Source organism: Diabrotica virgifera, chromosome 4 (genome assembly GCF_917563875.1).
Source record: "Diabrotica virgifera virgifera chromosome 4, PGI_DIABVI_V3a".
NCBI classification, from domain to species: Eukaryota; Metazoa; Arthropoda; class Insecta; order Coleoptera; family Chrysomelidae; genus Diabrotica; species Diabrotica virgifera.
Genome location: NC_065446.1, coordinates 210,187,584 through 210,331,762, shown reverse-complemented (window position 1 = coordinate 210,331,762; position 144,179 = coordinate 210,187,584). Strand labels below are relative to the sequence as shown.

General features: G+C 33.0%; 1 protein-coding gene across 1 annotated transcript; it reads left to right on the top strand.

Annotated features, from left to right (window-relative positions):
• The first annotated feature begins 26,020 nt into the window (after positions 1 to 26,020).
• On the top strand, positions 26,021 to 134,052 carry LOC126883800 (fibronectin-binding protein PlpA-like). The gene is made up of 3 exons (XM_050649470.1): positions 26,021 to 26,391; positions 118,797 to 120,734; positions 134,022 to 134,052. Exons 2-3 carry the CDS (start codon positions 119,683 to 119,685, stop codon positions 134,050 to 134,052), a joined length of 1,083 nt encoding a protein of 360 aa, XP_050505427.1. The 5' UTR covers positions 26,021 to 26,391; positions 118,797 to 119,682.
• Positions 134,053 to 144,179: the final 10,127 nt, after the last annotated feature.

Here is a 144,179-nt window from a genome sequence, read left to right as displayed (position 1 = left end):
CAAAGTCGCCGTTTTGATTATTTTTTTTTGTGACGCTCATGATCGAGATAGTGCACCAAAATTTGGGAATAAGTAGGTCATGACGTAACTAAGTAAAATCTCCAGGGGTGGTACGCTGCGTGGCCGACAAAGGGATGGGGCGGGAGTGAATACAAAAAATATAAGAGGTTTTTTGCCACGTTCGTGATTGAGAGAGTGCACCAAAATTTGGGAATATATAGACCATAAAATAACTAAGTAAAATTCTCAGAGCCGGAAACTCGAGGTGGGGGACGAGGGTAGTTATAAGGGGTCAAAGTCGCCGTTTTTATTATTTTTTTGTGACCCTCATGATCGAGATAGTGCACCAAAATTTGGGAATAAATAGGTCATGAGGTAACTAAGTATGATCTCCAGGGGTGGAACGCTGCATGGCCGATAAAGGGGTGGGGTAGGTGTGAATATAAAAAATATAAGGGGTTTTTTGCGACGTGCTAGATTGAGAAGTGCACCAAAATTTGGGAATAAGTAGACCATGACTTAGCTAAGTAAAATCCCCAGAGCCGGATAACAGGGTTGGGGATGAGGGTAGTTTTAAGGGGTCAAAGTCGCAGTGTGTATTATATTTTTGTGACCTGGCACAACATTTGTCCCCCACCCAGCGTTCCACCCCTGGAGATTTTACTTAGTAATGTCATGATCTACTTATTCCCAAATTTTAGTGTACTATCTCGATCACCTCGATCACGGACGGCAAAAAACCCCCATATATTTTTTAACTCACTCCTGTCTACCACCCCTTTGTACCCCACGCAGCGTTTCACCCTTGGAGATTTTACTTAGTTACGTCATGACCTACTTACTCCCAAATTTTGGTGCACTATCTCCATCATGACCGCCACAAAAAAAATAATAAAAACCGCGAATATTACCCCTTATAACTACCCTCGTCCGCCACTCTGGTTTCCGCCTCTGGGGATACTACTTAGTTATGTCATGGTCTACTTATTCCCAAATTTTGGTGCACTATCTCAATCACGAACGTCGCAAAAAACCCCTTAATTTTTTTTATGTTCACCCCTGCACCACCCCTTTGTCGGCCATTCAGCGGCGTTCCACTCCTGGAGATTTTACTTAGTTACGTCATGACCTACTTATTCCCAAATTTTGGTGCACTATCTCGATCATGAGCGTCACAAAAAAAATAATAAAAAACGGAATTTTGACCCCTTATAACTACGTTCCTTCCCCACTCTGGATTCCGGCTCTGGGGATTTTACTTACTTATGTCATGGTCTAGTTACACCCAAATTTTGGTGCACTATCTCAATCACGAACGTCGCAAAAAGCCCCTTATGTTTTTTATATTCACCGCTACCCATGCCCCTTTGTCGGCCACGCAGTGTTGCGGCCCTAGAGATTTTGCTTAGGTACGTCATGACCTACTTATTCCCAAATTTTGGTGCACTATTGCACTATCTCGATCATTAGCTTCATAAAAAAAATAATAAAACCCGCATCTTTGACCCCTTATAACTACCCTCGGCCCCCACTCTGGGGGCATTCCTTAGAAGACCGGCATCCTAAATTTTCGTCTAATTACTTTTTTTCAAATGGGACACCCTGTATGTCATTCATTATTTTAGAAGCAAACGTTCCTACTGTCGATCTGTATTATTATCCCCTATACCTATCTCTTGTAGTTTTCAAATAAAACTTTATAAATTTTTGTCACATAAACTATATTTATCAAGCATCCTACTGAATATTCCAAATCAGCTATTGTTATTGTATGAAAATTTTCGTCATAAATCATGAGAGCGAATATCTTATCTTTTTCACAGAATAAAAAACATTACTTACGAAAAAGACGCTTGAAATTTACTATCCCACGTGAGCTTAGGATTTTCGTCAGTCCAGAGGTGACCGTTAGGGCGGTTAAACACACCATTTTTTGTAAACTTCGGTTCATCCCGCCAAATATTTTTTTTGTAAATCTTGATCTTCTTGGCATTTCAGTAAATTCCATTCATAAATTTCTGCACGTCTTTCATAATCTCCAGGATGTAGAGGTTGAGTTAATGTATACGAATAAGAGGTCCAACTACTGTTTTTTTTTTAATTATGGGAATTCGAGGGTTTAGTGTCAAACAACGTTATCTACATTTTTTGTGAAATTGAGATATACGATATACCTATAATCGAATTCACCGTTTTCGACTTCTCTTAGTACCAAAAACCTGTATCTGTATAATATGAAGTAGATTACAAAATACATTAAACGTTAACTACCAATTGTGAAAAAATTGTTCATGTCAAAAGCATCTAAAAGGTGATAATGTTATTTTACAGGGAATTTCGTGATACATCAAATAGAGTTATCGATTATTTGCTTATTTTCAATAAAAACCTTTAATCTTCGCAACAATAAGAAGTTTTTTCAAAAGAAATAAATATTACTTTGAAATACATGGTGATTCCATATAAGTTTTTTTTTTATTATTTAAAACACAAAACCACATCAACCGCGCAGGGTTATTAGTGGATATGACAATACAAAGTATTACATTAAATATATAATACAATTTAATTTAATATTATACAATTTGATGTCTTTTAAATATGTTAACACTGATGAAACTTTTTTGGTGAGGATTGTCTTGAGGTCATCGTCTGTGATTCTATGGGATCTTCTTTCTTTTTGAAATTGAGGACACTCTTAATGTGATTGGCTTAGCTTCTAGGTCTGTTCTTACAAGGATGGCTACTCCGCCACTTGCCTGTTGTGCTATTCTATTTTTTGGAAAACATTGGTAGTTTTGAAGATTAATATTGTATTGCTTAAAATGGGTTTCTTGAAGACATAAGATCTTAGGGCATGTTTCATCGGTCTCTTCTGTGGAAGAGAAATTATTGGGGCTTAGTTTCTTTCTTAATCGAGTTATATTATTCTTTAATTTTGAATTGTGGGTATAAGCGTGAACAAAATTAAGGATCTGAATTAATTCGGCTGTTTCGTTCGAATAGTTTTTTGAGGTTATTTCAGGATGTTTTGCGTTTAATGTGTTTTCGAGAAAGTCACATATTTCGTCGAAGTTAAGGACAAATGGTGGTGATCTGTTTGCGATTTTGTCTTTAATTGTCTCTAGGGAAAGTAAAAGTTCATGTCGAGAATTTCTTTTAGACGTTTTTGTTTTTTTCTTTGATTTCCTTGTTACTGGAGAAGTGAAGATATGAGAATCGGTCTGTGTGGTATTTTCGTTGATTTCTGGAGACGATGAGATGAGCCTTTTTGGATGTTTTGTGACGTTTGGAATAATTTTAGGTTGTGTTATTTCTAATGGAGTAAGATTGCTGATCTTGTTGGAAGTTGATGATGTTGTTATTTTTAAAGTGTTTGTTTCATTTGTATTATTTGTAGGTCTTGACATGTCGTCAGTTTCTATGGTAGATTCTAATTGGTTATTAGAGACCTGTACGTCTGGGATCTGATCTAATATGTTTTGGGAAGATGCTGGGTGATCGTTAGAGGTGGATATTAAGGCTTTGTCAGAAGGTTTTTGTTCTGTTTGGTTATAAGGTAGATTTGTTATATATTGTGTGTTTTGGGAGGTTTCTGGAAGAGCTTTAGAAGTGGTTGGATTAGAATTGGTTGGGTCAGGATTTGTTGTATTAGAAGTGGGTGGATTAGAATTGGTTGAGTCAAGATTGGTTGTATTAGAAGTGGTTGCATTAGAAGTGATTGTATTAGCATTGTCAGGACATTCTATTTCCTGGTGACCAATAGTCTTGCATTTTGAACAGTTGAATCCTTCTATAGAAAGGTATAGTCTGTAAGTGGTATTATCATGAGAGATCATGAAATAATCGGGAATGGACGTATTTTCTAAAGGTGTGATAAATGTTTGCCTTCTAAAACTCAAGACATGGCTGTATTTGCTTTCAGGCATTCCTACCCTAAGAAAAGTCATTTTAGAGACGGCGCTTATACCCATTTTACGTAGTTCTTGTTCAATTAACGTGGTTGGAACAGAAGGACAAGCGTTTGATATTATCAGTCTTTGAGCTGGAGTGATAAGTCTTCTTATTTCTACTTGAGTTTCTTTTATATTGACGTATTTGTGGGAATGCAGCAATGAATCAACCATATTTTTAGAAGAGAGATATATACATATTCTATTATTGGCTATTCTGGAAGCGAAAAATACGTTACGTGGACCAACTATTGAACCGACGGCTATGATGTACTCTTGAACTTTGGTTCCTTCAATACTAGAAAGAACTATGGCTTCGTCTTTTGTTGGTTGTTTAAACGTGTTAACAACACTGGAATATGAGATGTGAGATGTAGTTTGTGTAGTGTTCATGGTGTTATTCGAAGTCATGTTTGATTAATTTTGGAGACGTTGCAAGGCCGGCCCTGTCGCCGGTTCAAAAACCGGTGTGGATCTTGGCCCAAAACTGGTCCTATTTATATTTCTTGGATATTTTATAGGTTGTATTATTATTAATATAAATATAATAGATGTGGTTTTTGGTACTCACGTCAGGTTTGCGGGGTTTACATGGTGTTTCCACTATAACAATGTGGAGGAACTAACAAAATAATTTTAAACTGTGTTTTTATCATTTAAAAACTGATAAAATATCGCAGCGGTTTACAACGTGATGTATATTATCATTGTCAGGACCGTACTCCCTCCATATAAGTTTGGGTGTGTGTATTTTAAGCTGTAATTGTAGACAGCGTTATTATTTATAATTCGTATTCGTTTGAAAAACGTTATTTTGATACTGGATAACTACATTATTTGTAAATAAATTTGTTTATTTCCGATGTTGTTCTATTCTACCATATTATAATAATATTATATGATAGAATAATCTGATTACTCATTACATTTTTTATTTTTGCTGAAGTTAAAAGAAAACAGATGTTATTTTCTGATTGCCGGTCACATATCTATTTGTCGTAATTATGTATTTTAATATTGTGATTTTGTCAGTGTTAACAGAAAAATGTTCAGTCGTAGCACAAAACACTTTTGTGCCAAGAAGAAAATATGAGAAGCCGTCAATCCGTTAATAAATTGATGATACAAAATTAAAAGGTTTAGTTTTAGGTTTGACTAAAGGATATTTCGTTTGTGATTATACTTAAGTGGGTATGATCAAAAATTCGTTAGTTTTATGAAACTGTGTAGTAAAATTTTAGTACTTTCCAATTTGTAGGTATGCGATTTCTGTGCTTAATTTTGCGTGTACATAAATCTGAATTACTAGCCAATTTTAGTACAAATATTATTTTTTTCAAAAGCTTACATCTAATTTTCGTAATAAAGTTTGTCTATTACCTACGCACTCTGAACTCCTTATTTCAACTCTTCGAAAGTAGCATGCAAAAACTACCCTTTAATTCTTAAAATTTCCCGTCGATTAAACCTTTCGCGAAATCCCATTCACCACCATTTTCGGCCTTCTCAAAAACACGAATATATGTCACCACCATTATGCTATGATTAATGTTTTGTTGTATCTGTTAGGACTAAATGTGGACTGTAAAGCGGCATTATTGTGTCGCTTTTTACGCGGATTAACGCATATTAAGACAAAAAATTGTCGAGGGCTAGGGATTATATGCGGTCTCTTTGTACGATATTTCTGTTGTTAATTTGCAAAAATTTACTGTGTTACTCATTGTTAAAATATGATAAAAATGAGAAAATAATTATAAGAACAAGGATGTTTTATTTAAATTACTATTCAAGATACTTAAAGGTACATTCATAAATGGAATAATGAAAACATTCAAACGAATTATAATTTTCCAAAACGTTTTCGTTCCTAACATACGTTCATCAGTGGAAATCTGATAGTAAGTAATCGCACTTAATATAATGAAGAAAACGTCATATAATGAAGAAAAACTAGAAAGCATAGAAAAAGGGATCACCAAAAGGCAGGATTGACAGAACCAAGTCGAAAATGCAAAAGAAAAGGAGAAGGAGCTTTGGACGAGGACCGATGAAGAATCAACGACAGGGGAGAATATAATCCTTCCTAATATGTATATTCCGGACTTCGTATCTGTTTTTTATTTTATTCTTATTCTTGTTTTATACATCTGAAGAAGCTGCGTAAAGGCAGTTGATGCTAAAATAGGATAATAAAGTAATTCCTAATTATAGTAACAGCTACATACATGCACGACCCTCAGTTTCACCAACTGCCTGACATTCTTGAGCCATAATGTCCTACGACGTACCCCATTTCTTTAGCCTTTCATATTTCTTTTATAAAATTAGTTGAATGAGCTGATATTTCTCATTGCTCAGTACATGTTCTGTATATGACATATTTCTGGTGTTCACAGTATAATTTTGACAGTATGTTTTCACAGAGCTATATTGGATCAGCAGGTTTTAGACCAGAAACTTCCTGCATAGATCACATTAATACAGTGAGGGTAATAATGGAACAATCGGTTGAATGCAACACACCTCTATACATGGTCTTTGTCGATTTCGAACGTGCCTTTGACAGCCTGTCTCATGCTGCTATATGGAAAATTTTAGAGCTAAGAAACATTCCCCATAAAATAATTTCCATTATAAAGTCACTGTACACTGAGGCGACGTGCAGCGTGACACACAATGGGGTCAACAGTGACGAATTTGACGTACTTACTGGAGTCAGACAGGGATGTGTGCTTTCTCCGTTTCTGTTTAACATAGCTCTGGACTATGTTCTCTCCAAACTAGACTTCGACACAAAAGGGATACAATGGACGTTAACCACACCTCTAAGTGATCTGGAATACGCCGACGATATCTGCCTGTTAGGACAAAGATTCCAGGATGTGGCCGACCAATTGGAAACACTATCCACTGAGGCCAATAAAATAGGTGTAAAAATCAATATTGGTAAAACCAAGTCGATGAGAATAAATGCAAGGAACAACACGCTATTTAATATCGACAACAAGCAGATTGAAAATGTGGAGAACTTCACGTACCTTGGAAGTGTCATAACAGAAAGCGGAGGTACAGAAGACGATATTCGTATGAGGATACGAAAAGCTCAACAAGCTTTCAGCATGCTTAACCCTGTTTGGAGGTCTGGAGAATATACTACAAGGACAAAGATCCGAATATTCCAGTCAAATGTTATGTCTGTTCTACTCTATGGATGTGAAACCTGGAAAGTGACAAAATACCTTACAGACAAATTGCAGGTCTTTGTTAACAAATGTCTACGAAGAATTGTTCGGATTTTCTGGCCAAACACCATCAGAAACGAAGATCTGCTACACCTGACCCAACAAAAGAGGGTAGAAAATGAAATAAAATACAGAAAGTGGGGGTGGATAGGTCACACACTCCGAAAAAATAGTTCCAGTATTGCAAAAAATGCCCTAGAGTAGAATCCCCAAGGAAAGAGAAAAAGAGGTCGCCCAGCACAAACTTGGAGAAGATCCATCATGGACGAGATAAGAAGTCAAGGAAAGTCTTGGAATGAGGTGAAGGCCCTAGCGCAAAATAGAACCTGATGGCGCGTTTTCACTGAAGCTCTATGCTCCACTTAGGAGTTCAAGAACATTATATATATATTGGATCAGAGTGTTGTCTGTTTTAACAAATTACGAGCATTCGCCACTATATTTCAAAGCTTCTTAGGCTATTTATTTCTTGTCTCCCTTGGGGACTATAGAAAAAATGTATAACACATCATCTTAAGATTCGTGTTCTTATAACAATATACAGGTGCATACTAGTCTTATCTATGCTTTCTCGAAATTAAAGAATCATACAAAATATTATAGACCTGGATCCCGCGTACCACAAAAAAGTTGATTAATAGCAAGCTGAAAATTTGTTAATAGCTTAACGGTGTCTAGTCGGACAAACTTTGTTGTATGGGAACACTGGACCAGAGGAAGTTTTAATTGTTGAACAGTTTAAAAATTTGGAACGACAGACTACGAAAACGTTCCATTTATTTTGTCGGACAAAACTTCCAATTGATTTGTTACCATTTCATTAAACTCTCATGCAAAAATCAGACTGGTATTTATCACCAACTGGGCATTTTAATAAATCCGACAAGAGAACATGTCAAATGACAGGAATTATGACCACCTTCCTGGAAATGGCAGGATGGATAATGAACTAAGGACGACAATCCCCTGGGAGGATGTACAATGGGTCAATTGTGGCCTAAGTGCTGAGGGACTTGACTCACACTCCCTACTCTACAGAAATACAGAAACTCTCATGCAAAAATCAGACTGGTGTTTATCACCAACTGGGCATTTTAATGAGTGGAACACGAAGAAAATGTCAAATGACAGGAATCATGTTGGTTAGTAATAGCAGTCTGATTTTTGCAAGAGAGTTTAATTAAAGGGCAACAAATCAATTGGATGTTCTGTCCGACAAAATACATGGGACGTTTTTGTAATTAGACGTTCCAAATTTTTAAACTGTTTCACAATAAAAACTTCCCCTGTTCCAGTGTTCCCCTACATCAACGTTTGTCTGACTAGAGACCGTTAATCTATTAACAAATTTTCAGATTGTTATTAATCAACTTTTTTTGGTACGCGGGATTCAGGCCTATTACAGTCTACGTATCGAGCTGAAGTTTAACTAAAATACATGTCAACTCAGACACAAGAGGCGTACGATAATTATAAGACAATAAAAAACGAAACAAATTCACTTCACAAAAAGAAAAATAAAAAAGGATCATTGGAAATCTTTTTCGAAAGAAATGATTTTTATGATCTGCAAAAGGAAACATGGCGCTTTATGAGATAAAGGAATCAAAGGCTCAAATAACGGAAGTAACGAAACACACAGAAAAAAGATACATGGATTGACTATCTAAAAAAGCTCTATGCACAGGAAGAACACATGACACTAGAATCGGAATTACAAGAAATTACCGCAAGTGAAGAAGTTAATATAAGTACTCAGGAAGTTAGAAAAACACTTGAAAAGCTGAAGAACATAAAAGTTACAGGTGAGGACGAAATGCCACTTACTGAAATATTGTGAAACAGCAATGACAGAACAATTAGCGACATTACATAACTAAATTAAAAAACCCATTACTATTATTAAAATTACTAAATAGTTAAAATAAAATATTGATAAAGAAAAAAGAAAATGAGGCCGACAACATAACCTTATCAAATGAATCTGGAATACATATGGAAGATCTAGAGGACGCTTTGAGTAAAATTAAAGTAGGTAAAGCACCAGGATGTGATCAGCTAGATGCAGAATTATTAAAATTCTTAGGGCCAAAGGGAAAGAAAGAATTGATGGAAATACTAAATATGGCCTGGAAAACTAAACAGATTCCATCGGAGGGGAACATCGCAACAATTTTGCCAAGACATAAGAAAGAAGATACTACGGTTTGCGAACATTATAGAGGAATAACTCTATTATGCGCAGGACTAAAAATATTCGAAATAATAATAGAAAGTTTTTTTTATTTTTTTTTTTATTATTTATTAAATTAACAATGCACCTAATCTTAAGACTAACCAGCATTTTACATTTAACTTAATCTACTACTGTACTGTCCTAGGTATTCCCAACGGTTCACCTTAGAATTTAATAATTATTGTTGCACACATCACTGTTGTGGCTAGGTTCACTGTCCGAATTTAAACTGACACTGACATTTTTATAGATTTATCACTATCACACAAGTTCAAAAGGTTTGGTGCGTTTGAGCCTGCGGACTAGGTTTTGATTATCTAAAAGTTCTAACACTTCCCTGTTTGTATGGTTGTGGAGTCGTTTTTCGTGACCCTTGGCAATCTTCTTTATTTCTTCTTTGATTGTTGCTATACGAAGTTCCCGATGTAGGTCTTTGTTGCGGATATACCATGGAGCGTTGACTATGTTTCTTAGTATTCGGTTTTGGACTCTTTGAAGGCAAGCATAGTTACTCTCACTAGTACAGCCCCATAACTGTAGACCATAGGACCATACTGGTTGGAGCATTTGTTTGTAAACTAATACTTTGTTTTTGATTGAAAGTTGTGAGCTTCTACCTAATAACCAATATAACTTCTTGTACTTCAGTTTTAGTTCTTCGGTTTTCTTTCTGATATGTTCCTGCCACTTTAATTTGCTATCCAAATGTAGCCCTAGATATTTAACTGTTTTCTTGTACGGAACGATTTTATTGCTTATTCTAACTGGGTGACTATTTATTCTTTTGTAGGTGAAATCGATATGGGCAGATTTCCCTTCATTGATTTTTATGCGCCATTTATTATTCCAGGTGTTTATTTTGTTTACTGCATTTTGCAGGTGTCTAGTTGTTTCTTCGAATGTTTCACCGACTGCTAGTATTGCAGTGTCGTCTGCACATGTTGCCAGTTTAATATTTTCTGTAACAGGTATGTCACAAGTATATAATAAATATAGTATGGGTCCCAGAACACTGCCCTGTGGGATTCCTGCTTTAATTGGCCGTAATTCTGAATATTCGCCTTCCTGTTTAACTCTAAAAGTTCTATCTTCCAAATATGATTGTATTAGATGTACAAATTGGATGGGAAGATATCTTTTTAATTTTAGTAACAAGCCTTTGTGCCACACTTTGTCAAATGCTTTTGCTATGTCTAGAAAAATAGCTGAGCATATTTTATTCTCCTCCAGAGATCTCTCTATAATATCTAGCAGGACTAAAAATATTCGAAATAATAATAGAAAGTAAATTGCTAAGACGATAGAACCTAGACTAGCAGATGCACAAAGTGGATTTAGAGCAGCGCAGAGTGTACAAGACCACAATTTTACTTTGCAACAAATAATTGAAAAAGCTCTAGTCAAAAATGAAGAAATCTATTTAGCATTCTTAGATATGAAAAAGGCGTTTGATATGGTGGACAGGTCAGAAATCTGTAAGATCCTAGAGAACAAGAATGTAGATGAAGAGCTGTTGAAGGTGGTATGTAGTCTGTACGAACAGACAAATAACTAGGTAAGAACAAGAAACAGAACTTCAAAAATCTTTAAAAATAACGATGGAGTCAGACAGAGTGGTGTATTGGGTCCATTATTGTTTATAAACGTTATGAACGAAGTAATAAAAGCTTGCTGGCCAAAATCAAAAAAATATATTGCAGGATACAGAAATATGCAAGTAGTCAAAGTAGAAGCATGTGTATTTGCAGATAATATAGTGCTTATAGCAAAAACAGAAAAAGACCTCCAAAAGAACATGACAATGTGGACAGAAGAATTAAAAAAATTAAGAGTAAACACTGAAAAAATTGAAGTGATGGTAGTAACAAAAAACAACACAAAAATAAGCATTAACACTGAAGGAAATATAATCGAACAGATAGAAGTATTCAAGTATTTAGGGATAAGTTTGAATAACAATGGGACACAAGAAGACTAGATTGGTGCCAGAATAAATTCAGCAAATAGATTAGGTATATCATGCACTATACAGAAACTTATGAAACAGAAAAGAAATAACTACAAAAACTAAAATGATCGTATACCAAACAGTGTATCAACCTGTATTAACCTACGGGCATAAAAATGGGTACTTGCAAAAGCGACTGCAAGCAAGTGAAAAGAAATACTTGAGGAAAGTGCTGTGTGTTAGAAGAACAGACAGAAGAAGAAACTAAGACACTAGACAAGAAATAGGAACGAAATAAATAAAGGTAAAAGCAGAAGAGAAGAAACTTAAATGGTGGGGACACATGATCAGAATGAACGAAACTAGACAGGTGAAGATATGGGAGGCGAGAATAATAGAAAAAAATCGTAGAGGACGACCAAGAAAATCATGGAACAAAAGCATAAATAGGATTCTCGAAGAAATGGGGCAGACATGGAGTGAGACGAAGGGACTAGCTAGAGACAGAAAAGTGTGGCGTAAATTTGTAGACAAAATTTAAAAAAGAAAGCTTGTACACCTCGACACCTACAGGTATAAGAGGTTTTCGATTATGTATGTATGTGTGTATAAAACTCAATAAGATACTGCAAGAATGAAAAAAAGGGAACGAATCCTACTATTCAAAAAAGGAGACAAAAAGCAACCAGAAAACTACAGAGGTATCAACTTGTTAAATATTACCCTAAAATTTACAACTAAAATTATACAATAAATAATGAATCAGAGGATAAGTTTAGCGGCTTTACAACAGGGTTTCCGTACTTGAAGATCGTGTACAGATATAATATTCGTCATAAAGCAAATTACTGAGAAATCACAAGAGTATAGTAGACCAGCATTTATATGTCCGACTGACTTGAAGAAAGCACGTGACAGAGTTAGACTCAAATATGTAATCAACCTTGTGTATAATAGAGAAGTCCCCTAGATATCATAAAAACTATTGAAAACATCTACCAAGATAACAAAGTGGAAGTCAGAATAGATGGACAACTTACATATATAGATACAGACAACCTAATAAAACAGGGATACTCATTGAGTACTATGCCCTTCTCTTCAATTTATTCATGAATGAAATCATCAAAAGCGTCAACAAAGGAAGAGGATGCAGAATGGGAAACAAAGAATTAAAAATACTCTGTTACGCAGATGACACAATTTTGAGATCCCAAGATGAAGATAGTGTGCAAACATTAGTTCACAGATTCAACATAAGAGCAAAAGAATTCAATATACCAATTTCATCTTAGAAAACAACAGAGAGTAAGCATTAAAGAACCAGCCAGATGTAAAATAGGAATTTATGGTATCAGTATGGAACAAATAGTATGTAAAATAGGAATTTATGGTATCAGTATGGAACAAATAGTGGAAATAAAATACGTTGTTATTATTACATTGTTCAGCTACTGAGACTTGGAAAAAGAATTTAGAAATCAATTACAAAAAGCAAATAAACTGGCAGGATACCTTAATAATGCTATATGGCGAAACCGACATATTAACTGAGATGAAGTCAAAAATTTATAAAGCCAGTTAAGACCAATAATGATATAGATACGCATCAGAAAAAAGACCCGACACAGCCAAAACACAAAGACTACTGGAAACAGCAGAGCTGAGAAGACTGAGAATAGTTACAGGAAATAAGCTGAGAGATCATAAGAGGAGTCCATTAATAAATAAATAAATAAATAATTTATTCACCTTTTGTGTCATACATGTATGAAGGTAAGTCAATGAATTACATAATAAATATTACATAAAAAAGTATACAAATTACACAAATCACTTGCACACTTAAAATACAAAACAAAAACAGAAATAATACAATACTCTCATATCCGCGACTACCCAGCTGTCTCTTGGATGAATTCCTCCAAGGAGTAAAATGCATTATTCAACAAAAACTCTTTCAGCTCTTTTTGGAATTTTCTTAAGTTATTTTGATTTTTTAAACTTAGCGGTAGTCTATAATATAGAGAAGGACCAGTATAGTAAGGGGATTTTTTAAAACCGGCATGGTTACATTTCATCAAACGAATTTTGTCACAGTTCCTCGTGAAGTGTGAATGAAGATCGCTATTTTTCTTAAACAGTTCAACCTTCTGGAAAATAAAAGTTAACAGTTTATATATATACACGGAAGGTACCGTAAGAATTCTTTTCTTTCTGAAAACTTCCCGACAACTGTCACGGTAATTTATGTCAAAAATTCGCCTGATAATACGCTTCTGTAAGAGAAAGATGCGCATACTTTCGGAAGCCCGGCCCCAAATAATGATGTTCTGCGCGATACGGGAATATACCTGCGCATAGTAAATAGAGATCAATGTACTTGATGGCATATCTTTTTTAATGCCGCTATCGCAAAATACGTCTTATTAAGCTGCTTACATAAATGATCTATGTGTTTATCGAAACTTAAATTAGCGTCTATAACTGTGCCTAAAAATGTTGTATATGTTGCTGTGTTGACTACCACATCTCTGTTACTGATTTTAAGTTCAAAAACGGGTTGAGTGGTTCTTCTCTCACCGTATGAAAAGTTTACAATCTTGGTTTTTTCCAAATTTACAACCAATCCATTCCTATCACACCACTCCTTGAATCGCCTTGTTAAATATTTTACTTTTATAACTACTTGCTCCAAAGTTTCTGCGGAAACTATCATGCTGGTGTCATCGGCATACATAAATAGGTCTTTTTGTTCTCTAAAATACTCTGGTAAGTCATTTACATATAAAAGAAAAAGTAGTGGACCTAATATTCCTCCTTGAGGAGTTCCTAGGCTATTGTGAAAGATATCAGAATATACATTGTTTATCGCAACGTAAAACGGACGATTACAAACATATGAGAGTATCCAAGAATTCACTGGATTTCTGATACCGACTGCCTCAAGTTTTTCACGCAAAAACTCCGGTTTTAAACAGTCAAATGCACGCGATAAATCAAAGAACAAACCATATGTAAATAAATTTTTATCAATTTTATCATGGATAGATTGTACAAACTCGATAGTGGCGGTCTCACAGGAATGCCCCAGTCGAAAACCATGTTGTTTACTCGTAATAATATTTTCATTATTTAAATAAGGCATAATTTGGTTATAAACAGCCTTTTCAAATGTTTTTGCAAAGACACTTAAAAGTTTTATTCCTCTGTAGTTAGACAGGAGATTTTTTTCTCCTCTTTTGTAAACTGGAACTACCTTGGCCATCTTTAGTATATTTGGAAATGTTCCTGTGGATACAGAGTAGTTTATTAATTCAGTTAGAACGGGGACGATCTTATCAGAACATTATTTCAACAAGAACAGTGGTACATCATCAAACTCTGTAGATCTCTTATTTTTGAAAGTATTTATAATTTCCAATATATCAATTTCAATTACTGGCCTATAAAAGAATGACCCACCAGGTGTGTTTTTGCTAATTGTACATGTATTGCTGTTATTTGGTACAATTGATAACACCGAACTAGTGAAAAAGTCTGCAAAGCCATTACTAGCATCTTTTTTTTCATATTGCCGACCGTTATGTTCAAGTTTTTCTGGATGGATGGTTTTGTTTTTTCCTAATTTTGTGTTGACAAATTTCCAAATTGTTTTGGTTTTATTTTGAGAGTTGTTTATTACGTTGGATAAATGAGTTTGTTTTTCACGTATAATTTTATTATTTATATTATTCTTTTTAATTCTATACTCTTCGTTACTTATTAAATTTTTATTCTTACGTAGCCAATTCTCATGTTTAAGGTTATCTATTTCTTGTTTTAATTCGGATGAAATATTCGTTTTAAATAGATGATTTGCTAGATTATTTCTTTTTACTTTTTTTAATGGAAATGAAGCATTGAATGCATACATAAGATCATCCCAAAAAACTTCAAATTTGTTGTCAACAGCAATGCAATTACCTATTCCAATTTTTCCTAATAGAAACTTAAATTCTGCAACAGACAGCTGGTTGAAAACTCTACGTGTTATTACCTCACTTCGCAGTGGTAATGCTGTGGGTACCTGATCCCATTTCAACATCTGTGCAGAGTGATCAGATATAGCTGGGTCAAACACCGTAATATTAAGCGATTTAAAATCCATATTTGTAATTAAATGGTCAACGGATGATTTGGTTAAGATGCTACCGTATTTGGCGACACGGGTAGACACGGATATATGAGATTTTAGTTGAAAACATTCCAACAGATCAGCAAAACATTTTACCTGAATTGAATCTATAAAACCATCTATGTTTAAATCTCCACAAATGACCACCTGTGCATAGTTTTGAATTATGTTATTTAAAATTTCATGAATATTATTAAAAAATACATCGATGTCTCCATCTGGCGATCTATATATAGTCAAAATGCAACAGTTGCCATTTAAGGAGATTCCAGTACATTCAAAATTTAGTTCCACGTTAAACTGTGCTAAATAGTCAATTTCTTTACATACATTGAATCTATTATTTTTTATATATACTGCCACACCTCCATGGATGTGACAACTCCTCGAGTAACTAGTAACTAAAACATAATTATACAATCCAAGTGTAAGAAGTTTATCAGAGGATGCCCAATGTTCAGTAATACACAATATATCTGGTTGATACGTGTCATTGAAAATATCAAGTAAATTTACCTTATTATTTAAGCTTTGTACATTTAGGTGACACAAAACATTAAATGGCACACAGCTACTGAGAATGTCAATTTCACTTATGTTGTCTTCTTGTAGTAGATCCGCTGAACTTAGGAGATTTTTGGAAGGTACGTTTTCTACGAAAAAAATATTCACTTACTTCTATGCCGCTAGGCCATGTGTGTGGCTTGAAGAGAGTATCTCTAAGCTCCGCATCAGCCGTGATTCTGAACGAATTGGAGCCATTTATCTTGTTTTAGTACAATGTACATGAGAACTCATGCCGAAGGAACTTAGATTGTAGGTAATTTTCCATTTTTTCTGTAGTGTAAGATGTTTTATATTTGGTAGCGTACACCCACACCTTGTCTTTTGATGCTAGGTCCACGTTGTCGCTATTGTTGCCAACAATTTTTCCATCTGATCGAGTTTGACTATTTTGACCTAATGTCTGAATATCATTCATTTTTATATTTTGCTGTACTTGCATTAATGCACTTGATACCTGATGGTGTGTAACTTGCCTATTGTGGCATATCTCTGGCTTGCTGTTGATTTTTCTGCCATTTCCCGTAACGACGGATTCCGGAGAAGGTACGGCAACGCTGCTCTCTGTATTGGTATTTGATTCGTGTTTAACCTCTAAATTTGCAGGATTTTGTAAAAGGCTAATAATTAAATCTTGGTTGCTAATAGTTCTTTCCAGTTCTTTAATTAGGCGTGTGGAGGCCTCTACTTGAATATTTGCGATTTTCAGCTCGTATTTTAATGTTAATTCACTTACCGGTTCAGCATTGTCAGCTATGAAATTATCAGGGATTTCATCAGTTACATCAAGGGACTTTATTTTTTCACTTTCCACATATTGTATCACTTTAATACTTGTTTTTAAGTCCGTAGGCACTTTTTTCCTATTATTATTCTAATTAAATCACTTTTATTTAGTTTATTTAACTCTTTCTTGACTTCTTCAATTGCAGCCATGTTGCCAATTAGAAGACAATATACAGTATATAAATAAATTGACACTAAATAGAAAAAAAAAACAATGGAATAACCACATAAGCAAAATAGGGAGACACGTGTGGTCAAAACAGCAAGAGAACAGATAGCAGAGTGATAAGCTTCCATAGAGGTATTAATCTACCAATGGACAAACAGAATTGTTTATAGAGAGGAAGAAGAACACGTACCGAGCTCTTTTTATCAAAACTTTTATACAAAATTATGCTTCTATAGAAAACTAAATATTCTGTTTCGATATGTTGTTATCTTAAATTCATTTGTAGGATATATTAGTGCTCTACTTCCACATAAAACATGAAAGTGAGAATATATTAGGCGCATTTGTCAAAACCGTTGCGTATTTCTAAACAAATCAGCGAGTTGTCAATTGAGTTATACAAATACAATCAAAAACCACCCCCAAACTTTCAAGCGAAAGCAGTGAAATCATATATACACGCGTAAGATGAAAATTAAAGGGAATAAAATTACATACAAAATTTAAGTCACATGCTACAAGAATATTCCAATAGAAGTAGAAAATTCATAAATTACTAACAATATATTACAAAACAAATCAAACAAACCAAAATGTGTTTAATTTAACGTTTTGTATTTTGAAAATGATTTAATAATTAAAAATCGAAACGTCAAAATAAACTTATTTTAAAGACAAATTGATGCTTGTTCCAAAAAAAAAATAGTAAATAATAATATACAACAATTTGGAAACATTATAAAAAAAAACTAGTATAAAATGCTACTTTATATTAAACTTTGAATTTGAAAGAAATATTTCTCTAAGCCCGACCGCACATCAAAGAAACATGAAACGTAAATTACGTTTCATGGAAATAAACCACTGCTAAACAAATATATATTCGGCCATTTATGAGACTCTCCGAAAATAAAAATATGTCATGAGCATGAATCACACTCGTTTCATTAGTAGGCGGACTTTGAGATTTTTTTAGCAGTGTTTTCTTTTCATGAAACATGTTTTTCGTTTCATGTTTCATGTTTTTCGTTTCATGTTTCTTTGGTGTGCGGCTTGGCTAAGGTACTGAAATTGTTGTCTTATGGCACGTTCAAGTTAAGTATTAAGATACGTACAGAAATGGTATAACTTTATACATGTAAGTACCTTTTAAAAATGTGTATATGCACTTATGTATCAACTATACTAGGTTTCTTGAATGTATCGTCTTCTATAAAAATATACAATACAACGTTATATCAAACATGGCGGGTGCAAAGTTGAGGATGTTTTCTGTAAATCAGTTGGCCTAAAAGAAATATTTTAATGGTTAAGAAATTTTACTGCCGAAAACTGTAAATTAGTTAATACCTATGTATTAAATGACATAAGATGTATACTAATAATACTTTCCCGTAACAAAATTTCTTAATGATTAGGTATGCTATCTCTTTTAGATTATAAAAATAAAGAAAATTACATATTATGTCTGTTTCAATGTTTTACAATGGTTGCATTTTCCCTCTTGTTTTAGCTAAACAATTTTTATTGTGTGACTTAATATTATAAAGATAACTAATTAATATTTCATTAACAAAAAAAAAATAAATAAAGATGTGTAGGTTAAATAATGTCATGTTTGAAATACTAAAAAATAAATATGATTGATTATTATTAGTATTAATAGTTCTTATGTGGGGCCGCGTATTTTTTTTTTTTTGTATTTCCTAAATTTGTCAAAATAAATATTTATATCTTTATAAAAAAAATTTTATTAAAATAAGTTTACTCTTTCTACATAACGATTTAGTTTTAGTGAATTGCTTATATACAAAGTGCTATTAACAAAAGAAGGATACATTGAGAAAGTTGGATTTGCCTCGCCAGCCTTTTATTGTTGTGTAGAAGCCAGTGGTTTAAGAGTGGAGAAAATATTTGTATGTAATAATAACGCTTTATAGCTTGTTTTTATTAATAATTAATGATTTTACCTTAACACAATGATTTATTTCGCCATATGTAATATCACTTTATTTTCAAGAAATATTAACTTAATTCTAACATTAAATACATTAAATTATTAATAGTAAGATAATAATATTCCTTACTAAGAAATATTATTGCTCAGAAAGAATAGTTTTGTAATGTCAAGAAAATATATTCTTATGACTAATAAAATCAATTAACATCAAGTGTGATTTCTTTGTGATAAATGGGTTTGAAGTTTGCCAGAATAGTACATTATTTAACGGTAAAATATTGCAAAACCTCTAAATTTTAAAGAACCGCTTGGATTGACATGAAATTTGGCAAACACATAGCTAATAAGTCAAAGAAAAAAAGTGATATTGTGTCGATGTGTGCTATTGCCCTGGGGGTGAGTCTCACCCCTTATCGGGGGTGAAAAATATATGTCCAAAATTAGTTCGGAATTCGATAAACTGACTAATTCTAAGCAACTTTTATTCTATAGAGTTTTTTCACCAAGTCAATACTTTTCGACTTATCTGCCAGTGAATATGTCCATTTTTTCATCAAAATAACCACGCTTTTAGAAGGTTTTTTGCAAATAACTCAAATAGTAAGTATTTTCTCGAAAAACATGTCTAGCAAAAATATAGCCTGGAAAAAATTTTAAAAAATGGTGTATATATCACGTTTCTATGCCTAGCAGAAGCAGAGTTATAGATAATTAAAAATAGCTTCATATTCGTCAAATTCCAAATGGAATACTTTATCGTGAAATAATCAAAAATGAAGCACATTTCGGGAAAAACTCTTTATAACTTATTTAAAGTGTTTAAAAGAAGCTTCATTTTTGTTTTATAAAAAAATTTCTAGCATCAAAAGTGAACAAGTTACACTTAAAATAAAGTTAGTCCTTTTTTTTGGTAAAAAAATCGTTATCGGCAAATGAACTTAATCGTTACGACTTCACAAGTTTCTTGACTCGTGTATGTATTGTTTATATATGATCTGTAAGTTTCATCGGTTCAAAGTCCTTATTTTTGAAAGGGCTGTAGTTAAAAGGGGTTGAACGAGTCACTGATCAGGAATGTACGCAAATTTAGAAACACCAAATCTTAATCAATTTTTGTCTTTGTTTTGTCAACAGAAAAGCAAAAAAATACATGATATTCAGAAAAGCAATGCTGACTTTTTTTGGTTTCTGAGATTTTTGGTATCTCTAACAATTTTTAAGTTATTTAAAAAAAAAACATATTTTTAAAAATTAAAATTTTTAAAAATTTTACTTTAAAACCAATTTTTTTCCAAAATAAACAATTTGAATCGATGAAACTTACAGATCATATAAACACAACATAAGTAAAATTATTTGTGGAGCGGTAACGATTAATTTCATTTAAGTTGCTAATTAGTGGGTGGTCTTCCCGATTTTTTTTGCCAAAACAAAATGGAACCAACTTTATTTTGAGCGTAACTTGCTTAAATTTAATGCTAGAAACTTTTTGTAAAAACAGAAACAAAGCTTTTTTTAAACGCTTTAAAAAGTTATAATGGGTTTTCACCAAAAAGTGCTTAGTTTTTTAAATATTTCACTTCGAAATATTCTATTTGAAATTTGATGAATATATGAATCTATTTTTCATTGGCTATAACTCTGATTTTACGAGGTCCAGAGACCTAACGCGTACCCCATTTTTTTTTAATTTTACAGGCTATATTTTTGCTAAGAACGTCTTTTTCGACAAAATACTTACTTTTTGAGTTATTAGCGAAACACCGTCTAAAAATGTGCTTATTTTGTGGAAAACTGAACATATTCACTCGAAAATAACTCGAAAAGTGTTGACTTGGCGAAAAAGCTCTATAGAACAAAAGTTACTTAAAATTAGTCAGTTTATCCATTTCCGGACTTATTTTGGACTTATATTTTTTCACTTCCAAGAGGGGGTGAAAGTCACCCCCAGGGCAAAAGCACACATCGGCACAATATCACTTTTTTTCTTTGACATGTAAGCTATGCATATGCCAAATTTCATGTCAATCCAAGCGGTTCTTTAAAATTTAGAGCAAAAACCGTGAAAGAATGGACTAGAAAGTGATAGTTCACTCCTCAGTTTAAGATATATTTCTTTGGCTAGAGTAAAATTTATTTGAAATATTTTAGAAAATTATATATTACATACAAAGATATATTTCTTAGGCAATATGCCAAGTCGATCTTTCTTAAATATAAATAAAGTTTCAATTATGTCACGATTTTTTTCTCTCGGTATAGATATGCGCCGTGTGTGCGGTACGCGTTCGTGGCGTGTTCGTTAGATTAGTAAGCGTTAGTAAGTGTTTTCAAGTGGCACACAAACGTTGCGCACACGATCCAACTTCTGTCGGCGTCAAGAACGCACGGCGTACACACGGCGCGAAGTCGCGGCGCGCATATCTATACATACCTTTATGTTTAGGTATATGGGATTAGCTAGAGTTTGGTTGTAATGAAAATTACATTATTACCTAAAAAATACTGACGTTTCGATTTCCACTCCGGAAATGGTCCTCATAGCTGTCTCTAAAAGTACGTATCCATACAAAGGTAATCCGCGCTCAGTGTAGCAGCTCCACATAGTGAATACGTTGGTGATCGCCGCTCGGTGCTCACCCTCTTCGATTCAACCGGTTTGATGTTTATATGTAGGGGAGCGCATGCCGCATCCATTTGAACAGCTACACCGAGCGCGGATCACCCTTGTATGGCTACGTACCTTAACAGCTAATTGTAAAAGGATGAACAAATTGCTACGATTTAGTCTGTGCATCGACGACACGATTTATCTCACAATATAAGCGACAGCGTTTTTTCATGTCGTGAACACATTGCTGCGATAGTCGCTGTGACGACGACGTGTTTTGATCACATTGAACTGACGACTACAGCAAGTCTGGAATGGGTTTTTCAGAATCGAAGGAAGATTTTATCTTGCTAATTGCTTTAACATAATAAATAATAATAAAACAATTCAAGTAAATAAAAACTCTAAATTAAAATATTTGATAAAATACGAGATTATTTTATTTCTTCGCCTATTTCATCCCATAATTTATCCTAATTTCTGATGTTTTTCTAATCCTGATGTGTCAAATCATAAAGAACTGGATAATTTTTAACCAATTCCATTAATTTCTCTGTTGGAACCATTGTAAATTCGCAACCACAACGACAGAAATCGCAGCCGGCTGCGTTAACGAAATATAACGCAGTACTAACGTTATCGCTGCGAGATAAGAGATTTTGCACCTCTTATTTTGCAATTCCGTTATGGTTATCGTTATACTACATCTGCGCAGTAGCGAATATATGATCCGTTATCGTTATTAAACATAAGGGATTCCGTAATTTACGGACGTTTAAAGTAGTGCTTATCGTTATCGTTATAGTAATGGTTAAATTGCTTTGTTGCCAAAATGTAAAAAAATCAGTAAAATTACATTTACATAGATTCTAATTTTGATGACATATAAATTAAAATATCAAAAACTGTTCAAGTATATGCTTAAAATTACAATAACGTTGTGAAGTGAGGTTATGTTTAAATAACCATAACGATAACACGAAAAACCTACTTGACAGGCTGCAAAAACTCTGCTTTTTAACGTTGCCGTAATCGTTATGCTTAATACAGTTAACCATAGCGGAGCCAAAATCAGCGGTTATTTTAAGAGGTGCAAAATCTCTCTATTGTCGCACCGATGTGTTGGTTCTCGTTAATCGCCGTGGCCGTTCGTCTCGCGAAAATTTTGCATTACGCTGTTATCGTCGACGCAACGATTAATCGCAGCAATCTGTTCATTCCTTTATTATTGAGGTTATGTCGCAACACGGCGCAAAACAAATTCGAGGGTTTTATTCACATCTTCTTTAAGTATTGGCAACCAAAGTCTGCGGCATGATGCTGATGGATTTGCTAGGGCTGCTTCTTTGGGTTTTCTCTTTTTTATGTCTGTTTCGTTCATGATTATTGATGCATCTTTCCACTGTGGTATGCGTTTATTGTCCCAGACATGTTTGCATATTATCTGTGATCTGTCGAAATATCTGGTTTTGATGTATGATCCGTGCTAGTTTATCCTGCCGCTTAGTTGTCGTGCAGTTTTTCCCATGTAGAAAATATTGCATTTACAGGGTATTTTGTAGATGCAGTTATTTGACTCGTCTTGTGTATTTTTTTCTTTGAGGACGGTTTCCGTAGTAGAAATAGAAAGGTCAATATTTTTTAGGTAATAATGTAATTACAATTCATTACAACCAAACTGTGGCTAAATATGACGTATACATTATTTTTACTCAAGTTTAAAGACAATAATTTTCAGAGAGTCAAGAGTCAAGATTGCATGTTAATATAGTGACAGGACTAAAAAACACCGTTGATAAAGTACTTACTTCAACAGAATAGAGTATGAAGTACCTACCTACAACAATATTAGTATTTGGAGCAGCAGTGAATAAAATTTAAAATCACAACAAAAATATTAGTAAATATCACTAAATATAACTCGCTAAAATGAATAACTTACCAATCGATTAACAGATTTATTGGTTGAAAATCTTAGTTACTCACCTGAAAAATAAAAAAATATAGTTAAAATTGTATAAGTAGGCAAAGAATGTAAACGAAACAAAAAAATAATGCAATTTTATATGTTATGGACAACAATAGCAAACCCTGAATTTTATAATGTTTATAAGATGTATAGGGTGCTATGCTTGATGTTATAAATATAAAAAGGGTAATTCAGATTTAGTTTAAAACATATTTATTATCAAAATTGTATTAAAAGTTCGAATATTCAGTTACGAAATTTATAGGTTTCTTAAGCGCTACATCATGGTGTCTTAGTTCAGTTTTTCTAAACTGGTCAGCAAAAGTTGTTTGTTTGTATCTCTATATTTTTTATTTTTTTATTAAAAAGCGGAGAACGATATCTTCTTAGTCTAGCACAGCGGTTCTCAACCTTTTTTAGCTTGAGGCACACTAACTTAAAAACCCGCTCAGCCACGGCACACTTGGGTAAATAATCTCTATAATGAGTATAATCATAATGTATTGTTATGTTATTTTTTTACTGTTACATTCTTTAAAAATGTAATTTAAAACATTATTCTCAATTCATTGAGTTAATGCTGTGCTTACTGTTGCACAATTGCAAGACCAAGACGAGACTTAGACAGTCTTGGTCTTGGTCTTGCGCCAGTACACCTGGTCTTGGTCTTGGTCTTGGTCTTGGTATTGCGCTCCCGGTCTTGGTCTTGGTCTTGCAGTAAGAGTCTTGCAAGTCTAGCAGTTGCCCATTAGCCTATTGCATATCTTAAAACAACGTAACAGAGGGGTACATTTTAAGCTTGAATATCATAGCCATAGTAAAGACTAGCCAAATTAATAAATATCTAAACAACTGACACCGGGTGGGGTTTGAACCCACGATCTGAGCGATCCCTGCCTATGGTCGAACTAACTAAAGTTAAAACTACCTCTTAAAACCCACACAATTTGAGTTGCATATCTCAACCGGTTTTAGAGCAATAAATAAATCGTCAGTTTGTAAGAAAAGCTTCAACCCCCCTATTTGGTAAACAAAGCATTTATAAAGTAAACATTTATGAAGCAAACTGTCATTACTTTTTCGTGCAGAATTACCCATTAAAGTTTGCCATACTTATTTAAAAACATTCTGTATTGATGAAAAACATGGCTAGTTAAAAAAGTAACTAACTTTTTTATTATCCAATATAAGTCAATGAATAAAAAAACACAATATTAAGAAAATATTAGGCTATAGTTGGGCTTTAATTTCAGTGTGATATTGTATTCTAGAATAATAAGTTAGCATATTGCTAGAATATTCCACAGAGTGAGAAAAAACAGTTTGATTGGTACACCCGGTATACACTGACAATGATTGACCTGTCTAGCCACAATATCTATTATCACTGCGATATTTATAAATAATGAGACAAAATATTTAAAAAAATCACTTAAATTGGACAACAGGTTTAGGAAATTTGAGATATTAAAAATGACCCGTTTTTAAGGTGGTGCGTTAATTTCTTGGAGAAGTGTATATCGTTAAAACAATATTTCGGTATTATGTTTACATGATATTCCGCATTCTCTCTACACTTTTGTCTGGTTATGGTACTTATAAATAATAGCCGCGCTGATTCGGCAAATTTTTTTAGCTGAGTGACCTCATAACACAGGACACAGTTAGCAGAAACAATACATAATAGTCTTACTATGATAAAGTATACTGATAAGATTTCTGATGTTTAGATTCCTACAAAACTAATAATGAAAAACATTATTTATGTAAATTTATGTAAGTGCTAAGGTGACATTTTTAAAAAGTTTGGATACGATATTAGATATTACTGTAGACGTCGTAACGCAGGAATGTTGTGTTATATGAATATGATTAGAAGACGACTATTCTCAAAACCAGGACATTTAATTTTAGAGCAAAGAAGTCGGCTGCTGAGAAAGAATGCACCTACTAAAGAATTTTATTTTTACATTATAATAATGACCTCTGAGTACATGTCAAATGTGTCGAGTGTTCTTTTAATAGACATTTTGATTCGCTATGTATTGTTATATTTCTATTTGATATGAAAATTAAATTTTAATAATTATAAACAAAATTCAATTTAATATAAAATATTTTCAATTTTCTCAACCACGGGCATATAAATTTAGAACAACCTGTATACAACAAATTGTTATATTTAATTTTAAGAAGTGATTAAATAAGACTCAAGTGAAATCGATAATAGGTCATTATCGTTGTTCGCGGAAGGATCGATCATTAGCCGATGCTAAATAAGACTAAGTGGAAATAGAGAATAGGTCATTAAAATTTGTATATAGTAGAAAGTAATTTTAGAATGGGAATTAACTATTTTCTTTGAAATCCATTAAGCATATTTAGAAAGATTAAAAATTGGTTTTGAGGAAGACTGCGAATGAGAGTTGGTGGTGGAAGTTTGATTTGTGAATCTGGAAGGGATATTTAGAAAGTAGGGGAATGAATGACAAATAGAGATCGGAATGTTTTGAGCTGTCGAGAAGTGAAGTCGAGTAGTAGACGGTAGTGTTCGAGGAGTGAGAAAGCCGGTGTAGTTCCGTGAGTGTGGAGTATCTATCGTGGAACGAGAAGTAGGCCAGGTCGAGAGTAAAAGAACCTCCTTGAGCCCAGAGTGTCCCGGTAGCTGATAGCAGTTTCGAAAAAGGTAGAACACAGCATCACGACAAAAGCAGGAACGAGAGCTATTCGAGCTAGTTTTTCAAAGGAGAACATCACTGGAAGCCAGGACGAGGTTTGATCGCAGCCAAGGATAGCAGGAAAGGGTCTTGTGTGAGGACATTTTCAGTTCACCAGGAAAAGGTCAGTCTCATTTGTTTGGACATGAATGTATGGGTTTTCGTATTAAATTCCACATAAAAAATTGAATAACATAATCAATAATATCAGAAAAGCTTCATCAAACTTAAATAGAGTTGTTCCTAATAACTCCTAATAGTTAAATGTTAATAAAAACTTTCAATTGAAAACCAAAAGGAAATAAGATTCCCATTTGTAAATGTTATGTTTAAGAATAATAAGAAATAGCAAATATTAAGCATTGATTGCCTTTTTAAATAAAATAAAAAATATTTTGATTATAATTGTAACCCATATGTGTATTTTTTTACTCTTTTCTTTTCTATCCCGATTAGGAACCATTAAGAAATATTTAGAAGCCACGGAAGTAAGTAATTAATTTATAATTCGCCCTGAGATTGAAAACATATTGATATGTGATCTGGTTAATTAATTAGATTAGTATTAATACATTGATTAAATTAAGTAACATATAAGAATATTATCTCATATCAATAATAAAGATCACATCAACTGTCGTCCAACGTGGAAAGCATTGTAAAGTATTTCTAGTGGCAAATTTGAAGGATAGAAAGAGTAAAGCCGGTATTTGAAAATTTATATGCCTGTGGTAAAAAGTGAGATACTTACATTTGATAACATAAAATTTTAGATCTCTGTAGGTACAAATTTTACGTAACTGATTTAATATTTTATTTTTACGATATTTACATTTGATATATTTATTGACAATTTATAATATTTGGGTAAAAAAAAAGTCGTCTTGGTAACATACTAGTAAAATTTCATATTTGGCGGGGATAATACTTCTTGAAAACAAATGTCTGTGACAAGAAGCCAAAGCAAGGACAACAAAAAACAAAAAGAACATTCAGACCAAGAAGATATTTTAGACACGACAATCATGGCATCAGAACAGCAAGAATTATCAGGAATAGATAAACTATTACAACTGATGCAACTCCAGTCACAAAAACTGGATGACAATCAACGAAAAGTGGATCGAAAAATGGATGAAACACAACAAAAATTGGATCAGAAAATGGATAAAGTGGAGAAAAAAATGGATGACAATCAACAGGAAACAAAACAAGCGATAGAAGAGAACAATAAGAAAATAGAGGAACGCATAGAAAAGTATGAAATGAAAATTAAAGATCACATGCAAAAACAAGAAATGAGAATGAAGGACCACATGAAAGAACAAGAAATGAAAATTCAAAATAAAATGAAGGAATTAACGAACTGCCAGAAAAAAGAAATGGAAAGTTTGGAAAACAAGTTGCAAAACGCTATTCAAGCAGACATAGAAGAAGTGGAAAGAAAGATTGCGGAAATCAATACGCAACAAAATGTCGGAGAAAGAAGAGAAATGGTTATACATAGCACAGATGACGTGAAGATAAGGTTTGGCGGGGATGTAAGAAGATTACACCCAGTGCCGTTCATTAATAGTCTGAAAAAGAAAATACAACACATCGGAAATTTCGATACAGCAAAAGAAACTATCAGAAACCATCTCAAATATGAAGCAAGCCTATGGTTCGATAGTAAAGAAGAAGAATTCGGCAATTGGCAACAATTTGAACAAAAATTTTTGAATTATTTCTGGGGAAAGGTCCAACAATTGGAAATTAACAAGGAATTGCAAAATGGGAAATACAATGATAGGATGGGTGTATCAGAAAGGACATATGCTTTGCAAATTTACAATAATGCAAAACATTTACAATATAATTACTCATCGGAACAATTAGTCGAACTGATTGCAAGACATTTCGAGGAAACGCTGGAAGACCATATCACATTGCAAAATTACAAAGACATAGATAGTTTATGCCAATTCCTACAAATAAGAGAATCACGTCTAAGAGAAAGAAAATCAAGAAGGTCGCGAGAAGATTACAGGCCCCGAGAAACACAAGATTACAGAGATAGAAATCAAAATAGGAGGGACTATACAAGACGAGATTTTAATCCCAGAAGGGAAAACGAAAATAGAGACAACGGAAGAGGAAATTATGAACAAAGAAATAGGCAATGGAATGAGGACAGAAATCGAGAATACCAGAATAGACACACCACACGCTCAAATCAAGAAAACAGAAATAATGGTAGACAAAATGAACAGGGATATCGAGAAAACCGAAACAGATCCGACAGACCAAGAGAAAATAGAAGAGAAGTAAATAATACCCAGACAGATGAATATGACGGAGAGAGACATTATGACGAAAATATAAACAACGATGAGCAACCGGCGTCTTTTCACGACGGCGCTCACTAAAAACCAAAAATCAAACAGGAATCTTTTGTCACCCCAAGGAGTTTATTAAATTGGCAGGAAACAACGAAAAGAAAAATGGAGTTAATTTAAAATTTGTGGATGGATTTAACAACGAGAAACCAATTGAAATTATGATAGACACTGGATCTGAAATAACATTGGTCAACAGAAAACTAATAGAAGAAGTTAACTTAACAAATTTAATTTATAAAATACCTAGGGTAAATTTAGTGGGCGCAAACAAACGGACATTGGCAACTATAAATGAAGGCATACGAGTAATGGTACGACTGGGCAAGAATATGTATGCACTACAATGTGTAATAATGCCAAACATGTCACATGACATGATAGTAGGAGTGGACGAATTGGCAGAAAAACATGTAGTGATAGATTTTAAAAATAATACGATGAAACTAACAGAAGAAAAAGAAAAAGAACAGGACAAGGAACATGAGAAACAAAATACGGACGAATCAGGTAAAGAACAAACAGTGGAAATGAATTTGGCAGCGAAGCAAGGACAAAGAAGAAAAAGGAGAAAAGGTCAGAAAAAGATAAAAGAAAATGAAACCTGTGGCTCCTCAAAAGAAGAGTTGAGCCCAGAAGAAGAAAATTTGAGAGTATCAGAAACAAAGGAAACCTGGGATTCCTCAAAAGAAGAGACGGGCTCAGGAGAAGAAGAAATAAAGCTAAAAAATGAAAGTGAAAAGAATATGATTGAAACAGTGGTATTTGAAGAGGAGGTATATGCAAACGAGGATGCAGAATGCACGGTAAACATGTGTGAAGAATCTGAGAAAAAAGACAGAAAATTGATATGTGGAGAAGGGAAAGAAAAAGAATTGCGGTTGATGTTAAGAAACTACGAAAATTTGATCAATGAGGAAAACAGAGTGGCTAAAAAATACGAACATTCATTTGAGGTCAAAAACTTGGGAAATTTTCGATCAAAGACTTACCCGATTCCATACAAGTATCGACAAGAGGTGAAAGAAGAAATAAATAAAATGTTGGAAGATCAAATCATCGAAAGATGTGATTCACCGTATGTTAACCCGATTGTGATAGTAAAGAAAAGCAGTGGAGAATTGAGATTATGTTTAGATGCCAGGAATATCAACCAGCACACTGTATCACAATATGAATCACCTATAAACATCGAGGCCATTTTTGGAAGAATCACCGGGTCACACATATTTTCGAAAATTGACTTAAAACACAGTTTTTGGTTGATACCGTTAGCTGAAAAGTGTAGAAACTACACCGCTTTTTCTATTGATGGTATTGTCTACCGGTTTAAGGTAGTGCCGTTTGGATTGCAGAGTGCTTGTGCTGCACTCGTCCGAGCTCTACATACCATTTTGAATCGCCACGAAGATTTCATAGTTCATTATATCGATGATTTATTAATTTTTTCACAAGATACTCAGAGTCATCTGAAACACATAGAAATAATTCTGGAAGAATTGGACACAGCGGGATTGAAATTAAACATTGAAAAATGTCAATTTTTTCAAAAAGAAGTCATTTATTTGGGTTTTCAATTGGACACCAAAACAGTAAGATTATCCGAAGACAGAGTCAAGCTCATAGATGAATACCCAAAACCAACGAATTTGAAAACATTGAGAGGTTTTCTTGGCACGATTAATTATTTTAAAAAACTGATTCCCGATTTGAGCCAAAAGGAAATCCCTCTGATAAAGTTGCTTAAAAAAGGAATAAAATGGAATTGGAAAGAAGAACAGGAGGAAGCTTTCGAAACATTAAAACGAGAATTCGCAAAAGGAACGAAAATATACCACCCCATTTACAATTTACCTTTTATACTCCGAACTGATGCGTCCATACAAAAATTTGCAGGAGTTCTGTCTCAAATACAAAACGACCAAGAAGTGCCGATATGTTTTATATCGCGAGTGACTAAAACACATGAGAGAAAATATAGTGTTACAGAATTGGAGTTTGCCAGTGTACTATATTGCGTAAACAAATTCAGGTTTTACTTATTGGGAGCAAAATTCACAATCGAAACAGACCATGCAGCTTTAGTACATACCATGAAGAATAGATTAGTAAATAATAGAATACATAGAGGTATTCTATTATTACAGGAGTATGATTTTGAGTTCCGATATATAAAAGGAAAAGACAACATAATAGCCGACGCTCTAACACGGGATGAGGACACGGGAAAAAAGGAAACAATTACTCTACAGGTGGGACTAAATAGATTAATACAAGAAGAAGGGATATATTCGTTAAATGAGATAAGGACAAACCAAGAAGACCTAGAGGAAAGAGAGAAAAGAAGAGCGGAAGTAGAAAATGACATATATTTTAAGAGAATAGACGGAAAGGAACTATATTTAGTGACACAGACATTGGCCGAAAAGATAATAAAGAAATTACATGAGGACAATGGGCATATCGGTAGCAGAAAAGTTTGGCTCGTTTTTAGGGAAAATTACATCAGCCGACAGGATTACCGCATTGCAAAGGAAATTACCCAGAAGTGCGATGTATGTCAAAAATATAAGAGTCGGAATTTCAAAAACGAAAATGTTGCCAAAAATATTGAAGCCCGAAACAAACTAGACATTGTAGCAATAGATATGTTAAGCGATCTAATTATGACCACTAAAAGGAACAAACATATTCTGGTAATGGTGGATGTGTTTTCAAAATACGTAAAATTATATAGTTGCCGCACCACAAAGGGGGAGGAAATATTAAGAAAAATCGACAATTTTATAGCCATAGTAGGAACACCAAAAAAGATCCTACTGGACAATGCAACGTATTTCCGAAATGATCGTTTCAAGGGACAACTTCGAGAACGAGGAATAGAGACAAATTTTGTCAGCATCAGGCATCCACAGAGTAATCCTTCGGAACGATTCATACAGGAAGTGACGAAATTTCTTCGCATTGCAACAGATGGTCAACATCGCCACTGGGACAGGAAAATGGCGGAAATAGAAAGGTATCTAAATACAATTCCGAGCACAGTAACAAAAGAGACCCCAGAATACATCATGAAGGGTGTATTGCCGATAAGGCCATGGGAAGACCAAGAGCCAAAAGAATATCAACAGGTGATTGAAACCGTACAGAGAAGATTACGGCGAAGCAACGAAAAATATATCCAAAGACAGGAACAAAATAGAAAAAGAAGACCAGTGACTTTCCAAAAGGGTGAAAAAGTACTCGTGAGGGCATTACGAGTATCAAATCTTCCTGGGGGCATTTGCGCAAAGTTGATGCCTGTTTTCGAAGGCCCGTACATCGTGAATAATGAAAATGGGATAAATAGTTATGAGTTGAGGCACAGGAACTCGGAAAAGATCCGAGGAATTTATAATATTCACGATGTATACAAATATCACGAATAAAAGACAGAATTACATGAAGTAGATAGTAAGTTAGGATATAAGACGTAGATTAAAGTAAGGAAATATACAGGGAGTTGGTTTTGCCTCGAGAAAATTTATTTAAAAATGCAGATAAATTTTATCGAATACAAGGCGGGGATTTGTTATATTTCTATTTGATATGAAAATTAAATTTTAATAATTATAAACAAAATTCAATTTAATATAAAATATTTTCAATTTTCTCAACCACGGGCATATAAATTTAGAACAACCTGTATACAACAAATTGTTATATTTAATTTTAAGAAGTGATTAAATAAGACTCAAGTGAAATCGATAATAGGTCATTATCGTTGTTCGCGGAAGGATCGATCATTAGCCGATGCTAAATAAGACTAAGTGGAAATAGAGAATAGGTCATTAAAATTTGTATATAGTAGAAAGTAATTTTAGAATGGGAATTAACTATTTTCTTTGAAATCCATTAAGCATATTTAGAAAGATTAAAAATTGGTTTTGAGGAAGACTGCGAATGAGAGTTGGTGGTGGAAGTTTGATTTGTGAATCTGGAAGGGATATTTAGAAAGTAGGGGAATGAATGACAAATAGAGATCGGAATGTTTTGAGCTGTCGAGAAGTGAAGTCGAGTAGTAGACGGTAGTGTTCGAGGAGTGAGAAAGCCGGTGTAGTTCCGTGAGTGTGGAGTATCTATCGTGGAACGAGAAGTAGGCCAGGTCGAGAGTAAAAGAACCTCCTTGAGCCCAGAGTGTCCCGGTAGCTGATAGCAGTTTCGAAAAAGGTAGAACACAGCATCACGACAAAAGCAGGAACGAGAGCTATTCGAGCTAGTTTTTCAAAGGAGAACATCACTGGAAGCCAGGACGAGGTTTGATCGCAGCCAAGGATAGCAGGAAAGGGTCTTGTGTGAGGACATTTTCAGTTCACCAGGAAAAGGTCAGTCTCATTTGTTTGGACATGAATGTATGGGTTTTCGTATTAAATTCCACATAAAAAATTGAATAACATAATCAATAATATCAGAAAAGCTTCATCAAACTTAAATAGAGTTGTTCCTAATAACTCCTAATAGTTAAATGTTAATAAAAACTTTCAATTGAAAACCAAAAGGAAATAAGATTCCCATTTGTAAATGTTATGTTTAAGAATAATAAGAAATAGCAAATATTAAGCATTGATTGCCTTTTTAAATAAAATAAAAAATATTTTGATTATAATTGTAACCCATATGTGTATTTTTTTACTCTTTTCTTTTCTATCCCGATTAGGAACCATTAAGAAATATTTAGAAGCCACGGAAGTAAGTAATTAATTTATAATTCGCCCTGAGATTGAAAACATATTGATATGTGATCTGGTTAATTAATTAGATTAGTATTAATACATTGATTAAATTAAGTAACATATAAGAATATTATCTCATATCAATAATAAAGATCACATCAGTATGTTTATGGTATTGTTCGTAATGCGCATAAGTCCAATTTTCACAATTTTTGTTACAATTTTTTTTATTTCTTAAAGAGTATCTAAGAATATAGTCGAACTTATATACTCCCTAAAACGACCCACAGTTCTAACTGCAAGACGCCAGAGTCTCGCAGGCTTAGTCTTGTTCTTGCTCAAGTCTTGCACGGTAAGTCTTGGTCTTGGTCTTGCTAAAATTAGGGTCTTGGTCTATCGAAAACGCAAGAACCAGACCAAGACTGCAAGACCAAGACCGATTTTGGGCAACACTATCTGTGCTCATTTTGGAAACTAATTAGGAATATTAAGAATTTTAAACACAATTTTAACGAGCTTTTGACTGAGCATCTGCTTCTTCAACTAGTTTACTGTACTTAAGTCCACGGTCGTTTTTTATATCTATAAATGGTGAACAAGGCCGTGTCATAAGCCGACTAGATGTATGGATTTCACATCTAGTCCATTGATGACGTATCGAGGGAGGAAAAATACTTTTTGATATTGTCATTCAGCTTACTAATACTTCAAAAAATGGTGTGACAAATTTGGTTCTACATTGCAATTGTTTGTTAACGCAAGCATGTCACAAGAGGATGGATTTTCAACTTTCTTTATCCACAGTAAAAGCTCTTGCTGGAAGGAACTGATTTTATCAATAGAGTAGAGTACTACTAGAGTTCACAAATAAAAATACTAACAGCTCCTCTTTAAGTTCATAGAATCTTTAAAGGACACGCCCGCGAGATAACCATCTTACTTCTGTATACAACAATAGCTGCGTATGCTCATAATCCATAGCAGAACACAAACTGTTATAATAATCTTACTTTTAAATGCCTACTTTTGATGGAGTTCACCATTTTCACAACAGTTTGCAAAACGTCATTTAGTTCAGGCATCAATGACTTACACTAGGTTCGCTTTCAAGATGCAGTAGAAATAAACAAACCAAGACACGTTTAATGCCACTAGGAGCACAACCGAATCATAATTTACAATGTATATACATTGTAAATCCCAAATCACGATTTCCAAAGTTTGTACATTGTAAATTATGATTCGGGAGTGCTCCTAGTAGTATTTAACGTGTCTCGGTTTGTTTATTTCTACTGCATCTTGAAAGCGAACCTAGTGTAGCAAATGTGCTTGCTTCTCTGTGTAAAAAACAGTGTGTGAAAATAATATCTGGATTTTTCTTTTGGACTAAAGCCAGAAACCCTGTTAACTGTCCTACCATCGTAGGGCAACAGTCTGTGCAAACACTCAAACAAGACAGCCAAGACAAACCAACAGTGATAAAATTACTGTTCACTAATTAAAAAATGTCTAGTCCTGTTGTATTTTCAGGGCGGTCTTTACAAAAAAAAAAACTGTTCAATTACGCCAGATTGAATTATTGATGAAAAATAGTCGGTAAAGATTATTATCACAGCGAATTAAAAAAGTAAATATACTAGTAAAAAAGACGGTAAAATTTCACGGCACACCTACAGGGACTGCAGGGCACACCAGTGTGGCGCGGCACACTGGTTGGGAACCTCTGGTCTAGCATGATACAGGTATCGTGTTGTGATGAGTTATGTCCGTCTTTCGATATGTAAACCCTTTCACCCTTAAAGTGAAACTTGACATGATAGAAATCGGAAATGCCAACACAAAGAATTTTGTAACTACATATTTGAAAGTAGGAGGAACAGAATGCACTAGGTATGAGTACGGGGTATACCCATAGTAAATGTTAATAAAACTCAAATAAATGAAAAGATAAATTGAAACATAATGACTTTTATGAAAATGAAGTCATTTCTTTGCAATAATATTCTCAGTTTAGAACTAAGACAAATAATGTTTAAGCGCCATGTTTGTTCCGTACTTTTGTATGGTGCAGAAGTGTGGACGCTAAAAGTATCGATCGTATACAGAATTAAAGCATTGGAAATGTGTATTCATAGACGGATGCTTAAGATACCCTGGACAACAAGAAAAACTAATGAAGAAGTACTAAGGAGCGTCAACAAAGGTAGAGAACTGCTAAAGACTGTTAAACATCGAAAAAGATCTTCTCTGGGACATATAGTGAGGGGAAGTCGATATAAAATATTACAACTGATCCTTAAAGGCAAAATAGAGGGCCGTAGAGGAGTAGGAAGAAAACAAGGTTCTTGGTTAAAAAACATTTGTGAAGGGACTCAGCTATCAAATGCAGGACAATTATTCCATACTGCAGAAGTAATACGGTCAACTTAGACATCAAAATGCTTGGCAAATAACAAAAATTGCCGGAGAGCCAAATTTTGGTGGAGAGCTAGGGTATACCATAACAAATAAAGTTTAAAAAGTCCCCATCGATCCCATGTGTGCGTCAAAAGTTATTCGGGGTCAAAGGTCAAAATTTGAGATTTTTTGGATTTTTTTCGAAAACGGTAAGTTTTATAAAAAAAACCTGAAGCTAAAGTTGTAGATCTTAAAATTCTCTACAAAAATAGTTCTTACTATTTTTTTCCTAAGAGTTGCCATTCCTGAGATATCGCGATTCAAAGAGTCACATTATACATGATTTGCACGTTTCCACACCACCTGTGAGGTAGTGTACTCGGCGCGTTTTTTTACCGTGATTTCCCCTGTAGGCCTACTCCACTAACTGTTTTGACAATTTTAGGATAATTTAAGGAAACAATACCGGTCAAATTCTAGATATTACCTTATTATTGATATTGATTATTGATATTGCTATTGATTATTAGGTTAACTATTGTTTTGATTTCTTTAGATATTTTAATCAGATTCATATTCTTGAAAGTCTACTTCAACAGTCAAGTCTTCTTCGATTTCATCTTCTTCCTCTTCCTCTTCCTCTTGCTGAATGTTCAAAAATTGTTCAAATGTGACTGAGTCATTGGTCTCTTCATTAAAATCACAGGAGTCTTCCTCTGTTGTACTAAACTGGACATTTGAGCAAGACTGACCTTGGCAGTTGGTACACACTAGAGAACACAGCAACCCGACTTTTTTACATCCACATTTGGCACTACAACCTTTTTTGCAATTGCAAAAAAATAGTGTTAAGGAGTTTTTCTGGAGCAGGTGGGAGTAAGGTTTTAATAGGTTCCAGAGTATTATCTATTAATTTCCAACCCCAGTCTTCTGGATTCAGTTCATTGCCTAGCCATGTTTAAACTTGATAATATACTCGATACAAATGTTGAAAAGCAGATGCTGATGTTGGAGGAAGACATGATAGTTGTACTTATTTCTTGTTTCGCGTATTTTTTACAAAAGTTAAGTATCGGTATTTATCAAGACAAATAATTTTTTTTGGAGCTCCATAAACCGCAAGAAGAAAGCGAATTCCTTCCGTAATTATTGTTTGCGGTGTAGAATCAAGTTCTGTAAAAACTTGCAGTAAAAACAGCAGTCAGTCAAATCTTTTTTTTCGAATAATTTAAGTACTGACGTTTTGCCCCTTCTGTACATTGCGGACGTAGTGTCGCAGCCGGTTATCGCATGTAAAAATAAAATATACTTTTGGCATTTGGGATAAGCCGATAAACTATTCGAAGAATATATCTCTGTTCGCTGTTGAGCCCTTCCAGGTTTCAGAAAATAAATAACTTTATCTACTGGAGTCCTTGCAGTAATCAGTACCAACAAATCAACACCTTCACCAACTACAATTGTTGTGTTTGTTGCCTTAAATTTTTCAATTGCTGTCTCAATTATAAGGATATCTGCGTCATTTTTAGCTTGTTTCACTTCAATATTCGCAGCTGTTAATTTGTCAGTTAACATTTCAGCTTTCTTTCAGCTTTCTTCTTGCGGTTTATAGAGCTCCAAAACAATTATTTGTCTTGATAAATACCGATACTTAACTTTTGTAAAAAATACCCGAAACAAGAAACAAGTACAACTATCATGTCTTCCTCCAACATCAGCATCTGCTTTTCAACATTTGTATCGAGTATGTTATCAAGTTTAAACATGTCTAGGCAATGAACTGAATCCACAAGACTGGGGTTGGAAATTAATAGATAATACTCTGGAACCTATTAAAACCTTACTCCCACCTGCTCCAGAAAAACTCCTTAACACTATTTTTTGCAATTGCAAAAAAGGTTGTAGTGCCAAATGTGGATGTAAAAAAGTCGGGTTGCTGTGTTCTCTATTGTGTACCAACTGCCAAGGTCAGTCTTGCTCAAATGTCCAGTTTAGTACAACAGAGGAAGACTCCTGTGATTTTAATGAAGAGACCAATGACTCAGTCACATTTGAACAATTTTTGAACATCCAGCCAGAGGAAGAGGAAGAAGATGAAATCGAAGAAGACTTGACTGTTAAAGTAGACTTTCAAGAATATGAATCTGATTAAAATATCTAAAGAAATCAAAACAATAGTTAACCTAATAATCAATAGCAATATCAATAATCAATATCAATAATAAGGTAATATCTAGAACTTGACCGGTATTGTTTCCTTAAACTATCCTAAAATTGTCAAAAAAGTTAGTGGAGTAGGCCTACAGGGGAAACCACGGTAAAAAACGCGCCGAGTACACTACCTCACAGGTGGTGTGGAAACGTGCATATCATGTATAATGTGACTCTTTGAATCGCGATATCTCAGGAATGGGAAGTCTCAGGAAAAAATAGTAGGGACTATTTTTGTAGAGAATTTTAAAATCTACAACTTTGGTTTAAGGTTTTTTTTTGATAAAACTTACCGTTTTCGAAAAAAATCCAAAAAATCTCAAATTTTGACCTTTGACCCCGAATAACTTTTGACGCACACATGGGATCGATGGGGACTTTTTAAACTTTATTTGTTATGGTATACCCTAGCTCTCCACCAAAATTTGGCTCTCCGGCAATTTTTGTTATTTGAAATGTCTATATAGACCGGGTTAAAGATCGAGAAGCATTCGCAATGGTGATCGGCAACGTCGGAAAATTCTGATATGGCACGTGAAGAAAAAGAAGACTAAGCGGAATATTTAGATAAAAGAAAAGTTTTAAGTTTTTGAAAGAACAGAAAATTAACAAATGAATAAAATCAAAAGAAATTGGAATAAAATAAGTATTTAAAGAAAAATAACAAACATATGTGACGTTTATAACATTAGAAAATAACTACTCAATTAGATGTCAACGTAGTCTAAAAGCTTTAAGTACCAAAATTGCATAGGTAATATTTAAGATGTCTAAAATTTGCAGTCCTTTATAAATTCATCACGAAAGAAAATTGCATTACCGGTAGCTGCCTCGATTCGGCAAGATTGATGAAGATAGATAAAAGACATTGCCCATTATCCCCCGTATTTTGTCTCTATTCCACTTCAACTATAACCGCAATATTTCCCACTGTATCAAACTTAATAATCCGCATGCCACTAAAAACATAATAATTGCATTATTCAGTATGGCGCGCAGATGTATTCAATTTATACCTTAACCAGAACAATGGGGCCCATTTCTATCCTAATTCTGGATTTGCGGCGCTCAAGCCGCCTAAACCACTCACAACTCATGAATTAATCATCCAGAGATGTTGTGTGTGGCTTATTCGTGGCTCTTATTCGTAGCTCTGCCTCCAATACAGCGACACCGGCACTCGACACATCTTTGGAATAGATATAGAAATGTCCCATAAAAGATACGCTATCGACGAACCTTTTAAGGACAGACCGGTGGGTCTTAAGACGCGTTCGCAGAACATAAAGCGACTGCAACTATTTATACGAGACTTTAATATCAATTCAGACATAAAGTTTCCAGATTTGGCAACAGTGTGGCTATATTGTCGCACTTGTCTACTGTAATAAAATTTATTGAATCAAATAATGCTTTTATTATTTTTATTCGAATTTGACAAAAATTTAAGTGTAAATATAAAATTTATATTTTTGACGATTGAATAATAATTTGTGAACAAAATAGTATTTAAATGGTATAGATATATTTTTTTAGACTTTTCTTCGAATTTATTGACAAAAATAATAAGTATTTCTTCCATTAGGTTCTTTCTGTCTTCATCGTCAGATTTTGAATATCAATTTAACAATCTTATTTCTATTTTCAGCTACTAAGTTTTGTACCTATCCAAGTACCTAGCTAGTTCTCTAGAAGAAGATAATAATAATATAATCTATAGAAAGTGCGAAACAATCATCGGAGACGATCAGTTTGGATTCAGAGCCGACATGGGAACGAGAGAAGCCCTCTTCAGTTTACTAGTTCTCACCCAAATGCTACTACCAACAGAACGATATGTTCATACGATTTATAAACTTCGAAAAAGCATTTGATAGAGTAAGATACGACCTACTATTAGAACGTTTGCAAGAAGTCCGTGTAGATTGAAAAGGCATCAAATTATTAAAGAACTTGTACTGGAACCACAATGTCAGAGTTAGGATCGAAAGTTCCACATCCGCAAAAGCAGAAATTAGAAGGGGAGTTAGACAAGGATGTGTTCAATAACCGCTTATGTTTAATATTTACTACGAGTTTCTATTTAAAGAGATACTGGAGGATACCACGGATGGAGTCAATGTCTTCTTCTTCTTGTTATTCTTCTTCTCCTTTTTGTATAGACATGACTGTCGGTTTTTTCAGTGTGCCTCTAGTAAGTTGTCGTTCCATCGTTTTCGTGGTCTTCCCACTAATCATCTTCCTATTGGAGAACCGTCTCTCGCTGTCCTAACTACCCTATTTGTTGTCATTCAGCCTATGTGGTCATTCGATTCTATTCTTCTGTTTCTTACCCAGTTATTAATGTTATCCACCTAGCATCTCCGTCGTATATCTGTACTTCTAGCTCTGTCCCATAGAGTCTTACCATCAATTTTTCGAAGGGTTTTCGTCTCCGCTATCTCGAGCAATATTTTTGTCCTCTCTGTGTCTGGTCGTGTTTGCCGCGTATGTCATTATTGGTCTGATGACTGTTTTGTAAATTCTGCCTTTCATTTCTTTTCCGATATTTTTATTTCTCCATATTGTGTCATTCAGGCAACCTGCGGCTCTGTTTGCTCTATTCACTTGATCTTTCACTTCTGTTTCCAGCCTTTCGTAGCTAGATAGTGTGCTGCCTAGGTATTTAAACTTCATCACTTGTTCTATTATCTGACCTTCCAGTTTCAATTAACATCTTATTGGATATGCTTTTATAACCATGCATTTTGTATGTTTTGAGAAAATTAACATGTTAAATTTTCTGACGGTTATGTTATATTGGTGCAGCATACCTTGTAAATCATCTTCACTTTGAGAGATTAGTACTGCATCGTCTGCATAGCAGATTATTTTAAGTTGTTTTTCTCCCATTTGCTATTATTTTTTAGTTCTTACTTTTTTTATTATTTCGTCCTTGATCAGGTTGAACAATAAAGGACTGAAGGAATCCCCCTGTCTTATCCCATTGCCGGCTTCAATTCAGTCAGTTAGTTCATCTTCAACATTTACTTTGATTGTGTTGTTCTGGTAGATGTTTTCGATCGTTCTAATTATTTCTGGAGGTACTTTTCTCGAGTATCACAAATGGATAACGTCCTTTAATGTGACCCTATCAAATGCTTTCTTAAGGTCCACGAAACATAAATATGCCGGTTTGTTGTATTCCAACGATTTCTCTTGAACTTGCCTCATTATAAATATAGCGTCAGTGCATGACCTTCCCGACCTAAAACCTTGTTGTTTTTCTGCTAATGGTATAATTTCATTAAATTTGTTTGTTTTCACTTTGGGTGCTAATTTTAATGTTGTGTTTAATAAGTTAATTCCTGTGTAATTCTCCGGGTCAGATTTGTCTCCTTTTTTGAACAGAGGTATTAGGATGCTTGATCTCCATTCTTGTGGTATTCTGTTTTGTTCTATTATTTTTTGTATTAGGTTTAATAGTTGTTTAGTTAGATCTTGTCCTCCGTACTTTAGGACTTCGTTCGATATTTTGTCCTCTCCTGGAGGTTTTCTATTTTTTAATTTTCTTAATGCTTCCTTTACCTCTCCCTTATCGATGTTTATTTCTTTGTTTGTCGTAACTTCAGGTGTTAATGGTTCAGTATCGTCGCCTTTAGCAAATAGAGATATTAAGTAGTCTGCCCATGTTTCCTTATGAATGTGTTTCGCTTTTATTAATTCGTTCACCTCTTTTCTTTGCCCTCTGATCATTCTCCGTACTTCTTTTTGTGTGCAGTAGAAGTCGTGTTTCATCTGTTTTAAGAAACTCTGCCAGTTCTTCCTTTTTTATTTGTCTCATTAAAGTATTCGTTTTGTTCCTGATTCGTTTGTAGTGATTGTATACCTGTTGTGTTCTGTATTGTAAAAAGGCTTTCTTCTTTTCTTCACATTTTATCTTCATTTGCTCTCTAAACCACAGGGTTTTCTTTTTTAATGTGTGAGTATTCGTTACTCACATATAGTCCCGTTACTCATAATATGGTCGTTACTCATATAATATAGTCTATACGTTATTACTATATACTAATCGTCACTCATATATTATAGTCTACATGTTACTCGTATAGTCAAGGTGAATGGCGTAAATGTGAACAGCATCACGGTGCAAGGGAGATCGGTGTATGGTTCCGTGTAATGCGGACGTGTATTTTATGAGCTCCGTAGTGAAATGTTTAAAAACATGGTAAAAACAGGAAAATAAATGTATACAAGTGCATCAGTGGATGAGCATCTAAATTGTAAGACATAATATCTTTTTAATTTTTATCTACAACTAATATTTTGAAAATGGACTATTAGAAAAACTAAAGCAAAACACATACTTAACATAGTTGTTATTTTGGCAACAACCGCAAAAACCTCAATCGAACCGTAAACATTCATTAAATATTATAAAGCGGTCCATGCACGAAAACATGTCACAGCCAACCAATGCCGAAATATTAGACGAAATTAAGAAAATAAGAAATTTGATAGAAGCAAGTGAAGTTCGAATATTATTAAAGATAGAAGAAAAGTTAAATAAAGAAATTAAAACATTAGAAAAAGAAAACTTAATATTAAAAGAGAAAGTAGAGCTATTAGAAAGACAAAATAAAAAAAATAATATTGTAATATTCGGTATTAAACAAAATATACCAGATGTATCAGTGGATAGTGTTTGTAATAAATTAAATAATTTGTTGAATTTACAATTGGAAGTCGATCATATTAATAACGTTTATAGTCTGGGAAAGTCACCAGAAGCACCGATAAAAGTAGAATTTATATCTAACATCAATAAAACAAAAATTCTCAGAAATTGTTCTAAATTGAAGGGTTCAAACATTATAATATCACATGATCAAACAACAGCTCAGCGAGAAACATATGCAATACTTAGCAGACATCTAAAAAGATTAAAAAATTCATCGAATAAGTGCTACATTAAAGGTGAAAAACTGTTTGTTGATAGCACAGTATTTACTGCTCCAGACATATTAGAAATTGAAGAAATTGAAGCGACAAGGAATCAAATACAGGCAAACAGCGCTCCCAACACCCCCAAAAGAGGCACAACCGAAAAATCTTCAGTTGCAGATATAGATTCGTACGATAAAAACACACATATTAACGAAAAAGTACCAAAACCAACAAATCCGACATCAAAGACTAGTGAAATAAAATCCAGAACACGTTTTGGATCCACAAATAAAAAATAGTGGGTACTTGCTATCAATAGGATAGTTGTTAGATGTAAATTTATAGTGTTGTAAACTGTTTATTTGTTAGTATAGAAGTAATATTCTTATCGATTTGCGGTACACATAATTAGTGATAATATTAATAACAATGGATCAATATATTCGGGAGTTTGAAATATACTCATTACCAACTTACACTCTGGACACACCAGAAGAATGTTCACAGATTTTAGAAATAAATAAAAACAATCAAAATTTAAAAATTTTGCATATGAATATTCGCAGTATAAACAAAAATCTAGATGAATTTTTAATAACATTAAATAAAATTAATTCTGATATTGACTGTATAATCTTAAGTGAAACATGGGAAATAATTGATATAAATGTATTTGATGTTCCGGGATATGATGTCGTATATAGTGAGAGCCATTACAATCAAAACGATGGTGTTGTTATATACATAAAAACATCTTTAAAGTACAAATTTGAAATACTTCCTTTTTATAATAATATAAATTTGTTGCAAATTCGGATAAAACTAGAAAATCGTCAATTAATTAAAGTGACTGCTTTGTACAGATCACCCAGTACTAACTTAAATGATTTTAATCACAGTTTGTATGAGTTTCTAGAAAAGACTGAGACTGATTCAGATGAGTATGCTGTATTTGTGGGAGATATAAACATTGACTTGTTGCAGCCTGATGATAACTACACTGCCGAGTACTTAAATATTTTAAGTGAGTTTGGCTATATCTCAACAATAAATGAACCTACTAGGGTTCAGGCCAGCAGCAAGTCATGTTTAGATCATATTTTTTTGAAAACAGAAGTTAACAATTTGGACTATGTTTTGCCACTAGTCTTGAAATCTTCAGTTACTGATCATTATATAACAATTCTACAATTAGTAACTGGTGGAAGCATACAAAAAAACGCTCGAAAATTCAGAAATATTATTAATACAACAAAGTTAACTTATACATTTCAAAATACTAAATGGGATTCAATATATTCTGTACAGGACCCAGAAGTTGCGACGAATACATTTATGAGAATCTTGAAACATAACCTGGAAGCGTGTAGTGAGAAAAAACAGCTAAGAAGGAAACGTGATAAAATCGCTCCTTGGATAACAAGCGCACTGCTAATTTCTGTAAATAAAAAAAATAAAATGTATACTGAACTTCATAACGACCCAAATAACATTATTCTAAAAAACAGATACAAAATATACAGAAATAAATTAACTTCGCTAATACAAAAAGCAAAATTTCGATATTACCAACAGCAAATGGAGAGCAACGAAGGCAACTGTCAAAGTCTATGGAAAGTAGTACAACAAATTACCAAGACGAAAAAACGAGATGAAGGAATTGACAGTATAAAGCAAGCAAACACAAACAAATTATTAGGCGAAAAGTTGGATATTACTAATGAATTCAATAAACATTTTAGTGAAATCGGTAAAAAACTGGCAACTAAAATACATCAAGATCATGAATACATTTCTAACAGACATACTGTCTCTAATTCTTTTGTATTTGCACCGATTACAAGTGATGAAATAAAAAATATAATATTCGGATTAAAAAATGGTAAAGCAGTCGGTATTGACAATATAAAAGCAGAAACAATTAAAAGTATTTCTGATTATATCACTGAACCTTTGACATACATACTGAATAAATGTGTGGACAGTTCTATTTATCCTTCAGCTTTTAAGCATGCTATTGTGACTCCAGTATATAAAAAAGGAAACTCGACTGATATGAATAACTATCGACCTATATCTCTCATTACCCACATTTCAAAAATATTTGAAAATGTAATCAAAACTAGATTAGTATCTTACCTAGGAAAGTACAAAATACTTTCAGAAAAACAATTTGGTTTTAGGGAAAATACATCCACACAAGACGCCATTCTTTCACTAACCTCAAAAATAAATAAATCTCTTAATGAAAGTAAGCCGTGTTTGTGCATATTTATAGATCTATCAAAAGCTTTTGACACAGTTAGTCATCATTTACTTTTGCAAGCTATGGAAGATATTGGTATACGAAATAAATCACTAAAACTGTTTGATAGTTATCTAACTAACAGAAAACAAACTGTAAAGATAAGCGATGTAGAGAGTAGTCCACGTATTATTGATTATGGAGTTCCACAAGGTTCAATAATTGGACCTATCCTGTTTAATATATATATAAATGGTTTATTTTCATTGGAATCTACTGGAAGCATTATCGGCTTTGCAGATGACACCGTAATATTCTATAATGCTACCAATTGGGAAGAACTAAAACATACAGCTGAAATTGACTTTCTAAAAATTAAAAAATGGTTGGACTATAAATTATTAACAGTCAACCTAAGTAAAACCAATTATCTACCATTTAGTTGCTATTCTTCGGGTGCTCCTCAATTTAACCACTTATGTATTACACAATCAATGTCCATTGCACCTGAAAAGAAAATGAAATATTTAGGGATTATTATAGACCCCCACATGAAATGGGATCTACATATAAAGTATTTAATAAATAAATTAAGAGTAATACTGTACAAATTTAGAAAACTAAAACAACTGGTACCTACCAATCACTTGAAAACTTTATATTTTGCATTGGTTGAAACTCATCTGCGATATGGAATTTTAGTATGGGGTTCAACTTATAAAACACATATCACCTCCCTAGAAATTATGCAAAGAAAATTTCTTAAATTAATCTTGTCCAGAAGTACAGTGTATGCATCTGATAGTCTATATACTGAAATGAAAATTTTGGATGTAAGGCAGTTATACTATCTGTGTTCTGGCATCAGGTATTATTCAAATAAAAGTTTAGATGCACTACCAACACACCAATATAATACTCGTCAAAGACACCATTTTATTGTTCCTCTTATGAATAAAACTAGTACACAAAAATCGTATACCTACATGGCTCCCAAACTATATAATACTATTCCGGACTATATTAGGTACATTGTTAATTTATATAGTTTTAAACACCAATTGAAAATATTTCTTTTGAATACAGACAGATCAATTATACACAACTACTTTGATATATTATAATGATCCATTGGTAGATTGAATTGTTAGATTTAAATGTTTTTGTTACCTTTTATTATATTATTAGACATTAATATTTTTAACTTAAATTGATTTTTATAAATTTTATATTGTACATATTGTTGAATTTATATTTCCCTCGAATTAAATAAACTATATTATTTTAATTTCAAATTTTTATACATAGTTTTATAGATTATAAATTATACCTATTTATATTATTATGTAACCGAAACAAGTGTGTAGACACTTATCGGTATATGTACTACTTTATTCAAATATTTTATTTATATATGTATACAAAGCTGTAATTTTTTTTTTTAATAAAGTTCATTCATTCATTCATCAGATACGCCGATGATACGGTGTTTATTACAGATTCCGACTTGGATCTACAACGACTCATCGACAAGACCAACTCGACCTGTGAGCAATTTGGTATGAAAATAAACATTAAAAAAACCAAAGTGATGTCAATCCGAAAAAATCAAAATGTACCTCAACCTTGCAGAATAAATTGGATCATTTCAGAACAGGTCATTATATTTAAGTGCCTGTGATGTTGGATCTGTATCAGCGTAAATCCTAATCTAGATATAAGATCGAGAATAGAACAGGTCAGAAAATCTTTCGAAAAAATCGAAATATTGCTTTGTGATTCTCGAAAAAAAAAAACTCGAAATTCGACTACGTTTATCAAAATGCTACGTCTGGTCGACTCTTATCTATGAAATTGAGACATCGACCCTTAAACCATCAACCGTAGATAAATCGGAGGCCTTGAAAAAATGGATCTACCGCAGAGAATCCTCAAAATTTCATGGACATCGCATTTGTCAAACGAAGAAGTGCTGCATAGAATAGGCAAGGAAAGCGAACTTTTCAACATAGTGAAAGTTAGAAAAACATACCTAGGCCATAAACTTAGAAATAATAAGTACCAATATGCTCAACTAATAGTGAAAATAAAGATCGAGGAAAAGAGATGACCAGAAAGGAAAAGACTATCGTGGCTAAGAAACATCGGACAATGGAAAAGGCTAAATTTTGAACAGATAATAAGAACAGCTCAAAACAGAGAAGAGTTTGTAATTGTAGTAGCCAATCTCCATTGAGTTGAGTGGGCTTTAAGAAGAAGAAGCTAGTAGCTAGTAGTTCTCTCGCTTTTTACACTATTTCTGCGACACGATTTATTTTTTACCTCTGAACATATTTTAATAGGACCCACATGGATACACTAACAAGAAGTAGTTTCCTATCTTCCCCAACTTTGCAGATAGGAAATTATAACGATAAAGTCAAAAAGCTGTATGATCAAATCCTAGATATCTCATAGAAGTTTAATAAACAGGAAATTTTATATATCCCTAGAACAGCACAGTTCGTTTATCTGACGTAGTATGCACAGTGGGATCTCGAAAACCCAAATTGTTTTTTTTTTTTAGTAATAAATGTTATTTATTTATTTTTTCTGTGGTACGTAGTAAAAAACAATAAACAACATTCCAGTGAAATAAAACTTTTCTCTTAAAAAACCCTTAAACTAAAATAAAACATAAATGTTGTTATAAGACTATTTCTTACTCGTATCCAGGCATTTCAACTTTGGTTCTGACACACATAATATAATTGAGCTGGATGTTCTAAACAGTACAATGTTCTAAACAATTTTTACCAGTATACTGGCGATATTTCTTTGCGAGATATTGGGTTCTGTTTGTTCTTCTTCATTGTCGTCGACACTTTGTTTGTTATCAGTGTCAGACTGATGTTCAGGAACATAATCATCATCTTCTTCTGATGAGTCTCCAAAATCATCTTCGATGGTCTCAGGTTCATCTTTATTCGCTCACAGGTTTTCAGCTTCTCGCTCTAATTCCTTTGTTGTCAGTGGACGCTAATATTTTCTCTTAGAATCTGCCATACTAGCAAATAACAAAACATCACCTCAAAATTTTAACACCCTTTAACTGCACACTGGGGTCCGAAGTACCCACAGCTCCACTAAAAGGGTCACAGCAAACTATACAACAAACTTACGTGGCGCAGCGACTGTCCCTCAACTTAGTCGGCTCTTAACTGAATATATATGCAAGGGATCGCCAAAAGACGCAGACATGTGCAAGTTACATTGAACGATTCATACGTCTGGGGTTTTCAGATCCCAATGTGCAGTTCCAGGGATATTATAGGCGACTTCAATGCAGAAATTGGAAAAGGTGGACTTCCCTCTGGCCAAAAATATTCAGCTACTACCCTGTCATGTTTTGACGTTTATTTGTGTGTCAAGACATGTCGTCAGGGGTCAAAGGTCAAAGTGTTCTCAAGTGGCTACGTTAGTAGTGTGAAGATGAGGTCAGACTGTAGGTCTTTATGGTCTTGGACAAGCTAACCATCGAGTACAGAGATTGTTTGAATTTTGTAAAGGAAAGAGCATAATCATTATAATCACCTGGTATAAACTACCCAAGCGATGATTATTATACTTGGAAAGCCTCATTTGATGATGGCAGTAACCCTGGGTCTTCAAGAAATCAATTGTTTTTGTTTTAAATACAATAAGTTACATAACAAGTAATGCTTGGTGTATATATGTAATGACTATGAGCTCCTATTGAGTTTAATACTAATAACTAAAACTAAATCTAGATACAATTTCTAAATGGTAGGCCAAAAATAGTTCTGATATTTAATCTATTTATTTGTGTGAAGTTGTCCAATAAATTAACTGCTAACTCGTTGGAGTGCGTTTCCAGTCGTTTCAAATATTTATCACTATTTTTAACGATTATTTGCTTCATTGTTTCGGTCTTGAAATCCTTGTAAATGTCTGCATTTGGAATGAAAAACGATCCATCAGTGATGGTACGTGGAACACTAGATTGAAATCGCTCTTGTATTCCAATGTTGTTATCTGCTGTAGTTCCCCACAGTTCAATCCCCTATGTCAAGATAAGCAGGATGATTTCTTTATACACTAATATTTTGTTATATTAAGGGGAGGTGGTTTTACGGCTGAGTAACCAGTAGTGTTTTTTAAATCTCATTCTTAATGGCTTCCTCTTCATCCAGATGCGTGCTCTCCATGTTAGCCTTTTACCAAGGTGTAATGTTTTGTATTTCAGCTGCCTGTTTGGGATCTGAGTTTTTGACCAGAATTACAGTATCATCTGCGAATGTTGTGATTATGGATTCATCTCCAGTTTGGAAATTAGTTGTAAAAATTGCGTAGAGAATTGGATTTATGTTTTGGGTGTTGACAAGCTTTCTGGATGCCAGACCTTGTCAAATGTTTGACTAATATTTAGAAAAATAGCATTCCAAATGCAACTTTCCTGAAAGGCTGATTGGATTATTTTCTACTACCGTATGAGCTTGATTAGTTGTGTCGTGTTTTTGGCGAAAACCAAACTGATGATTAGGTATAATATTGTTGTTTCGTATATCAATCATCAGTAAACTTGAATAGACTTTCTCTGCGATTTTGAACATAACTGGTAAGCGGCTAATGGCTCGGTAGGATGTAATCTCATGAAGAGGCTTTTTGGGCTTGGAATCGAAAGGATTTCTTTCAACTTTTATATTTTAAACAAATGAAATTATATTAAAATAATTCAATAAATTATTAGGTTTGTTCTAACGCCACCGCTAACGTATCAACAAAGCATAAATTTTTTACTTCTGGCAGGCCTATTTAATAAAATTTAAACAAAAATATCATTTGATAGTTAGTAAATGTAAAATATCTATGTTTAATATAAAAGTATAAAAAAGTATAAAATATGCAATAAAGAAAGCTTTCTCATCAAAACTGGTGTCGCAACGCATCACAAATATTTTTAAAGTAACTTGTAATTCTTAAAATAATAGTAAATTTAATTAAAATTTAATATAATTGTATTTAACTAACAAACTATATCATAAATTTTGCCACATAGTATCTCAGACTACAACTTTTAAAATATTAAAATATTAATACCGACCAAATAGAGCTCCGACAAAAATCTAATTTCATTTCTTCCCTTACCCAACTACCCCATCAAATTTTCAAACTTTCATTACCCGCGCGATGTCAAGAAAAATCCATAGCCCTTACACGTCAAGGTTGTCACCACCATTGATTGTATGTCACTCTGTGATAGGAGAACTTAATTGGTATCCAGCTGGTTTGCTATAGTTATATTTCTGTATCCTAACGATGCTATTAAAAGTTTTAGAAAATATATGTGCGTTAGAAATAGGTAACTGGTTATGAAAACATTGTAAAAATTAAAATTTAGATAGATACCAACAAATCAACTTTATAATTTAAAAAAGTAATTACTATTTTTCTTATTTTAAAAATCTGTAAAATGTGCATCATATAGAAACTTGAGTCCTAGGCCTGCATCCCGCGTACCAAAAAAAATCTGAAAATTTGTTAATAGCTTAACGGTGTCTAGTCGGACAAACTTTGATGTATGGGAACACTGGAACAGAGAAAGTTTTAATTGTGGAACGCGATTTTAACTGTGGAACCAGGGGCGTAACAGAGGCCCCCGCAGCGTGAAGCTTGCTGGGGGGCCCAATCGCTTAGGGGCCCCATCTTGTCATCTGATATTATGTAAAAAACTGTTATTGTTATATTATTTTACGTTGTATGTTTAAAATTAAAAACGTAAATTTCTAAATGGACGTATTTGCCAAGTGAATCATCTGATAATATCTAGAATAGCGGTTCTCAATCTGTGGTACATGTACCACTGGTGGTACATTTCATTTTTTGATGTGGTACACAAAACGCAAAAACAGCCAAAATCAGCACCACTATTATAGTTAATTAGATCACCTAGTTAGATATGTATTTCAGTTAGGTGGTACCAAAAATAATAAAAAGTATTTGGTGGTATATGACACAAAAAGATTGAGAACCGCTGATCTAGAAACTTAATCCCTTCCGGCCTACCGAAATTTTATGGTAACAACAATAAACTATAATGCTTTGTACGTGACTATTGAAATATTTGAGAATTGCAATTTGCCGACATGGGTTTTCTCTTTAATCTTTACCTGCCCCGCATCATGAAGCCCCAATATGTCAAAGGCCCCATATTGTTGTCTAATATATTATGTAAAACTGTGTTTTTATATTATTTGAATACATACGTTTTTTAAGCAGTGCAGTATTGAAGATGAAGTTGTCCATCCGAATTAATAAAATTGTAGATATATTCGCTGATAGTAGATAGTGCACGAAGAAAGTTGTTCATCTCATAGAATAATACTAATGTAATCGTTTAGTAATTTTTGTTCTATTTTATTCTAAACCAATAAAGATGAAAAATGTAAGTCGTCATAAACAATGCATGAATACACCAATACCTCAGTAAATGACAGTTTTGGAGTGAAATTATCAGCGTCACGACGGACGTATTTGCTTGACAATTTGGATTTAGGTTCTAGTTACACTACACTTCAAAGTTGGATTTATGCCGTTGGTTGCTTTTACTTCGGGGGGTGACACCCCTCCTTCGGGTGAAAAACATACGTTTAAAATTAGTTCAGAAATGTATAAATTGACTAATTATAAGAAACTTTTGTTTTTCTACAGAGTTGCTTTATCTATGCTAATACTTTTCAAGTCATTTGCGAGTGAAAATGTTTATTAAAAAAAACAAAGTTTTCAGACGGGTTTTTCGCAAATAACTCAAAAATAAGTATATATATATCGGGTGTTCTACAGCATTCGCCGTTTCCCGCATCCTATTCGCCATGCTTTTCGGTCACGAATATCTTCCTCGTTGAGTTGTCTACTGTTCATTGCTTTCTCTACATCTTGTATCCATGTTCTCTTCGGTCTGCCTCTTTTTCTTCTCTCGGGTGGTACATACTGGATCATTTTCTTGGGCCATCTTGTTGGTCCCATTCTCTGGACATGCCCGTACCATATTAATCTTTTTTGTTCTATTCTGTCTATAATATCCTTTTCTACTTCCATTCTTTCTTTTATTTCTTCGTTTGGGATATGCTGCAGTTTAGATATTCTGCAGCTTCTTCTAAGCGCGTCCATTTCTAAAGCTTGAAGTCTTTTATTTTGTCGGTCTTTTACTTCCCACACTTCCGAGTTGTACAGGACAATTCCTTCCACGATAGTTTGGTAGATTTTTTTCTTTGTCTGATTTTGCAGTCCTGTACTCCACCAAATGCCATTTAGCTGTTTTATAGCTTTTCTTCCTTGGCTTATTCGATATTCTATATCTTGATCGCATGTGGAGTTTTTGTCAAAAATTGAACCTAGATATTTAAATTCATCACATCCTTTTATGTATTCCCCTTCTAATTCTAAGTCTTCAGTATCACCTCCGACTACAAGGTATTCAGTTTTCTCCATGCTCATTTCCAAACCCCATTTTTGGTACTCCTCTTTCAATTTTCTAATCATGTAACTGGCGTCATCTTTATCAGCAGCAATCACAACTTGGTCGTCAGCAAATAGCAACGTATACAAATAAGAATCTCCTACTGGTATCCCCATTGTTTGGCATTTCCTAGTCCAATATTTTAACACATGTGTAAGGTAAATTTTAAATAAAGTGGGCGACAGACAGCATCCCTGCAAAAGGCCTTTCGAAGTTTCAAAGGTATTTGAAAGTTTCGTTCCAATTTTAATTGCTGTTGTTGCATTAGCATAGAGATCTTTTATTAAAAATGAATAACCATTTTCAATTTCGTTGCAAAACGAAAATACAGCCGAACCATATTCCAGTCCAATCAGAGAGTGCTGCAAGCACCTCTACCGGTTTCGAAACTTATTAGTCTCTCATCAGGAGGCACATATGCTGCTCTCCCTGATCCAACCAAAACAAACCCCAGCGTGCAGTCCCGAATTGCAACGAACGAAATGCCATTTCGTTCGTTGCAATTCGGGACTGCACGCTGGGGTTTGTTTTGGTTGGATCAGGGAGAGCAGCATATGTGCCTCCTGATGAGAGACTAATAAGTTTCGAAACCGGTAGAGGTGCTTGCAGCACTCTCTGATTGGACTGGAATATGGTTCGGCTGTATTTTCGTTTTGCAACGAAATTGAAAATGGTTATTCATTTTTGATTTACATTTACTCTGTGTGGAGTATGAAGGGAACCAGTCTCGTTGGAACTTTACCGCGCTGAGCAGATGTGACGTGAATTGTAAATTGTAGAATTCCCTCATCTTCCTTAGTCTCAGCATCCGTATGGCTTGCAAATTGTAGAAGCCTCGGAGGTGTAACCAGAGAAGGTTCCCATTGTTTTCATTCTGGGGGGATATGTTATATGCCATTAGAGTGAAAACTTAGTCTTTAGATCTTTTATTGTTTGGATGTATTTTCTATTTAAAGTGGTTTGTTGTAATACCTCAAACATTTTTCCTCTGGGAACGGTATCGTATGCTTTTTTTAAGTCTACAAATACCATGTGAGTTTCTAGATTTCTAGCAGAACGTTTTTCTAGTAATTGCCTTATGCAGAAAATGTTATCTGTGCATGATCTACCTGCCCTAAATCCACTTTGTTCTTCGGAATCTTGCCACTCCTTTTCTATCCGTTTCTTTATTATTCGTCCGTACAGTCTTCCAACTGAGCTGGTCACACTAATGCCTCTGTAATTATTACAATTTTTTCTACCACCCTTTTTGTATATAGGGGTAGTTATGGAGTTTTTCCACTCAGAGGGCACGCCACTATTGCCTGAAAGGCATCCGTTGAATATTTCAACTAAAATTTCTTTTGCCTGTGTCGTGCTGTGCTTAATGAGTTCAATTGGAATACCTCCGGGACCAGGAGCTTTATTGTTTTTCATTTCTCTTAACGTTAGTTCTAGTTCTCGAATAGTTATATCTTCTAGTTGTTCCAGGTTGTTTGGGGCGATGATGGTTTGCCTTACATATTCCTGTCTATTCTCTTGCAATAGGTTTCTAAAGTATGTTTCCCACTCGTTTACACTTATAAGGGATATCTGGCATCTTTCTTGTACGTTTTGTCTTGTATTTGATATTGTTCTCCAAGCTTCTCTGCTTTTTGTTCCTCCCATAAGAGTGTCTATTTCTTCACATTTCTTCAGCCACATATTTTCTTTGGTTTTAATCACTTCTTTTTTTGTTTCCATTCTTATTCTTGCGTAGGTTTTTCGGTCTTCTGAGCAATTGGTACTGAGCCATTTATCAAAAATAAGTATTTATCAAATTAAATATTAGATATCGAAAAAATATTTGTAGCAAAAATGTAGATTATAAGATTCAGAAAATGGTGTACTTATTTATGAAGTCCATCGACACAGTAAAAGCACAGTTGAAGCTCATGAAAAATTATTTTTATTTGCCCAATTCCAAATCGAATATTTCAACCTGAAATAACCAAAAAATGAAGCAATTTTCGGGAAAAACTCTTAAAACTTTTTTAAATGTTTCAAAAAAGCTTTATTTTTATTTTTTTTTAGTTGCTAGCACCAAAACTATACGAGTTACGCTCAAAATAAAGTTGGCCTCAAAAAATCGTGAAAATCTTCCCATATTTCGCACCCCAAATAAAATTTATCATTAGCGCTTTACCATTTACTTTAAATATTTATTGTTTATATGATCTGTAAGTTTGACCAGTTCGAAGTTCTTATTTTTGAAAAAAAGCTTTTAGTCTATTTTATTTTGGAAAAATGCCTTTTTCAAAATAACTTAAAAAGTATTAGTGATACGAAAAATCTCAAAGAGTAAAGAAATGTAGGTAGGTCTTGCTTTTATAAATATTTTGGCTTTATTTTGTTTTTCTGTAAGACAAAAATTTGTTAAGACAAGACATGGCTGTTTAAAATTTGCATATGCTCGTGATTAGTAACTTGTTCAAGCCCTTAAACTAGAACACTTTTAAAAATAAGCAATTTGAACTGGTGAAACTTACAGGTCGTATAAAAAAGTTAGGTAATTTGTAAGGCAATACTGATTAGTTTCATTTGAGGTGCTAAATACGGGGAGATTTGCATAATTTTTTACCAAAAAAATGGGATTAACTGTATTTTGAGAGTAACTGGCTTAGTTTTGATGCTATAAACTTTTGTAAAAAATAAAGCTTCTTTTAAACACTTTAAAAAAGTTCTAATGAGTTTCCCCGAACAGTATTTCATTTTTTGGTTATTTCACGATGAAGTATTCGATTTGGAATTTGACGAATAAGAAAAACTTGTCATGAGCTTTCTTTTACTGAGTCGATAGGCTTCATTTTTGTTTCACTTTTTTTTATAAGCTAGATACATTTTTGCTAACAATATTCTTTTCGATCGAATACTTACTCTTTGAACTATTTGCGAAAAATCGTCTAAAAACGTGGTTTTTTTGTTAAACATAAATAACTCGAAAAGTCTTGAGTTGACCACTTCGGTGGTGACACTGAAAATTACACGGTATCGCCATATTTTACGTTGATTTACTAGGCTGTAATATAGGTATTTGTTACACATGTCGCATTGTGTAATTTTTTAAAGGGGCCCCATTTCCAATTCTGCGGGGGGCCCCGACGGAGTTTGTTACGCCACTCTGTGGAACGTGTCATCCTGGAACGTGTCATCCTGACAAGTTTATGATTGTGAAAACTAGCAGGTTGTTTTTAAATTTATTCAATGGCAAACTTTATAATATAATATATGAAAAAATATTTGCCCGACAAATATGTTGGGCATTTTAATAAGTCCAACAGGTAGAACATGTCAAATGACAGAAATTATATTGGTGGTAAATAGCAGTCTGATTTTTGCATGAGAGTTTAATCAAAGGGTAACAAATCAATAGTTTGAAGTTCTGTCCGACAAAATACATGGGACGTTTTCGTAGTCTGACGTTCGAAACCTATAACCTGTTCCACAATTAAAACTTCCCCTGTTCCAGTGTTTCCGTACAACTAAGTTTGTCCGACTGGACACCGTTAAGCTATTACCAAATTTTCAGCTTGCTATTAATCAACTTTTTTTTGGTACGCGGGATACAGGCCTATCCGTTAGTTTTTGAGTAGATTAAAAACAGTGACAAAAAAGATTATAGAAAGACAAAATTGACCCGTCACTTCAAAAAGGATAAGTCGTCAATTCTTAGCCTATACTTGTCCACTGCTGGACGTAGGCCTCCCATAGTTCCCTCCACAAATCGCTCTCCTGGGCCGCTTGCATCCTACGGATAAGTGGCACTCTTTTAAATATCACTTTCTGTGCTATTTTATTTCTTGAAGCGTTCTATATATTATAGTTTCTGTGAAAATGATACATCTTAATCTACCACAATTCAACATTAAAAAAAGCACACAAAAATTTTAGTCTGCTTGAAAATGACATGAGTCCTGAATTGAAGTTATGCCCCTTTTTAATGAAACGGAACGGAAGTTTTAATTAATGGACTTGTGTCGTGTTCAAGATGACGGATTCAATTATACAAATAAATATTCAAATAGTTTAGGAATCGATGCGTAGTTTAGAGACACAGTTCTTATAGTGCCACGCACCTAGTGTGCGTTGGCGAATTATCTTAAGGCCAGACACCTATCCTTCGCGGCAAGGCAAAGCTTGCTAGTGTTATTTATGCCTGTCCAGTTTTTATACTCCGCAGTCACGACATTTGTTGGCGACTTACTCTTCTCTTGCCCTTTTCAATCTTTCATTGGATAATTAATTGAGGAATTCCATCTTTTATCTTTTTTCTCTTAATATCAAATGTTTCGTACCTTGATCGGGTTAAGCAATTATTTTTCAGTATCGGCCTTCCTTAAGACTTCCTCGTTTCTTACTGTACCCGTCCATGGCATGCATGCAGGCACGGCCCTAGGGATTTTGCCGCCCTGGGCAAGATCGGCGACTGCCGCCCCCACCGCCCTTGGTATACAAAAAAACTCAAAAATTTCACCATGGCTCTTAATTTGCTGAAATCTATCACTTAATGCATTAACGGTTGTGTCTATTATTTTTAAATAAAAGTCAACTTTATATCGTGTCTCTGGATCTAAGTCTATACTTTCATCTTCAGCCTCAAGGCCAAATTGTATTTTCAGTTTCCTTTTTCTGACTATTACTGTGCCTCCTTTGTGGGTTCTCAATTTCTAACTTTGATGAGCTCTTTTGCGTCTGTCAAATAGCCTTGGAATTTTAAATCACTTCTGAGAGACTTAAAATGTATTTCCGATTTTTCTAATAAACTGATAGCTTGATACGCTCCCATATAAATACTCTGCATACGCGACTAAGTTGATGTGAAGTAAAATGACATGCGATATTGCTACAGAGCAAAGAAAAGTAAAATCACGGATTTTATTTTCCAAACAGCTTGCCTTATGAGGAACCATTTTATCGTTGTTTTTATTCACAGTGATTTCTATGAGAGCACCGTAAATTTCTTCAATTTGGTATCTAATGAGAGTAAATGAATCAATTATTCTACTTTCCCATCTAGTTTCGGACAAAAATTTCAATGTTAGGCTAGAAATATGATCTTCAGCATAGTCTAACGATGAATAAATGCTGAGAAAAAGTTGTAAATTTTCGTCACTAAGGAAAAGAAAGAAACTGCAAACTGTCAGGCTTTAGCAGCATCGTTCACGACTAAGTTAAGTGAATGGCTAGAACATGAGACAAAAAAAATGCTCTAGGACTCATTTTCAAAATTCTGTTTTGAACTCCCAAGTTCTTCTCTTTCATGTTTGCCCCATTATCATACCCTTGTCCTCTCATATCTTCCAAAGGTATTCCCAGTTCATTTTGGGACTCTGTAACTTCCGAGCCAGTGGTTTCCACTACAGGCACAAATCCAAGAAAATGTTCTTCAATTGTTTTGAGCCAGACAAAAGGTACAACAATAGTCATCTGTTCCACCCAAGCAATATCAGATATACAATCTAAAATTATGCTATAATACTTTACTGATTTCAAAAAGTTTAAAATTTTATTTTTAATTTGGTCATGGAGAAGCTAAATAATTTCGTTTTGGATACGTTTCCCAAGTAGTGATGCTGCTTGTTACTCCCATTAGGTATTCTCCTAATGTGCTCTTGTAAAGCAGAATCAAAATTTTTAAAGAGCTTAAAAAGCTTAAAAAAGTACCATTGTTTTGATGAAACTGTATTATTGATATAAGTCGTTGTATTACATTTTTCCAATGGCCAGTTTTTGAATTTAGAACTTTTTGTGTTTCTTCATCTATGATTTCACTGTCGCTGTGACTTTAGATGAGCTGGAGACTTAGCGTGGCTGAACAAAGCGTCAGACATATGTTTCTAACTATTATATCTATTTTCAGTAAAGTTAATTTTAAGCGAATTTCAGTGAATTTAGTTTAGTTCTGATCCTACTATTTTTATGAGATGAAGAAGAAGGCGGTGTTGTCGATTTTCCGTCGAATGAACCTTGCAATTGATATTGTTTCACTTACTTAATTTTCGTATTTACAGTTGCATTTTTGCCGCTCTAGTTCATAATATTGATTTTTTATAATATTAAAAACAAAAGTTATTATTTCTTCAATTTCAAAAATTGGCTGTCCTCTAAAATTTGCTGCCCCTGAATTAGCCGCCCTAGGCGGCCGCCCAGTTCGCCCACCCCTGGGGCCGGGCCTGCATGCATGGTACACACACTGGTGCCTTTTTCTTTCTTATATTTATGTACAATAAGTTAATGAGCTGCAGTACGACCAGTGTAGATTAGACGGCTTTCAGAGAAGAAAAATGGATATGCTTCTAATGAATTGCTTACTATAAACCACAACAAAAATGTTGATATAAGATCGTGCTGATGTTTAAGGTACTGGCTACGTAAGCAAGATATTTTTTACCATACCAACATTGAACTCTTGGATTAGAATGTCTTACCAAAGCGTGTCTTCCATCTTCTTTAGCTTTTCTGAATCACTCTCTTCTTTTGACGTTCAACGCTTCCTAAACATCTTAACTGAGCACGTAAACTATTTCTTTATGTACCCATTACTAATTTTATCCCTTTTTGTTGTTCAGTTATTCATCTTTCCTTTTCTGCTACATATTAGAGTTATTCTTGTTCTTTTTTTTTACACACCCAATATTCAGTTTTGTGCATTACAGCTGGTCCTAAGGATAGATAAACATTTGCTATTTTGTTTAGTTGGGATATTTTGTTACAATAGACATGACATAACACAATGCTCGCTTCGTTATATTACATCCAACTCACCGTAGTACTATTGCATCCATCTCGATCTATGTATTTCCTTTTTACTCTCTAATACCGATCATAGATAGGTTCTAAATTCTAGTCCTAGATACTAGGTACAGTACCTACATATAGTTAATTAATGGGTATGCAACAGCAAGCCAGCCAGATGATAAAGAGATTGAAACATTTCTTGAATAAATATCCAAAGCCATGAGTTGCCTCAGAACAGAAATCAACGAATAAATCTACTAATATTACTTAGACAATGGTATACAGGGGTTTGGTAAAAAATGGGCCATAGCTTAACCTCAGATTCCTGAGATTAAAATAGGTCGATTTAAGATAACTTACCTTAGTACGAAAGTTGATAATAACCGAAATACAGGGTCTCAAAGTTTTGGTAAGCGGGATTTTTTTGGGACGAGAAATTTAAATTCGACACGAAAAATGATGTATTACCCAGAGGGCGCCACATATGCCTTTCAGTGATCATTTAATAGATTCAATTTTTTATTACCCACTCTACATACAAAATTAACCTACCAAACTGGACTATTACTATTACTAAACTATTACCACTGGACTATTATTATTACTAAAGTATTACCACAATGTACTTTTTGAATAAAAACTGTTATTCTCTTAATATGTTACTTAAGGTATTCTACATTCATCTCGCTAAACTCAACCGTTTTCGAGATATAGTCCATTCTTTAACGGTAAAATATTGCAAAACCTCTAAATTTTAAAGAACCGCTTGGATTGACATGAAATTGACATGAGATTGACATGAAAAAAAGTGATATTGTGCCGATATGTGCTTTTGCCCTGAGGGTGGTTTTGACCCCCTCTTGGGGGTTAAAAAATATTCGTCCAAAGAAAGTCAGGAAATGGGTAAACTGGCTAATTTTAAGTAACTTTTGTTCTATAGAGTTTTTTCACTAAGTCAATACTTTTCGAGTTATTTGGCAGTGAATATGTTCATTTTTTCAACAAAATAACCACGATTTTAGACGGTTTTTCGCAAATAACTCAAATAGTAAGTACTTTGTCGAAAAAGTATTCTTAGCAAAAATATAGCCTATAAAAATTTTAAAAAAATGGTGTATATATCACGTCTTTTTATTTAGTAGAAGCAGAGTTATAGCTAATGAAAAATAGGTTCATATTCGTCAAATTCCAAATGGAATATGTTAACGTGAAATAACCAAAAATGAAGCACATTTCGGGGAAAACTCATTACAACTTATTTAAAGTGTTTAAAAAAAGCTTCATTTTTGTTTTATAAAAAAAATTTCTAGCATCAAAATTAAACAAGTTACGCTCAAAATAAAGTTAGTCCCTTTTGGTTTTGGGTAAAAAAATCGAGAAAATCACCCCCTAATTAGTATCTTAAATGAACTTAATCGTAACGACTTCACAAGTTTCTTGACTCGTATATATATTGTTTATATGATCTGTAAGTTTCATCGGTTCAAAGTCCTTATTATTGAAAGGGCTGTAGTTAAAAGGGGTTGAACGAGTCACTGATCACGAATGTATGCAAATTTAGAAACACCAAATCTTGATCAATTTTTGGCTAACAGAAAAACAAAAAAATACATGATATTCAAAAAAAAGCAAATCTGATTTTTTTTGTTTTTCGAGATTTTTCGTATCTCTAACAATTTTTAAGTTATTTTGAATAAAAGCATATTTTTCAAAATTTAAATTTTTAAAAATTTTAATTTGAAACCAAATTTTTTCAAAAATAAGCACTTTGAATCGATGAAACCTACAGATCATATAAACACAATATAAGTAAAATAATTTGTGGAGCGGCAACGATTAATTTCATTTAAGTTGCTAATTAGGGGGTGGTCTTCCCGATTTTTTTTTGCAAAAACAAAAGGGACCAACTTTATTTTGAGCGTAACTTACTTAAATTTAATGCTAGAAACTTTTTGTAAAAACAGAAATAAAGCTTTGTTTAAACACTTTAAAAAAGTTATAATTGGTTTTCCCCAAAAAGTGCTTAATTTTTTGGATATTTCACGTCGAAATATTCTATTTGAAATTTGGTGAATATGAATCCATTTTTCATTGGCTATAACTCTGGTTCTACGAGATCCAGAGACCTAACGCGTACACCATTTTTTTACTCTTTTATAGGCTATATTTTTGCTAAGAACGTTTTTTTCGACAAAATACTTACTTTTAAGTTATTTGCGAAAAACCGTCTAAAAATGTGGTTATTTTGTTGAAAAATGAACATATTCACTCGCAAATAACTCGAAAAGTGTTGACTTGGCGAAAAAGCTCTATAGAACAAAAGTTACTTAAAATTAGTCAGTTTACCCATTTCCGGACTTGTTTTGGACATATATTTTTTCACCCCCAAGAGGGGGTGAAAGTCACCCCCAGGGCAAAAGCACACATCGGCACAATATCACTTTTTTTCTTTGACATGTAAGCTATGCGTATGCCAAATTTCATGTCAATCCAAGCTGTTCTTCAAAATTTAGAGCAAAAACCGTGAAATAATGGACTAATAAACGCATTTTAAATCTGCGAGGTAACATAATTTTTTTCATAATATGATTAAAGTTACATCCGAAAAATAACTTAAAACCATAAAAGTTTACAGAAATGTAGTTAAAATTTCTTCAAATGGAATTTGCGATGCAGTGACATAAATTATGAAATCATTCACAATTATTATGGTTTCAAGTTAATTTTTCGAATCTAACTACACTGATATTATGCAAAATATTATGTTGTATCGCAGATTTAAAACGCGTTTATCTCGAAAACAGTTGAGTTTATCGAGATGAATGTAGTATACATTTTTTAAGTAAAAATATTATTAGAATAAACATTTTGATTCAAAAAGTATGTAGAGTGTGGGATAAAAAAAATTGAAAGTATTAAATGAGCGCTGAAAGACGTATGTGGCGCCCTCTGGGTAATACATCATTTTTGGTAGCAAATTTAAATTTCTCGTCCCAAAATTCCCCCGGCCTACCAAATTTTGTATTGTTATCCTATGCCTGTCAGGAAATATTAAGGAATAAATAAAGTAAAAGTTTAACTTTGACACCCTGTATTTCGGTTATTATTAACTTTCGTACAAAGGTAAGTTACCTTAAATCGACCTATTTTAAGCTCAGAAATCTAAGTTTAAGCTGTGGCCCATTCTTTTCCAAACACCCTGTATACAAAAATATTTATTATACATTATACTTGTTTTTAAGAAACCCAAATCGTGCAAATGGCCGTGTAGACATGGCAGTAAAAAAATGAAAAATACTTTATAATCTTAGTAGACAAAAATGAGGTCTTAAAACCTAAAACGATATATTGGTCGTGTATAAACGATTGTTGGGCCAGTAACTGCGTATGCTGCGATGGTTTGGTACAACAAACCAAAGCAATAGGCATTAATAAAGTTGTAAAAACTGCAGACCTGCTTTAATAGGAACTGCAGTTGAAATGATATCATACACAGCAGCGCCTTAGTTCTAGACCTTCCTCTTCTGCATATATTTGTAAAAATGTTAAACCTAGAGAATTTATTTAGGTTAACATGGACTTGGTATCTAGAACTCGGCAACCTGACTAATCATCTAGATAATTCAAGAGGTGTAATAACGAAATCAATGCAGATGCTCACAGACACTACATACAAAACAATATTTTAAACTCAAACTGAATATCATCATAAGCGAGTCTCAGTTAACACAAAATGAAATAGCACAGATAACATGAGGTATCCTCACATACCATACTGATGGTTCAAAAATGCAAGAGATAGTAGCAATAGGGGCAGAACCAGAACCTTTGGGTGGAGAAGATTCGAAACTTCACAATACTAGAACGTCTCAGCAAGACTACTGACATTATAAAAAGCATCAAGGAGATAAAAAGCATCAGCAAGACTACTGACATTATAAAAAGCATCAAGGAGATAAAGCTGGAGTATTTCGGGCACGTAATGAGAGGTCCCAAATATAGGTTACTTCAAAATATTATGCATGGGTAAATAGTACGCAAACGCAGTCCAGGACGAAGAAGAACCTCATGATTGGAGAACTTGCGAGATAGGTATGGTGTTGATACAAGAATGCTATTTAGGGTGGCAGTGAATAAAATTAAGATAGGTATGATGCTAACCAACGTTCTGAAAGGAGATGGTACATGAAGAAGAAGGTCCTTAATAGCAGACTGTCAGTATCCCTCTAAAACACTTGTACAATATTTCAATCAGAACTGCTGAAATTCGAATTTTCTGATCAATAGTACCTAAAACCTCATTTCAACCAAACTATTTATTACTTTAGACCGAACTCAGACTATTACAGGGGTTCTCAGTGGACGTTGATCACTCAGATATCATCTCTGTAACATGGATAAAGTACACAGAGCAACATGCAGAAGAAATGGCCAAAATTATTACTGAAACTGCTGGCAATATAGATATAGGATATTCTTCTTCTTCTTGTAGTGCCTATCCGTTTCGGATGTTGGCGACCATCATGGCAATCTGCACTTTGCACACTGCTGCTCTGAAAAGATTTGTAGTGGTTGTGTTGAACCACGTTCGTAGATTTTTCAGCCAGGAAATCCTTCGCCTTCCTGGTCCTCGTTTTCCCTCTACTTTTCCCTGCAAGACCAGTTGCAGCAGTCCATATCTCTCACTGTTCCTCATGATGTGACCGAGGTATTCGATTTTGGCTGTTTTTATTTTGATTAACAGCTCTTTTTCTTTTTTCATTCTCAGCAAAACACCCTCATTAGTAATGTGGTCGGTATAAGATATCTTCAGGATTCGACGATAAAGCCACATCTCAAAAGCCTCAATTTTCTTGCAGGTGGCGTCTGTGAGAGTCCACGACTCAACTCCGTACAACAGTACAGGAAATATATAACATCGTAGTAATCTGACTTTTATGGGTATCGACAAATCATGACATTTGAACAACTTTGCCATTTTTTGAAATGCAGATCTTGCTTTCTCTATCCTACATTTGATTTCTATAGAATGGTCCCAATTTTCATTGACGTTCGTACCAAGGTAGGTGTATGTTTTTACTCTTTCTATTTGTTGACCATTCACACTGATTCGTCCAAATTGCTGTTCATTCTTAGAAATCATCATACATTTGGTTTTCTTAGTGTTTAGTGAAAGTCCGTATCTCTGACTGACTTCTGCGATTCTGCTCATTAACTCCTGTAGGGCTTCAGAACTGTCAGCGAATACCACAGTGTCGTCTGCGTATCTTATGTTATTGATACATTCTCCGTTAATTCTAATTCCGGCTTCAACATCATCCAATGCTTCTTGGAAGATTTCCTCAGAGTAGATGTTAAACAGCAGTGGGGATAGTATACATCCCTGACGGACCCCACGTTTGATTTTGATATCGTCGGATTCTCCTGCCTCTGTCCGGATAGATGATGTTTGATTCCAGTATAGATTGCTGATAATCCTTAAATCACAGGTGTTTATTCCAATATTGGTTAATATCTCCATCAGCTTGTCGTGCTTTACTGTATCGAACGCTTTATGGTAATCAATGAAACATGCATAAATATCGCAATTCACGTCTCTACATCGTTGAAATAGCACTTGTATACTAAATAGAGCCTCTCTTGTACCCACTGCATTTCGAAAACCAAACTGTGTTCGGCTGATTTTTTCTTCGCACAGTCTATATATCATTTGATGTATAATTTTTAGAAATAGCTTTAAAATATGGCTCATTAAGCTGATGGTTCGGAAATCACTGCAGGATACGGACTTTGTTTTCTTTGGTAAAGCAACAAACGTCGACTTCAACCATGCTTTTGGTATTACTCCGCTTAAATATATGTCGTTAAATATTTTGGTTAGGCGTTGAGTACCGTCGGTGTCAAATAGTTTTATGAGTTCAGCATATGCATTGTCAGGTCCAGAAGCTTTGCCATCTTTTAGTTGTGATATTGCTCTTTCCACTTCACCTGATGTGATTGGTAAGTGGTCATCACATATGTAGGATGGAGGTTGTTCGGATCTAGTATCATCAAAAAGTTCCTGTATGTATTTTGTCCATATGCAGATTTCTTGATTTCTGTCTGTGATGATATTCCCCTGTTGGTCTCGCAATTTGCTAGCTGTGTTGGATTTCTGAAGACCAGCTGCTTGTTTCACCTTTTTATGCATGTTAAACGTATCATGTTTTTGCTCTAACGACTCTATCTCTTCACACTGTGATTTTAACCAATTTTCTTTGGCCTTTCTTATTTCAGTTCTTATTTGTCTCTGAATCGTGTTGTACATTATTTTGTTGTTTTTTGATTTTCTTCTTTCTTCCATAAGTTGTAGTATATTGTCGTTCATCCAACTTTTTCTCATCTCTTTCTTTTCTATTAGATGTTCTTCTCTGATGTTGTTAAAGGTTTCACATATATTTTGGAGTGATTCTTCGGCATTATATGTTTGCTCCATATTAATTAGCTTCTCTGAAAGAATCTGTGCGACTGTCTCTTTTGTTTTCTTATCTTTTAGTATTCTCATATCGCACTTTTTGTTGCTGTTCTTTTTTGCAACCTTCTTGAATCTAAACCTAAATTTACCAACAACAGGAACATGATCTGATGATACGTCAGCACCGGGGTAACCCTTAACCGATAGGCATCCATTACGGAATCTCTTGTTCACCATTATGTAGTCAATTTGATTCCGTATTACGTTTCCTGGTTGATCTTGCGGGGAGACCCAGGTGTACAAGCGTCTTGGTGGTAGTTTGAAGAATGTGTTTAGTATTGTAAATTCTTCTTCTTCTACAAACAGTTTTAATCTGTCTCCCCTTTCATTTCTCTGTCCTAGACCAAAATCACCTATGAATTCACCGCTTCTCCCTTTACCAATTTTCGCATTGTAGTCACCCATAATGATAGTTATATCTTCTTTTTTAAGTCGTTTAAGTGACTTTATCAACAACTCATAGAATTGCTCTAGATCTTCTTCTGGTTTATCGCTCGTGGGGGCATACACTTGTAATATATTTAATTTGACGGGGCTAGTATTCAGTTGGATTATTATTAATCTTTCAGAAATAGGTATAACATTTGTAACATATTGACGTAATTGGGGAGACACGATTATTCCAACCCCATATATATGTTGACCATCGTCATTTCCTGAGTGGTATACCATATGGTTGTCAACAATACAAGCACCACTATTTGGCCATCTCATTTCGCTTATGCCCATTATACCGATTCCGAGTCTGGTCATTTCTTGAATGGTATTATGAATTTTTCCAGCCTGATACATTGTCTTCACATTCCAGGTACATATTTTAATAATCAACTCTGCTGTTCTTAGAGACACTTTTCCAATTCTGTCACAGGGGTTTCGCTGGGTTACGACCTGAGAGGCCCTGTGGTCTAAAGGTGGATCACCTCCCCTGCCGAATCTTGGCTTCCGTATTCCATGATTAGTAACTACTAATCCGAACTACTACTCCGAACTAGATATAGGATATACACAGAAGAAAAAGGTGGTAGTATGGAAAGGTCTACGTGACCTTAGAGGATGGAAAATTTTACACTCCCCCAGGAGAGGGAATGTACCGTCTGTGCTTCAAGCGAAAGTGAAGCTTTTTTAATACGGTTGGTTCTCATTTGAGGTTTGACATCACTTGTTTTTTTAGTGATTTTTCTGCGATTTCTGAGTGAAAACTAGCAATTTTTTTAACTCTATAAATGGTGATGTATTCGGCTTACGGTTTTAAAAGCGACAGCAGAAGGAAGGAAGTGGGGGTTACATTTTACAGGTAAATAAATATTTCTGTTATGTGTGCGTAGATGAAAATTCAATAAATACTCCTTTATTCTTAGATATTGCCTCTAAAACGGTTAATAATTTGAAAATTAACACTTCAATGTACCTTATTGCATAATTAAAATTACATGTTTCAGTTATAAAATGCGAAAAATTTATATGTAAAATTAAAAATAACATAAAGAAGCGCCATTTTACCAGTGGTGTAGGTACGAAATACATGAATTTATAAAATATATTGTGGCAACTACGAAAATGGAATGTAAAAAATTATTTAAGAGCACAGGCGCAAATATTTTACGGCTATATCTACTTTTCCTTTCTTTACACGGCAAATTATTTGTAGTAAAATTTTCACTGGTATGGATACGGACATAAACATTACTTGACAATCACATTTTCACCATTAACTTAGAGATGACTTTTGAATGTTCTTGGATAACTGTTACTTGTATCATCGCTGAAATTATTAATTCAGTTAATTAATATGATAATTTTTTGCTAACTATGTATTCAGTGATTGTAATAACTTATATACTATGCCATAAAAGATGATACTTAATCGAGAAAAGAGGAAAAGTGATTTCTTTAATAATATATTGTTACTATGGAACGCTTAGATAAATTTTGAATATCTTTAACAACAAAATGCTTATATCACAATATATATCCTGGTGTAGTCTCTGCTTGGGATCTTTCATAAATAATAAACAATAAATAACTTTTTATTAATTTCACGTCTTAAATTATTTAGCCAATACACTATAAATATTATTTAATAAACAACTCAAGATAACGAGCGATACACAATTATTGGGATAAAAGCTAGCCGTGCCAAAAAATTACGTATGTCTTATTTTAATCTGAACTTTTATCAATTAATTTTGATTAACGTTATAAAACATAAAAAATCAGTCAAAACTTTTAACACAGAACTTTAATCTAAAATAAAAAGAATTAACACAATTATAAGTAACAATTATAAATAAAATCAAACAAGATGCTGTATATGTCCACCACCAACATCTCTACATAACCTAACTTTTCTTGTTAAGTTGACGTGCACTGCAAAGTTGACGTAAACTGGAAAGTAGTATATCTGAATTAAGAATAGACATGCACTGTATATCTATCTCTGTCGTTGAGAGCCACCTATGGTGACAATAATTTTGGATCAAACGTTATTATTATTCCTAAAGCCGTGTCAAATATCTAAAATTGCCGCTGTCTTGTCAGCACATTCTGTTCGACTGAGTGCGTTGTACGACAAAGATAGTGAATGTTCAATTTGGAAAATATTACCACTGACATGGTGTTCATTTTTTTCCAATATTGAAAAAAGTAATACTTTTGAAAAATTTAAACGCAGAATGAAAGACTAAATTATTATCGAGGGCTGAAAGTCCTTTAGAATAAATAAAAAGTTTCTTTTGAATGAGATCTTTGAAAATTAAAATCACAATAAATTGTCTCTTAGTTTTTCACCCATGCAACTTTTTTCTCAGAATTCGAAAAAATAAATCCCAGTTAAATACATGGAGCCGAAATTTTGCGCCTATCCCCTTAAATTTTTTTTTGTATACTAGGTTACCTATGTGAAATAAAAATAGCTATCTATCATAAATCAATAATTCAAAAAGTTTGCTTTCGTCACATCCCCTAATTCCTAATCCTGTTTTATTTTGAGTGGGTATAAAAGTTCAACATACTAAAATACTGTTTTTTGTTTAAATCTTTCTATGTAAGCCATGCATAATATTATGTAATTAATAAAAATAGAAAATTTAACTAAACCTACGAGCAATATTATTTAATTATGTAGTTTTATATATTTTCTTCTGGCTTACGCGATACGCCACTGGCACTCGTGTTTGGTTCTCATTTAGTTTTGGCTTCAGTTGTGTTATCGTTGCGGTCACTCCTGGGGGAGTGTAAAATTTTCCATCCTCGAAGTACAGTGGAACCCCGATAAGTCGGCCCCGATAACCCGGAAGTCCGGCTAACCCGGACCGATTTTCATCAGATAAACATTTTGATTTTCAATATTTTGTATTTTTCAATTTAATTGTGGCTTATTTCCAATCAAAATAGTTAATTATCAGACAAACCTTTCAACAATAAAAATGTATGTAATATAATATTTGAGAGATAATGTGTACTTATGTGTGTAATTTGAACTATACGATATTAAAAATGACTCATAGCACACGCCGCAGAAACAACAGCCACCTGTCTGTAGTATCTATTCCTTTTTATTTCAAACTGTCAGCATTGTTTAGGAAAGACTATTTAAAAAATTCTTTTATAAACAATGGTCTTTAGTATTGTGTGTCTTGTATTGTTCGCTTCCATTTGCTTACGTTTGGGTTTGGTGTTTTTTTTTAGTAATTTTAATGAGTAGGTACTGTGCATATTTATAAATATATTTCATGTTATTTCAATTCTAACGGAGTTTATCTGTAAGTATACCGTATTTTATTAATTTTTACCATATTCTCCGGCTATCTCGGATTTTCGATAACCCGGATCGGTCGCGGTCCCGATTAATCCGAGTTATCGAGGTTACACTGTACGTGAAAAATTTACTCCTTTGTTACAATTTTTTTACAAGTTAAATCACAAATTTCTCTGGTCCATAAATATCGAAAAAAAATTCTACTCTATAAAAAAATTGCATCTTAAAAAGCAATAAGCACAAGATATTTTCAGCTCTAGGTATATCAAATTTAAATTGACAGGAATTATTGACAAAGAATATACCTCATAAAAATGGGACATCAATAAAACGCTTCTAAAGATGTTTGCCAAATCTAAAACAGATGATATTTCCTTTACGGAATAATCAGATACGCTTTCAAAGTACTAAAAATATAAAATTTCGTATAGAAAGGGTAGCTGGAAGGCAATCCAGCAAAAAACTTTGTTATTACGCACTCGATAGCTGGAATCGTATCGAAATGTCTAAAACAATCTACCACAATGGTTTTGATTAAAGTAATGAAATACTTTCTATTCTGCGCTGATAAGAAAATATATTTATAAGGTCAAACGGATCCATAGGGAATAAAAGAAAAGACATTCCCGGCATATTCCCAGCATATCCGGAATGTCGAGCAGGTAGAAATGGGAATGCCGGTTATGAGACTCAAAAATAATCCGCAGTTAGAGCCAAATAAAAGCAAACTTGTCTTTTCTTTTCGAATTCAATGGCGTACGAGTAGTTATTATTTGATATAATTAACATAATTAGAAGACGTTTCTTACGAGTTACCTTCATAAGAAGTTTTATTTACTTTACTTTATAACTAATGGATACTGCTTTAAAATTACGACTGATAATTAGTGTTGCCCAAAATCGGTCTTGGTCTTGCAGTCTTGGTTTTGTTCTTGCGTTTTCGCAAGACCAAGCCAAGACCGACTAATTTTAGCAAGACCAAGACCAAAACTTACCCTGCAAGACTTGATCAAGAACAAGACTAAGCCTGCTAGACTCTTGCGTCTTTCAGTTAGAACTGATGCTCATTTTAGGGAGTATATTATAAGTTCGGCTATATTCTTAGATACACTACTCTATGAGAAATAAAAAAAATTGTAAAACAATTTTTGAAAATTGGATTTATAAGCATTACGAACAATACCATAAACATACATAGCGAATCAAAATATCCATTAAAAAAACACTTGATACATTTGACATGTACTCAGAGGTCATTATGTATTATAATGTAAAAATAAAATATTTTCGCTCTTCGCTCTAAAATTAATTGTCCAGGTTTTGAGAATAGTCGTCTTCTAATCATAAGATAACATTCCTACGTTGCGACGCCTACAGTAATATCGAATATCGTATACAAATTATTAAAAATGTGTCACCTTAGCTAATAGAAAATATACTTAATAATAAGTATATAAGTAATTCATTTTTTTCATTATTAGTTTTCTAGGAATCCAAACACCAGAAATCTTATCGGTATACCATATTATTATAGTAAGACTATTATGTATTGTTTATACTGACTGTGCTATGAGGTCACTCGGCTAAACAAAATTTTTGCCGAAACTATTATTATTAGCCGGAACGGCTATTATTTAAACGTTATCATAAGATAATGATATGAGATAAAAGTACAGATAATGCCGGATATCAGGTAAACAAAATACCGAAATATTATTTTAACGATATACACTTCTCCAAGAAATTAATGCACCACCTTAAAAACGGGTCATTTTTAATGTCTCAAATTTCCTAAACCTGTTGTCCGATTTAAGTGATTTTTTTTAATATGCTGTCTTATTCTTTATAAATATCGATGTAATAATACTGTGGCTAGATAGGTCAATTATTGTCATCATACATCATATTGTATACCGGGTGTACCAATCAAACTGTGTTTTTTCTGACTCTGTCGAATATTCTAGCGTTATGATAACTTATTATTCAAGCATGCAATAGCATACTGAAATTAAAACCCAACTTTAGCCTCATATTTTCTTAGCATTATGGTCTTAGAACTGATGGTCTTTTTAGGGAGTATATAAGTTCGGCTATATTCTTAGATAATCTACTCTATGAGAAACAAAAAAAATTGTAAAACAATTTTTGAAAATTGGATTTATAAGCATTACGAACAATATCATAAACATACATAGCGAATCAAAATATCCATTAAAAAAACACTTGACACATTTGACATGTACTCAGAGGTCATTATGTATTATAATGTAAAAATAAAATATTTTGTACATTATTTTCCAGCAGCCGACTTCTTCGTTCTGAAATTAATTGTCCAGGTTTTGAGAATAGTCGTCTTCTAATCATAATATAACATTCCTGCGTTGCGACGCCTACAGTAATATCGAATATCGTATACAAACTTTTTAAAAATGTGTCACCTCAGCTAATAGAAAATATATTTAATAATAAGTATATAAGTAATTAATTTTTTTCATTATTAGTTTTCTAGGAATACAAACACCAGAAATCTTATCGGCATACATATTATCGTAAGACTATTATGTATTGTTTATACTGACTGTGCTATGAGGTCACTCGGCTAAACAAAATTTTTGCCGAAACTATTATTATTAGCCGGAACAGATATTATTTAAAAGTATCATAAGATAATGATATGAGATAAAAGTACAGATAATGCCGGATATCGGGTAAACAAAATACCGAAATATTATTTTAACGATATACACTTCTCCAAGAAATTAACGCACCACCTTAAAAACGGGTCATTTTTAATGTCACAAATTTCCTATGCCTGCTGTCCGATTTAAGTGATTTTGTTTAATATGTTGTCTTATTCTTTATAAATATTGCTGTAATAATATTGTTGCTAGACAGGTCAATTATTGTCATACATCATATTGTATGCCGGGTGTACCAATCAAACTGTATTTTTTTTTCTCTCTGTGGAATATTCTAGCATTATGATAACTTATTATTCAAGCATGCAATGCATACTGAAATTAAAACCCAACTGTAGCCTCATCTTTTCTTAGCATTATGTTTTTTTTTCATTATCTTATATTTGATAATAAAAAAGTTAGGTACTTTTTTAACTAGCAATTTTTTTACATCAATACAGGATGTTTTTAAATAAGTATGGCAGACTTTAATGGGTAATTCTGCACGAAAAATAATGACAGTTTTCTTCATAAACGTTTACTTTATAAATGCTTTGTTTCCTAAATAAGGGGTGTTGAAATTTTTCTTACAAAATGATGATTTATTTATTGCTCTAAAACCGGTTATGCAAATGAAATTTTGTGGGTTTTAAGAGGTAGTTTTAACTTTAGTTAGTTAGAACATAGGCAGGTATCACTTAGATCGTGGGTTCAAACCCCACCCAGTGTCAGTTGTTTAGATATTTATTAATTTGGCTAGTCTTTAATATAGCTATGATATTCAAGCTTACAATGTACCTCTGTGTTACGTTGTTCTGCGTTCTTACAATGTTCAGATATGCAATAGGCTAATGGGCAACTGCGAGACTTGAAAGACTTGATAACTTTTATACAATAGACAAATATCATTACATCACTAAATCAATCGAATATAATATATTCAGGCAACAAAATTTAGGCAAGAACGGATGGCCTTTTTCTCAGAATGGAGCAAATAATAAAATCGTAAAAACGTAAAGATTGTAAGATGGGAATAAAGAAAGTTTTGCTACACATTTTTGGCCACGCTAAATATGGTTGATTGTCATGTTATACAGGGTGAGTCATGAGGAACTGTACATAATCCTACCTCGTATAGAGGCTCCTATGGGGAATAACAAATGACCATTAAAAAGTGTCTGCTCCCATTGTTTATTAATATACAGGGCGAGTTTCGCATTTTGACAGAAACTTGTATTCGTCATAATTTTTGAACGGTCAGATCGATGTTTCTCTTATTTTGGTCAATCGTTATACTATTGCCGCCTAATCAACTGATTTATTCAAACTAGAAAAAAATTAGGTCCGGCTTCAAAAAAATTAGTTCGTTTGGGTCTTAGAAAAAATTTCACCCTGTATACGCTTTTTGAAAATTATAATATGAATTTTACAAATTAGACAAATAGGCAATTAAAATGACATATTTATTTTTTTCCCCACACGATTACTTAATTTTTTATAAAAAAATCAAATTTGAGTATGAATTAAAAATTTGGTAAAGTGAACCGTAAATCAAAAAAAAAAATAACTTTTATTATAAAAATTAATTTTTTTGAACAAATTTTTAACTAATGTTACCACCCAATCAACTGACTTATACAAACTAGAAAAAAATCAGGCCCGGATTTAAAAAATTTGTTCGTTCCGGTCTTAAAAAAAATTCACCCTGTATAAGCTTTTTGAAAACTCTAATATGAATTTTACAAATTAGACAAGCAGGCAATTAAAATGGCAGATTTATTTTTTTCCCCACACGATTGCTTAATTTTTTATTAAAAAATCAAATTTGTCAAAATCGGAATTTTGCCATAAAAATAATTTTTTTTTTTTTTTTTTTTTTTTTTTTTTTGTATTTGCTAAGTGCTACAATCTGGTCTTTGACCAATGAGTAACTTTTTATCTATCCTATCTTACTAACTACTTAATATCTAAGAGTCACCCTTTGATGTCTTCTTAGTTGTCTTTATTATTACTGGCGCACTTTTTGGTTGCGCACTATCACACAAAGCTCTGCTTTTCACTTTATCACGCACTACACCAACACGTTGCTTGCACACTAGTCGCGCAATGCTCCGCTATTAGCTTTGTCGCACACTACACCAACTCGTGAGGTTTGGTCCTCTTCAGTCTTCTTTTCTGGTTTGAGTTGTCCAGGAGCTGGATGGCCTCAATATTTTCGTGGAGAAGAAGTCTTTTTTCATGACTTTCTGCATGTTTTCGGGTTTCTTTGTCGACGGGCTCCATTCGTAGATCCTTGTGGATATCGTCATTACGGATGTACCAGGGTGCGTTAACTATGCCCCTTAATACTTTGTTTTGAAAAGTTTGTATTATTTTCAAGTTTGTCTTTTTTGTACATCCCCACAGTTGGATACCATACGTCCATACTGGTTTTATAACTTGTTTGTAGATTAGCATCTTGTTATACGTTGACAACCCTGAGTATCTTCCCAGTAGCCAGTACAATTTTTTATATTTAATATTTAATTCTTCCTTCTTTTTCTTTACATGGGCTTTCCAGCGAAGCTTCGTGTCTAGGGTTAAGCCCAGGTACTTGGCTGTGTTGGCATACGGAATGTCTTGTCTATTAATTTTTATTGGTGCGTACAGAATTTTTTTATTAGTGAAATCAACATGTACTGATTTGCTTTCATTCAATGTAATCTTCCACGTCTTAGTCCATTTTTGGAATTTGCTTATCGTATTTTGTAGTTTATTGGCTGTTTCTACGTTATCTTTACCTACTGCTAATATGGCGGTGTCGTCGGCAAAGGTAGCTAAACAGTAGTTATCGAATTCTGGTAGATCACATGTATAAAGGAGATATAGGACCGGGCCCAATACGCTACCCTGGGGGACTCCGGCTTTTATTTCTTTAAGTTCAGAATAAGCATCATCTTGCTTGATTCTGAAATAGCTATCAGTTAAGTACGATTTAATTATGTCTGTGTATGATTTTGGAAGAATAGTCTCTAATTTATGAAATAGTCCTTCATGCCAAACTCTGTCAAATGCCTGGGCAACATCTAAGAATAAAGCTGAACAAACTTTTCTTTCCTCTAGTGCATTTTCTATAATATCGGTGACTCTGTGGAGTTGGTCTATAGTTTAGTGTTTTTGCCTAAAACCAAACTGGTTATTTGGAATTAATTTTTTGTTTACTATAATTGGTTGCAATCTTCTGAGGAGAAGTTTTTCAAATAATTTAGACATTGTGGATAGCAGTGATATTGGTCTATAGGAAGAGGTTATATGTGGTGGTTTGCCTGGTTTTGGTATCATTACTATTTCCGCCATTTTCCACAATGAAGGAATATATTTTAATCTGATCGCAGCATTAATTAAATAGGTCAACTTGACAATTGCTTTTCTTGGGAGCTGTTTTAATATTTGTCCTGTTATTAAATCAAAGCCAGGAGCTTTTCTCGGGTTTAAATTATACTTGATTTCTTTTATTACTTCTTCTACAGTTACTGGCATTATGTTCTCTTCTTCTTGTAAATGGTTGCTCTGTAATGCTTCTTCTTCTTGTTGTTGTTGATGCGGTTGAAATATTTTTTCTAGATGTGTAGCAAAGCATTCTGCTTTTTGTTCGCTGCTTCTAGCCCAAGTGCCGTCTTCTTTTTTATGGGTGGTATTTGCATCATTGGTCTTTTTAATCCATTGGTTGCCTTCCATAGTGAGTATTCTGTGGATCTTTCATTCGTTAGGTTGTTTAAGTATGTCCTAATGGATTCTTCTTTAAATTCTTTTATCTCTCTTTTTAGTTGTTGGGTGAGATTATTTACAATTGTTTTATCTTGAGGAGCTCTACTTTGGAACCATTTTCGTCTTGCTTTCCGTTTTTCGTATACCAGCGTTCTAATTTCTGCCGGGTAGTTGCATCCTTTTAGGCGTCTTTTGATGTCTGGAGTACATTCCCAAGATATTTTTTGGATGTCTTTATTGAATTGGTCAACTTCTTTTTCAATGTCTTTTACGGTTCTAAGAGAAACGTTTAAATTAATTGTTTCTTCTAGCATTTGTCTGAAGCTTATCCAGTCGGTGTACTTATTAGTTAGCGAAGGGTTATTTTCTTTATATATTATGTTTTCGCTTAGTTTTAGTGTTATTGCTGTATGGTCAGAACATAACTTATGACATTCATCTATTTTCAGGTAGTTTTGCGATATATTTTTGGTTATGAAAAAATCAATTAGGTCAGGTATCTTGTTGGGGTCAGTAGGCCAATAAGTTGGCTTCCCTGTTGACAAGGTTACGGCTCCGTATTCATTCACAGCTTTTAAAAGTTCTCTGCCTTTTGTTGTGGTTAACCTTGAGCCCCAGTGGGTATTTTTAGCATTATAATCGCCTCCTACTATAAATCTATTTCCCAGCTCGGTAAAGAGGTCAATATATTCCTCCTTACTTATTGCATGTTTCGGAGGACTATAGATTGCTGCCACTATCAGTGGGTATCTAAGAGTTCTAAGTGTTACTGCAGTTAACTGCACTTTTTCTGTTACGTAGTTGGCTTCTTCGTAATGTTGTAAATTTTCTTTAATTATCACTGCACTTCCTCCTTTTGCATTATTATCAGGATGAATCGCATGATAGACTCTATAACCGTGAAATTTGATAAATGAGTGTTTAGTAAAATGTGTCTCTGAGATGAGGCATACATCTATATTTTCTTTCTGTAGAACTAATTGAAGCTCCTGCTGGTGGTTCAGGAGTCCGTTTGCGTTCCACACTAGTACCTTAATTGAATTAATATTGTTTCGATTTAGGTATAGCTCCTTTGGCACTATATTCTAATCTTTTTAGCCTCTCATCCAGTGTTGTTATGATTTGTTCTTGATTTTCTAGCTTCGCTAATATGAGTTGCAGACTTTGTTCGATATTATTAGTTCGTTCCTCCTTTTTGCCACTTTCCTTTTCGTTGTTTACTGCATTGGCAAATGTTAGATTTTCGTTAACTTGCCTGCTTACTGAAGGATGTTTATTAACCCCCCTTTTTTTATCTATTGCTCTATTCCTCATGTTTTGTAATTCAATAGCCACTTTACAGCCACGATAGTTAGCTGGATGCTCTTGTCCACAGTGTACGCATTTAGGTTTGACATCTTTTGATTTGGTACACTCCTTAGTATGATGCTTCCCTGTGCATTTGACACATCTCGCTTGTCTGGCGCAAAATTTTTGGGTATGCCCATATGCCTGGCAATTTTTGCATTGAGATATTAATTTGGAGGATTTAAATGGTTGGATTTCGACTTTACATTGTAGTATATGCTGTATACTATGTATTTTATTTATATCTTCGCTATTGTCAAAAGTCACTATGAACATGTCAAGTGGTTCCTTGGTACGCCACTTAATTTTATTTATAGCATTCACTGCTTTAAAACCTCTCCTTACCAATTCTTCAATTATGCTGTCTGGTTTGCACGAATGCGGGAGATATTTGACTATTACCTTAATTGGTCGGGTTCTTTTATCTTCGTATGTGAACCAACTGTGTGGTGTTTGTTCTCGTAGTATTTTTGTCACGCCACGATACGTATCCTCATCGTTGGCTTTAATTTTGAAGTTCTCTTTATTTACCATTTCGATAAATTTATTATATTCTTTAATTCCTTCCACTATTATTGGTGGTGGAGGTTGGACTTTTTTTTGTTTAGGTTCAAGCCTATTGGTTATTTCTTCATTTTTTGTAGGAGTAGGTGGAGAAAATGAGGTATTCATTATTTTCCTTTTTTTTGCCTGTTTCTTACCCTTACCCATTCTGTTTCTTTAGCCAGTTCCTCTTCATCAGTCTCGTATTCTTGCCTGGGAGGGGGCGTTGCCTCAGTATTTTTAGCGTTATTATTTGATTGATTGCAAATCTGTTTGATTTGATTTTCTAGCATACTTATATGTGTTTGCATTTGCGTGATCATACTATGTAGTTGATCTTTTTCATTGCTGACTTTTAAAATTAAACAACGTTTTTCTCACCATTTTTTTTTTCTATACCACGTCTAGATCTAAAACCCATAACACTTCTCTTTGGACTCTATAGTTTAACATAGACGTGATCAAATAGGTAAATCTTAAATTTTTTCACTTAATTTTTGCGATTTAACTTTGCAATTCACGAATCTGCACCTTTTATTTTTAAAAATTCATAAATTCATGTGCTGTAAAATTTCAGAAAAAAAAATATTAAAATGGAACAGAGTTGTAGCGAGTTAAACCGTGATTTCATTTTTTTTTTTCAGTTTTAGGTTAAAATTCCGATTTTGACAATTGATTTTTTAACAAAAAATTAAGTAATCGTGTGGAGAAAAAAATAAATCTGCCATTTTAATTGCCTATTTGTCTAATCTGTAAAATTCATATTAGAGTTTTCAGAAAGAGTATACAGGGTGAAATTTTTTCTAAGACCAAAACGAACTAATTTTTTAAATCCGGGCCTGCTTTTTTTCTAGTTTGTATAAATCAGTTGATTGGGTGGTAACATAAGTTAAAAATTTGTTCAAAAAAATTAATTTTTGTAATAAAAGTTATTTTTTTTAATTTACGGTTCACTTTACCAAATTTTTAATTCATACTCAAATTTGATTTTTTTATAAAAAATTAAGTAATCGTGTGGGGAAAAAATAAATATATCATTTTAATTGCCTATTTGTCTAATTTGTAAAATTCATATTATAGTTTTCAAAAAGCGTATACAGGGTGAAATTTTTTCTAAGACCCAAACGAACTAATTTTTTTGAAGCCGGACCTGATTTTTTTCTAGTTTGAATAAATCAGTTGATTAGGTGGTAATAGTGTAACGATTGACCAAAATAAGAGACACATCGATCTGACCGTTCAAAAATTATGACGAATACAAATTTCTGTCAAAATGTGAAACTTGCCCCGTATATTATTAAACAATGGGAGCAGACACTTTTTAATGGTCATTTGTTATTCCCCATAGGAGCCTCTACACGAGGTAGGAGTATGTACAGTTCCTCATGACTCATCCTGTATGTCACAGTGTCTTCATTTTAAGTCGCCATGAAACCGGCCATGACTTATGGCATGCAGGCAGGTGTCGCTTAACTGGCACGTGGCCCGTAAGACGCCTACTATGATTCTGATCTGCTACTTTCCTATTTCCTGCAGTATTTCAGCCTATTAGATCAAGTCAGTCTGATATACATTTTGCATATGTTTAAACATGTACTACGTGGGTCAATAAATTCCGGGCCTAACAATGAGATAGAGACTCTTTCCATTTGTCATTTAGGTAGACTAACCTTCAAAATCCTACTCTCAAAGTGTTCATATCATTAAAGTTTTTATTTCCTGAGTCACAGTGTTTAAAATGACGCTACTTTTGTGATTTTTATAAACAATGGATTCAAAGAAATCTCGTGTTGATTTGTTACTTTTATTTGATGAGGAAAAATACCGTCAAGACTGAGTAATGGCCCAGAAAGTTTTACCGAGACTCTGTTCCATTGATTATAAGCATTAAAAGATGGTTTGCTGAATTAAAATGCGGTCGTACCGACACCAATGATGCTGTGCACTCTGGAAGGCCAAATGCTACAGTTATTCCAGAAAACACCGAAAAAATACTGAAAGTTACTAAGGAAAAGCGCAAAATGAAGTTGGAAGAGATAGCTGACACACTAAGGTTATCAAAGGGTAGCATTTTGCCTTTATACATAAACATTTAGGTATGACTATCTCACAAGACTGTTTTTAACTGATAAAACGGCATAGCAACGCTTCGTTTTCTACTGACAAAACTCCTTAACGACGTGAAATCTCAGCGACAAAATTATGACAGATCCGTCACGAAAGTGTCTGGTAATAACAAGCAAATAAAGATTATATTTCGTTGATATGGTGCATTAATTGTCTCGTGAAATAGTCTTGTCGAATATCATTCGAGAGAAAATTATTTCCGGCAAAATTTTCTCCTGGTTTCATTCAAGTTCGTTGCCTTTTGGTAATTTTTGCTTATAAAATTTTGACAAAATCACTCGACTGACGTCTCGTGATTTAAGTCAAAATTTAATTCGCGAAAATTGCCAGGCAACAAACTTTCATACCAGTCGAAAATATTGCCGGCAAAATTTTCTCTCTTGTGATATTGTATACGATAAATCTGTTTTGCAAATGAGTGTCGTGTTTTTCCACATCATAGCAAAACCACAATAAATTGATGAATCTTGGCGTTGTTTGTACATGTTTTAATCAGAATAAGTCGGAGTTTTTGCATCTGTATATTACAATGGATGAAACATGGTTCCATCATTTCACTCCGGAATCAAATCGGTAGTCATCTGAGTGGATAGAACCCGGAGAAAGCCGTCCAAAGCCACCAAAAACGCAACAAACTGCCGTCAAGGTTATGGCCTCTGTATTTTGGAACTGGCAAGGAAATATTTTCATTTACTATCTAAAACATGGTGAAAAAATCAACAGAGACTATTCTATACATATTGGTTTATTGGAGCATTTTAAGAACAAAATCGCAAGCAAAAGACCTCATTTCGTGAAAAAAAAATGTTGTTTCATCACGACAATCCATCGTGTCACAAGTCGATGAAAATGATGGCAAAAATGCACGAATTGGGCATTAAATTGCTTTAACACCTACCGAATAGTCCAGATCTGGTACCGAGCGATTACTACCTTTTTTGAAGATATTCTTCTTTAGCGGCGAATCGATTGAGCGTAAAATATTAGTTGTTATACGGGCTCTGATTGGGTGTTGAAATTTTGAAATGATCTGTCAATAATTGTTCAATATGGAGGTTATCGGTAAACAAAAATATTGTATAATATTAGTTTTTATTGATGTGTGGACAGAAATAAAATCAAATTTATAATTATAGTGACTTTTTAAATAGTTTTGAAAAGCCGCAGGTACGTAATTCTAAATGTTTCAGTTGGAAATACCTAATAGTTTCAATACCTATCTATTTGGAAAATGTAAACAAAATAATGTAGTTACCTATTAGTAGGCAATGCTTTAATTTACGTAATCTGACTACGCACAAACTTTCTACAAATCTTCATCTCATATATCGTTTTCTTATTCTATATTTTGTTTTATTTTATTTCGACCAAAATCAAACTAATAATTTTATTAAATTCATATAAATTTATGGTGTAAACGTTTAGTTTGTGTATATTCCCACATGACGTATACGAGAGTTTGGTGCAGTTTGAAATGGCGTCAACTTTCGTACAGCAAGTTATTATTTTTTTATTTTTTTTTATAGATTTTATGATTGTAAGTATATTATTATATAATTTTTGAAGATATTTTTCTTTTTTGAAAGTGGTAGATAAGAAAGTTAGTTTGATTTTTAAATAAAATAAGTACAAATAACCTTTTAACTATATTTACTTCGTTTAAATTACCTATTATATAATAGAAGAATATCTTCTTACGTGCGTACAAAGTACACACACATTCATTTTTTTTTTATTTTAAAAAGATGCTCCGTGGTGAGAGATATCGCTCCGATGAAGAAGTAATCGCCGAAGCTGAAGCCTATTTTGAAGACAAAGATAAATCGTTTTCCAAGAATCAAAAAAATTAGAAAAGAATTAGAATGGTCATGTCGTCGCTAAAGGAGAATAATATGCTGAATAAAGAATAATTTTTCTAAAAAAAAACTGTTGTTTTCCTAGATAACCCCGGGACTTATTGACCGACAGGTTATATCGCCGGTCCGGAATAAGAATGACGTAACTGCAAATGTTGTCAATTCCTGTTTATTGCGTAATTAACTTTTAAAATACTCTATACAGATGATACAAAAGCGACAGAACTGAAACTATGCGCTGAGCCACCACAGTGAGGGTACTTGCGTCGTTATTGAAATGCGCACCATTTTAGACCTTGTTTCAGATGAAGAATGACGCAACTGTAAATAGGGTTGAAAATGGAGGGAATAATTTAAGACCATGAAATTCGGACAAATAGGGATGAAAATAAGAGCCATCGATGTAACAGTAAACGGCATAATAAATATTTAAAAATAGTTTTTTTTGTACCGGGTGTCCCAATAAGAATGGCGCTCGGCCATATCTCAGGAACCGTTTATAGTACAGCTTTGGGAAAAAAAATTATAAGAAAAGTTGCCTCGAGAAAAGCCTGGAAATTATTTTCATAATTGTAAGTCCACCGCTAGAGGGCGTAATTGAATATCAAAAATTAAAAAATCGAAATTTTACAAAATTTGCCTAATGAAAGGGCACTGGAAATCCGCTTATCGTATTCTTTATAAAATTCTGCGTATATTTTATTTCACAAGTTTAAGTCTACCTGTGCAAATAAGAGGTGGGGGTGAGTGAGAACCTTGTTATGAAAAAATCGCTGTAAGTCCGGTTCTGCTTAATCGATTTTTGCAAACTTGGTCTTGTTGAAAACAGCTCTTTTTCATCAATGTAAAAGTTATAATTTGGAAACAGCCTATTACGTAATATACCGGCTAGGAGGCGCTATTTATTTTCTTTTTAGAAATATAGTTTTCTTTGGAAAATATTAAATACAATTATGTATTTTTTTTTCGTGTATTACAAAATTAGACCAAATTAGCAACAGAATACCGAAAACCGCATGTCTATACCTTTTTTTCTATCTCGAGATATCTTAAGAAACGTGTAAATTTTAAACATAACTGTTGCTTAAAGCATAAGTGGAAATATATAGAAGCAAGCAGTGTGTTATGCAAAAAAACAAAGAAACATTTTCCAGATGTCACCGTATATAATAAATCAAAACAAAATATGAAAAACTCTACTACTGGGGTGACGTCTTTGGGGATATTTCATTGCATATATTCTAGCCGCAAAAGTTGCATTTCTTATGCATTCAAAGAATGTGGCTATCATGTCAAATGCTTCTTAGTTTGTAAGAATCATCTTGAATTTCACTCTGTATAAATTTTATATAAAATTTAATAGAAACAAACCGCAACAAACCATCAATGCACAAATTTTTATGTTTTACTGATTTGACACATAATTTGACACATGATGACTTCTTGAAGTTAATATTTCTAATAGTTCTATTTTTTTCCATAGCATACTATTTGTTTCCACTTTGACTTCCTTAACTTAGTTTACCGGTGACAATAACAGTTATGTATTTATCTTAGTTGGGAATAGGATAATTGATATTAAAATATAATGAAATAAAAATTAAAAATTTGTGTAGAAAATCTGACAGTTTTACATTTTCTACGATTCATCGAGAGAAAAGCAAATGCGCGGAGGCAACAATTCATAAAAATTTACATATTAACGCTATTTTTTTGTAATAAAAAATTAGTGTAATATTTAAATAAAAATAAAATTAAACTGTTTAAAATATATTTACTTCGTTAAAATCATAATAATAGAAGTATAACTTCTTACTTCTTACGTACAAAGTTCACACACTCTTTTTTGTTATATTTTATAGCGTTATTTGTCTTATTGTTGTTTTGATTAATTATATACGGTGACATCTGGCCAATGTTCCTTTGTTTTTTTTCATAGCACACTACGTGCTTCTATATACAGGGTGAGGCAGATAAAGGGCCTATTAGAAATATCTCGAGAACTAAAGGTAAGAAAATCATGAAAATTGTTATACAGGGGTTTTGAGGTGTAAGCTATTTAATGAAAATATTTTGGTCTCTTTGCTACTTCCGGTTATACCAGAAGTTGATTGTAACTTCGTTTTTTTTAATGGGACACCCTGTATATTTTTACATTTTGGACTCTCCTCGATTTCTTCTTTCTTTAAATATAAGGTTTTGTAATATTATACAGGGTAGGTTAGAAGATAATTACGTTTCTTATTAATTTCGTAGCAACATTCACACCCTGTAGGCTTGTAGTAGTTTGACATAATAAACTCTATTTATCTTCAAATGATTTTTAATATAGTCTTCTATTGTTAACAGTTATTAGTATAGCTAAATTTTTCGTTTTAGTGTACAGGGTTGGTCGAAACACGGAATGAGTATTTTCTGAGTTTTCTTAAATGAAACACCCTGTATTTTCGTATTGTAATGAAATTTTGTTTTATGGTACATTTTAATTACTTAAGCACTCCCTATACCTAACTGCTTTAATTTGTGAGTTATTGGTGATTCAAGCAAAACATTAATTGCAACACAAAATATGTGAAATTGTATTAGGTTGGCCGTGAAAATATTCAATCACAAATAATTTTTTGGAAATAAATACATATTAATCTAGGCTGATACTTAAAATTGCCAATAATGGTTGAACTGTCAAAATACCATCGAAGTTAAGATTGTTGGTGCGATTAACAATTAAGCACAAATTAAAGCAGTTAGGTATAGGGAATGCTTAAGAAATAAAAACGTACCATGAAATATCATTTTATTACAATACTAAAATATAGGGTGTTCTATTTAAGAAAACTCAGAAAATACTCATTCCGAGTTTAGACCCACCCTGTATACTAAAATTAAAAATTTAGCTATACTAATAATTGCTAACAATAGTAGACTATATTGAAAATCATTTGAACATAAATAGAGTTTACTACGTCAAACTACTACAATCCTACAGGGTGTGAATGTTGCTACAAAATTAATAAGAAAACGTAATTATCTTTTAACCTACCCCGTATAATGTTACAAAACATTATATTTTAAAAAAGAAGAAATCGAGGAGAATCCAAAAATGTCAAAATATATAGGGTGTCCCATTTAAAAAAACGAAGTTATAAGCAACTTCCAGTATAACCGGAAGTACCAAGTAGATGAAAATATTTTCAATTCCAATTTTCATAATTCAGTTCCCTTTAGTTCTCGAGATATTTCTAATAGGCCCTTTATCTGCCTCACCCTATATTTCCACTTATATGACAGCAACAGTTAAGTTTAAAATTTACACGTTTCTTAAGATATCTCGATATAGAAATGAGGTATCGACATGCGGTTTTCGGTATTACGTTGATAATTTGGTCTAATTTTGTAATACAGGAAAAAAATACATACTTGTATTTAATATTTTCCAAAGAAAACTAGATTTCTAAAAAAAATAAATAGCGCCTTCTAGCCGGCATATTACGTAATATTCTGTTTCCAAATTATAACTATTACATTAACGAGAAAGAGCTGTTTTCAACAAGACCAAGTTTGTAAAAATCGATTAAGCAGAACCGGACTTACAGCGATTTTTTCATAACAAGGTTCCCACTCACCCCCACCTCTTATTTGCACAGGTAGACTTAAACTTGTAAAATAAAATATGCACAGAATTGTATGAAGAATACGATAGTTGGATTTCCAGTGCCCTTTCATTAGGCAAATTTTGTAAAATTTTGATTTTTTAATTTTTGATATTCAATTACGCCCTCTAGCAGGTGGACTTACAATTATGAAAATAATTTCCAGGCTTTTCTCGGGGCAACTTTTGTTATAAATTTTTTTTCCCAAAGCTGTAGTATAAACGGTTCCTGAGATATGGCCGAGAGCCATTCTTATTGGGACACCCGGTACAGAAAAATTTTCAGATCAAGAATGATGGAACTGTAGATGGGGCTGAAAATGGAGGGATTAAATTGAGATAATGAAATTCAAACCAATGGGGATAAAACTAAATGCCATCATTGTAATAATAAACGCCATGCTGATGATCCGGACGGTTGTTCTTTATTTAATCACTATTTTAAATATTTAAAAAATTTTAGATGAAGAATGACGCAACTGTAAAAAGGGTTGAAATGGGGGGATTAAATTAAGATAATGAAATTCGAACCATTAGGGATGAAAATAAAAGCCATCATTGTAACAATAAACGCCATACCGATGCTCCTAGACCATTACTCCTAATTTAATCCCTATTTTAAATATTAAAAAAATCGTTTTTTGCTCTCCTGAGAAATTTGGCTTTTTGCAGTTACGTTATTCTTATTCCGGACCGGCGATATTACTTGCGCTTATATTTTTTGGTGACCACAAGACCAGCTCTGGACTGAAGTATTTTGTAGCCGATGTCATTTTAGCAAGTTCATCAGCTCTTGAGTTGCGGCATTCATTCCTTGATTACTTGGCATCGGTAGAGTTTTGTTCATAAATTTTTACACTAGCCTACACATTACGTTAGGGTGTCTAGGCGCACCCATTGCCGCTTAAGAATATAATATAAGATTTAATCTAGGACTTAACATTTTGTTACATCCCGTACATCACTGAGTATGGATGAGCGAAGATATACCCGTGTATTTTCATTTTTTAGAATAAATAAAAAAAATCTTATTGTGGCGCTACTGTAAAGCTTTACTTTTACGTCCTCTAAAAAAGAAAAAATTATAATGTTATGAGACGACTCCGATGTAAGTCGGTAAAATTGCCTCATTATGTTTCTATTGGAATATCTGTAGTTGTCTGCAGGCTTCTTTTATTGTAAGAGATACATTGTACAAGCAAAAAAAAACTAATTGCTAACAAAGAAACAAGCTCGTAGATGCTTGGTCATTTTTTAGTTTTTGTACAAACTAGTAGTTCTCATAAAGAGCAATTATAATTTAAATGAAAATACAGCTTACATAAAACATTTTTCTTGAATTATTCCATTGTTTGTTTTCTTTTTAAGGTCTTATATTCTTATATTTCTGACATTTTTATATAATTCGTTCCCTCAATAATTTAGCATGACGGGAGTCCAAACAACAGGAACAAAAACAGTAATTATTATTCCTTATAAATAAAATTGGAAAAAAATCCTTTGTAAAAGGTATAAAATTTTTTATTAAAAAATCCCTTTAAAGGGCTATATCACAACAAAACGTTTTCGATTTTTTATAAAATCATCATCAGTGTTAAGATCTAAAAATAAGTATAACCGAATTAATAATGCAAAGTTGTTATTTAAATTTTGACTAGGGTTATAATAGCAAGTTGGTTATACTTACAAACTTGATGCTAGCTGAGCCACAAAAGAAAAATATTAGGGTAAACACCCTTTAAATATCACATTGAAGCGTTATAAGTGCATACTTTGAAAAATTGCCTTGTGATGGTTACATGGCAACTGGGATAATGCCCTAAGCTAATGTACATCCCAACACGTTGGATCCAAAATTTGCTTGTTTACATACCGATGACTTAATGGCAAATGAATGCAAAATGAAATGAGTGATGTTTCTGAAAGGTGTCAAAGGACAGACCGACAACGTGGCGTATAAGTTACCCTGTATTACCACAGCCAGCTAATTGTAATAAAAGATTTTTTTTTAAATTTTTAACAGTAATAACAAACATCAACAAAGTTGTGGCTATAATTACATTTGAGTACTTTGAATATGAAAGACGTAGGTAGAGTATAAAATGATTTTTATAATGCAAATAGAGAATTAGCCAGAATGTATGCAGAAAGTTAACTTTCTTTCCACAGTTTTCATTACATCAGCCAGTCAGAACTCTGACACTATTTGATTTATTCCCCCCATTTCACAACATATCGTCATTTGCTTCAAGTCTTCGTCCTAGGTTCAACTAAATTTCAGGAAAAAAGATAAAATAGAAAAAAAAATTGTTCATCCTCACATTCCACTTTCTTACCCATACGGTGTGGGGTCTGGTCTCTGGGGTGCCCAGCCAAACAATTCTGATATCAAAAAAAACACTATTCATTATTCATTATCTACCATTGTTTACCAATAATGCTAGTTTTTCCAAAACACCTTCATACATTCATCCTTTTTAAACCTTTTCAGTTCAACTCAGTAACTTGGTTAAAAAAAATCCTTAATTCAAAAATATTTTTAGTCCTAGATGTCTATGTTACATAAAAGGACCTCATACTTTTACCCGGGTTATTAGTTCAATTGATATTCCGTTTTCATTTAAAATTTCAACACTCAGCTATCTATAACCCTATAATCAATTGACTTACATATCATTATATCATATCAGGCTCCTCCTGTAACTTATATTACTTATCCTAACTTCAACACTATTTGATATCAGACTTCCATATATTACAGACTCAACAACCCCCCTTTTTAATCCTTAGTAAATTAAATTTTCATCAACACAGTTGGACTCACTCCAATTTTGAATAAAAACCACAATCATCAACCTATTCATATAAATTAAAACATCTTAGCAAAAATATTTTACACTTGATTATTTGGTCCCAGATGTTCTTTAACCTAAATGGATCCAGTATTCGCTAATTTATTCGACTACTATTATGTATAGATGGCTGCATATATTCTGGCTAATTCTCTATTTGCATTATAAAAATAATTTTATAGTCTACCTACATCTTTCATAATCAAAGTACTCAAATGTAATTATAGCCACAACTTTGTTGATGTTTGTTATTACTGTTTATTTTAAAAAAATCTTTTATTACAATTAGCTGGCAATGGTAATACAGGATAACTTATACGTCACGTTGTCGGCCTGTCCTTTGACACCTTTCAGAAACATCACTCATTTCATTTTTCATTCATTTGCCATTAAGTCATCGATATGTAAGGAAGTAAATTTTGGATCCCACGTGTTGGGATATACATTACCTTAGGGCATTATCCCAGTTGCCATGTAACCATCACAAGGCAATTTTTCAAAGTATACACTTATAACGCATCAATGTGATATTTAAAGGGTGTTTACCCTAATATTTTTCTTTTGTGGCTCAGCTAGCATCAAGTTTGTAAGTATAACCAACTTGCTATTATAACCCTAGTCAAAATTTAAATACCAACTTTGCATTTATTAATTCGGTTATACTTATTTTTAAAACTTAACACTGATGATGATTTTATAAAAAATCGAAAACGTTTTGTTGTGATGTAGCCCTTTAAAGGGATTTTTAATAAAAAATTTTACACCTTTTACAAAGGATTTTTTCCAATTTTGTGATTGATGGTATACAGCCAACTACAGGAAAAACATTTCTTTTTTTTTGTGGACCTTATAAATAAGGTATAGTTCAGAGAAATAAGGAAAAAAAATGTCATGTTGGTGACACAACCCCCTCCAGGCCGAAACCAAATTTTTTGAGTAGTATAGACGTCTATATTAATAACCTATATGTTTCCTGCAGCCGATTTTGATGATATACATAGTTATAAACAAATGAAGATCAAAAAACGGTAAATTTTCGCTTTTTTCGTCTATAACCAAAAAGTTAAGTAATTTAAACAAATTTGAGAGTGAGAAACTCATAAATCGTATAAAAAACTTCAATATGGCGTTTGCTGAATATGTCTATCCTTATTGGTTGCTTAGGAAATTGCAAAATAAATAATAAATTTTGAGTTTTTATATATATTCATAACTTATGTAAAAATTAACGTAAAACGTTCTTATTACACGGAATGCTGAGACTACTGGTGCTTAAATCATACCCTAAATTTCAAAGCAATTGGTCAAATAGTTTAAAAGGTATTTAATTTGTTTATCCCAAATTAATTTTTTTTGCAACGCTATAAGTAAGAAAATGATGAAGTTACACTAATACTTTGGATAGTTTATGAAAGAAGAAGATTTATAATATTAATTTAATTTAAAAAAAAAATGACAAAAAATAATTCTAAATACTGTAAAAGTATTTTGAAAAAACATGTAAATTAAAAAAGGGGGGGCTAACTTCGTCCCTAATTGTGCTGGGACAATTGTTTTCCTTTCTAAATGTGTATAAAAATTCATTCTTTCCAAATATGAAAAAATAATTTTTCTACGGGTAACGGTTAAAAAGTTATTCTAATTGTTTATAAGTAAATAAAAAATTCAACGTGTTTTTGCAATATAATTTTACACTGTTTAAAATTACTTTTTGTCATTTTTTTTTAATTAAGTCAATAGTATAAATGTTCTTCTTCCATAAACTGTCAGAAGTCTTATTGTAACCTCATAATTTTCTGACTTATAGTGTTGCAAAAAAAATTAATTTGGGATAAACAAATTAAATAACTTTTAAACTATTTGACCAATTACTTTGAAATTTAAAATATAATTTAAGCACCAGAAGTCTCAGCAATTCGTGAGATAAGAAGGTTCTAAGTTAATTTTTACAGAAGTTATGAATATTTAAAAAAACTCAAAATTTTTTATTTATTTTGCAATTTTCTAAGCAACCAATAAGGATAGACATATTCAGCGAACGCCATATTGAAATCTTTTAGATGATTTATGAGTTTCTTACTCTCAAATTTGTTTAAAATGCTTAACTTTTTGGTTATAGAAGAAAAAAGCGAAAATTTACCGTTTTTTGATCTTCATTTGTTTATAACTATGTATATCATCAAAATCGGCTGCAGTAAACATAAAGGTTATTAATATAGATGTCCATACTACTAAAAAAATTTGGTTTCGGCCTGGAGGGGGATGTGTCACAAGAAAAATCTTATTTCTCTGGACTAGTATTCATTCTCATTACTGTAACCTGGCCAGGTCTCTGACATTTTTTTTTTAATTTTATGGACTTCGATTACACAAATCTTTATGTTTCCTGCGGTAGGTCCGGGAGACTTTAAATTATTAGCAATTTAAGGCCAAAATGCACCATTTTAATAATTTTCTCTAACCATAAAAAGTAACGCGTATTGAGGATGTATCTATATGATATAATAATAATAATAATATTCTCCCGTTTTGCCCCCCCCCCCCCGTCCCGCCGACAGACCACGAGGAAGGCCCAAAACCAGATAAGAGAACCAAATAGTTGAGGACCTTAAGAAGATAGAAGTCAGAAAATGGGTAACCAGAAGCCAAAACAGGAACGAATGGGAAAAATTGTAGAAGATACCAAGTCACACAACCAGTGTAGATGCCAAACTAGGAGTTTAGATGCCATGATGATCATCATCATCATCACGTAGCGCTACAAACCTGACTGGGTCCTGGCTGACTGTACAACTTTTTTCCAATTTGTTCGGTCTTCCATCAACCTAGGGTTAAATGGAATGTTCATTTTCCGGAGATCTGCTTGGATGTTACCTCTTCATTGCATTCTGGGACGCCCGAGTGATCTTTTGCCTGTAGGAATCTCCTCCCATACCAATATTACAAGTCTCCCGTTATGAAGTCTGTGCACGTGGCCTACCCATCGTAGTCGCTGTAATTTCATTTCTTGAACAATATCGGTGTCATTGTAGAGTGCTTTTAATTCGATATTGGTTCTGATCCTACACTGGTTTGTGTTAATGTCGTGGTGAGGTCCGAACATTTTTTTATGTATTTTTCTTTCAAAACGTCTGAGCTTTTCTTCGTTTATAGAAGCATATACATAGTTAGTACAGGTCTGACGATGAATTTATAGATTTTGATCTTGGAACTTCTTGTAAGATGTTTTAATTTTTTAAGCTTATCCAGTGCGAATAAACAGCGATTTGCGGATTGGATTCTGTCTTTTATTTCTTCAGTAACGTCGTTGTCAGCTGTGATTATGGCCCCCAGATATTTAAAACGTTGTAATCTTTCCAAATTGAAGTTGTTGACCGTCACATTTTGTCCTATCCTGATGATAAGAAGGGGTCTCCAACGAGATCAATGTCATCTGCTTATGCTAGTAATAGCTTGGGACCTTGAACCGATAGCAGTTCTGTTTTTATTTCGGCTGACTAATGGCTTTCTCTAATATAAGGTTAAAAAGTAGTGGATATTACGCATCTCCCTGTTTGAGTCCACTGTTGATTTCAAAGCTGCCGGACAGTTTATTATTTACACGTACTTTAGATATTCCACCCTCCATACAGACTTTGGTCATCCGAATGAGTTTCTTTGGTATTGAGAACTCCGCCATGGCATTCCATACTTGGCTTCTTTCTACGCTATCATAATATGCCTGTCGAAAGTCTATGAAGAGATTGTATATGGGACTTTTATACTCCCATCCCTTTTCTAGAAGCTGTCTCAGCGTAAATAGTTGATCTATTGTTGACTACTTACTAGTCTGCTGAGGATGATGTTTGAGAGGATTTTGTATGCCGTGTTTAGGAGTGAAATTCCGCTATAATTCGCGCATTTTGTTTATTCCCTTTTTTGTGGATGGGCACTATGATATTTTCCTTGCATCTTGCTGGTATCCTTTCTTCTACCCATATTTTTGTTATTATGATGATCAGGGCCGTGGACAGAAAAATCGGGCCCGGGGGAAGTGACTCGAGGGCCCCTGCCTGTATTGAGTAAAAATGGCCCTATTTTTTCAATCACTTAGTTCTACTACATAACTTAAAAATTGACATTTATTTTATTAACTAACTGTATGTACCATTAAAATTATGAAACCATATAGGTCTGGATCCCGCGTATGAAAAAAAAGTTGATTAATAGCAAGCTGAAAATTTGTTAATAGCTTAAGGGTGTCTAGTCAGACAAATTTTAATATATGGGAACACTGGAACAGGGGAAGTTTTAATTGTGGAACAGGTCAAAAATTTGGAACGGTCAGACCACGAAAACGGCACATGTATTTTGTCCGACATAACAGACTTAAACTGTCCGAACAGAGATTAAACTCTCATGTAAAAATCAGACTGCTATTTATTACCAAATGGGCGTTGTAATGAGTGGAACATTTAGAATATGTCAAATGACAGGAATTATGACAGGTGATAAATAGCAGTGCAATTTTTGCATGAGAGTTTAATCTCTGTTCGGAGAGTTTAAGTCTATTCTGTCGGACAAAATAAATGTGCCGTTTTCGTGGTCTGACCGTTCCAAATTTTTAACCTGTTCCACAATTAAAACTGCCCCTGTTCCAATGTTCCCATATATCAAAGTTTATCCGACTAGACACCATTAAGCTATTAACAAATTTTCAGCTTGCTATTAATCAACTTTTTTTTCATACGCGGGATCCAGACCTAATATTGTCACAGTGGGATATCGAATAAAATGGAGCCAAATGAATTGATAAAACAGTTTGTCGTGTATTAATTCTTTATTACAATGTAAAGTAAAGTGTATACATTATTTTATAACCTTATTCTAGTAACGCTCTGCGTGCTTTTACTAAAGCGAACGAATTTATGATTTCACTGAAATTAACTTTTCTCGCTAATTCAGATTCTAGGCAAAGCATTGCGAGTCCTGCAACACGCATTTGTGAAGAACAAGAGCGATGAAAACGCGACGCAAATGTTAGGAAAGAGTACATCCAGATTCTTAACATAAATTTCATTTAACAAAACGAAAGGCATGGTATGACCTTTGAAATTTGCTCCATGAATGTGAGACAGATGAATCAATTCATTTGACAACTCGTCAGCTACGTCAGTCGGATATTGCTGCAAAAAATTTTTTGCACTTTTTCGTATGTGGTCTTCATCTAACAGTGGAAATTTCCACAAGAAAGAGAAAGTCTCGTTCAACTTTTTCACAGCTATAAATCGATTGTTGATGCCCGCTATTACAGAATCTAGGATAACGTAAAATGTATTTATTTTGAAATTTTTGTAATTTTAAATCTCACAAGTAGTTAGGTGTAGTTAGGTTATCAAAAATTATTGGTTAGGGGCTGTCTTAGAGGATGGAAAATTTTTGTGGGTAAAAAAATTTCCATCCTCGAACTATTACATACAATAAGAAATAATAATATTGTTTATCTATTTTACTAGTCTATTATAATTAATGAGTTGTCAGAGTTTTATCCAATATTATTCAGACTAGATTCACTTCCTTGGTAGAAGAATAATATATCAAATTAATTTTGACACATTTGAACATTTTTTGAACTATTTTTAAAATGGCCTATTTTTTTATATGATTTTTACCACACTTTTGTTTTGAACGTCAACATGTTAGGAATACGAAAATGGTTTTTGAAATATTAGTAATATCATAGTAATTATTTATAATAACAGAAAAATTTCAAATAATGTATCCTCTTATTAATATAAATATTTAAATATATTTAAAACAAGTCCACACGTTTTCTTGGTTGCATTTATAAATGTGTCCGCCTAAATGTATGCAACCAAGAAAACGTGTGGACTTGTTTTAATTATTATTAAAGATTTCAAAATGTTTATATTAATAAGAGGATACATTTTTCTGTTATTATAAATAATTACTATGATATTACTATTTCAAAAACCATTTTCGTATTCATAACATGTTGACGTTCAAAAAAAAAGTGTAAAAATCATGTAAAAAATAGGCCACTTTAAAAATAGTTCAAAAATGTTCAAATGTGTTAAAATCAATTTGAAATATTATTCTTCTACCAAGGGATACAATAATAGTTCTTATAATAGAGACGGTATTTTGAGTTTTATCGTCAGAAAAGTAAATAATACACCTAAATAGTCTGAATAATATTGGCTAAAACTCTGGCAACCCATTAATTACAATAGACCAGTGAAATAGAAAAACAATATTATTTCTTATTGTATGTAACCAATAATTTGATACCCTAACTACTTGTGAGATTTAAAATTACAAATAGTTTTCGCGCACGCGCTCCTGTGCCGGGACGACCGCGGAGGAATGCTAGGCATCCGCAAGTGACCGGCAAGCATTAGGTGTCTCTTTCTCTCTCTTTCTCTCTCTATCGCTATGGCCTGTCCGCTCGCCCGCGCATAGTATCTGAATGGCATTATTGCTAGCATTTAAGATATCAAACTTAATGGATTTAAAAAACCGGGCCCCTTTGAAAACTCCGGGCCCGGGAGGAAACACCCCGGTCCCCCCCCCTTGTCGCCAGGCCTGATGATGATGATACAAAACAATCATTATGCCATCATGATGATGATACAAAAATAAAGTCTAATATTTTTTTCAGTATTGAATAGAAACATAATTAATAGCTTTTATTACACTCGGGTGCAAAATTAACCGGACACCTTAAAAATGGGTAATTTTTGATGTCTCGCAATTCCTAAACCTGTTGTCCGATTTAAGTGATTTTTTAATATGTTATAGTCTTATTTTTTAACAATAATGTTTTAATAATATTGTTGCTAAACAGGTAAATTTTCATTGTATATGAGGTGTACCAATGAAACTGTGTTTTTTCTTAAACTTCGCATCACCCTGTAGAATATTCTAGCATTTACAAAAAACTGAAATTGAAATCTAACTATAGCCTCATGTTTTCTAAACATTTTGTTTTTTGATTCATTCGCGTACATTGGACCATAAAAAAGTTAGGTAATTTAACAACTAGCCATGTTTTTCATCAATACGGGGTCTTTTCAAATAAGTATGGCAACCTTTAAAGGGTAATTCTGCATGAAAAAATAATAACAGTTTGCTTTATAAACGGTATGTCCGCAATTGCTTCGTTTCTGAGATAGGGGGTGTTGAAATTTTTCTTATACAAACTGATGATTTATTTATTGCTTTAAAACCGGTTGAGATATGCAAATGAAATTTGGTGGGTTTTAAGACGTAGTTATTACACATTTTTTCACATACAACTAAGAATTTAATATTCACCATTGGCGCGCATACGGGTAATATGACAGCTCATATTACCCGTATGCGCGCCAATGGTGAATATTAAATTCTAACTTGTATGTCAAAAGTTGTATAATAACTACGTCTTAAAACCCACCAAATTTCATTTGCATATCTCAACCGGTTTTAAAGCAATAAGTAAATCGTCAGTTTATAAGAAAAATTTCAACACCCTCTATCTTAGAAATTAAGCATTTGCGGACATAGGTTTATAAAGCAAACCGTCATTATTTTTTCATGTAGAATAACTCCATAAAGTTTGCCATGCTTATTTAAAAACATACTGTTTTGATAAAAAGCATGGCTAACTGTTAACGTAACTAACTTTTTAACGGTCCAACATAAGCGAATGACTCAAAAAACAGAATGTTGAGAAAACATGAGGCTAAAGTTCGGTTTAAATTTGAGTATTTTGTAAATGTTAGAACACTCCACAGGGCGATGCGAAGTTTGAGAAAAAAACACAGTTTCATTGGTACACCCGCTATACAATGAAAATTTACCTGCTTAGCAACAATATTATTAAAACGGTATTGTTAAAGAATAAGGCTATAACATATTAAAAAATCACTTAAATCGGACAACAGGTTTAGAAATTGCGAGACATCAAAAATTACCCATTTTTAAGGTGTCCGGTTAATTTTGCACCCGAGTGTAGTAAAATATTCGATATTAAGATATTATAGGTACACTGTTTTTCTCTTGTCTGATTTATAATCCAAAATAGTGTTTATCTCTAGCGTTTTAACAATCAACTGAGCATAAAAAGGGTTTTATAAAACACTTTCAGAAACGCCTATCAAAAATGTTACCATTGATCCCTCGCGCAATGCTCGTTGTTTAGGCGCCAACGACTACAATGGCAATAGTTTCCAAATGGCACAGGTTAAAAACCCGTCTACGAATCAGGTATTATCTAACTGAACACAATATTGAGCGAATACGCTACAATCGCCTGAAACCACGCGCTGATTTATTTCTGTGTAGATCCATTTCGTTTGAGAGCTCAGGTGACGCGAGATCGGGTAAAGAAGCAAAAAAAATTGATGGAGTAAAAGGAATAGGAAATGTCTTTTGTGTTTTGTTTATTCTTTTATCCTTTGTGGACAGCTCTAAATTTTAAAGAGTCTGTTAAACAAAAATAGGCCGTTTATTGACATCGTAATTGTGTTGTCATATTTCGAATTATGGCGAAAAATGCGATGTTTAAGGTTTAAGTAATATTATTTTATCGCCAACCGTCACTAAAGTCATTCATTATTGTACTCATTTGACGCCATTTGCGGCAGTAAAGTAACACTTTATTGTACTGAAAGAAGAATTTTACTTTACCTGCCGCGATTAATCAAATTAACCGAGATTGAATGTAAGTGGTCGATGGCAGTAATCGATTATTTATTTGAGTGAACTTGAAATTTATTCACTTTAATTATTGAAAATATTGTACACAATTTACGTTATTATTAATTAAATTTATGCCAAAAAGTGAAATTCTGTAGTATTTTGCAATTATATTCATATAAAATTAATCAAAATTTTACCGATTTAGTAATTATTCAATATTGATAACTATCTATCGATTAAAAATCGAAAGCGGCATGCAGAAGTCACCTGTCATCACTGTCATATTTAAAAAATTTAAATTGAAAATTGTATTTATTGTAATAAAAGTGTTAAAACGAATATCAAATTATAGTACAGTAGTGCTGCTTTGGAAATGGAAGAAATTACATGAACGCCAACTGAAATACGCAAGAAATCGTTAGAGGCAGTTTCAGAGCTTCTCCCAGCAAAATCCATCGAAAAATACAATAGGCAATATGACATATTTGAAGCATGGCGTGAAAAAAATTGTATTACAAATTATAGTGAAAGTGTTTTACTAGCATATTTCTCTGAATTGCCTAAAGAATATTCTCCATCGACTATGTGGTCCTATTATTCAATGTTAAAGGCAACTTTGACCACAAATAAAGACATAGATATAAGCAATTATAAAAAACTTACAGCTTTTTTGAAATAAAAAGGAAGGAATTACATTCCCAAAAAATCAAAAACCCTGTCGCAAGAAGAAGTGCTAAATTTCTTATTAAATGCACCTGATAACGATTATTTTTAATGATGAAGGTAATTCAACAAAAATAAAATTACTATTACATATTATATTGTACTTAAAGTTCTTTTTCATATCCTTGAATCTACCATGATTTATGTATAATGTCTTTTCATTTGATGTCAATTATTCTCTTTACATTTTTTACTTGCCTATTTGTTCTTTTTATACCTATTATCGGCCGGGTCTAGCAAGTGGTTGCGTAGGCTAGCGGTATGTGTATCTAGCTACGGAAGTGTCAGTACTTGGTTCGAATCCCCAGTAAGGAAAACTTTTTTGTTTAATATTAATGGTTATTGACATACTTAGACTATTATAAGGACTAAGTACACACACACTCTTTTTTCATTAGAAGGATATAATTAAGTAAGTGTTAAGTAAGTGTTAATGTTTTTTATGATTGGCGATAAAATTTTGTATGCACCACGTCAGTTAAGACTCTTTATCGAACTCGTCTGTTATTCGCCTTGCTCGCTACGCTCGCTCGGCTCATAATATCAGACTCGTTCGACAAAGAGTCACTTTACTGACTTGGTACATAAATAACTATTATTGTTTTCGATATCTTTCTTCATCCTCTGTTATGCGTTTGTTTTAAAGACTTTATATCCAATTATAGGTTCTATTTGGGTTTTTCTTTTTTCATTGATTTTGTTTAAAGTATTTATAGACCAGGGCGGATCTGTTTTGAGGTGGATGTGAGAGGTGGCATTCGGATTTTTGCAGATAAAATTAGGTGACAACTTCAATAATTATAATTGATTAATGCTCCTTCTCAAATATGCCCGTAACATTAATAAAAAAATTTAAATATTTAAAAATTTCGAAAAATATCGATTTTTTCCTATCTTCATTGCTAATAACTTTAAAACGATTCATTTTGGAACAAAGTCGTACGGAAAGAAAATAAATATAATTGAATCTTGTATAATATACGACTGGTTAAAAATGTCATAAATTATTACCCTTTCTGCAAAATAGCAATAATAATAAAATAAGGGGGCAAAAAAGACTATGTTTATTCAATGTTTTTCAACCACTTTGGTTGCGCTTAGAACTTTCGTAATTCGCTTAGAAAATTCTAACAACTTACTTAAATCGTTCACCAAATATCATTAAAGTCGACCTGATAGATTCTGCAGAATAATTTTGCAATCTAAATTTTTTTAAAAAAGTTCAAATTTTTTAAAAACTTTTTGAAGAAAAAGTAGGCCATTTAGAAGTTTGCTCATTTTTTTACATTTAAAGAGGTTCTCTACCTATCTAATACACTTTACATAATTAAAATTGGATTATTTAAGCGGCGTCACCACTGTTTTAAAGTTATAAACAATGTTTTGGCTTATAAACAAATACAGTGAGGACGTTTGAGTTGAAATAAATTCATTTTCTTGACAATGGGCGACTCTGGAGATAAATCCCGAAACAGATTGATTTTTATTTTTAAATTATAATTTTTGGCATAAATCTGGGTGTGATGACGCAATCTAAATATTGGAATTAATTTAATTCAAATTTTTTTTTAATTCAAACCCTGTATAAATAATTATGTTAGTGTTTATATTAATGAATACAAAATTGAATAGCCTTTGGATTAAACTATCACACGGCACATTATATTCTGGTTTAAAAAAATCATCGATTACGTCATCACGCTTATATGGATGACGTCACTAGTATGATATATATATTCTTGTTCTCATGATCATTTTTCAGTGCGTCACAGTTTTTCGATTTCTCTCTAATGCATCAAGTTAGATGAGACGGAAAAAGCGGTAGCTGCTTGATTAAACACAAAAATAATGCAGCATTACAATGGTTATATACATAAGATGTCTATTCCTAACCTACGTTTGATTCGTTGATATTTAGAATGCGCGTTTTTCTAGCCAATCAAATACATGTATTACGAACATTTGACGAAAACTTCGTTCATTTTGGCCATTTTTTAGAAGTGTCAAAGAGTCAAGTGACGGTTATTATTCAGGTCAGTATTTTGTGTACCTGTCATTTTGAAATTTCGAATTCGACTTCACTTGTGTTTCACAACGTCTTTGTACATTATTTTGTGTTTTGGTTTAGAATTTAGTTCGTTAAAAGTTAGTCATAGACGTGAGGAGACTAGAGACATTCGAGATGTACCGAAGAGTGCTAAATATCTCATGAGTAGATAGAATAGCCAACGTGGAGGTAATGAGACTTACGCATAAGGAACGAGAACTAACAAATAAGAAGAAAACTGAGATATATGGGACATGTGATGAGAGATGTATATCTAATACTCCAGGTCATTATGCAAGAAAAAGATCCATAGTAAGGAGACGTTAACTCATGGCTGAAGAACCTTAGGAACTGGTTTGGATGTAATAACAATGAATTATTTAGAGCCGCTGTTTCAGAAATAAAGATCTCTCTGATGATTGCTAACTTTTGAAGCGGAGACAGCACCTAGAGAAGAAGATAAAAACACAGTTTATGGATAGTTTTGTGTCATTTTTTAATGTTTCCATATTTGGACGAAGCAAGTTTTCAATCCTAAATCCTAATAGTAAATTAATAATATTGAAAAATATTAAAAATCACTAAAAGATTTTTAAATTGAAAACTTATTGGTTTTCAATAAGTTTTCAATTTAAAAATCTTTTAGTGATTTTTAATATTTTTCAATATTATTAATGTACTATTAGGATTGAAAACTTGCTTCGTCTTTCAATTGCCAGATGGCGCTAGCCACCTATTATCATCCATTTGGTTGCGATGTGTGGGAAAACCTCTCGATGCAATTTAGTTGGATTATGGAGAACAGTGCCTACGTTTCTTCTGATGAAGCTCCAATAAGAGCAGAAAATCGCGGTTAAAGGAACTGGACTGCACTCCGTATTCTAATTAAAAAGTAAGATTGGTTTGCCTTCGCGTCGCAACCGAATAAAAATGGTACACATTTTTATTTTGTTTCCATATTTATAAATTTAATTAACAATATTGTTTACTTTTTAATTCTATTCCCCTTTATAAAAATACCTACATGTTAACATATTGTGTAAAAATCAAATCTACTAAATTACTAATTCCACAAGCTTTTCACCTATGGCTAAGTACGATTGTGGCATCTGTCAGATTCGTCAATAATTACATGAAATAAGTCTCGACACAGCCAATACAGTATATGACGTCATAATTAATGACGCACTGAAAAATGATCATGAGAACAAGAATACCACAAAATTAGAATTTAATAATAAAAATCGACCTGTTTCGGGATTTACCTCCCTTGACGCATATTCTCGAGAAAATGAATTTATGCCAACTTAAACGTCCTCACTGTATTTGTTTATAAGCCAAAAAAATTGTTTATAAATTTAAAACATTACTGATGCCAGGTAAATAATCCGATTTTAATTATGTAAAGTGTATTAGATAGGTAGAGCCTCTTTATATGTAAAAAAATGAGCAAACTTCTAAATGGTCTACTTTTTCTTCAGAAAGTTTTTAAAAAATTTGAACTTTTTTAAAAAAAATTAAATTGCAAAATTATCCTGCAAAATCTATCAGGTCGACTTTAATGATATTTGGTGAACGATTTAAGTAAGTTGTTAGAATTTTCTAAGCGAATTACGAAAGTTCTAAGTGCAACCAAAGTGGTTGAAAAACATTGAATAAAAACAGGCTTATTTTGCCCCCTTATTTGATATTTATTGCTGTTCGGTCTCCTTATGGTTTAGTTAATTTTTGTTTCGATTTTATTTTACATTTAGATGCATATCAGAACATTCCTAAAGCTTGGGTAAATTATTTTCCAGAAATATCTTAATAGATTAAAATACATTCATTCTTACCCATAGTTCTGGGTAATATTTGTCAATTGTATTCCTGATTCTGTTTATAAAGTTAGTTATTTGGAAAGTTTGTGCGAGGCAAGCTATGTTGCTGCTTCTTAGAAGGACAGTGATGACGATTTGTTAATTACGTTTTTTTCCAAAGTGAAATTTTGTAGAATAGATAAAAGTATCGTTCGCGGTAACGATCCCGTACTAGTCCAGGATTACTTCGCATGCGCACTTTAAAAAAGAGCGTTCGCGGTAATCGAGTTCTGAACTGCTAGTCCGGGATTTTGTCAGATTTGTCGTTCGCGGTAACCGAACTGCGAGTTCGAAACAAGTCCAACCGATCCTTGGGATCTGAAGCGTACTAAATACTGTGTGTCTCTTTAAAGTTCATTATTTATTTTATTTGTGATACAAAAATAACCATGTAATGTAAAATGTACTACTTAAAAAATGAATAAAATAACATCTAGGTATATCGGGTATATCTATGAAATCTTTATTAGACGAGGATACCCTAATATAATATTAATAAACAATACCTAATATGGACGTTAATATTAAAATATGTAGGTATTAGAAATATTAAAAATACTCCATGTAATTAATAACAATTATACAATAGGTACCAGTAACCAGTATAATAGAACAAAATTTTTTCTTAGAAAAAATATTTGGAGAAGGTTTTAATATTATGGTCTCGTAGCTTATTAAAGCCACTAAAACTTATAACAATAAAATATTTCATTAAACTATGCCTATTCATACTATAAACATATATCTGGTTGATCTGATCTAGTAAAATGTTCACGTAAATCTGAATTAAAATAACAAATTCATCAAAATAAGATAGAGACATAAAAACTAGGTTATGATAGTGGTAAGGACTAGTTCTAAATTCGTTCGCGGTGTAAATCAATCCTGAACTGATTCTGAACCGCTCTTGCGTACAACCCGAGTACTAAGAGAATTCGTAACTAGTCCTGGACTTGTCCAGGATCGTTACCGCGAACGAAGCTAAAGACATTTTTGCTTTCCCCACCACACGGGATTTCTGGTCGAGCGATTTTTGTAATTGTAGTAGGTAGTAGCGAACAAAACTTTGATCTGTAAACACCTCTAGCAATCAATCAAACTAATCGTGAAACAAACAATTGCTATTTTGCAGAAAGTGTAATAATTTAAGGCATTTTTAACCAGTCGTTTACATACAAAATTCAATTATCTTTATTTCTTTTTCCTACGACTTTGTTCCAAAATGAATCGTTTTAAGGTTATGAGCAAAGAAAGTAGAAAAAGATCGATGTTTTTGGAAATTTTTAAATATTTTAATTTTTGTATTAATGTTTCGGGCATATTTGAGAAGGAGAATAACCCAATTATTATTGTTGAAGTTGTCACCTAACTGTATCTCCAAACATCCGAATGCCACCTCGCACATAAAAAAATAGACGTTTTTTCACAGATCCGTCCTGGTTTAATTATTATAGTCCAGATAACTTGGTAAAACGAACCCGGTTAGCAACTTTGCCCCCACAGGTACCTGACAAGTTTTTTGAGTTTTATGGCCCTCGATACTCAAAATATCCATGTTTTCGATAGTGAGGCAGTGGGTTCGGTGGAATTTTTAAATTATTAACAATTTAAGACCAAATATGCACTAGGTAGGCTTTCGTCTTCCTGTAAAAAGTAAAACATTTTGAACGAATTTTGACGTAGATATGTTGATTTTATAATTTGTTGCTTAGGAAACTGTAAAAAACCCAGGAATTCTTAATTTTCAACAAATGTCAATAACTATGGTAAAAATAAACGTACAGCTTTGGTGCTGCGTGAAAAATTGTATCATACAGTATAAAAAAGAATGTGTGTGTACTTTGTACGCACGTAAGAAGTTATACTTCTATTATATGATTTTAACGAAATCAATATACTTTAAACAGTTTCTCTACTACTTTCCAAAAATTTTTATTAAAACAATACCAAAAATTAAAAAAATAAAAGAATAAAACACACACAAACACATTGAAAAATGCCACAAATGATTTCTGAACAATAATTGTTGCCAAAAATTTTAATTAAATACGTATTTTCTTAAAAAAAATTATATATTAATATACTTACAATCATAAAATCTAAAAAAAATAAAAAAATAACAACTTGCTTGGGGCTTGAACCCACTTCACGTCTACCGCGCCGTACGAGAGTTGAAGCGATTTCCCACTACACCACATTCGCGTATACGTCATGTGGGAATATACACAACCTAAACGTTTACACCATAAACTTTTTGACATTTTGTTTATTTATATGAATCAAATTATTAGTTTGATTTTTGTCGAATTAAAATACAAAAAAATATAGAGTAAGAAAACGATATATTAGATGAAGCTTTGTAGAAAGTTTGTTCGTAATCAGATTATGTAAATTAAAGCATTGCCTACTAATAGGTAACTACATTATTTTTTTACATTTTCCAAATTAATAGATAGGTATGAAGATAATTTTTTATTGGAATACAACTGAAACATTTAGAATTGCGTACCTGCGGCTTTTCAAAACTATTTAAAAAGTCACTATAATTATAAATTTGATTTTATTGCTGTCCTCACAACAATAAAAACTAATATATACCTACAATATTTTTGTTTACCGATAACTTCCATATTGAACAATTATTGACAGATCATTTCAACACCCAATCAGAGCCCGTATAACGACTAATACCATACTGTTGGTGTGCGCATGCGCGCAGATCAATAAAATTTCACCCTCAATGAAATCGCGCCTAAAGAAGTATAACTTCAAAAAATTGTTTAAAATTTCAGAGATATTCAGCAATCAGTTTAAAAGTTATTTAATTTGATATTGATCTGAAGCTATTTATTTGTGCCATTTATGTAATTAACTATTCTTATTGGGAAATAAGCCACAATTTAATTTGAAAAAATGATTGTATTGACGTTTCGACTTCCATTTCGGACGTAGTTATCAACATACAAAATATTAATAAATTAAACAAAAATATTGCTGCTTAGTAAAAAAATTATTCTAATAATTTAATTTAATTTGAATTATTCATATCGGCAGTTCAGACGTATATTATACATTTTAAGTTTAATGAATGATGAACGTGCAATTTCAATACGTGTCTTAATGTCTTTGGTTTGATCTATATTTGACTTTATCCATATTCCTAAGTATTTGTAGTTATCCACATTCTCAATTACAGTATCTTCAACAGTCAATTGGATGTTTGCGTGTGCTGATTTAGTCATGATCCTGCATTTATTTTTTTTTAATTCATCTTCAGTCCGTACTCATGACAGCGTTCATTAAGGCGTTGCATTAAGTTCTGCAAGTCATTGTTTTTATCCGTTATTATTACTGTATTTTCTGCAAAACGTAAGTTGTTCAAAACTTCTAAATTGATAGATATGCCTTCGATTTAATCAGAGCGCTTCTTGAAATAACGCTCCACTGTAGACATTGAAGAGTAGTGGAGACAGCACGCAACCCTGACTGACTGCTCTTGGTATTTTGATATCTAGGGTGTCCTGGTTGTCAACAAGTTTGATTCCAGTATAATATTAGATATAATTTTCATATCACGACTGTCAATATTTTTGCTTTTAAATATATCTACAGTAGGAAAAATGAAAGAATACCCATGAACGAACATATAAAACACGCTGTATTTTCCTGTCACCGTGTCATACAAAAAATTGGCCAGCGCAAGTACATGTAATAATTATTATTACATATACTTGCGCTGGGCAATTTTCTTTGTGACACGGTGACAGGAAAATACAGCGTGTTTTATATGTTCGTTCATGGGTATTCTTTCATTTTTCCGACTGTACAAGCTTTTTATGTTGAAATTTATCAAACGCCTTTTCAAAGTCTACAAAACATAAGTACATAATTATCCCTGATTCACGTTCATGCATCTCTAGGCCAGAACATTCAAGCCAAACAAAGCATGTCTTGTGCTCATACCATTTCTAAAGTCAAATTGTGTGTCACTAATTTCATATTCAAGAGTTTTAACAATTCTGCTGAGTATTATTTTCAGAAATGTTTTAAGTGTGTGACTCATTAACGATATTGTTCTGTGATCTGAGCAAGTTGTTGCACTTGACTTTTTGAAAATTGCTACAAAGGTCCATTGCAGCCATTGTCTGGGGATTGTGGCAGTCCGATATATTAGATTAAAGAGTTCAACCATTACACCAATAAATTTTCATCAATAAGTTTTAATAATTCGAATGGGCACATTATCTATTCATGTAGCTTTACCCTCTTTTGTGTTTTTAATGGCATAGATAACTTCTTCTCTTAATATTGGTGGTACGGTATCGTACGTGATTTATAATGATCGTTCATCTCTTTTATCATTAAATAGTTGTTGGATGTAATTGGTCCAGTGACACAATCTCTTTTTCATATCCTTCGTACTCTAGGTATTGTAAATGACTTTAAAAAATCAAGCACCGCATACCAATAAATTGTAATCGGTACTACAATTAAAAGGTAAAATTAATAGTGGTTAGCAAATTCAGAAAAAACAAGCTGAAAATTCGAGCATTATCATAACGAAAACTTTCTTTATTTACGTATTTTAATTCATAATATGGAAAATTGCTAGTATGAAAAGTAGTTTAGAATTAATAATTATGTTTTAATGTGCAATTATATCATTCTAATTTAAATGTTATGAACTATAAAGGTAGTTTATTCTTGATCGAAATTCATATTTTTTATATACCTCGTATAAAATTATAATACATAAATCTTAGAACATGAAGAGCTCTTTATAAAGAATAACTTTTCTTCGTCAAATTAAAAATAAAAGAGTTATAAATGAAAATGTTGTTGGTATCCATAATTTGAGAAAAATCTTAAAATATTTTTTTCCATTAGAAGGATGTAATTCCACATATCAGACCATAATTTTTTATACGAAACAATATTATTTCATATACTGTCGGTTCGCTAAACTCAGACACAACTGGCTAGTGATTTTAGTCAATAATTTTGACAATTGGGCAAAAAAATGACTACTAATTAGTTAATAATTACTAAATAATTAGCAATTTTGCCAATTCTGGCAAAATTTGCAAAAAACAAAAAAAAATGACCTACTAAAATCACTAGTCAGTTGTGTCGAGTTTAGCGAACCGACTATATTTTAATTTCATAGCAAATGGAACAGTCCATTTATCATAAAGGGGAGGCCGTATACTCGTATAAACCTTTTTAAAGCTGTTAATAAATTATTGCTTTTAAAATATACTCAAATTGTATTTTTGAACATCTTATTTATTTTATATAATAATTAAATTCACTATCAAATGTCATTGATGTTTTATTAATAATTAATTTAAAATTTAGTTTGACATTCACGAAGTGTCAAACTCAAATGTAAATAACCTATGCTTTGCTTAACAAATCGAGATTAAAAACTAGCCTACTTAATAGCAACGATTTCAGCTAGACGTGTAGCGTGTCGGCAGAAAATAAAACGATTGTGACGTCACATTTTAGATTTTGAGGTCGATTATCTTGAAGACGGTTAGAAATATCGGAATGCCGTTTTCAGATTTGGATTCAGAAGAAAAGACTACATAAGAATCCATCGATAAATCTGATCTGAATATTGCAGGAGCGGCAACGCAATAACACACAAACTTTTGCGAATTTATAAACGAAATGTTTTCGTTGAAAATGAATAACAAACGAAGACCTAAACTGATAGGTATGTCTGAAATGTTAAGCCAAGATAAGCCAATATACCAAATTTTATTGAACTAGAATAATTTATAAAGGACGTTCGGATTTCTGTCACTTAGTATAATATATACTTAACAAAACTTTAGAATAAGTTATCTAGAGCAAATGGGATAACGTTCAAAGCTACACAAGTGTTCCATACATTTCCACAGTTATCACATTGTGTCAGCACTTTACATAATAACATACCAACTACCTCAGAAAATATGACACATTTACGTCAGTTTTGCTTCGTATGACTAACCTTTAGACAAATCTATTGTTTCGTTTTCAGTGTTTAATCAATGAAAAAGCCAATACACTTTAAACAAATGCATTTGGTAATTTGGCAAACTGTGTAGATGTTGCGTATGGTCCAAAATATACAAAAACCTTTTTAAGAAATTAAATATTTGTAGATTGGAAATTACCAGATCAATAATATTTGTCTATGTAGTGGAAAATGAAATTAGTTGTTTTTTGTTTATTTTTAGTCGAGGAAATGAAGCATGTTGGCTCGCAATTTTTTCGTCCAGCATGGATTTACTTGAAATTTTCACAGAAAGTAGGGAATAGTCCAAGGATTATTTTCTATATCATGCCGCTGTACGCTAAAACTTTGGTGGTGGTTGCCTCCCCCTCTCGTGGGTGGGAATTTTTTATTAAATTTTAACCATGTAAATAGATGTAAAACGTAATTCTAAGAAAAAAATGTGTTTTATATTTTTTTCGTAAAACTAATATTTTTCGAGTTATTCGCGGTTGAACGTAGTAACAATTTTTCGACGAAAAAATCAACTTTTTTAGAGAGTTTTTTGAGAATAACTCGAAAATATGCATTTAATCAAAAAGACTGTAGCTCTCGAAATTATGTCTTTTAGTAACACAAAGCAAATTATTTTTCTATAATATTTTTCCTACCAATACAAACCGAGGTACGGCTTGTTAAAAGTCAGCTTTTTTCGTCAAATGTATAATTTGAAATATTCAAAGTCAAATAACGGGAAAACTTTGCATTTTTCGAGGAAAACTTAGATAATCTTTTTTCAAGGATACAATTAGTCCTTTCAAAAAATAACAAGAAAAAGTTTCTAGAATAAAAATTAAGTGACTTATGATCAAAAAAAGGTCGGTACTTGCTTTTCTTTATGAAAAACTCAGTGAAAACAACCCTCAACTACCCTCCTAATTAAAAATTGGTTTTCACCTTTCTGTAGTTCCTTTTAAATTTGTATTATCAATACACCCAATAAGTTTGACCCATTGAAAAGGTCTAATTTTAGAAAACTCGGAGTTTAAAGAAAAATTGATTTTTTTTACCTCAATTTTCTTCAAAATATCTCCAAAAGTACTAGAGATACGAAAAAAATTAAAATTGTAGATTTTTTCATAACTAAAATTTCCTTGTGCATAGATTTTCATTACATTAAAAATACTTAGTGAGATAAAACCTCTATTTACGAGCAAATACCCCCTTATCGAGCACTTTAAACCCACCCCAATTAAAAACTAACTTTATTATCTCTCTCCTGTCGTTTCCCCATTACTGAGGATCGTGATTTCTTCCAATATTCCTAACAATGTTTCTCCATTGGTCTCTATCTTCAGCTGCTCTAAGAGCTGCGCAGAATGAGTTTCCAGCTGAATGCTTTATTTGGTCAGACCATCTAGTTGGTGATCGTCCTCTTGATCTTCTCCCCGGAACGTTTCCAGAAACAATTAATCCCTCCAAACTGTCGTCACCTCTGCGAACTACGTGACCAAAGAATTGCAGAATTCGTTGCAGACATATTGTGGACAGCCTTTTTTTAATATTGAGTTGGTTTAGAATGGAAACCTTTGTCCTATGAGCTGTCCAAGGTATGCGCAGCATTCTTCTCCAGCACCACATCTCAAAGGCATCAATTTTTTGGCGCTCGCATGCGCGAAGAGTCCAAGTCTCTGCTCCGTATAGAAATATTGAGAATACAAGGGCATTCACCAGTCTCATCTTGATATTTTGAGAGATAGATCTGTCTTTCCAAACTTTAGTTAGGCGAACTTCTGCTTCACAGTTACCATCGTTAGTTATACTAGACCCGAGATAGACAAAGGTGTTTACTATCTGGTATTCCTATAATATGTTAGTCAGTTGAATAGTGTCAAATCTGTCGACCACCATTATTTTTGTCTTAGCTTTATTGATTTTCAGACCAACTCTATTGCTTTCGTACTCAACTCTTCGCAGAAGATCAAACATTTCTTGCTCATTTGCTGCTATAAGTGTAGTGTCATCAGCAAATCTTAAATTGGAGATTTTCTTACCAGCTACTGTTACTCCACCGGCCCATCCTTCTAAAACCATCCTCATGACATGTTCACCATAAATGTTAAATAAGTCAGGTGACAACACGCATCCTTGTCTAACACCTCTCTCGGTCTTGAATTGGTTTGAGAACTTCTGATCTAGTCGTACTGTCGCTATATTAGACTGGTATAGATTTTTAATAAGTGTCACCAGGTGCATTGGTGCGCCCATTTCTATTAAAATTGACCACAGATTTATCCAGCTTACACAATCAAATGCCTTTTGGTAGTCAACGAAGCATATAATCATAGGTACTTGAAATTCTCTAGACTTTTCAATGAGTTGTCTCAGGTTCAGCATTTGTTCCCTTGTACCTTTACCCTTTACAAACCCCGCTTGTTCCTGAGGTATTTGGTAATGTAGATAGGTTTTTAATCTGTTTTTGATGATATGCAACAAGATTTTACTAGCATGTGTTATTAGTGACAGTGTGCGGTAGTTTTCACATCTGGTAGTAGTTCCTTTTTTGTGTAGTGGGATATAAATTGAGGTACACCAATCAGATGGCCATTTTCCTGAATTCCAAACAGCGACACAGATAGAATGGATGATATGTAATCCTTTGTCACCTAGTAACTGTAGTATTTCACATGGTATTGAATCAATGCCTGGGGATTTATTTCCCTTTAGTGATTTAATTGCATCTTTGACTTCAGCGAGTAAGACAGTAGGTTCTCTAGGGTAGTCAGAAGGCCACTGATTTTCTGCTGATACCTCGTTATTTTTATATAGCTCGCCACAGTAGTTTCGCCATGTTTCCAATATTTCATCAGTATCGGTCTTTAAATTACCTTCCTTATCTATTACAGACCACGTTTGAGGTTTAAACTCTCTGGTAAGGAGTTTGATCTTCTGGAATAAGTCACTCGGTTCATTTCGACAGCCATGTTCCTCTATCTCTCTGCATATTTGAGAGATGTAATCAGCTTTATCTTTGCGGCACTGTTTTCTGATTTCTCTCGATAACGCTCTGTATTCATCGTTTGTTCCGTATCTAGTTTTATGTGCTTTTCTGCGTTGAATCACAGTCCACGTATTATCGGATATCCATGGCTTACGGCCAGTGGAAACCGCTGCCTCACAGTCTTTTGCAGCCTCGATTACCTTATCTTTGAGATAGATCCAAGTGCTCTCAGGGTCATTATCTACTTGGTCTAAAGAAAGAGCATCTTCTAGGTTTTGTCGGAAGTCATTGATTTTTGATGGACTTAGAAACATGACTTTTCTCTGGGGTCTTCTTTTGGGGACTTTAAAACGAAGTCGAACGTTCAATACCAAGAGTTGATGATCGCTTCCACAGTCTGCGCCAGAATATGTTTTACAGTTGATGGACGACGATTTCCATCTTGATCTTATTAGGATGTAGTCTATTTGATTCCTTGTTCGTCCATCTGGGCTGCGCCATGTGTATAATCTCCGTGGATGATGTTGATATAATGTGTTTGTAATTGTAAGATGTTGTTCTACACAGAACTCCACTAGACGGTCACCATTCTCATTTCTCTGTCCTAGTCCATTTTTGCCCAGCACTCCTTCAATATTTTCATTAGATGACCCCACTTTGGCGTTAAAATCTCCTAAAATTATGACGAGTTCACGATTCGGAGTAGCGCGAACAGTTTCTTCTAAACAACCATAGAACCTGTTGATGTCTTCTTCTTGTGCAGCTGTTGTGGGAGCGTATACCTGGACAAGGTGTAGGGTATTGGTGGATATTCTCATTTTAAGGGATATTATCCTGTCATCAATAGTATTATATGCAATTACGCAGTCGTTAAGTTTAGAGGGTACAATTATTGCGACTCCATTTGTACTTTTGTTATCTGGGCCTGAAAAATAGACGACGTTGCCAGCAGTTGTTTTAAAATGCCCTTTTCCTCTCCAGTGAGCTTCTGAGAGTCCCAGTACCGAAAGATTGTGGTCTGCCATTTCTTTTTCAATTATGTGTAACTTTCCAGGATTTTGGATCAGTCCCTGGACGTTCCATGTACCAATTCGCTGACATTTTCTTAAATTAAATGAAAATTTGGATTCAGTCGCACAATTTCTGCCAGGTGCCTGATCCCTCACACCTTGGCAGCCGGTAGCAAATTTCACACCATCCGACCCGGAACCGAGATGGCGCCGAGCGTGAGTCGGGTCGCTACACATTCCATCTTCACTTGCCGAAATTGTCATCGTTATGGGAAGAAATTCTCTTGGGAAAATAGTGCAGTGGTTTCCCTTTGCCTTCTGCACCGCTGTATATGTGCCGTTTCTGTGGCTATCATTCTCGCCGCATGGTCAGTTTTGTAACAGCCAGCTGCCACTGTCCAACCTATCACCATGTCTGGCTACCCTCACTTAGTTTAGCCTGCAGACCAATGCAGTTGCCCGGGATGTGGCACGTGGAGCCATAAGTGAGAGTTCAGTGCCTTATGAGGACCAGTTATCAAAAACCATCTCCCGTCTATGACGTTTGATGTGGTCGTTCCAATAAAAGGTGCTACCTCTATAACACACTCATACACCCCTTTATATATATAACTAATATATAACTTTATTATAGCACTTCAAAAATCCTACAAAATCGTTTTTGAAAAAACTTTTTACTGCCAAAAATAAAGGATCTCTGTTTATAAAACGATTTTTTTTTTCGAAAAATTCGAATAGTCCGTTTATAGAGCATTTTTTTCACTGTATCACAGAACTAGTTCGTATAAGTACTGGAAGTTGACTAAAAAACTATTTGTATTTGTATTTTGTACATATGTGTAAATTAGTATTTTTGTGTAAATAAATGTTTTTGTAATTCTTTAATTATTTTTTTTTCTGTATAGGTCTATTAAATTATCTACTTATAAAAATTGCAATGTTATTAAGGGTGGTTTTTAAGGGTTGAAATATGATATTATATCCTTTAGCATAAAACAATCATTTAACCAATAAAAACCAAATTTTACCCATATTAAAGTTTTCAATGTTTGTATATAATTTTTGAAAATAAGGGGTAGTTTACACCCCTAAAAATAATCAACGCCCTTGAACATGATATAGAATATGAAGTACAGGGTGAGATGATCCTAACCTCAAATTTTTGTAAATCGATGCAAGCCGAAATTATTCTTTTAGGATAAGTCAATTTTTTATATATAGCTCCAACAAGGGTGGTTGTAAGGGTTGAAATATTATGATATTATATATTGAAGCATAAAACAATCATTATGTAACTAACAAGAATGAAATGTTGACAATATTAAAGTTTAAAATCTTATTTTATATTTTTTTTACAATTAGGGGTAGTTTTCACCATTAAAAAACCAAAAGCGTACAAGGGCTCAATATAGAAAATGAACTAGAGGGTAAAATAAGCCTAATCACAAATTTTTGTACAAATTGATGATGGACGAAAAAATTGCGAGGTTTTGCTATTTTTTCAGTTTATTTTCTCGACTATTTGTATACATTTAAATTTCAAAGACAATAGGCAAAGGTTTGTCTTTGTCTAATAAATTTCAGTTATGAAAAGGGCATTTGGATCATTTGGCTAGTAATGTGGCGTTTTCTAAAAGCTTCATTTGTTGTTATTGTTCCTCCACCCTAACTTTTCCCATGCGTCACGATTCATTTTCAAACAAATTAAGTCAAAAAATAAAGTGAAACGAACGTCGATGTGTACATACATTTTGCAAACTATATTCTATATTATATTCACATCGGCGTACGTTTCACTTTAAGTTTTGATTTAATTTGTTTGAAAATGAATCGTGACGCATGAGCAAAGATAAAATTTAACAACTATAACTATAATCTATATTATAAACGGTTTTAGCTCCAAAATACAGCAAATCACGAGAAAGTAAGTAATGAAAAAATATATAAGAGTACATGGCTTTTATATTATAGGAAGCACTAAATGTTTAAAGCAACAAGTTGAGAAGAAATCATATTTTACGTCTCCCTATGCTTCTTTTTCCTTGGATTTTCTCTGCATAATGAGTTGGAGCAACTTGTATCTCTCTCCACGTGTAATATGTTTGAGATATTTCACATTGAATTATTATATTTGGAATTTTTCGAATATGGACCTATTTTTAATTAGCTAGAACTCTGTTTTTGCTACGTATAGAGACCTAATATATACACCATTTTTTTCAATTTTCGATAGGCTATATTTTTGCTAAGAATATTTTTTTCGACAAAACGCCTTTAGTCCAGAAAGCCACTGCGCATCCGCTAGGAAAAATATTCTAATTCGGATTTTTTGCACAATCTTACTCAAAAAGGACCCCTTTTAACAAATTTGCATGTTGCCAGGACCAAAAGTTGGTCAAAAATTTTTTAAACGTTTTTTTTTATTTTTTCCTAAAATTATTTTTTAGGTTTTTTGGATCATTCCAAACAGAAAAGGTCTTTAATGACTTTTCTCTAAAGTTGATGGTTTTTGACATATAAGCGATTAAAAATTGAAAAATCGGCCATTTTTAACCCTCAAAAACTATGTGAAAAACTGAAAATTTGAATGTCGCTAAGGTAAGTAGATATTCTTTAAACATCGATTGATGAAATGCCGAAGAGATTTATGCAATACAATATTCAAAACTCCTTTGTTTTTTAATTGCTATTCAAGCGTGCGCGAGACTATTTTCCACCGTTGCATGTGTATACAGTTATGGTGCAAATGAAAGAAATAAATTAGTTATTTCGTAAACCGGCGACTTTAAGGAAAAATCCCGAAACAGGTCGATTTTTATTTTTAAGTTATGATATTGTGCCATATATGGTATACTAGTGACGTCATCCATCTGGGCGTGATGACGTAATCGATGATTTTTTTAAAAGAGGATAGGGGTCGTCTGCTAGCTCATTTGAAAGGTTCTTCAATTCTCTATTCAGTAAAATAAACATTTACATAATTATTGATACAGGGTATACAATAATTTAATTTTTTTTCAATTTGTCAAATAATTTAATTTAATAAAAATTTTTTGGACACCCTGTATAAGTAATTATATAAATGTTTATATTACTGAATAGAGAATTGAAACACCTTTTAAATGAGCTGTCACATGACCCTTATTCTCATTTAAAAAAATCATCGATTACGTCATCACGCCCAGATGGATGACGTCACTAGTATACCATATATGCCACAATATCATAATTTAAAAATAAAAATCGACCTGTTTCCGCTTTTTTCTTTGTAGTTGCCGGTTTACGAAATAACTAATTTATTTCTTTCATTTGCACCATACTGTATACACATGCAATGGTGGAAAATAGTGTCGAGCACGCCTGATTAGCAATTAAAAAACAAAGGAGTTTTGAATATTGTATTGCAAAAAACTCTTCGGCATTTCATCAATCGATGTTTAAAGAATATCTACTTACCTTGTCAACATTCAAATTTTCAGTTTTTCACATAGTTTTTGAGGGTTAAACATGGCCGATTTGGCAATTTTTCAAATCGCTTATAATATGTCAAAAGCTATCAACTTTAGAGAAAAGTCACTAAAGACCTTTTCTGTTTGGAATTATCCAAAAAACCTAAAAAAAATTTGTTGCATGCAAAAAAAATAACTGTAGGAAAAAACAAAAAAAACGTATAAAAAATTTTTAACCAACTTTTGGTCCTGGCAACATGCAAATTTGTTAAAAGGGGTCCTTTTTGAGTAAGATTGTGCAAAAAATCCGAATTAGAATATTTTTCCTAGCGGATGCGCAGTGGCTTTCTGGACTGTTACGTTTTGAGTTATTTGCAAAAAGCCGTCTAAAAACGTGGTTATATTGTTGAAAAATAATCACTTGTAAATAACTCGAAAAGTATTGATTTGGTGAAAAAACTCTATAGACCAAAAATTGCGTAAAATTAGTCAGTTTATCCATTTCAGGACTTATTTTGGACATATATTTTTTCACCCCCGAGATGGGGTGAAACTCACCCCCAGGGCAAAAAGCACACATAGGCACCATATCACTTTTTTCTGTGACATGTTAGCTATGCGTATGCCAAATTTCATGTCAATCCATGCGGTTCTTTAAAATTTACGGCAAAAACCGTGAAAGAATGTACTATAAGTGAGGATAAAAATTTGAAGTAGGTACATAGCTTTCAACATCATGATTGAAATTTCGGTGCGATTCTAGTCAACTTCCAAACTAAATTCTTCAGAGTAAAACTACAACTTATTTGCTTTTATGTCGTAATTACTATGTTATATTTTATTTGTCTGATTTGATTCTATTTCTTACCGACTTATTTTAAAACTTAAGATATTGGTTTGTTTATTCTCTTTTATGTTTACCTGTTCTGCAAATATGGCAATATCCATTATTTGTTATTTGCCAGATAAGTGCATTACGTTACTAATAAATCGAACATATTTTTACCAAAAATTTGGGTCACTTCAATTTTAAATTTATGATCGCTTGGTTTTACGGCCAATTGCAAACTTTGCAGCACGATGTTAAAAATCCAAAGTGAGGTTCAATTTATTTGGATGATAAATTGGTGTTTTTCACAATTCTTTTGCAAAAAAATATTGTCATTATTATTAAACATTATCATTTACGTAATTCAGATAATCCGGTTTATGAGAAAAATGTTAAATGAGGTAGATTTTTATTCCAAATGGGACATCTTTAAACTATCTGTCATTTGTCAAATCGTTACCCTTCCAGAATCACAAATCTATAATTTTAAATAGGGAATATATAATGTATGGCTCAACATTGTATAAGTATTTGACTGGAGAATTTAGGCATTCATGGTGTTTTTCTTCTCTTAACCTCTTAATAACTGAACGTATCGTCTAAGTTTTGTTGGTCTCAAGTTCAAATTTTTCTTGTCATGTCGAAAACTGCATTAACATGAGATTTGCAACTTTTGTATAGTAGGCTAGGAAATCGCTCAGAAAATTTAAACCGAATATAACAAATTCAGTTTGTCAATATCTTATCGAATATTAATAGAACTGTAATTTAGTCCAGACGAATTAATATATTTTTTTACCAACACATATGAGATGATTATTAAACTAAATAACGTACCTATCACATATGATTTGCAAAATAATTTTGTATTCGGTTCCCCCAATGAACTTGCTCTTTTGTCTTTAAAAGTAGAAAATAGTTTAATTTCTCTTGCTTAATATTTATCGTCTAATTATTTTAACTGTACTAAGATGTAAGTGTCTACTGTAAGTTCTAAAATGACTAATTTACAATTATTATTGGGGCGTTAAAATATCGGCAAGTACTTATCTTTAAAGCAACTATGCACTCGAATTTCTTAAACCTTTCTACCAAACATTGATACCGCCCCTTTATTGCAAATTCTGACCGATTTCCGTTTTTAAAACTTAAAATGAAACTGAAATAAAATGAACAAAATTTAAAAATTATTGAATTCATAATTCAAATCATTTTACTAATCAGCTATAATTACTTAAAGGGGTAGGCGTAAAATTTCGGCTCCAATGCTGTTTCTTCTTCTTCTTCTTCTTCAGATGCCATCTCCGCTACGGAGGTTGGCAATCATCATAGCTATTTTAATTTTTGATTTTTTAGGCAGTAACTCCAAATAGTTGTTTTGAGCTGCATCCAAACCATTCTCTCAGGTTATTCAGCCATGAAATTCGTCTTCTTCCGATGCTTCTTCTGCCATCTATCTTTCCTTGCATTATGAGTCGTAGGATGCCATACTTCTCGCCCCGCATCACATGTCCGAGATACTGTAGTTTTCTTTATTTAATTGTAAGTTCAACTTCCTTCTCTTTACATATTCTCCTCAGTACTTCATTGTTCGTAACTCTATCTACCCAGGAAACCCTCATAATTATTTTTCTATAGGTCCACATTTCAAATACTGTTTAAATGTATTCATTTTTTTGTTTTCGAATCCTGAGAAAACTAGTAAGTATTTTTAAAAATTTAAACGGAGTATGAAAGACTACGTTATTATCGAGAGCCGAAAGTCCCTAAAAACTTTTATAATATTTATTTTAATAAGTCACAGGGGTGAAAAAAAAGAAAAATATATATATTGTTATATTTCTATTTGATATAAAAATTAAAATTTGATAATTATAAACAAAATTCACTTTAATATAAAATATTTTTAATTTTCTCAACCTCGGGCATATAAATTTAGAACAACCTGTATACAACAAATTGTTATATTTAATTTTAAGAAGTGATTAGAATAAGCGTACGAAACTCGGAACAATGTGCTTAGATAAACAAAGTGAATGACGCGTACCATTATCGTTCTTCTCGGAAGGTCGATCATTAGCCTATGCTAAATAAAACTCAGTGAAATAGATGATAGTTCATTATCGTTTTTCGCGGAAGGTTTCGATCATTAGCCTATGCTAAATAAGACTCATTTGAAAGAGAGAATAGGTCATTAAAATTTGTAAATAGTTAGAAAGTATTTTAGAATGGGAATTAAATATTTTCTTTTGAAATCCATTAAGCATATTTAGAAAGATTAAAAATTGGTTTTGAGGAATATTACGAATGAGAGTTGGTGGTGGAAGATTGATTTGTGAATCTGGAAGGGATATTTAGAAAGTAGGGGAATGGATGACAAAGTGAGATCAGAATGTTTTGAGCTGTCGAGAAGTGAAGTCGAGTAGTAGACGGTAGTGTACGGAGAGTGAGAAAGCCGATGTAGTTCCGTGAGTGTGGAGTATCTATCGTGGAACGAGAAGTAGGCCAGGTCGAGAGTAAAAGAACCTCCTTGAGCCAAGAGTGTCCCGGTAGCTGATAGCAGTTTCGAGAAAGGTAGAACACAGCATCACGACAGACGCAGGAACGAGAGCTATACGAGCTAGTTTTTCAAAGGAGAACATTACTGGAAGCCAGGACGAGGTTTGATCGCAGCCAAGGATAGCAGGAAACGGGTCTTGTGTGAGGACATTTTCAGTTCACCAGGAAAAGGTCAGTCTCATTTGTTTGGACATGAATGTATGGGTTTTTCGTATTAAATTCCACATAAAAAATTGAATAACATAATCAATAATATCAGAAAAGCTTCATCAAACTTAAATAGAGTTGTTCCTAATAACTCCTAATAGTTAAATGTTAATAAAAACTTTCAATTGAAAACCAAAAGGAAATAAGATTCCCATTTGTAAATGTTATGTTTAAGAATAATAAGAAATAGCAAATATTAAGCATTGATTGCCTTTTAAATAAAATAAAAAATATTTTGATTATAATTGTAACCCATATGTGTATTTTTTTTACTCTTTTCTTTTCTATCCCGATTAGGAACCATTAAGAAATATTTAGAAGCCACGCAAGTAAGTAATTAATTTATAATTCGCCCTGAGATTGAAAACATATTGATATGTGATCTGGTTAATTAATTAGATTAGTATTAATACATTGATTAAATTAAGTGACATATAAGAATATTATCTCATATCAATAATCAAGATCACATCAACTGGCGCCCAACGTGGGGCATTGTAAAGTATTTCTAGTGGCAAATTTGAAGGATAGAAAGAGTAAAGCCGGTATTTGAAAATTTATATGCCTGTGGTAAAAAGTGAGATACTTACATTTGATAACATAAAATTTTAGATCTCTTTAGGTACAAATTTTACATAACTGATTTAATATTTTATTTTTACGATATTTACATTTGATATATTTATTGACAATTTATAATATTTGGGTAAAAAAAAAAGTCGTATTGGTAACATACTAGTAAAATTTCATATTTGGCGGGGATAATATTTCTTGAAAACAAATGTCTGTGACAAGAAGCCAAAGCAAGGATAACAAAAAACAAAAAGAACATTCAGACCAAGAAGATATTTTAGACACGACAATCATGGCATCAGAACAGCAAGAATTATCAGGAATAGATAAATTATTACAAATGATGCAACTCCAGTCACAAAGAATGGAACAGAAAATGGATGAAACACAACAAAAACTGGATGACAATCAAAGAGAAACAAAACAAACAATGGAGAAAAATCAGGAAGAAACATCAAAGAAAATGGATAAAGTGGATCAAAAAATGGAGGAAACACAACGAAAAATGGATGAAACACAACAAAAATTGGATCAAAAAATGGATGAAACAAAAAGAATAATGCAAGAAAATCAGAAGGAAACAAAACAAGCCATAGAAGAGAACAACAAGAAAATGGAGGAACGCATAGAAAAGTATGAAATGAAAATTCAAGATAAAATAAAGGAGTTAACGAATGGCCAGAAAAAGGAACTAGAAAATTTGGAAAATAAGTTGGAAAATGCTATTCAAGTAGACAGAGAAGAAGTGGAAAAAAGAATCACAGAAATAGAAAAACAAGTCACCGAAAACCGGACGCAACAAAATGTCGGAGAAAGAAGAGAAATGGTTATACATAGCACAGATGACGTGAAGATAAGGTTTGGCGGGGATGTAAGAAGATTACACCCAGTGCCGTTCATAAATAGCCTGAAAAAGAAAATACAGCACATCGGAAATTTCGAAACAGCAAAAGAAACTATCAGAAACCATCTCAAAAATGAAGCAAGCCTATGGTTCGATTGCAAAGAAGAAGAATTTGACAGTTGGCAACAATTTGAACAAAAATTTTTGAATTATTTCTGGGGAAAAGTCCAACAATTGGAAATTAACAAGGAATTGCAAAATGGGAAATACAATGATAGGATTGGTATATCAGAAAGGACATATGCATTACAAATTTACTATAACGCAAAACATTTACAATATAATTACTCATCGGAACAATTAGTCGAACTGATTGCAAGACATTTCGAAGAAACGCTGGAAGACCATATCACATTGCAAAACTACAAAGACATAGATAGTTTATGCCAATTCCTACAAATAAGAGAATTACGTGTAAGAGAAACAAAATCAAGAAGGTCGCGAGAAGATTACAGGCCCCGAGAAACACAGGATTACAGAGATAGAAATCAAAATAGGAGGGACTATACAAGACGAGATTTTAATCTCAGAAGGGAAAACGAAAATAGAGACAACGGAAGAGGAAATTATGAACAAAGAAATAGGCAATGGAATGAGGATAGAAATCGAGAATACCAGAATAGAAACACCACACGCTCAAATCAAGAAAACAGAAATAATGGTAGACAAAATGAACAGGGATATCAAGAAAACCGAAACAGATCCGACAGACCAAGAGAAAATAGAAGAGAAGTAAATAATACCCAGACAGATGGATATGACGGAGAGAGACATTATGACGAAAATATAAACAACGATGAGCAACCGGCGTTTTTTCACGACGGCGCTCACTAAAAACCAAAAATCAAACAGGAATCTTTTGTAACCCCAAGGAGTTTATTAAATTGGCAAGAAACAACGAAAAGAAAAATGGATTTAATTTAAAATTTGTGGATGGATTTATCAACGAGAAACCAATTAAAATTATGATAGACACTGGATCTGAAATAACATTGGTCAACAGAAAACTAATAGAAGAAGTTAACTTAACAAATTTAATTTACAAAATACCTAGGGTAAATTTAGTGGGCGCAAACAAACGGACATTGGCAACTATAAATGAAGGCATACGAGTAATGGTACGACTGGGTAAGAAGATGTATGCACTACAATGTGTAATAATGCCAAACATGTCACATGACATGATAGTAGGAGTTGACGAATTGGCAGAAAAACATGTAGTGATAGATTTTAAAAATAATACGATGAATCTAACAGAAGAAAAAGAAGAAGAACAGGACAAGGAACAGGAGAAACAAAATACGGACGAATCAGGTAAAGAACAAACAGTGGAAATGAATTTGGCAACGAAGCAAGGACAAAGAAGAAAAGGGAGAAAAAGTCAGAAAAAGACAAAAGAAAATGAAACCTGTGGCTCCTCAAAAGAAGAGTTGAGCCCAGAAGAAGAAAATTTGAGAGTATCAGAAACAAAGGAAACCTGGGATTCCTCAAAAGAAGAGACGAGCTCAGGAGAAGAAGAAATAAAGCAAAAAAATGAAAGCGAAAAAGATATGATCGAAACAGTGGCATTTGAAGAGGAGGCATATGAAAACGAGGATGCAGAATACACGATAAAAGTATGTGAAAAATCTGAGGAAAAAGACAGAAGATTAATATGGGAAAAAGGGAAAGACAACATAATAGCCGACATTCTAACACAGGATGAGGACACTGAAAATAAGGAAACAATTACTCTACAGGTGGGACTAATTAGAGTAATACAAGAAGAAGGGGTATAAGACGTAGATTAAAGTAAGGAAATATACAGGGAGTTGGTTTTGCCTAGAGAAAATTTATTTAAAAATGCAGATAAATTTTATCGAATACAAGGCGGGGATTTGTTATATTTCTATTTGATATAAAAATTAAAATTTGATAATTATAAACAAAATTCACTTTAATATAAAATATTTTTAATTTTCTCAACCTCGGGCATATAAATTTAGAACAACCTGTATACAACAAATTGTTATATTTAATTTTAAGAAGTGATTAGAATAAGCGTACGAAACTCGGAACAATGTGCTTAGATAAACAAAGTGAATGACGCGTACCATTATCGTTCTTCTCGGAAGGTCGATCATTAGCCTATGCTAAATAAAACTCAGTGAAATAGATGATAGTTCATTATCGTTTTTCGCGGAAGGTTTCGATCATTAGCCTATGCTAAATAAGACTCATTTGAAAGAGAGAATAGGTCATTAAAATTTGTAAATAGTTAGAAAGTATTTTAGAATGGGAATTAAATATTTTCTTTTGAAATCCATTAAGCATATTTAGAAAGATTAAAAATTGGTTTTGAGGAATATTACGAATGAGAGTTGGTGGTGGAAGATTGATTTGTGAATCTGGAAGGGATATTTAGAAAGTAGGGGAATGGATGACAAAGTGAGATCAGAATGTTTTGAGCTGTCGAGAAGTGAAGTCGAGTAGTAGACGGTAGTGTACGGAGAGTGAGAAAGCCGATGTAGTTCCGTGAGTGTGGAGTATCTATCGTGGAACGAGAAGTAGGCCAGGTCGAGAGTAAAAGAACCTCCTTGAGCCAAGAGTGTCCCGGTAGCTGATAGCAGTTTCGAGAAAGGTAGAACACAGCATCACGACATACGCAGGAACGAGAGCTATACGAGCTAGTTTTTCAAAGGAGAACATTACTGGAAGCCAGGACGAGGTTTGATCGCAGCCAAGGATAGCAGGAAACGGGTCTTGTGTGAGGACATTTTCAGTTCACCAGGAAAAGGTCAGTCTCATTTGTTTGGACATGAATGTATGGGTTTTTCGTATTAAATTCCACATAAAAAATTGAATAACATAATCAATAATATCAGAAAAGCTTCATCAAACTTAAATAGAGTTGTTCCTAATAACTCCTAATAGTTAAATGTTAATAAAAACTTTCAATTGAAAACCAAAAGGAAATAAGATTCCCATTTGTAAATGTTATGTTTAAGAATAATAAGAAATAGCAAATATTAAGCATTGATTGCCTTTTAAATAAAATAAAAAATATTTTGATTATAACTGTAACCCATATGTGTATTTTTTTTACTCTTTTCTTTTCTATCCCGATTAGGAACCATTAAGAAATATTTAGAAGCCACGCAAGTAAGTAATTAATTTATAATTCGCCCTGAGATTGAAAACATATTGATATGTGATCTGGTTAATTAATTAGATTAGTATTAATACATTGATTAAATTAAGTGACATATAAGAATATTATCTCATATCAATAATCAAGATCACATCAATATATTGATGTGATCTTTATTATTGATATGAGATAATATTCTTATATGTTACTTAATTTAATCAATGTATTAATACTAATCTAATTAATTAACCAGATCACATATCAATATGTTTTCAATCTCAGGGCGAATTATAAATTAATTACTTACTTCCGTGGCTTCTAAATATTTCTTAATGGTTCCTAATCGGGATAGAAAAGAAAGGAGTAAAAAAAATACACATATGGGTTACAATTATAATCAAAATATTTTTTATTTTATTTAAAAAGGCAATCAATGCTTAATATTTGCTATTTCTTATTATTCTTAAACATAACATTTACAAATGGGAATCTTATTTCCTTTTGGTTTTCAATTGAAAGTTTTTATTAACATTTAACTATTAGGAGTTATTAGGAACAACTCTATTTAAGTTTGATGAAGCTTTTCTGATATTATTGATTATGTTATTCAATTTTTTATGTGGAATTTAATACGAAAACCCATACATTCATGTCCAAACAAATGAGACTGACCTTTTCCTGGTGAACTGAAAATGTCCTCACACAAGACCCTTTCCTGCTATCCTTGGCTGCGATCAAACCTCGTCCTGGCTTCCAGTGATCTTCTCCTTTGAAAAACTAGCTCGAATAGCTCTCGTTCCTGCTTTTGTCGTGATGCTGTGTTCTACCTTTTTCGAAACTGCTATCAGCTACCGGGACACTCTGGGCTCAAGGAGGTTCTTTTACTCTCGACCTGGCCTACTTCTCGTTCCACGATAGATACTCCACACTCACGGAACTACACCGGCTTTTTCACTCCTCGAACACTACCGTCTACTACTCGACTTCACTTCTCGACAGCTCAAAACATTCTGCCCTCACTTTGTCATCCATTCCCCTACTTTCTAAATATCCCTTCCAGATTCACAAATCAATTTTCCACCACCAACTCTCATTCGTAATATTCCTCAAAACCAATTTTTAATCTTTCTAAATATGCTTAATGGATTTCAAAAGAAAATATTTAATTCCCATTCTAAAATACTTTCTAACTATTTACAAATTTTAATGACCTATTCTCTCTTTCAAATGAGTCTTATTTAGCATAGGCTAATGATCGAAACCTTCCGCGAAAAACGATAATGAACTATCATCTATTTCACTGAGTTTTATTTAGCATAGGCTAATGATCGACCTTCCGAGAAGAACGATAATGGTACGCGTCATTCACTTTGTTTATCTAAGCACATTGTTCCGAGTTTCGTACGCTCATTCTAATCACTTCTTAAAATTACATATAACAATTTGTTGTATACAGGTTGTTTTAAATTTATATGCCCGTGGTTGAGAAAATTGAAATTATTTTATATTAAATTGAACTTTGTTTATAATTATCAAAATTTAATTTTCATATCAAATAGAAATATAACAAATTCCCGCCTTGTATTCGATAAAATTTATCTGCATTTTTAAATAAATTTTCTCGAGGCAAAACCAACTCCCTGTATATTTCCTTACTTTAATCTACTTCTTATATCCTAACTTACTATCTACTTCATGTAATTCTGTCTTTTATTCGTGATATTTGTATACATCGTGAATGTTATAAATTCCTCGGATCTTTTCCGAGTTCCTGTGCCTCAACTCATAACTATTTATCCCATTTTCATTATTCACGATGTACGGGCCTTCGAAAACAGGCATCAACTTTGCGCAAATGCCCCCAGGAAGATTTGATACTCGTAATGCCCTCACGAGTACTTTTTCACCCTTTTGGAAAGTCACTGGTCTTCTTTTTCTATTTTGTTCCTGCCTTTGGATATATTTTTCGTTGCTTCGCCGTAATCTTCTCTGTACGGTTTCAATCACCTGTTGATATTCTTTTGGCTCTTGGTCTTCCCATGGCCTTATCGGCAATACACCCTTCATGATGTATTCTGGGGTCTCTTTTGTTACTGTGCTCGGAATTGTATTTAGATACCTTTCTATTTCCGCCATTTTCCTGTCCCAGTGGCGATGTTGACCATCTGTTGCAATGCGAAGAAATTTCGTCACTTCCTGTATGAATCGTTCCGAAGGATTACTCTGTGGATGCCTGATGCTGACAAAATTTGTCTCTATTCCTCTTTCTCGAAGTTGTCCCTTGAAACGATCATTTCGGAAATACGTTGCATTGTCCAGTAGGATCTTTTTTGGTGTTCCTACTATGGCTATAAAATTGTCGATTTTTCTTAATATTTCCTCCTCAAATACCACTGTTTCAATCATATTCTTTTCACTTTCATTTTTTAGCTTTATTTCTTCTTCTCCTGAGCCCGTCTCTTCTTTTGAGGAATCCCAGGTTTCCTTTGTTTCTGATACTCTCAAATTTTCTTCTTCTGGGCTCAACTCTTCTTTTGAGGAGCCACAGGTTTCATTTTCTTTTATCTTTTTCTGACCTTTTCTCCTTTTTCTTCTTTGTCCTTGCTTCGCTGCCAAATTCATTTCCACTGTTTGTTCTTTACCTGATTCGTCCGTATTTTGTTTCTCATGTTCCTTGTCCTGTTCTTTTTCTTTTTCTTCTGTTAGTTTCATCGTATTATTTTTAAAATCTATCACTACATGTTTTTCTGCCAATTCGTCCACTCCTACTATCATGTCATGTGACATGTTTGGCATTATTACACATTGTAGTGCATACATATTCTTGCCCAGTCGTACCATTACTCGTATGCCTTCATTTATAGTTGCCAATGTCCGTTTGTTTGCGCCCACTAAATTTACCCTAGGTATTTTATAAATTAAATTTGTTAAGTTAACTTCTTCTATTAGTTTTCTGTTGATCAATGTTATTTCAGATCCAGTGTCTATCATAATTTTAATTGGTTTCTCGTTGATAAATCCATCCACAAATTTTAAATTAACTCCATTTTTCTTTTCGTTGTTTCCTGCCAATTTAATAAACTCCTTGGGGTGACAAAAGATTCCTGTTTGATTTTTGGTTTTTAGTGAGCGCCGTCGTGAAAAGACGCCGGTTGCTCATCGTTGTTTATATTTTCGTCATAATGTCTCTCTCCGTCATATTCATCTGTCTGGGTATTATTTACTTCTCTTCTATTTTCTCTTGGTCTGTCGGATCTGTTTCGGTTTTCTCGATATCCCTGTTCATTTTGTCTACCATTATTTCTGTTTTCTTGATTTGAGCGTGTGGTGTTTCTATTCTGGTATTCTCGATTTCTGTCCTCATTCCATTGCCTATTTCTTTGTTCATAATTTCCTCTTCCGTTGTCTCTATTTTCGTTTTCCCTTCTGGGATTAAAATCTCGTCTTGTATAGTCCCTCCTATTTTGATTTCTATCTCTGTAATCTTGTGTTTCTCGGGGCCTGTAATCTTCTCGCGACCTTCTTGATTTTCTTTCTCTTAGACGTGATTCTCTTATTTGTAGGAATTGGCATAAACTATCTATGTCTTTGTAATTTTGCAATGTGATATGGTCTTCCAGCGTTTCCTCGAAATGTCTTGCAATCAGTTCGACTAATTGTTCCGATGAGTAATTATATTGTAAATGTTTTGCATTATTGTAAATTTGCAAAGCATATGTCCTTTCTGATACACCCATCCTATCATTGTATTTCCCATTTTGCAATTCCTTGTTAATTTCCAATTGTTGGACCTTTCCCCAGAAATAATTCAAAAATTTTTGTTCAAATTGTTGCCAATTGACGAATTCTTCTTCTTTACTATCGAACCATAGGCTTGCTTCATATTTGAGATGGTTTCTGATAGTTTCTTTTGCTGTATCGAAATTTCCGATGTGTTGTATTTTCTTTTTCAGGCTATTAATGAACGGCACTGGGTGTAATCTTCTTACATCCCCGCCAAACCTTATCTTCACGTCATCTGTGCTATGTATAACCATTTCTCTTCTTTCTCCGACATTTTGTTGCGTATTGATTTCCGCAATCTTTCTTTCCACTTCTTCTATGTCTGCTTGAATAGCGTTTTGCAACTTGTTTTCCAAACTTTCCATTTCTTTTTTCTGGCAATTCGTTAACTCCTTCATTTTATTTTGAATTTTCATTTCTTGTTCTTTCATGTGGTCCTTCATTCTCATTTCTTGTTTTTGCATGTGATCTTTAATTTTCATTTCATACTTTTCTATGCGTTCCTCTATTTTCTTATTGTTCTCTTCTATCGCTTGTTTTGTTTCCTGTTGATTGTCATCCATTTTTTTCTCCACTTTATCCATTTTCTGATCCAATTTTTGTTGTGTTTCATCCATTTTTCGATCCACTTTTCGTTGATTGTCATCCAGTTTTTGTGACTGGAGTTGCATCAGTTGTAATAGTTTATCTATTCCTGATAATTCTTGCTGTTCTGATGCCATGATTGTCGTGTCTAAAATATCTTCTTGGTCTGAATGTTCTTTTTGTTTTTTGTTGTCCTTGCTTTGGCTTCTTGTCACAGACATTTGTTTTCAAGAAGTATTATCCCCGCCAAATATGAAATTTTACTAGTATGTTACCAAGACGACTTTTTTTTTACCCAAATATTATAAATTGTCAATAAATATATCAAATGTAAATATCGTAAAAATAAAATATTAAATCAGTTATGTAAAATTTGTACCTAAAGAGATCTAAAATTTTATGTTATCAAATGTAAGTATCTCACTTTTTACCACAGGCATATAAATTTTCAAATACCGGCTTTACTCTTTCTATCCTTCAAATTTGCCACTAGAAATACTTTACAATGCTTTCCACGTTGGACGACAGTTGATGTGATCTTTATTATTGATATGAGATAATATTCTCATATGTTACTTAATTTAATCAATGTATTAATACTAATCTAATTAATTAACCAGATCACATATCAATATGTTTTCAATCTCAGGGCGAATTATAAATTAATTACTTACTTCCGTGGCTTCTAAATATTTCTTAATGGTTCCTAATCGGGATAGAAAAGAAAGGAGTAAAAAAAATACACATATGGGTTACAATTATAATCAAAATATTTTTTATTTTATTTAAAAAGGCAATCAATGCTTAATATTTGCTATTTCTTATTATTCTTAAACATAACATTTACAAATGGGAATCTTATTTCCTTTTGGTTTTCAATTGAAAGTTTTTATTAACATTTAACTATTAGGAGTTATTAGGAACAACTCTATTTAAGTTTGATGAAGCTTTTCTGATATTATTGATTATGTTATTCAATTTTTTATGTGGAATTTAATACGAAAACCCATACATTCATGTCCAAACAAATGAGACTGACCTTTTCCTGGTGAACTGAAAATGTCCTCACACAAGACCCTTTCCTGCTATCCTTGGCTGCGATCAAACCTCGTCCTGGCTTCCAGTGATGTTCTCCTTTGAAAAACTAGCTCGAATAGCTCTCGTTCCTGCTTTTGTCGTGATGCTGTGTTCTACCTTTTTCGAAACTGCTATCAGCTACCGGGACACTCTGGGCTCAAGGAGGTTCTATTACTCTCGACCTGGCCTACTTCTCGTTCCACGATAGATACTCCACACTCACGGAACTACACCGGCTTTTTCACTCCTCGAACACTACCGTCTACTACTCGACTTCACTTCTCGACAGCTCAAAACATTCTGCCGTCACTTTGTCATCCATTCCCCTACTTTCTAAATATCCCTTCCAGATTCACAAATCAATTTTCCACCACCAACTCTCATCCGTAATATTCCTCAAAACCAATTTTTAATCTTTCTAAATATGCTTAATGGATTTCAAAAGAAAATATTTAATTCCCATTCTAAAATACTTTCTAACTATTTACAAATTTTAATGACCTATTCTCTCTTTCAAATGAGTCTTATTTAGCATAGGCTAATGATCGAAACCTTCCGCGAAAAACGATAATGAACTATCATCTATTTCACTGAGTTTTATTTAGCATAGGCTAATGATCGACCTTCCGAGAAGAACGATAATGGTACGCGTCATTCACTTTGTTTATCTAAGCACATTGTTCCGAGTTTCGTACGCTTATTCTAATCACTTCTTAAAATTACATATAACAATTTGTTGTATACAGGTTGTTTTAAATTTATATGCCCGTGGTTGAGAAAATTGAAATTATTTTATATTAAATTGAACTTTGTTTATAATTATCAAAATTTAATTTTCATATCAAATAGAAATATAACAATATATATATAAAGGGTTGTCTACATCTAATGCCGTTTCCCTTCCGTCAGCCAGGACTTCCATTTTTTTCGATCTTCCCAGTCTCCGTCTTCCAATCCTTTCTTAGACATGGCTTCGTCGACTTCATTTTTCCAAGATCTTCTAGGTCGTCCTCTTCTTCTCGTTCCGCTTGGGCTCCATTCTGCAACCTTGTTTATCCAAGTGTTTTCTGCTCTGCGTACGTGGCCGTACCATTTCAGTCTTCTCTCGTCTATATATTGCAGGGCATCTTTTTCCACTTGCATTCTTCTCCTTATCTCCTCATTTGTTATTCTGTCTCTTCTGGTGAGACCACAGCATCTTCTCCAGTATTCCATTTCGGTTGCCAGAATGCTTTTTTGGGTTTTTTTGTTTATGACCCAAATTTCTGCGGCATATGTCATGATGCTTCTTACTATTGTTCGGTATATCATTCTTTTTGTTTTTCCCTTGATGTTTTTATTCCAGATTACATTATGGAGTTGTCTGATGCAAGATCTTGTTTGTCCCAATCTACTTTTTATTTCTGCTTCTGTTGTTCCGCTTTTCGACATTATAAAGCCCAAATATTTAAAATTCTTCGTTCCTTTTATTTCAACTTGTTCTTCTACTTCTAAGTTTTTTACGTCTTCTTCCGATATTACTAAGTATTCCGTTTTCTTCATATTTATTTCCAGGCCCACCTTTTTGTATTCCTCTTTTAGTTTTCTTACCATGTAACTGATATCCTCTTCATCTTGAGCCATCCTGATCGTCTGCGAAACACAATGTGTAGAGATAATAAAAACGAAGAAAATAATCGAATTTTTCCTTCATTTTTTGACATTTTGATTATTTATACAATGTTCCGGACATTTTTGAGTGGGAGGATAACCCAATTATTATTATAGGAGTTACTTTCAAGAAATTTCTGCAAAAAAATATGAGTCACCTCTCAACGTCCATCTCAAAACAGATGCGCCCTGGACTAATAAGACATAAGAATAAAATAATTATTTGTAGAAAAATAGCAAATACGTAACGTTTATAACAGGTACGGTATGCATTCCATTCTGGTAGGGGAGCTTAAGCGGGGATTTTGTGCGTTACTCGAGTGCGTCAGAAAATCACATAGGGAGAAACCTTGTACCCTTACCATACATGGACTATTAACATAGGCGCATTCGTTGGGTGCAGTTCGTAAGAAAATTTATCCTTAGAAAAACTCAAAAACGCCAGATTATGACGAGGCAAGTTGAGTACATGAAGATTATTGTATATTTCAAAAATCTGACGATGTGAGCGAGGCGTAAGGAAATGGGTGAGTAACAAAGTTTCACAAAAAAGCGAATATTTCGCGAAATGAACATAAGATCTAAAAATTGAAAAATTCGTATTCAATACTTTTTAGAAATGTATCGAATGATACCAAACAAGGCTCTCCACATGAGGGGTGGTGGGTAACAATAAAATTTTAAATAGCAGCCCCGCGATATTTCGCGAAATGAGCATCAAATCGAAAAATTGAAAAATACGTGTTAATTATTCAAAAATCTTTCGAATGACACAAAACACGATCCTTTACTTTAAATAGGAACCCCCATTTTTTATTGCAGATTTGGATTCTTTATTTAAAAATAAGAAACCTTTATTCGAGACATTTTTTCGAATGATGGATAGATGGCGTTCTAGTCGGAAAAAACAATTTTTGGAAATATAAAATCCCCATTAAAATGAAAAACTTAACTTTCGTTGGTTTTAGTAACTAATATTCACAACCCAATAGACCCATGACGATTTAGTAACTGCAAATTTCGAATCCAATGCCCCCTACTATTACTTGTTTTGTATGTTTATGTCTTTATTTCTATAGAAAATTTTTATGTTAAAATCGATTCGGATCTTTTGGTTAAAAACTGTTGTTTTCATGTTTTGTTAATATCTTGGTCATCGTTAGTGACATCTATTCTGACATATATTCTGTTAACCTGTTAAGGACAGAACGTCTATAGACGTCTAATATCCATTGGTGTACAGTGACACAACGTCTATAAACGTTGTATTTTTCCATATTCTACTTTGCAAAATACATATAGTGTCACAACATTTGCTTGTTAATATCTAGTAAAAACGTTCAAAAATCCCTCTCTGCTCAATAATTCAACGTAGGATTTCTCTTTACTCAATTTACATGCAAATTGGTGATACCTCAGGCGCCATTCTCTTTTTCTCTTACTTTTGAATTTCACTTCAGACATTGACAGATTTCCAGCTCGATTCGTTGAAATCACTTTAATAAATATAACCTAGGGGTGATTATCTTATACTCGGTGCACCTCACTTCGTTAGAACCAAATTGGCTGGATATATCTCTTTTCTTTTGTTTTCACTTAGTTCTCCATTGTTTCCAATTTAATGAAATAATCTGGTTTCGGCTCGGAAACGAGAGTCATTTGTTTTTAAAGGTCATTTTCTATGTACTTCGATTTCACAGATAGAATATTATTCAAAAAATTAACGCCAGGGTTGGCTTTCAAACAATTTGTTCTTGATATACTCTTAATTTGATCTATTTCCATTAAAATAAATAAATGAAAGATAAGTGAAGAAAAAACAATAATCAATAGTTAAGAGAACTTATGGAAATTGTGTAAATTGATCATAGACAAATAATAAAGATCAAAATGTAATTCGGTACAGATTGGAACAAAATATTAAAGTTTTGGTGAGAACAAAAGACATTTCAAGAAAGTGTACGATTTCTGGAAGAGAATCATTGCTGAAATAAAGAAAAATGGGTAATTTTTGCACTTATTTGATTTGTTTAACAGACGCGGAAGGACAAAAGCTTTTATTGAAGACCTGCCTAATTAAATTGTACCTTTAATTTATTTAAATAATTATAAATAAAGCTTAAAAAGAGATTTGCAAAAAATGTATTATTTGCTTCATAAATAAGCACTATAAATTTATTTATTACTTTATTTTATTTTACAAGAAGTTCAGTTATATTATAGGCCTGAATCACGCGTACAAAAAAAATGTATTAATAGCAAGCTGAAAATTTGTTAATAGCTTAACTGTGTCTAGTCAAACAAACTTTGATGTATGGGAACACTGGAACAGGGGAAGTTTTAATTGTGGAACGTGTTATCCTGACAAGTGAAAACTAGCAGGTTGTTTTTCAGTTTATTCAATAGAAAACTTTATATAATAATTTAATAATATATGAAAAAATGTTTGTCCGACAAATATGTTGGGCATTTTAATAATTCCGACGCGTAGAACATGTTAAATGACAGGAATTATGTTGGTGGTAAATAGCAGTCTGATTTTTGCATGAGAGTTTAATGAAAGGGTAACAAATCAACTGAAAGTTCTGTCCGACAAAATACATGGCACGTTTTCGTAGTCTGACGTTCGAAACCTGTAACCTGTTCCACAATTAAAACTTCCCCTGTTCCAGTTTCAACAAATTTTCAGGTTGCTATTAATAAACTTTTTTTTTGGTACGCGTGATCCAGGCCTATTAGCAGTATAAAGAAAAAAAATTGATTGAAAAATATTCAGTAGTTCATCAGGTATGTATTTTGTTTATTAAATGTTACTATTTTTCCAATTGCATAAAAGCGGTTGTACTGTACAATAGGGTGGGTCGAAAAACAATAGTGTTTCATTTTTTAATCGCTATACCGTTGAAAACTTCTCTTTGGGGTATATAAGTAAAATGCAAACTAAAATAAAGATATATATTGAGCCCCCAGCTAGCGCACCATACTTCAAATTTAGTTTTTTTTTCAGAAATCTAGACTTTTTTCAATTATTTTTACAATCTTTAAACAATATTTAAATGTGCTATACTGAAAACTGTTGAGGTAATAGTTTAAAAAATAGGAAATAAATTTGAAACAGACAATATTTTTTAATTTGCGGTAGCGCAAAATACTCAAAAATTATTAAAATTCACATATTAGCACCTTAAAAGGAGGTGTGGTCTAGTATGTTGTGTTGGGTGTTAATAGCACAATCCATTTTTTGTTCTCTTACTTTACACCCCATTTAATTACAATAGAATTATTATAGTGTGTTTAAAGTTATAAAGGATATAAATAAAACAAATTATAATTTTTGATAACATGTTTAATTGAAACAAAAAATTAACCAAAGTGTAGCCAAACAATGTCAACTAATTTAATGAAATTTTGACTTTAGGACGAGTATTATACTCATTATTTCTGAGTAGGTGCTTTGAAGCTGAGCTTGCTGTCAAACTTTGGCATCGAAGCTCTGGATGCTACGGCAGATCTTATGAAACCATCTCGTTCCTAACCACTAGGACGACTAGTTAATCGCAATCTTTTGAGTAAAGATGAATAGTATCTTCTAGACATAAGTTGTGCGATAAAGTCAGGCAACTGCCCTGTGGACTTATCTGTTCGAGAACCGGGTCCACTTTCCCACTCTCGATGGTTGACTACAGCTAACAGAATTTTGAGACTGTATGTAAGTGTGGAAACGTCTTCAGTTGAACATAAATTGTTAGTATCCTTCATTTTTAAATCATACATGGTTCAAAATAAAGTACAGCAAATACATAACAGATGGACCTGAACACGTTTTTAAGGCTATCAAATCAACCAGATTTCTACCAGAGAATTTCATTAAAGTAGTTGATCCTGTAATCGAAATAAATGCATTTTTCCCATCCAGAAAATTTGCTACTGAGGATCATAGTGGATGAAAGGAAACACATAAGAGAATTAGGATTCCGAAGAATAATCAAAGCAAGGATGTTAGCTACAGAAACAGAAACAATTAGGGTTTTTCGACCTCCAAAAATCACCTTTCATGCAACTGACTCTACTGAATTATTTGATTGGAACACCCCTGAAATTACACCACCATCACTGTTACGCAGAGTCTCTGATAATGAAGTTTGGGCTAAAATTATTGCTGGTGAAACACCCGAGGATTGGAACTTTCGAAAATTTCCATGTCACACTTAAGCCATGGAACACTGCGTCAAGTTAGTGACTGAAGCATCTAAAAAAAGTCGTCGGTGCTAAGTAATGGTTTCATAAGAGCTGCCGTAGCAACTGAGAAATAGTGAGTAAAAGACTCTTTCTAAAGTCAAAATTTCATTTAATTTGTTGACATTGTTTGACTATAATTTGGTTTCTTTTTTTCAATTAAACATGTTATTAAAATTATAAGTTGTTTTGTTTATATCCTTTATAACTTTTAAACACACTATAATAATTATATTCCAATTAAATGGAGTGTAAAATAAAAGAACAAAAAATGGATTGTGCTAATAACACCCAACACCACATACTAGACCACACCTTCTTTTAAGGTACTAATATGTGAATTTTAACAATCTTTGTGTATTTTGCGCTACCGCAAATTAAAAGATATTGTTTGTTTCAAATTTATTTCTCATTTTTTAAACTATTAACTAAACAGTTTTCACTATAGCACGTTCAAATATTATTGGCTAAAGATTGTAAAAATAATTGAAAAATGTCTTGATCTCTGAAATAAACTAAATTTTAAGTGTGATGCGCTAGCTGGGGGTTCAATATATAACTTTATTTTACTTTGCATTTTACTTATATACCCCAAAGGCAAGTTTTCCGCGGTATAGCGATTACAAAATGAAACATTATTTTTTTTCGACCAACCCTACTGTACAAGGTGTCATCTTTTTTGTTTTTATGTATATTTTCGATGCAGTGAGAAATCATAATTTCAGTTAAACAAACCTCCAAAATAACGTTTGAAAATTGTTATAATTTGTTTATATCTTGGTTTCCTCTATAACGTCGCATAAGAAATGCTTTTTAAAGTTTTATGATAGAAAATGGTAGGTGGAAGTACAATACACACAGAAAAGTTCCGGAGGTAATTTGAAAGGAGTTAGGACATAAAAAACGTTTTTTGTTATTTTCAACAAAATTTGACATTATATCAAAAACTTTTAGGCGACAGTTGGAGATAGCTAGAGAGCGGAATATATGCAAAGTGCATATAGATGCATATATTGCATATTTTCAGACAACAAACACAACATTGCATATTTAAGCTAAACACGATTTATTTTGCATATTTTAAAAATAAATTATATAAAAGTTTAAAATTTTCCTCTCTTAGTTGGAATTTTATAACTTCGATATGAACGAGCCCGTTATTTATCTTATCTATCTATCGCTCATTATTATCTATCTGGACTTTCCCATTACTACCTGAATTTAACAATTATGGGTGTTCCCAGAAAAATATTATTTTATTAGCGTAGCAAGTCGTAGCTACCTACCTGCTTTTAAGGGTCTAACATTTATTTTGTCAGTTTCCGGCCAACATTTGTTTAAAGTAAACGTTGTATCGTATTTAGTGTTTTTGAAGTGATTGGTATATATTAAATTTAAATATGTCTACCATTCAAAAAAGTGCTTGGAAAAAGTGTTTTCCCGAGTTAAAGCTAAGTGGAGACAAAGTATTTTGAAAGGCCTGTTCCAAAATCGTAAGTTACATTCATTTTCACATTTCATTTTTTAAATGAGAAACTGACAAACAAAAGCATCATGTCCCACAAAAGAAATTTTTCTGGAAAGAGTGTTTTTATTCGACAAATTCGCTTTTACTTCTATAAAGACGGACATAGAGAGAAGCATCAAAATACATTAAAAAATGTTTTAGAAAAAAATGAGGGCTTCGATTGTTTGAGGAAAGTTGTACGTATTTTTGAAGGCAACTTTTCTGAAGATCTTACGACTTGGCAAATTAGTTTACTGCCTAAATTAAAATATTGTCCTATAACATCAGTAGATGTAGAACGAACTTTTTCTGTGTCCAAACACGTTTTTAGTGATAGAAGGCAAAAGTTGCTAGTTGAAAATGTTGAAAAATATTTGATTATAAATTCATACTATAATTTAGATTCTTAATTTAATTATAATATCAGTTTTTCTGTGTCATTTCATTTGTTTTTATGTGAAAAATAAATATGTATTAAACATAAATGTAGGTTGAATTTTTTAAACATAAATGTTTATATTTAATATATTGTTTTATTTTTGAGTATTTTTAATATGCATTTGCATATTTAGACAAATTTAGAAAAAATACCTGCATATTTGTAGTAAAAGTAATGCATATATTATATGCGCATATTTTGGTAATGTTGTGTTGCATATATTCCGCTCTTTAGAGATAACATACAAATATACAACTCTTGTTGTATAAGACTTTTACCAGAATCTCAAAATTTCCGGGAAAAATTAAGACAATTTCGAAATATTCATGTAGTTTTTGAAAAAACACCACTTTTTTCAAAGGGAAATTCCAGGAAGAAATTCACTTATAACTTCTGATCTGGCTTATTTTCTTCTTTGAAACATGCTATTTTTGATGAAATAAAGAAACAAAGTATTCCTATTTAAAAAATACACTACAATTAAAAAATAATCAAAGAAAATTACTTAAAAACGATTGGTTTTGACAATTTCTTAAAAACTCTAAGGCAATGAAAACACTTACAAGATCATTAGATTGTGTGGAAAAAAAGTGTATTTAACTATTAAAACAATATTTTCATACTTTACACTAATAAAACTCAAATAAAGATCTCTGTTCAAAATTAATAATTTTCTTTTCGCCCATTTTGAAAAAATGTGAAAATCTTGAATTATGCATATTGGGACCGTGCAATTTCGGAAGACCTGGTTCGAAAATCTGGTTTCATTGCTCAGCAACATTTTTAGCACTTTTAATTATATTGGCCAATTATACTAGTCCTGGCTACTGGATAATTGTCAAGGCCATAGCCCAAAAAAGAATAAGAAGAAAAAGTAAGATTGAGGTTATGATATTAAAAGGTAAACATTGTACTATAAACAAAATACCGTTGATTAAATTTACTTTAATAATTGCATATCATATCAATATTGTGGAGCAACATATAATTTTTACAATTTATAACACATCATCTGCGAAATCCCATTTTCTTCAATGGCAGTAGGTATAAAATATACGTCAATTTGACAATTTCAATTAACAATATGAATTATTTAAGAAAATATGTTAAGAAAATTGAAATTTGTCCTCGATACGCGCACAATCGTTTCTCGTATCCCCTCCAAGTACTTGCACACAGCGAATGTGCGTCTGTCCCAGAGAGTTTGTAAACAAAACTCCTTCGTCATTAGAGCAGGTATAATAACAAATGAGGTATCGAATAGAAGTTATAACGCAAGAATGGTATCAAATGTAAGATATTTGACCCAGGACTTCAGGTTTTAGAGTTGCAACCGGAAGTACTATTTTAGATTCGTCGAAATATCAGAAATATTACAAGCGATATATTGTTCGACGCGGATTAGCAAGAAGAGCACAATATACAGGGTGTCCCGAAAAGATTGATCATAGATCATACCACACATTCTGGGCTCAAAAATAGATCGATTGGACCTAACTTACCTTAGTACAAATGTGCTCATAAAAAAAGTTACAGCTCTTTGAAGTTACAAAATGAAAATCGATTTTTTTCAATATATCGAAAAGTATTAGAGATTTTCTATTGAAAATAGACATTTATCATTTTTATTGCAGGAACATCTTAAAACAAAATTATAGTGAAGTTTGTCCTCCTCATAAAAATTTTATGGGGGTTTTGTTCCTTTAAACCCCCCCAAACTTTTGTGTACGTTCCAATTAATTTATTATTGTGGCAACATTAGTTAAACACAACGTTTTCAAAACTTTTTTGCTTCTTAGTATTTTTTCGATACGCCAGTTTTTATCGAGATGCGGCTTCTTTTTTAATATATTTACATAAAAATTTTATGGGGGTTTTGTTCCTTTAAACCCCCCAAATGTTTGTGTTCGTTACAATTAAACTATTATTGTGGTACCATTAGTTAAACACAGTATTTTTAAAACTTTTTTGCCTCTTAGTCTTTTTTGACAAGGCATCTTTTATCGAGATATGGCTTCTTTTTCAAAATGGTCGTAAGAATGTAAATTATAAATAAATTTTCAGATTATTAACAGGTCTCTACAATCGTACTAGACCTGTCGCCAGGGGGGTACAACGGCCGCCTTAATTCAGATGGACTTACCCAAGTTTTTTTATGTATTTTGACCCGTAGAACACGAATTTTTTGGGTAACAGTTGATCCGGATGTCGATAAGTTTGTTATAAACAAAGAACTTGAGGAATTACATAACAGCGATTTTTCGCAAAACAAAACATTTTTTTGTATTTTTTGGGTGATACTCAGCAAAAAATGGTCTTACAGGTTTTTTCGTAGGATGCATAGTTTTATAGATAAACGCGGTTGAACTTTCAAAAAATCGAGAAAGTGCAATTTTTGAACCCAAATAACTAAAAAATAAAATAGCAATTCTGCTTACTACATTTGAAAGTTCAAGTCAAATTCTATCGGTTTTGATTATTGGCTTTGCTAAAAATTAAGTTTTTATTCGTTAAACAAAGCCATAAACACACAGTGCTTCCTGTGCCCAATGCATGCGTTTTAATGTACGTAATCTACGTAGAAATTGTCTGTATGCGCGCCTACTCGTTCGATTTCAAATGGGAAATGCATTGAAAACATCATTCAATCACTATGTGTTTATAGCTTTTTTTGACAATAAAAAAATTAATTTTTAGCAATGAAAGTAATCAAAACCGATAGAATTTGACTTGAACGTTTAAATGCGGTAAGCAGAATTGCTATTTAATTTTTCAATCAAAAGTTATTCGGGTTTAAAATTTGCAATTTTTCGATTTTTTTACCGCGTTCGACAGCGTTGACCAAAGTTCAACCGCGTTTATGTCGAAAACTATGCATCCTACGAAAAAACTTGTAAAAACATTTTTTGCGTAGAATGACCCAAAAATACAAAACAGTGTTTTGTCTTGCAAAAAATCGCTGTTATATGATTCCTCAAGTTCTTTGTTTATAACAATCTTATCGATATCCGGATCGACTGTTACCCAAAAAATTCGTGTTCTAAGGGTCAAAATACATAAAAAAAAACTTGGGTAAGTCCATCTGAATTAAGGAGGCCGTTGTACCCCCACTGGCGACAGGAACCCCATGGCGACTGGACTTAACCATATAGAAATATGTGGTGGATTCGAAAAATACTCAAAATATGTCGATAAACGCTGGCTTATCGAAAAAGTACTAAGAGGCAAAAAAGTTTTAAAAATATTGTGTTTAACTAATACTGCCACAATAAAAATTTAATTGGAACGTACACAAAAGTTTGGGGGGGTTTAAAGGAACAAAACCCCCATAAAATTTTTATGGGGTGAACAAATTTCACTTTAATTTCTTTTTAAGATGATTTTACCGTAAGGAAGCCGCATGTTCATTTTCAATAAAAAATGTCTAAGAGTTTTCGATATATGAAAAAAAATCGATTTTACTTTGTAACTTCCATGGGCTGTAACTTTTTTTGTGTGCACTATTGTATATAGGTAAGTGAGGTTCAATCAACTTATTTTTTACCCCAGAATCTGTGGTATAATTTATGACCAATCTTTTCGGAACACCCTGTATACCTCAGGTTAGACTCAGGTTCAGGTCTATACCCTCAACCCTAAGAAAAGTACAGGATAGAGACGAGTATGTAGAATGTAGAAGTCATCGCCAATCTACATTAAAAACGGCACCTAAAGGAGAAAGAAAAGAAACTTGGTGAAGCGAACTAAAATCAACCCAAAAAAAATTAAAATATATCAAGAAAAGAAAACTATCTTTAAAAAGTCAAGGAGTATTTGAAACAATTAAACACAAATCGATGTAAACATTTTTAGTTAAACTGCTTAGTATAATCTCGTACGTAACAAAAGTTTTCTCATTTGCGGAAATTACATTGTCACAGTTAAAGAAGTTGTACACTTACACGTACATTTCTATAATTAGAAGTACTAAAAACAATGGTATCTTGTTTCGTGACTATCAACAATAACAACAAAACCACAACAGCTTTTATGATGTTCCAACGAATCATCGCTTCAGACTTGAGAGAGTATCGGCCAGTCCAAAGTGAAGTGCAGCCGTAACTTCTATTTAGATTTGTTTATAAGCAAACAAACCAGAAATCCGAGAGCAGATTTCATCTGCTAATTATCCGGAATTACGGTTTCTAATTTCCCCCAGGATACGTGTCCACTCGTACTGAAATTCTGTTTTGAAATTTGAAATATTGCCATTAAAGTTTCAATGGATGAAAGCCCCAGATACACAGTAACATTTCTTGGCTTTACTGAAAATAAATTTTTATTTCTGTTGGAGTTTTATATTGTAATAATTAAATATTAGTTGTTTAAAGTTTTAAAAACAATTGCTTTTTTCAGCGGCTTGAGTTAGTTTGAACCTGGTGCCAACGATGGGCTTCGTCTTCTGGTGTTTGATGGAAATGTGATAAAAAGTCAATGCAAACCCTTTATTCGGTAAGTTTTTGGGGTCGCTGAACACTAATATGTCGGCGATGGTCTCCGAGACACCTTTTGTCCAATCAAATAATATTCTTTATTTCATCTGATTTTTACAAGTATTGAAATGCGTCAAATACAATCTATGAGCAAAAACTATAAGTATCATAAAAACAGTTAACACAAAAACATAAAATATATACAAAAACATAGAAATTGTTAAAAAGAGGCCTGCAAGTATTTCTCTAACGGATAGAAAGTGTTTACCAGAAGTAAGCCCTTAACTATTCTCTTAAATACGTAAATATTTGACTCTCTAACATAATTAGGTAATTTATTATATAAACGAACATATGTTGGGTAAGGACACTAGCCCACAACAGTCAAGTGGCGAACAGGGGTCACCAAATCATTTCTGTAACGAAAATTGTAGCCACTCATTAAGGAAACATCATTTCTGCAAATACAATTGCCTCTATGTGACGTTACATAAATAACACAACTGAAAATATACAGCGAAATTACAGTTAAAATATTTAATTGTTTAAAAACTGGTCTACAGGAATCCAAGCGCCTTCTAAACGTCATGGTACGAATAATTTTTTTTTTTTTTTTTTTTTTTTTTTTTTGTTGAAGAACAAGCACCTCATTAATTCGCGAGCAATTTTCCCAACAAACTAAGCAATATTGCAAAATTGACTGTACGTGTGCAAAATAGTAAAGTTTTAAGATATCTAGGGAGACAAAATTCCTAAGTTGCCATAGAACATAACAGTGCACAGACAATCTTCCCACTACATAATCAACATGAGAGCTCCAAGACAAATTAGAATCCAGGTAAACACCTAACAACTTAGTGGAGTGGCTATTTACCACTGACCCATTGTCAAGTTTTAGTAATGGACTCATCTGCATAGTTGAAGGTGAAAAGGTTACCATATTGGTCTTTGATCCATTTAAGATTAGGGCATTATTTAAACAGTAATAAGTCATACTTTTTACAAGACAGTTTGCTTTTTGTACTACATGAAAAAAATTATTGGAATTTAGTGCAACTGTGGTATCGTCAGCAAATTGAGTGACATAACAGCCTGATTGCTGTTCCACGTCTTCTACTCGAACGCTTATTGAATCAGAAAAATTATCTAATGGATTGCGAACCAAACATGTTGAGCTATCGTTTATCAGTTGATTTAAATCATTGACGAAAATCAAAAATAAAAGAGGGTCAATGATACTTCCCTGTGGAACTCCGGAGAGGACACTTTCTTCTGAAGAAAATATTATATTCCCATTCACATTGACCTTAACTTTTTGAAACCTTTTCGATAAAAAGGTGTGGATCCACTTTAACGCAGTTCCTCTAACACCACTATGATAAAGTTTTTCCAGCAGTATTGGATGATTTACAGTTTCAAAAGCTCGTGCTAAGTCAAAAAATGAACAGATAACTTTATTAACCTTATAAAAGTTCGATCAAATATGATTGCACAGCGCTAATAGTGCATCTTGCACACTTATACCTTCACGGAAACCAAATTGAGACTTTTCTATAATGTTGTGCTTGTTAATATACGAGAGGAGACGTGTTTGAAATGGCTTCTTATCTCATATATTTTTGAAAACACAGATAAAAGTGATAGGCTTCGATAGTTATCAAATTTTGCTTTGTCACCTTTTTTATGTATAGGCACAACTAAAGCAGTATTTAGAATTTAAGGAAAAATCCCTTCCTGAAATGAAAGGTTTACTAGAAATGTTAATTGTTTATACAGAGAGAGTCTGTAAAGTGGAATAAATTCAATATCTCAAATACTAATTGTTTTTTTGGAAAATGCTCAGACCCGTCGATTAGTATTTCAAATTGTCCTTTTTGACATTCAATAAAAATATATACCAATAGTCCCAATTTAGAGATATGACGTCATCGTCGATTTTCTTAAATGGCAACACTGTCATTTTGATAGCTAATTTGATAGGGTTTGTAAAGTTATACATAACTGCAAAATATCAAATTTTTATTCTCTACCATTTACAAGATAAGAGAAAATAACAAAGTTATATCTGTAATTTGGAATATATTCAATAATTAAAATACTAACTGTTTTTTTGAAAAATGCTCAGACCCGTCGATTAGTATATCAAATTGTCATTTTTGACATATAATAATAATGTATACAGGGTGTCCCAATTTAGAGATATGACGTCATCGTTGATTTTCTTAAATGGCAACCCTGTCATTTTGATAGCTATTTTGATAGCGTGTGTAAAGTTATACACATCTGAAAAATTTCAAATTTTTATTCCCTACCATTTACAAGATAATAAAAAATAACAAAGTTATGAAGAACAAAAAGTAATCAAATAATAATTGAATTTATTTATTTCAATTAAGAAAATGCTCATAACGTTGCCCATTGACAATTTGACAATAATTGAGGGCAACATTATGAGTTTTTGCTTAATTTATTGAAATAATTAAATTCAATTATTATTTGATTACTTTTTGTTCTTCATAACTTTGTTATTTTTTATTATCTTGTAAATGGTAGGGAATAAAAATTTGAAATTTTTCAGATGTGTATAACTTTACACACGCTATCAAAATAGCTATCAAAATGACAGTGTTGCCATTTAAGAAAATCAACGATGACGTCATATCTCTAAATTGGGACACCCTGTATACATTATTATTATATGTCAAAAATGACAATTTGATATACTAATCGACGGGTCTGAGCATTTTTCAAAAAAACAGTTAGTATTTTAATTATTGAATATATTCCAAATTACAGATATAACTTTGTTATTTTCTCTTATCTTGTAAATGGTAGAGAATAAAAATTTGATATTTTGCAGTTATGTATAACTTTAAAAACCCTATCAAATTAGCTATCAAAATGACAGTGTTGCCATTTAAG

Excerpts from the sequence above, each read along its gene's own strand:
- LOC126883800 (XM_050649470.1), top strand. The coding sequence starts at position 119,683 with ATGTCTGTGACAAGAAGCCAAAGCAAGGATAACAAAAAACAAAAAGAA. Across the intron at positions 120,735-134,021 it reads CTGGAAGACCATATCACATT|GACGAGTATTATACTCATTA; the intron begins GCAAAACTACAA and ends TTTTGACTTTAG.